The 144,179-nt window shown below is 37.4% G+C and overlaps 1 protein-coding gene across 5 annotated transcripts; it reads left to right on the plus strand.

The window, feature by feature from the left end:
* Positions 1 to 1,429: 1,429 nt before the first annotated feature.
* On the plus strand, positions 1,430 to 100,292 carry DTWD2 (DTW motif tRNA-uridine aminocarboxypropyltransferase 2). 5 transcript variants are annotated; one of them, XM_077790263.1, is made up of 7 exons: positions 1,430 to 1,587; positions 23,338 to 23,428; positions 29,355 to 29,449; positions 40,304 to 40,493; positions 56,199 to 56,327; positions 58,464 to 58,613; positions 99,700 to 100,292. In XM_077790263.1, exons 1-7 carry the CDS (start codon positions 1,451 to 1,453, stop codon positions 99,748 to 99,750), a joined length of 843 nt encoding a protein of 280 aa, XP_077646389.1. In that variant the 5' UTR covers positions 1,430 to 1,450; the 3' UTR covers positions 99,751 to 100,292. The 5 variants fall into 5 exon arrangements, with proteins under 5 accessions (XP_077646389.1, XP_077646392.1, XP_077646390.1 ...); XM_077790266.1 differs by having other exon boundaries at positions 56,284 to 56,327; positions 99,700 to 99,762; XM_077790264.1 differs by lacking the exon at positions 99,700 to 100,292 and adding an exon at positions 61,495 to 62,278.
* The last annotated feature ends 43,887 nt before the right edge of the window (positions 100,293 to 144,179 follow it).

The following is a 144,179-nucleotide window of genomic DNA, read 5'->3' on the forward strand; positions in this document are numbered from 1 at the left end:
CACAGTATAATTTACATTTTGTCTTGTGCTGCAGATACTCTCCCAGAGCTGTGTGAGACCAGGACAGGCATAAGGGATCTAGGGCGCCGAACTCCTACTCTGCAGCACTTGGAATAAAATATCATTTAAAGTGCTCAGATAATTACTTAGCAACCAGAAGTCTGTGATTCAAAGAAAAAGAAACAGTATCAAAACTTCAGGCTGCCACTCGAGTGTTCCTAGCAGCACCAGGAGCAGGGCTGCTTGCTCGTATCTCGGCAGCGCCGGCGCCCGCAGAACTTCAGCCCGCTCTCCGGGCGGGGCGGGGCGGGGCGGGGCTCCCCGGGCGGGGCTCCCCGGGCGGGGCTCCCCGGGCGGGGCTCCCCGGGCGGGGCGGGGCTCCCCGGGCGGAGCGGGGCTCCCCGGGCGGAGCGGGGCTCCCCGGGCGGGGCTCTCCGGGCGGGGCTCTCTGGGCTGGGCGGGGCTCCCCGGGCGGGGCGGGGCTCTCCGGGCGGGGCGGGGCTCCCCGGGCGGGGCTCCCCGGGCGGGGCGGGGCTCCCCGGGCGGAGCGGGGCTCCCCGGGCGGGGCTCCGGGCGGGGCTCCCCGGGCGGGGCGGGGCTCTGGGCGGGGCTCCCCGGGCGGGGCTCCCCGGGCGGGGCTCCCCGGGCGGGGCGGGGCTCCCCGGGCGGGGCGGGGCTCCCCGGGCGGAGCGGGGCTCCCCGGGCGGGGCTCCGGGCGGGGCTCCCCGGGCGGGGCGGGGCTCCGGGCGGGGCTCCCCGGGCGGGGCTCCCCGGGCGGGGCTCCCCGGGCGGGGCTCCCCGGGCGGGGCGGGGCTCCGGGCGGGGCTCCCCGGGCGGGGCTCCCCGGGCGGGGCTCCCCGGGCGGGGCTCCCCGGGCGGGGCGGGGCTCCGGGCGGGGCTCCCCGGGCGGGGCTCCCCGGGCGGGGCTCCCCGGGCGGGGCTCCCCGGGCGGGGCGGGGCTCCCCGGGCAGGGCTCCGGGCGGGGCTCCCCGGGCGGGGCGGGGCTCTGGGCGGGGCTCCCCGGGCGGGGCTCCCCGGGCGGGGCTCCCCGGGCGGGGCTCCCCGGGCGGGGCTCCCCGGGCGGGGCGGGGCTCTGGGCGGGGCTCCCCGGGCAGGGCTCCGGGCGGGGCTCCCCGGGCGGGGCGGGGCTCTGGGCGGGGCTCCCCGGGCGGGGCTCCCCGGGCGGGGCTCCCCGGGCGGGGCGGGGCTCTCGACCGCGCGACAGCCGCTTGCCGATGGCGCCCCCTGCCGGTCGCGCCCCGCTGCGGCGCGCGAGCAGGTCGCATTGGCACCGCGCCAGTGGGCGGGGCTCCGCCGTGCTTTGCGCGCTCCTATTGGACGTGCCTCGGGAAGGGGCGGTGCCACCCCCTCACGTGAGCGGGGGCCGCGCGCTCTCGTGCCCGATGGCGCCCCCTGGCGGTCGGCGGCCTCGCGGTCTCGCCACGCCGGCATGGAGGGGAGCGGCGGCGGCGGCGGGGCGGATCCGGGCCCGGCCACGGCCTCGGGCGAGGAGGGCGAGGGCTGCGAGGGGCTGTGGGAGCTGCCGGTGGAGCGCTGCGAGAGGCGGCCCGTGTGCGGGCGCTGCAGGTGACGCGGGCGTGGGGCCGCGGGGGCGCCGCGGGGCGCGCTGAGACCCCGGGCGGGCGCGGTCGGGGCTCGGCAGGGGCCGAGCTGCCCGCGGGGGCACCCACACCGAGCGGGTCGGCGTGAGCGGGGTCGCGCTCGCCCCGTGCGCCCTCCAGCGCCTATGGCACCGCACAGCCCGGGCACGGGTCAGGCTGGGAGGGACCGCGCGGGGTCATCCGCTCCAGCCTCCTCTTCAAGGTGGGCCGTCCCAAAGCACGCCGCGAGGGATCCAGGTGGATCTTGGATATCCCCGGTGACAGAGACTCCACAACCTGTCTGGACAATCTGTTCCAGACACAGTAGAGATGTTCTTCCTCCTGTTCAGGTGGAACTTCGTGTGCCTCAGTTTCTGTTCATTGCCTCTTGTCCTGAGGCCATCATGTCCTAAAAGCATGTACGCACCTCTTGTGTAGCAATAACGTAATATCAATTTACACTGTTGTCCAAGGAGTCGGTAAATGTGGTGGGGAATATCTAGAGGCTCAACACATAGAGTGCTACACTTTTTATCTCTATGCTCACCTTTGAAAAGCAAAGGGAAAAGGGAAGATGTGTCCCCTCAGTGCCGTGCAGCGAGGCACGTGATGCTCAGTACATCTGTGCTGTCTTTGATGCTTTGTCAAAAGAAAATAAGAAACTAGCCTTACCTAACAACTTTACAGCTAATTTTGAAATCCATTCAAGCACTGGTTAATACAGCTTGGAATTCACATGTCTTTTTGAAGAAGGCAGTGACTTCAAAGTACCTCACAATACCTCACAACCTAATTTTATAGTTATGTATGTACATCCTTTTAATGAAGCGAGTGCAGGTTCCTGAACTGAAATGCTTGTGCATAAGTGCCAGGGAAAAAAGCTCAGCACCTATACTGATTGATCTGTTCCTGGTCACTGGTGAAACAAGTGGAAAGGTATGTAATTTTGCTAACAGTGTAGCTGCAATCTCTTTCAAGTGTCAGAGTTCAGAAGCTTATTGATGGCGAGTTTCCTATATGTAAACTGTAATAAAAAAATATGTATTGTGCAAGTCATCGTATTTCTAAGTGTTCACTCTTAGAAAAAGGAGTCAGAAGCAATAGTTGATAATGAAAGATGAAAACCAAGCAGGTGGATGACAGTTGCATTTTGCTGCCTTATTTTTCTCCAATAACTTTTAGCTCGAAGAACTTACTGAGCTGGATGTGGTTCTGTAATATCCCCTACTAAATATAGTGGGTTTTTTTTAAGTTAATTTCCCCCTTGAACCTATGTAAATTCCATGTATCAGCAACATCTGGCTAGCAAGGACACACCACAGGCCTACAAACCACTGTGGGGAGGAATTAAGTTTTATTTTGACTGTGGCTTCTACCTTCCTCCCTTGCAGATAGTATTCCAGGTATGAGCAAGCCAGCTAGAGATTTATACTTTGGGTGATATATTTCTGTTTATATTTATAAGGATTCTTCCTCATCCTATAGCTGCTTAGTTTCCTAGTAACCTTTTGGGTACTCTTTTGGAAAGCCAAAGTTGATTTTTGTCAACTACAGTGCTCTCATTCCTGTATTTATTACTCTTTCAGAGGTCTTAAATGGTTCTGAAAAGTAGGGTTTCCTTTTCCTAAAGCCATGCCAATTCTTTTCATATAAATCATGTATTTTTGTAAGGTTCTACTAACCCTATTTTCAGTTTTAGTTTCTGTTCACATTAGCAATCTGCTTTCTTGAAGTTCTTTTTTTTTTTTAAATTTTTTTTTTTTTGTAATAGTTGCTTACTGCTCAGCATTTCTAGTCCTTACATGGCAAGGAATTGGCTGAGTACGAGTTAACCCACTGTCATCCTTACTGAGCTTTTTAATGTTGAGTTCTTTTAAAATGCTTGTAGAGTACTGCTGTTGTTTTGTTAGTGTGTTTCACAATATCTACTTCAGGTCCTTAAATTTTGAACAGATTCTCTGATGAGTCAAGTACAAAAATGATTTCTAGAATAGGTATCTCTGTTTTCTTTCATAGTAAACATGATGCAAAGTATTTGTCCAGCTCCTCATTACCATGTAGAGTATTAAAACATCAGCTTCCTAAAGAGTTGTGGATGAAGTACTGCTCCTTCTGAGATGTATTGGAACAATGAGCACAGCCTCTGAAAGAAATGTGGGGGGCAGAAAAACCAATGAGAATGAAAAGACCACAGAGATGCTTTTTAAGAAAAAAGGAAAATGTATGGGATATTTTTGTGGTGGTGACAATGCAAGACTAAATTGTACATTCAGTATATTTTTGCACTGTAGTCTTTCCATGCTATTCTTCAAGATTATAGCTAAATTATGCTTTTCATTGATCATGACTTTTGTGGCATGACTTGGAGTTGAAGTGGGTAATGCTGTAACTTAGGGGTGCCTCATGGGAAGCAGTATTACCCTTAACAATATCATGTTGGCTGGGGCCAGGGGTATTTAATTGACTTCCTCAGTTTTCTGAACTCTAGATTTTTGTCATAAGGTTCCTTAATGAATGCAATTTAGGTCTGAATTCAGTACAAAAGCATGGAAGAATGGGCTCTCCTTAGCATCATTAGCCCTGGTGATTCCTCAGGGCAACTGACTTCTGATTCTGATTTATAGAAGTGGCAAGACAGCTGATTGACAACTTGCTAACAAGTGCTCAGTCAGTCAAGATGTAAAATAGGAATGTGTGAGTAAGGATGATAAGTTTTCATTTTGGATAATATGAATGTCACTTGAGTGTCCTGAAGGAATATGATGTTTCTAAGTGGTATGTGTTTGAAACTTCCTAATACCTGTGGTGGTGGTGGGGAAAATAATAGCATTTGTAATAGCTTATGGGGGAGAATTAGAATGAAATAAGCAAATGAGGTATGTGCAGTTAGTTGACTGTTTTATTCTTGAGGAAAGAATTTAATACATAGTCTGTCTTCCAAAACCAAAAGGTTAGTGGTGATAAACTTTGAACTGATAATTTCTTAAGGCTTTCATAGCTGACTTTAAGTATTCTACTTGCTTTCAGAAGTTGAAGCCCCACACCCAACCATTTAAATAGGAGAATAGGCTTAATATAGTTTCCAAGTTGCTATTAGCTTGAAAAACAAAATGAGCAGGCCCCACAACTGAAGTAATGTAGGTCAGCAATTTGATTTTGTGGTGTGATAGTAATTTAACATTTTGAGCTTCTGTGAGCTTCTGTGGGTCAGATTTCAGTGTTTCTTGGATACATAGTGTTCTGTTAGGGAAAAAACTCTTTGGTAGTATAAAAGCCATGAATACACAATTGACTTCTTGCTCTTGACTTTACATATGGAAAATTCCATTGTTATAAGAGAACTTCTGGGTAATATTTTCAGGAGAAATTATGACTTTAAACTGTGAGTGTTATCTGTCGTCTCTGAACATTGCTAGGTCTCATGTAGGCCAACAAATACCTACTGGGAACTGTCCTCTATATTTGCAGGGCAGGTTTATGTTGTAAAGTTAGGTTAACAGCAACTGGTATTTTCTCAGTTCTGCTATTATGTATGCTGCGCTGCTGTACATGTATTTCAAGGGTGGGGGATAAGAAAAGGAGTAACATGAATCTGTTAATATAAATACTCCCTTTGCCTATATCTAAAATAACTACAGTGAATTTGAGTGCTGTGAGGGCTCTTGATAGCATTGATAATTCAATGATGACTTTTCATGACATGGTACTACTTCATATTTTTAGGAAAAATGTAGTGTTCTTATAAAAGTGTCACATATTTGTTAATAATTCTGTTATGTCATATAAGGGCTGAGTCTGAAGAAGCAATATGGGCTTTCTTCAGCACAATAAATATATGCATTTGCTTTATAGCACACTGTTAAAGTATTTAGGTGCAAACATGAATTTTTAAAGTTTGAGTAACAATTGCAGAAAATGAAATAAGCATGCATTAAGTATTTTAGCAATGGCTGTTGTAAGAAGATAGCTTCATAGCCTTTTATTACTTGTACTTCGGGATGATTTTTTTCCAATTGGCATGTTTTTGTTATTACTGTCTGGAGATGAACACCACTTCCTATGAGGACATAATTGTCAATTACCACCCTCACAATTTGACATACTCAGCTGGGGCTGTAGCCTGGTCACTCTGTCATGTCAACATTGCTTACATCACAGAATCTTAGATACTGAATGGGTGAGGTTGGCTTCTGAGATCATCTTGGGTCCAGGACCCTGCTGAAGCAGGATTAGCTAGACCAGGTTGCCCAGGATTGTGTCCAGCTGGGATTTGAATATCTCCAAGGACAGAGACTCCACACCATTCTGGGAATTTCTTCCAGTGTTTGACTCTGTCTGTGTTCCGATGGAGTTTCATAGTTTACCTGAGTGTTTTGCCTCCTGCCCTCATAATGGGTGCTGTTGAGAAGAGCCTAACTTCATTCCATCCTGTCAGTCATTTACACAGGCATAATGTCCTCCTTTGTGTTCTCTTTTCCAGGACAAATAGTCCAACTTCTCAGCCTCTTTTTATACAAAAACATCTAGTCCTTTAGTCATCTTTTCAAAGGCATTTATTAATTTCATGCTATATTGTAATCAGATTAATGAGAAGAGATCTTTTCAGGCTGCTGATTTTGTCCCTCAGCTGACTTGGTTAGCATACTTTTTGATCTGTTGGCATTAAAAAAGGAAGAAGAATATGTCAGGCTGGCCGCATAAGATCTGTGGATAACTCTAGGTTAAGAGGCGTACTCCCAAAGACAAGAACTGTATCAGAGAATAATCTTCTTAGTTAAAACAATGTAATAGGTTTGATTGGCTTCTATTCTGTAATTACACCAAGTACACCTTTTCCTTGGGGATGGTAGGGTATTGTAAAAGAGGCCAAAAATATTTAAACATTGAAATGGAATTGAGCCTTCCCAGTTTAATTGTAAGGAATACTAAAAAATACCAGTGGTTATTTTTCTTGATTTGCTTTTGATTTTTGTAAACATAGCACAAAGCAAAAACCTAAAAAAATACTAATTTTACTTTCCAATCTGTGGGGGTTACTAAAGTAGCTGAAGACTGTTATCCATATACCCAAATAATAGTCGGTTTAAGTGCAGCAAATCCAGTGATTTTTAATGTAATTTCTGGGGTTTACATCTGATATTGGCATATGTAAATTTCAGCTGCAGCGCTGTCTTTTTTGAGGGTAACCAGCCCTGACATATCCCAGAGTTATTTATTATGTAAAGTACTTTAGATCTTGTCTGAGCATGCTGTGACTAACTGGTTTTAATTCAGTTAGATTCTTTTCAATTACCTATTGTTTGTTTTTTCTTTTTCTCTTTTTTTTTTTTTTTTTTGTATTCCCTCAGTTTGAGTTTTATTTTTAAAACAGTTTTCCTGTTATTTCAGGTGCATCACTCAAAGCTTCTTCCTTTGTTGAAACAGTATGCCTAGAATTTCTTAGAATTTAGTTTTTCTTCTGAATAGTCTGAGAATGATTTATCAGGGTCATCTGACTTCTTCCACATGTTTTTTTTCTGACTTCTTTCATTGATAATTTTTTTGGTTTGTTTTCCCTTTCAGCTGTGATAATTGTTTGTTGGACTCCTCTCTCTTCCTTTTAATGATTGTATGCCATTCCACCCCCTGATTTCCCATTCACATTTATCCCTTGTAATGCTCCTGTGTGTCCCTTTCTCATTTTTTAAGTCAAATAGTATTCTGAACACTGGATTCAGTTTTCACTTGGCACTTTTATAGCTTTAACAGAATTATATTTTTTCTTCACAAGCTCTGCTTAAATGTTTTTCATCAAAATCTGCAATGCTTTTTGCTCGGAATAAATAACCTCAGTTCAGACTCCTGTATCTGTCAGCCTAATAGTTGTCTCTGCTGTTAGAAGAAGCACACCTGTCTTTTCGCTTGCAAGACATAGTCAACAGATCTTTTTTTTTCTCCATCTTTCTACATACAATTTCTGAGTTACACCAATTATGCCTATGATATATGGTACAAATTTCTTTTCTTTTTCAATTCTTGAACTCTGTTCCTAAATCTATTTAACATGTCAATATGGTAGACTGCAGACTATCTCTAACAAAAGATTTTTTTGTAATCTCAAATTTAATTTCATGGAAATGTTTAGTTGTATTAGTTTACTAATTACTGTCCTTGCAGTACTTAATTTTTGTTTTCCTGTGAACATGTAAAGAAAATGGACCAAACAAGTTCTGAAGGCCTCATCCTACAGCTCTTCTGGCACAAAGTAATAGTTAGTAGGTCATCTATGTTGTAAAGTTAACATGAATTTAACCTAGTGAGTAGCCAAATACTTACTGTGGCTTATCTTTGTTTCTTTCTACATGTGTTCCTTAGTTTTTATATATTATTAATTGATAGTACAATTTTTTGAGAGCTTATTCTTCTTTTTCCCCTTTTTAGAGCAGTCAATCAACTGTTGTCCAAAAGGCAAAAAATATTAAATAACATTGACTATGCATGCATGCTACATTTGGAAGGAGTGCCTTTTAATACACACTTTTGTGTGAATTGACAGTATCAGCTTATTCAACCTTACAAGATTTATTATAAAATACCTTTATTTTCTTATGATATCATGGAATTGGCATTGTAGCCTATATTTCTGTTTAGCACTTTAGCACTTCTATTTATTCCAAAGTCCAGTTTAATGAAATTTAAAGTAGGTAAATTGTGCACTATGAAGAGAGTAAGTGGTTTAAATTGGAATGAATATAAAATGTTCAGGAATTCAATATTTTGATGCTTTTGTCAGATAATGGAAAGAAAATACTCCTTATCTAAAAAGCACTTAGAGTTTATGGGTTAAGTACAGATGCTGAACAGTCTGAGGAAATCTACTGCCAGAAAAGTTAATTAGAGATAAGGCTAGTTTTGTTAACAATGGAGTATATTCTTAACAGATGTAAAATGATAAATCAAGACAGTGGTATTTTATAAAAAAGGAGGATCTGAAAAAAGGTGATTCAGAGGTTCTTAGGGTTTGCTATGTATATGAAACAATAGCAGTCCAATTCACTTTTATAATGGACGGAACTTGTTTTTTCCTTGCATTTTTGAATTCAGTATTACACTTAAGCAATTTAGGAACAAGTCACTTTTCTGCCTTCACCCTTGATTTATTAGAATTGTTGGTTAGAAGCTTCCGAAATTCTCCTTGTTAGAATTTTCAACAAATAAGTTGTAAGGCTGTAAAATCACTATGGTTTAAATTTATTTTGTTTTTAATAGAAGGGGTTGTTAATTGTGCTTTCTAGTAGGAAATTTCTTCATTAAAATACGAAAGAAAGATCAATGAATTCCAATAGTGCTGATTCTTCTGGAGATCTATGTCAAATTCCCCTTGAGCATCAAAGTTCTTTTAAAAATCCTAATGCATGAAAAGCAGGCAGCTAATACAATGTATTAAGTTGATTTTAAGTGCCTTTTAGAATATATCACCTCCAAGTAGGTTAAAAAATAACCCCTAGTATACACCAAGCCTACTTACACCTATAGGTGCTTCATGCCTTACAAAAGTGAACAAGGATGCTGATGAATATGTGCTTTAAACTTAAGTGGTTTTGAAGATATCTAGGCACCCAAATATTGTGGAGCTTATGCCTTTAAAACTGGTTCAGTAATGTCTTTGACGTTTATAATGGTGCAGTGGATATAATGTGTCAAAATCTAGTAAGTTGGTTATGCTGTAATATAATTATGTTCTGAGCCACTGCTTTCATTTTTTATTCAGTTCATGTTGGCAAATGCAGATTTTGTAACTGTTGGAAGAGGAGTCAGGAAGGAATTTAGTAGGGGTGCTGTCAGAGGACTAATGAAGTCAATGTAGCACTAAAACAAATACGGGCAGGAGACAAATGGAAGACCAGCATACCCTTCTTCGATAGACTAGTTAATGGATTTAACTGCATCTGACCATGATGGCAGGTTCTGGTTCTGGAGTAGGGGGTGGTTATGTTTGTCTGAATTTAAGAATATTAAGGGAGTGTTTGAGAGCTTTCTACGAAAGTCAAGCTGGCAAGATACAGACTAGGTAATAGGTTTATAAAATAAACAAAATAAGGAGAGTGTCCCGGTCCAGTGAGCTCAAGCAATCTACAGTTCAAAGTGGGAGAGGTCTTTGTGGGGGTTTATGTTGTGGGCAGAGGTATTGAACATGCTCCCAGTGCCCAGGTAGAAGGCAGGGTGGAAGGTATGGGCAGCCAGCTTGCAGGTGACAGCCAGGTGGAGGGAGCAATAGAGCAATAGCTGTACTGCGGGAGGTTAGAGCTGCCGTTCAGAAAGACACTGACAGCTGTCTAGTCATGAGGAACCTCAGTAAATGCAGCATATTCAAAGCTCAGTTTCCAGGGCTAAATAAGCCCTGGTATCTCTCTCAGCCTGTGTACTGGCCTGCAAGGGAACCACTCCACAGCAGAGGTAGGCAGCAGGGTAAGCATGGGCCAGCAGCATCCCCTGGTGAGAAAAGAGGTCCTGTCCTGTCCTGTCAGTTTCAATCAGAATGTAGCTGTGTTTCAGCTTCACAAAAAACTAATTAAACTTTCTGTGAGCGGTTAAATGCTAGAGCTGCTGGGTTAAATGCTATGTTGCCTGGTGAGACTCTGGTAGGCTAACAGCAGTTGGCTCAAAGCCTTTGAAATTGTGCTTGCTTTGAGTCCCAAGCTGTCCAACTTTGAATTATTTTATGAGTCTGTTTATAGCTTTTTACTGCTGCAGTCTGTTTAAGTTAATACCAGTGGCCTCTCAGACCATGATACTTTTATGAGCATAAAATTAACCAGTAATTATTGTGATCCTTCTTATTCCTGTCAGCTTTTTAATGAGGTATGCAGGTGCAGTCTAACCTTGTTTTTCGTTAACTTTTTATAAGCATGTTTGCTAAATACATACTACGCTAGGAATAAAACTAGTGTTTTCAAGTTAAACAAGAAAGTTTAATTCATGCAACAGACTTCTAACTTTCTTATTTAAAAAAAAGCATTATTGTGGGGTATTTTTTCCTAGGACCTGAAGCCTGCAAAGCTTTGAGTGGTAAAAATCAATGTGGTTCTGAGGTTTGATATGGTGACTGCTATATTAAGCATTAAAAACTATTTTTGCTGAATTGATTGTTTACCTTATAAAAGCATCATCTCCCAGTAGCTAGAAAATTGTTTAGAATGGCTTAATGAATTTGATGCCTGATTAAATAAAAGAGATATTTTGTATTCCATAAAAATCAACATATTTTAAAGAAATAACTTTTTACTGTTAAATATCGGGTACACTGTTTTGAAATACATAATTTTGTTGCATTATATCAGGAAACCGACTGAGTGCTTTTTAATAAGATAGATGCTAGATCAGAATCAGTGTATTTGACAGAAGTGCTGCTCTTCAGAAAAAGGACACTAGAGCGCAGTATAGCATTTAAAGTGCTCTCACAGCTAAGTGGCATCAGGAAGTCTGAACAGCACATTGCACATGGCCTTTTTGGTATTGTTTTATACTGTTCAGTTATTCTGAAGTTTTCTAAGTATCTAAACACAGCTCCATTCTTCTACCCTTCTATGGCAGAAATGAATATTTTACTAGAATACTTTAACTGAATATTCTATTTAATATTTAACCATTTTCACCATACAGGTTGTCATATGAAGCTCCAGTAAATATATATTTTTGCTTGCATTCAGTTGAAGATAAACTGCAGAATCTTTATTTTAATAGTAATGTGTATTCTTTTAAAGGAGTTTTGTCTGATAGACATTATCTACTTTCATGTTAATGCTAAATATAATTTAGGAAGGGAATTCTGTTGTGTGCTCTGTATTACCATAATAAATTATAGCAATACCTTCATTTAATAGGGTTTTAAAAAAGTTTTTGAAAGGAATAAGGGTTAAATTCATAACTGGAAGTAACAGGATATAGCATTGTTTTGTGGATTGAGAGACATAAGAACTTAGCTCTTTTAACTTCTGAAATACGTGTGGGCACTGATCCTGTTTTCATTAAAAATCAGTGACAGAATTCCCTTGACTTCATTTGGTGCAGAAGTGAGCTTTTAATTTAACTCCCTTTTTTCATGTGCTTGTTTCAAACTAGGACTCAGTCTTGGTTTTGTTATTAAAAATAAAGTATATATTTCAATAGATTCTTTGTTTAAAATACTATATTAGATAAGATGAAGTTGCAAGAGAGACCTACATTTCAAGTGTGAAATGACCTATTCCTTCCATGGAGGTAGCAAGGGCGGTTTTATTGAAACTTGGTCAACATGTTTTGAAGATACTGTCACTCATGCAATTCAAACTTAAAACTGAAAAAAACCCATAATCTGACACTTAGTGTTAGAAGTTGTTATTCCTGCCTGGATAGATTTTTGCAATGTTACCCTTAAAGAAAATTTGTAACAATCCTCTTTTGATCAATAAACAAGAAAAAACAACAGTGCAGTAAGATTTTATGTAAATTTAACTTGAGATTTGTAGCCTGCATTTAGACAACTTCAGTTGCTGTTTGAACGCCTCACTGTACTTGGAATGTACTGTCAATGGCTACTGTTAACTGTGTCTTAATCTCAGTTTCCCTGTCTCACTGCAGTTTTAATTTTGAACCTTTATTACACATGGGGTGCTGAAGAACCTGTGTTCCTTCACACCAAGCTACCAGACTGAGAGGGAGAGTCAGCCACAGTTTCTGAGAGTCATGTGTTTGTGCAGGCATGCAAGGCACTACCAAGCCTACCAGACCCAAGATGATGGTGCTGTATTGTTGGAAAATAAAATTTTAAAATTTTATTTAAAATTTTATTTAAAATTTTTATTTAAATTTTTTTTTCCTCTTTCTTGCTTGGATTGTTAGGTTCCTCTCTTCCCTGGGAAATTCAGGACTTTTTTATGAGATGTTTTGGTTACACAGTCTTTCTACTTTGTCTTTTCTTGTGGTAGCATCTGAGCTTGTGAAACAGATTGGGAATTATAAGCTGGCAATGTAAGACTTGAGTTTAACTTCTTTATATCTCAATGGCACACTTTAAACGCCATTACTGCTTCACCTTCTTCAACAAATTTAAAACTCTGCTAGCTGTCTGGCATCAAGTTTGTCAGGGTGCCAGGTATTTTGCCAGACTGTAGAGCCAAGTTGCATGAAAATGTCAACAATCTCAGGCTCATTAGTTTTTGGCTTTCCTGGCCTTTCTGTAATGACTGCAGTGCTGCATAAACTAAATACTATTTTATTTATTTACTCCTATTAGTTCCAGTGGAAACCACAGCCAACTTTAATGTAAACAGTTAAGCTGTTGAAAGAATGTTCTTCTATTGATTTGTTAATTGAAGTTATTTACAAAGAAAGCTGCCTGCCAAAGTCTGCTTCCTTGTTAAAAGTTCAGAAAATGATACAGTGTGGATATTTTGGTTTTTTTTTCTTTGCACCTTCTGTCTTCTAAAGCAGTAGAAGATACTTGTTGTATTGGATATGTTTTCATTAGGCTTGTAAAACTGCCATGAACATACCACGCTGGAAAAAAAAAAACCCAAACTAACTTGTTTGTCATTTATTTATGATTTAATTGGTCAGGCAGAAAGGTTATTTGCCTTGGGAAATGGACACATGAGAACACAGTGCAATTTAAAAGCCTTTAATAAGGTTCGTGCTGCCTTTGTCCGCATTTTTGAAATATATTGGTTTTTGTCTGTATACTTTCAGCATACAAATACACAGAAGATTGCTCATCAAGGATAGCGTACTCTTACAGGGCTCATGCACATGCTGTACTAAAGAATCTGCTAATTTTGTTGGGTAACTAGTTGATTCATATTGTAGTGTCAAAGTCTAAAGGAAATGTCCAAATTAACTTAAAATTCTTACAGTATAATTGCATGTCACTGTGTCGGAGCTCACCTCTAGGTTGGGGGTGGCTCTGTGTGGTGGAAAAGTCTCTCCTCCAATCTGTGCTTTCAAAGAAAGGCTCAGTAGTCTTCTGTTGTCCAGTCTCAAGGTAGTTTATTGCAAGTTATCTAAAAGATTTTCTTCTTGAACTGCTGCGGTTTGCTCAGCAGCTCAGGCAAAGGCACACACACACCCTGACATCCTTTCTGACTCCCGTCTGCTTCTTCTCTCTCCCTGCCCAGGGCTGCTGCTATCTTAATGATACATTACATGTTAAATGTTTATCATTTTTCCCCAATGCCTATTGCCTATATTAAATAATGCCTTTCTACTCTAAACCAATCTGAGTGCCAACATCACCAAGAACATGGAGGTAAGGAAGAAGGAAGAGGGAGGACAGGGCAGGCCCAAATCCCTCCATCTTAAAACTTCTAACCCCCATGTACAAGACCTAAAACCCCCCTGTACAGCACTCAAAAATTCTTCCCTTCACTTTGTGACTATCTCTACTATAATATCTAAACTTTTGTGACTTCTTCCTGCAAAGTTGGTAAATCGTTCCATGGTTCAAATCCAAAATCACAGCTGTTTCCATCTGTGTGCCAGGGTCTCAAATGCTTCTGACCTGGACCCGGAACATCCAAAAATGTCTGAGGGACATTTTGAGTTCTGACATCACTGTAGTGTTATAAACTTTTCCATAACAGCCACTTCACCCATAATTGGTAATTCTCTAGCTACTACATCTTCAATATGTGCTGCTGCTACTACCACTGATAATGACGACAAAATCTCTTGTACTATTTACTTCATGATGAAAACCACTGTGAAAAATATGGTAATGCCAGTGAGTCAAGAGACCTGCTTCAGCTGGGAAAAAGACAAAAGTGGAGTGAACAGAGAAAAGGTTAGGGGGTTTGTGGTGGCGCCCCCTTGCCCTGGAAAGGAAATAGAAGAGAAGAAGATCTCTGTTCTTGAGCCCTCGACCCCAGGGGAAAATGGGGGGGACTGTGGTCCCAAACAATGAAAAACTGAACTGTTGTTTCCTCCCCTCTTGGCAGGGCATCCTTGAAAGTAAAAATCCTAAAGGCAGTCTGTCCATCCATGCATTTAGTGGTGAGAGCACTGGGCATGGAAAGGAGAAGGGTCACCATGGCAAACTTTTTCTCCAGGCGGTGCCATGTGTGACATGGAAACACAGGATCTGGAGCTGTGTTTCTTGGGGGGTCTGTGGCACAGGAGAGACTCTGTTCCCTCGATGGACTGAGTATCGGTTGTTTGGAGGGTGGAAGCCTGATTGGGGTCCAGATTGTGTCTCACTGTGGTTCGTTGGAGTTGGGTGGTGGGGGGAGGGATGTTTTGCAAGGTTTTCATTTGATCTTTGTGTGGTTTTTTTTTCCCTTCTTTAGTTTTCTCTTTTCTTTAGTAGTAGTTTAATAAAGTTTTTTTTCCTGTTATTAAGCTTGGGCCTGCTTTGCTCTATTCTAGATTCCACTTCACAGCATTCAAGGGAGGGATCACATTTTCATGGGGGCACTGGCATTGTACCAGTGTCAAACCATGACATTTACAGATACACATTTTCTAAAGAGAAATGTATGTATGTATGTAGGTTTATTTGCCTGATTTTTGAAGAACTGCACTAGCTGATGTAATTTTCAAAAAAATAGCAAGGTTTTCTTTAATGGGAACTCAGAGCTTGTCATGAATTAATGACTGCTTCTGTCTCTTAGTTCTGGAAAGTCGGCTTTTTAGTCCAGTTTTAGTCTTAAATATAGGAAAATAATATCTTGTAATCTTTGTAAGTAGAGCTTCTGAAATATATTGCTACCGTTGTTCAAATCCAGACCCATTGAACTTTGACTGAAAATCTTTACAACCTGATAGTTGTTTGGTGCTGGAGATGAAATGAGTTGGTGATGTAAATCCTGTTTCTAGTAGCTGGTTGTCAGCAGCTGAAGACTCTAGCTGTTTTTGAGATATATTTGTTGCTTTTTTTTTTTTTTTTTTTCCCAGTTAATGCTCAGGTCATAATCCCTAAAATATATTGGGTTGCTCTGAAAGTAAATGTTAAAATGAAACCACATATAGTCTCTACTCTTGTTTTCAACACTTATGTCGCTGAGTTTTATGTTCTCTTGCTGAGTGTAGGAGCTGGATAATGTCTATTTCTTCTTCTTCTTTTTTTTTTTTTTTTTTTTTTTTTGAAATAGTGATTTGTGACAGTAAACCATACTCAGAACAAATGGGTCAAACATGATTTCTGTGATGGAGAGTTAAATAATAACAGGTACCTGGGGATGATAATAAATACTGGGCACCTGTAGAGTGATATTTGTGGCTGATAGGAATAGTGGTTTTGTGATTTTCTGAGCTAAAAAGCGTATCTTCATGATATGGACAGCTTGATAATGGACAGCTTTTTATTGCTGTGAATTTCTCCCCTGCCCATTATGTGATTTAACATAATGTTCATGAATGTAATAGGTAATATATGTAAATAGGTGTTTCTTTTTGCCCTTAGTCTCTGCTGGTATTCCTTGATGCCTCTGTGAATTAACTACTGTATTCTTTATTAAGGTTTTCTGAAGTCCAGTGCTCTGGGCAGAGGTCCAGGATTGTTTCAAATTCACAAAGAAGCAAAGTTTCCAAATTGATTGTTTATGATAGAAAATCAGTGTTTTGCATGGGTGGCTGTGGTTAGAGTGGAAAACAGAAAGAAAGGCAAGGGATGTATCTTCTCACCATACCATGTATGAGTACCAACTCTTAGCAGTTCTGCTTCTACATGGAATCTGAGAAATCGACAAGAAATCTAAGTGCTAGGAAATAGTTCTGTGATCTCCTAGCTGCTCAATAGTAGTGGGTGCTTTGTTGTGTGGCAGGGAGCTCTGTCTCCCTGACCCCCTTCTGAACCTCTTTCTGTACGTCTTCTCTGAAGTATCTCTGACTCCATCCCATTGCTTTTTCTCACTGCTCTATCTCTTGACTATTGCATTGCGGCTCGCTCCGCACGCACGGTACCCCCGAGCGGTGGCGTGCTGCGTGGCGGAGGGAAGAGAGATGGTGCGGCCATCCCCCCTGCGAGCTCTGCTGCCCCAGTTACCGGCGTGGGGACAGACAGAGGTGACACGGGACTTGAGATGTGACGAGATGAGCTTATTTGGTGAGCCCCAAGACCCTCCAGGGAGGGCGGACAAAGGTTTTGTACCAGAACTCAAGAGGAGGGGTGCAGGAACAGCAACCAACGAGGGCGGAGCTGGGAAGGAGTTTGAGGTGGGACTAACATATCACAAACCTATCAGGGGTAACAGGGGAGGGGAGTAACACAAAGTAACAAGTAGGGTGTTGAGTCTCACTAAATGGACAGGGAGTGCTTCTGGATGCAGGGAAGGGGCCAGAAGGAACGACAGGGATGTGGTCAGGGAAAGGGGCAGGGAAAGGGAGGCTGGACAATCCGGAGAGGAGAGGGCCGGGGAAGAGCTCGGGAAGACTGGGAACTGGGAAGGGGAGGGGACCAGAGAGGAGGGAAATGAACAGACTCTGAACAGACATCAATCTAAAGAAAAACCACATCACAGCACTTGACCCCATTAGTTGCAGTGGGATTCTAGGTCCATCCGAAGGCAGTTTTTGTTTAAAAATACTGCATTGCTTTCTGAATGCCACTTTATACTGTGACCAAGTTTGCTGTGTTGATAGTACCTTGTGGCAAGAACAGATGCTATGTTTTATCAACTGTACAACTACTCATAGTTGTAAAAAGCCCTCTGGAAATGAACTTGTTGAATACAATGGTAACCTCTATGTAATTAGTCAATTTTATGGTCTTGCTGGTTTGGAAGTTTGTGATACTGCATTAAATGTCTTCTGGTACAAAATGCTAAATTTAATCTGGCATATTTTAGTGAATTTAATATTTACTACTGCGGTGGCTTTTCCTGGAGCTAGATAAAAAGGTCTTGGAACCTGTACCAGAATATATTATAGGTTTAAAGTGCAAAAGGAGCAAGATATAGAAGTTAAAAGAGATAAAATTAGACTTAAATTAGATTTTAGGAATAAATTATTTCCTGTGAGGGTAGTGAGGTGCTGGAACACATGTTCCAAAGGAGCTCTAGGTAACCTATCTCTGGAAGTGTTCATGGCCAGAACAGTGCTTTGAGCAACTTGATCCTGAAAGGTGTCCCTGACTATGTCTGGGGAGTTGGAATGAGATGATCTCACAAATCTTTTCCAACTCAAGCCATTCTGCTGTTGATCCATTGAGTGTTGATCTAAATGAGTGTTTCAGGGAGGATGTTTTTTTTTTTTCTAGCTGACACTCTGGAGGAGCAACAGGAGGAAGCTGATAGTAATATGCTGTTAGATGAAGTCCTGACATTCAAACTCAGGGGCCTCAAGCTCTTTAGCACAGTGAACATTTGATGTTCATTGGAAATGAGCTGCAAAATGGAGAGACACCAAAGGACTCCATAGCTCTCCTCAAGATAGCAAGAGAGCTGTGGTAGAACTTTTCATATGAATTAGAACAAGTATATTCTAGATTTCAGATCAGCTGAGTTAGTTTATTTCTGTATTCTGTTTAAACCTTAAAGCTTAAAGTTGCTGTCTTTATTGTGTTGAAAAGGTTACAAAATCTTTTGTGCAGGATAACTCAATTTTCTTTAAATAGTTACCGTTTTACACCTGAAGGCAATTTGTTTGCAAAATAGATGATTTATATTGTTGGGTAACATATAAACAAATTTTTTCCATTATTGCGTGTAATATTTTCTTTGAACAAAAAATATTACTGTGATTTGTATTAGATATTTTTCCTGTGCATACACATTTAAGTGTATGTTTTTACTCTGGGAACAGAGGTATGTTCCATTAAATTTATTGGTTACACCATTAAAAACCTAAAGTGCTGAAACAAAACCAACTCATACACCTGTTTTATTTATTTATAACTTCTTGTGGGAAGCAAAACTTTAGCAATGTGCCTTTTTTAAAAAATTTATTTTTTCTTTATTCTTTGCCAGGAAGCTGGTGTTACACAGATTATCAAGTGGAAAAGGAAGTCCTATATCATTGTTCTTGATACTCCCTCCGTCTGTGTTTCTGATACTGTGTTTTATGTGGCTATTGACTCTAATAAAGTTCGTAAGGATTTAATTTTATATTTTTATGCCTTATGACCAGTGACTTTCTAAATTTTTTAAAAGAGACAGAAGGAAGAAATGGGAGCTGGAAAACAATAAAGCCAGAATAATCTTCCTAGCCTGATTTTTCTCAGGAAACTTAATTAAAAATAAGGCTTGAAATTTTGCTTGAGTAAAGAATTTTCAAAATAAGCCTAGAAGAAACCCAGACAGTGCTGATGACATGAGAAATTACTCCAGGTATTTTTGATCTGGCTTCTCCAGCACTCAGAGTGCACACCAGAGGTTTGTGTAGTGTCATAAAAATGTTCTGTGTTTAATTATTGGTAACACTTTACAACTGATCTGCATTTTTGAGAAGTGTCTGGCATTAAATTGCTATTTTCACAGGATTATTTATTGAAAGTTTGTACTATTGAATGTTATGTCATCTTAACTTCAGACTGTGGTCTTTTTCTAATTGTTTGGTTAGGATTGTTTCTTCCTAGATGCATAAATTTATACATATCTATGTATACGATCTGCTTACCTATGTATAATCCAGTCTTTCTTTTATGTTCCCTCTATAGCTGTAGTGATTAAGGTAGAGAATGCAAAATGTTTTCTTAAATCAATTTTTAGTTTGTGTTTGTCCTCTAACATAAAAGTAGCAAAAATAGCATTAGTTTTCAAATTTTTAAAAATAAATGGGCCTCTCCTTTTAAACTTCCAACCCTCCCCCCACCCCCCAGCTTTGCAAAACTCCTGAATGTTGTTTTAATACATGGGAGTAACGGACTAGAGTCAGTAAAAACATTCATAAAAGTGTTAGTATTAAACATATGGTAACGTGCAGCTTTTTTTCAGATTTCTCAGGTGGGTTTTGACCTTGAAACTGTTGGTGTTTTGACAAAAACAGTAGAGAAATCTAATTTACTTGAAGCAGCCATTTCTGTTTTGGCAGGCATGTTTTTTAGAAAATACAGTTTGGGGTCTGACCTTGGCAATATGTTTTGGAACATGAATATGTTGCTACAAGTGTTAGTAGTTAATAAACATCAAGTTCTTCCTTATTTTAATATTGGAAACATTGTTTCTAGAACATGTGCTTGGCACACTTAACCTCTGTATGTTTGCATACAAATGTCTACAAATGCTGAGCATAAAACTGCAACTTTGTTAGGTTTTGCTTACTTTGGGTTTAAATCCTTGAATAACTTACCTGTAGTTTTCTGAGTATGGGTGTTTGAATACACTCAGTTGCAATCACAGAATGACCCTTGTTCTTAGAAGAAGCCTTTGGACTTGTAGCAAAGTAAAGTTATGAAGCAAGTTGAAATAAAATAATACAGAGACTTGGAAAGGGCTCCAGAATTAGCTCACTGTTTTCCAGATTATGGCTTATTTACTTTGGGAGTATCTCTGCCCAGAAACAAGTAATCACACTAAACCTGATACCACAGTCCTTTGTCCATATTCAGTTCTGCTGGGAAGATAGACTTAATGTTATTCTGAGTATCATTAATTGAGATATAAATAACGGAGAGAAAGCTATGAGGTCAGTACATGTACATAGCTGTCTTTTTCATGTGGAACATTCTTGCAACATATGGAATTATTAATTTTTTTTCTTTTGGCCATGCCATTGTGATAGGTTACTTCATCATAATTTTTTAGACTAGAAAAGCTGTATTGAAAAACAGGTAGGATTCCACTTTGAGCTGTACTGAAATCGCATACAGGAGAATAACGCAACAAGAATTATCCTCTGTAAAATCCTAATCTCAACCCATAAACCTTTTCCTTAATATTTTGAACACTACTGCTCCTGCCTAGAGCTGATTGCTACTTTGATTTCTAGAAATGAGAAAAAGCTGATGTTCAGTGTTAAAGAAGTTCCCGGTGCTGCTTCTGTAGGGCGAGAGTAAAACAGCATGTTTAAACAAAAGAAAAAGACTAAATGCATTTTCTGCCTAGGTGGCCTTTCTCAGAGTAAAGGCAGCTTTTGTGGGGGTGGAACAGAACTTGGGTTTGTTCTGCAGTGCTTCCTGTCCCACAGATGTGGACTGGTAATGTTGGTTTCATGAACAAATAATGTTGAGGCTTTTTTGTCTCACAAATAACTGTTAGGTTCCAAAGTAAAATTACGGAAGTAAGTCTTGTGCTCTCAAGATGGGGTTGTAAAAGCATGTATTCAACATAATTAGGTACCTAATTGAGTGCTTAAAGTTATGTGATGTATATGCATATGTAAGTAATTAAATTATATTGGGAAATTCTTTATTTGTCATAGTCTGTGCTCCGCTCCCAGATCAAATTATAAGCAGAATTTATTTTTCAGCTATTTGAAAATACTTTCCAAGTAATTTTTTTATTTTTTGCTAGGGTTGATGTTTTTTTCTGTGAGATTAACAAAGCTTAAAAAGCTATCTGTGAAAAATCCAAACCAGTTTGGAAAATACAAAAAACATATACCAAAGGGAGACTTGAAAATAAGTTATATTTAGTGAAATTTGTTATAATTAAACACCCTGAGGTCAGAAATCACTGGAAGTCCTTTTGTGTATATATGAGTGGTAATGAACAGTGTAGCTCATGGGATTGAAGTCAACAGCTAACTGTTCTGGAACAGCTTGCTTTAGTAGATTTTCATGCCTTCATCTCTCTTCAGCAGGAAATGCTATAATGGGGAGACCTTTAACAACTTATCTTGTAAGTGAAACCAGCTGTCGGAGTGAACCAGCTATTGGAGAGAAACCAAGAAGTCACACTTTGTACACAGACCTGAGTTTTTTGACAAACCTGATGATCAAAGAGAGGATGAACTTTGACTTAACAATCAGGGCACAGGCAAAAATCAGTCTCAACAGTATTTGTTGCTTCTAGGTTGTTATCAAAACAGAGATTTTTGTTTAAATTTCTTATATCTGAGAACATTTGGGAAAAAGATAAAGGGATTGTACTAGAGAGTAACCCATCAGACCTGGAAGTGAGGTTATTTTCAGTTCATTCATGATGAAGGTCCCTTGGGTAGCCCACTGAATAGTTAGGTTACAGATTGCTTAATTTTAGGCCCGAAGCCTGGCCATTAATACATCAGAATATGCCAAATTTATGCTGCATTATCAACAGGAAAATGCTAGTACTAGAAGGAACAACAGACATCAGGCTACTGGAATGGTACACCAGAAAAGTGTATCAGAATAATTTCCAGTTTGCCATTAGGCTGATTTATTGTGTGTGAACCTTTTTGTCTAAATACTTAACATTTATTTTTCTGGTGCTTATTTTGAGAAGTACCAATTTCTTGTTTTGCATCAACATTTCCCCCATCCTCATTTTGTATTGTGAGTGGTATTGGGTATATCATGTGGAGAAGGGAATAGCCTCTGTGCCTCAGTAGCTGGAGCTTGAAGTACAGGTTTTAAATTAGCACAGCCTGTCAACTGATAAAGAGGAGCTTATCAGTTCTTACTGCCTTTTTATAATGCTGCTATTTACTATTAAATACTAATATTTGAATGGGGAACAGTTGTACTGATGTGGATCACTGCAGCATTACTTAGTCCACCTGTCTGGGTGCATGCTCTTGTGAGCAAGCAAATTCATTCTCTGTCAAGCTTGTCATGAATTTAATTTGAACCTGTCTTCAGAATTCACTTCTTTGAATCACATCTGCTGCAGTGATTCATTGCTTACTGTCTCTCCTGTGTGGTTAACATATGAATTGTTAACAGTAAAGGTTACAAGGAGGGTACAGGTGAAATTGTGGTTCAAGTCCCTATCACTGCTGAAAATACTGACTTTGTATGTTTTAAGTGTATAGAGTTTTGTTTGCAAAGATGGTGTGATTTTAATTGATGACTACATGTGGTAGTTTCACTGTTAAGGAAATTCTTCATTTTCCTGAGTAGTTGAATAATCTGTCCAAAGAGCTAGAGTGACATCCATCCATGTACATGCACATGAATGTGTTTTTTTCTGGAATGACAGTTCAATTTCTCTGTGAAAATCTTCAAGCTTACTTCTTTGCTTCTGTTTATTTTTGGTCATCCAGCACATCAGTTTCATACTAAGCATAAGTTAATTTCTTTAGATACTGTTCTTCAGCTAGTAATTTCAACAGCTTGAGTCAGTACACTAAAGAATTTTAAATAATTTTTTTGTCTGACTTAAATTAGATGTTCCTAATAAGGCTTTTTCTGTTTTCAGTCTACATGTATGATACATATTTCAGCATAGATAGAATTATAAAAAATTAAAATACATCATGTCTGGGTTTTCATGTGTGTATACTTCTAAAATGTTATATTCTAATAAATCATTCTAAATATTATATAAATTCTAAATATTGTGTTTTCTATTATAGCTCATAATATTGTTGAAATGAACTTGTTAGGAAAGCAGTAGCAGACTTGTCTAATAAGGGTATGGATACTAGTAAGCTGCTCATCTTGAAGATGACAAAAGAATTTTTAGAGTGCTGTAACCCTAACCGAACCGGAACAGGAACACTATTCTCAAAATGCTGTTTCAATGAAAAGCTTGCTTCTTTATTTTTAGAAGTGAAAGGAGTTTCAAACATAAAATTACATGAGGTTTAATATAATGTGGTTAGGGGAAGTTCTTAGAGAATGTGATATGTATTTCTGCAATGTAGTTATATCTTTCATAAACTGCTGATTATCTTTATTGTTCTCTCACTCCCTTTTGCCTTGTAGCCGTCCTCAGAAGGTGTGTTTGTGTCCTTTCCTGCCTGTACATCCACTAAAGGTCTCCACCTGCTTGTATATAATTCAGCATCCAGCAGAGGTGAGTAAGGCTGTTTAACTATGGGATTTGAGCTATAATCCTAATGCAGTAAATGGCAGGCAGGAGGAAACAGCTGTGCTGTCAGTTCAGTCATGCTTCAACCCCAGCCATGAGCTGAGTACCATGCAGTGCCACAGCACTTGCCCCTCTGCCAGATGGGATGGGGATGAGAAGCAGTGGGAGAAAATGTAAAATTTTCTGTGAGAGAGATAAGAGCAATTTAATAAATTAAACAAAGTGAAATACAGGAGCAGTAGTACATCTATTGCTGCAACTAGTAATAATAATAACAGCAAGTGATGCAAGATACAGTGCTCACCACTTGCTGAGGCCCAGCCTATCCCTGAGCAGCAGTTGACAGGTCCTGACCATCCTCAGTTTAAATACTGGGCATGATATTCTATGTGTGACATGACCATGTTTAGCCAGTTCAAGTTGTCTGACCTGGACATGCTCCCTCAAGATTTCTTGTGCAACTCCTCACCGGCAGAGTGTGAGACACTTGAAAGTCCTTGGCTTAGATAAACACTAGTTAATGTACTGATGTTTTCGTTGTTGCTATCAACATTATTCTCATCCTGGATCTGAAACACAGCATTGTATCAACTACTGGAAAAAAATTAATTATATCCCATCCAAAACCAGGGCAATCATATAATGATTTTTCCTTTTAAACTTTATGACTGAATGCCAGTTCATCTGAGTTGCTATATTTGTTGTTCAGTTCTTCTGAATTATTGTATCTTCTGAAGTCACACCTTATTTCTGTAATGCATGCAAGATAGCTGTATAATCCTACTGGGACTGAAATCTACTTACCTTTGTACAAATTGTAAGAATGAAATAACATTATTATTAAGTAACATTAAATAAAATAAAGGCACATGGATGTGATTTGTGGGGTATCCTGTACAAGCCAAGAAGTTGGACTCGATGATCCTCATGGGTCCCTTCCAACTCAGCATATTCTGTGATTCTATGAACTGTGTCTCACAGAGGTGCTTAGAATTGATTGATGGAGAAATGTATTTTGATTACAGCAGTGCTCTTTTATTGATATTAGTGTTCTGTTAAAAATGTGAATTAAGCTATTCATCTTAGTGATGACCTTAGCTATTTCCTCAATGAAAAACTACAGTTCAGCTTCAGAACAGTATGTTTTGGTTTACCAATAGGAGGACATACATTGATGTTTTTCTCTTCAGTTGACAGTGGAGATGGATCATAAGGTGTTTAGAAATTGTACCACAGTTACATAGATCTGGGTAGATGGTGAATCTGCAAATTAGATTGTAGAATTCAGAACACTGTACTCTCATGGTCCAGCTGTTTGCTTGACATCACAGAGCTGCTCAGTCAACATGCAAAGAGTCATTTCCTGAAGGAATTTAAGCAGAACACAAAAAAATCCAATTTTAAAAAAAGTCTTCTCTCACAGGGAAATAAATCAGAAGCCATGACATGTTTGGGCCCTAAATGGGAAAACTGATTTTTAATGGACTGTGTATAATAGAAATCTTCCATGGTACTTCCTACTTCAAAAGTACCCACTGAAGTCAGTTGCTGGGACAAAGAAGTTTAAAAATATGCCAGAGACACTGAATTGGCATTTTAATTGTGTTGAATTTTCTGTTCATGGTGGAGAGTATTAGAAAAAGTCTGCAGATTTTTCTGTATTTATACAGCATTCCTGTGTCTGGAAGACTATCTACAATTTTTTATTATTTAGCAATCAGAACAGCTGTCTATTACAATGGGATGAGAGTTTTCCATTACTCTATATTTCATCATGATAATTCATAAACCAAACTGTCATTGGAAGACCACTGTGGTAACTACCCAACTATATGAGGGCCCTTAGCTTATCAGAGATAAGTCCTATTAAATAGTAGGAAACTAAGAACATCATACAGTGATCTTCAGAAGTGGTCACAGGTGGCGCTTTTGAGCACATAACTACAGAGGTGTACAGGACAAAAGGTAAGTTCCCTTTTCTTGTAGCTGCTCATGCTCAAAACCCAATCAGTCTTGAAGGCATATGGGCCTTTTGGACTGTATCTGATGCTTCAGTCTGCCATTGCATTACAGATACACCCTGAACAGTCAGTTTTAAAAATATCCCATTAAACTAACCAGGTAGAGAATATCTTTCCCCTGCTGCACATCATTCCTGTCATCCGACTTGTGCTTCATTGTTGGCTTTGGAAGTCTGCAGTGCATTGGACTAAGCCTTCAGCTATGATCTAATGGTGCTGTTGAGACTGGTAATGAGGGAAGGTAGTAATGTAGAAAGTCAGGAAAAACATTTACTGTGTTCTGATTAATGTGACTAATGTCTTCACATTCACACTATCCAGAGGCCAAGCACCTGTGCACATACCAGGTATTGTGAAAGGCAGAAGAATCACTTGTTGTAGAAGAGCAGATGACATGTGAGAAATTGTACTGTCAAACTTCCATTTTGCATAACAGCTACATGAATTATTTAGATTTTTATTTGTTGAAGAATCTGATGATAACACAACATTCCATGTTAAGGTGTAAATACTTGGTTTCAGATTGTGTTAGTGCACATCATAAGACTAATTTAAAAACTAAAAATATAGAAACCCAGCATCAGGACTAGTGCAAAGGTAATGAAATTATTTGCTCAGTCTGATTTTTTTTTTTTTGCATATATGTAAATATAAATATATACATATGTAAGTAAATAGAATAATTGTAATTTTTCCTTTTTTCTGCCTGCTGTTATGATCCATAGGCCAGTGGCATAGCTAGGTGTACAAGCCCCTTTTTGCCTTACCTTTGACTTTGATTAATCTTGAAGTGATTGCAAGTAGGATGTAGACCAAAATGTACTTCTCAAAACCTGAATGATGTGTGTAACTCAGGACAGAACCCCAAAGCATAGCAGAAGGTATCTGTTTAAGTTTCTTGTTCCCTGCCTTTCTTTCTGTAAGAATTTTCTATGTTAACCATCTAAGAAGAAAATTTAGCCCGTGTGTATTTAATGATTTTGTATATTGATCTAATCTAAGCCAGTAATTAGCTTTGAGTTGCTCATTATAATACCTCTTCCATATAGTATTTCTGAATGAGCAGTAAACAATGTGAGGGGGAAAGTCTTTCTGTTTGCCCCTAAAATTCATAAACAAATATGAAGGAAATATATACGTACTGACTTCAATAAATATTTCTATTAGTTTGAACTGTTGTTTCATTGTAGATGGATAATCAAAACTATCACAAACTCCCAGAAAATGCAAAAAATGCCAGTGCAAAAGTAAATTGTCTTGAGTCTGGAAGGGACTTAGCTTTTCACACTGCAGGTCTGAGAGATCTGTGCTCCTAGTGGTTGGACTACTGCTGAGCAGTGCTCACTCAGCATCAGGGGTGTGCCTCCAAGTCTGCTTTCAGAGGCCAGTAGCTTGGGGGTGGGCAACAGATCGGAGGGCACATATCCAGAACAGCTAAGCTGGGCTGACCAGGGGAATATTCCATACCATATGACAACACAGCTGCGAGAGGTGGGTGGCAAATGGCATCTCTCATTGAGGCTTGTGTAGGAACTGCTACATGTGCTGAAGCCCTATTTCCCAGGAAGTGGGTGCACTTTGCCTGCTGATAGGAAAAGGAGAATAAAATATATTTATTTTCCTTCTGCCCGTTGCTTCTGCCTATCAGATTTATTTACATCTTATTTCCCCATCCCATTCTGCTGAGAAGGAAGAGAGGCTGGTGGGCACCAAGAGGCCAACCAAAGTCAGCCTGCCATGTAAGTCCTTTAGTCCTATTTCTATCTATGTACTTTAGTAGTCACATAATGAATAAACAAAGAGTTGCAAATAACTATTATGCAGAAAATTGCAAATTACTATCTCCGAGGAGAACAAAGGAGAGTAACTTCTCCCTTTCAAACCAGTAAATATAAAATTGCTGGTATGATAATGTTACATACAGACTGGATAAATACAATTTTTTTAAATGAGGAAAATTAGTAACTAATAAAACATTTTTAATGTTAGTTTGATTCAGCTCTTAACTTTCTGTTCTCAATTCCTTTCTGCCTTGCATTTTATATTTTAGCTTCCTATTTATTTAGCTTCCATTTTTTTTAGATTGGAAAATTCTATTTCCTGTGTTAGTAAGAGAATGTATTTGTTTGATAGGAAAGGTAATTCTCAAGTAGGGATATGACATTGCAAGGAGCAGTTGAATAACTTTCTCCTGACTGATGACAACTCTTTTGGTTTTGCTTATCAGAGATATATAGTTGATTTTCTTCCAGTTCCTTTATTACCACTTCTTAAATTCTTATAAAGCAGGGAGGCCTCTGACTGCTGAATTGGAATGTTATTTAATTATGACAAAATAAAAACAAATTATACTGTACCACTGTTGATGGCTTATTCTGAGGTAGAAGAAATTGATGGCAGTTTGAACTATGTTTCTCCCTCCCATTGCTGGCACTTCACTCCCAAGTTACTTTGATCATTGTCTGTCCCTAGAAGACATCATGCTGCTGCTGCCTTGAAAAAGGATGGTGGATGTAGTCGGACAGCTACTTCTTCAATTCCATGATGTTTTGTTTGTAGAGGATCAGGAGATAAGGTTCAGAAAAAGCAAAATTAATAAAAAATTTAGGCAACAGTAATAAGTCTTCAGAAAACTATTTTAACAGTACTTTGGTAGCAAGACAATGTGAGAATGCAGACAGCTGCACATTGGTATTTGTGGAAGCAATATATGCCCAGAATGAGTTAAGCAGGGCCTCATGTTCAGAAATACTCTGTTGTTGAAATAGGGCTCTTAAATTAAAAGGTAAACCAAACCCTTCACCCCTACCTCTGGGGTTCATTAGTTAATGCCATTTAGGGACTGATGTTTGAATGTTCATTGTCTGAATCATCCGACATTCAGGTTGAGAATATTGTAAGAACTTATTTGTCTTACTGGGTTTAAGGCTTTCATGATCCTTACCTGACATTTAGTGTCTTGCCTCCTGCTAGATTCAGCTAATAACCTTCCTTTGTTCATCTTATGACTAATAAAGAAACTGGAACTTCCATTTTTGGTGTTGGCTTGCTGTCTTCACTATGGGCAAGATAAAACTATATGTCTGCTTCCTTGATAGGAAAACAAAATCTGACATCACACAAACTGAAGCTCAAATTGTACTAATTATTGTCTAGACAAAAGTTCATTGCCAGCTCTGCTAAATAAAGCACAGAAATATATTGCTCTTTTTTAGGAGTAGATAGTTTGCTTCAGCTGTTATTACTTCCTCTTCCTTAATTTTCTGAAGTCCTGCTTCAACACAGCTCTCTTTAGTCCTCTTTGAGAAATGAAAAGCCTCTGCTCTCCACCCAGGTGTGTTGGTCAATCTTCCTCACCTGTGGAACAAAGGTGTATTCAGGTGCCTGGTCACCCCAGCTTGAATGGCATGAGACAAAAGTCATCATGGCAGTGTAGGTGTCATTGTCTAGGTTACTCTGAAATGAAGTGACAGCAGAATGTTTGCATTTCACACTGTCTCTTCTTGCAAGAGATTGTTTTTTTTTAGTATCTGTGGAAATTGAGCTCTACCCTAGTTTTCTACTGATCCTGATACTATTTCATTAATGCTAATGCTTTTTTTTTGCCCACTATTTATTATTCTGTGATTTTCTCTGAAGTTTTGTTACTGTTTTTTATACTGATAGCCTAGTTCAAATTTATGATGTTGATCATAGATTAGTTGAGACTGAGTTCAATATTGTCAATCAAAACAATACAATTTGAAGCATCAAGACTGGGGGTTTTTGTCCGGAAGATTTTTGCCTTGTTACCTGCTGAAATTTTTTCTCTGTCTGCAGTCAACAGTATTTGATAGATTCATAGAAGCCTTTCATGATTTTATTCCAAAGTAACTTTTATTTTTTTACAGGAAAGTCGAGTGTTAAGAACAGTACCTTTGCTAGCAGCTTGTCTTCCTCCAGACAAATGTAAAATTTTGGTTGGTCGACGTTTTAACGAAGACAGGTGAGCAGGATTGCCTGTGCATTTTCTGGTTCTCTGTAAGTTATAGGAATATATCTTTCAGTGTCCTTTTAAATAGCCTACAGCACTCTTAATTTTTATTTCAACTGTGCACACTCACTTTTGATAATAGCTTCTGATTTCCAAAGATAGTCAGAAGCACTTGATATTCTTCCTTTAGGTTACAGTTTCAGTTCTGTGCTCTTGGAGTGTTCAGATGGCTACTTTCAAACTCTTATATGTTTCCAGTTCTGTTCTTTCCTAGTACTATTCTATTTTGTTCTTTTTTGATTTACTTTATCTGACTAACCATTTGGTGTCACTGAAGTAAAACTAACAGTTTTTACTCAAGTGTGAGAAATTGAGAAAGTACCCTCATGGTGAGAAACTCTTTAAAATTAAAAAAAAATACATTCACTTTTTCTTAACCTTAAAATTAATTAGAAGAAAACAGCTCTCAGAATTTTTTAAATTATTTTTTTTACATTATTTTTTTTTTCTAATATTCTGAGACATAGGAAAATATTGCCTTCCCATATAGCATCTTTAATCTTGATTAGATGAAGCTAAATCTTACAAACAAGGTCTTGGTGCAAAGCCAGTAAAGTTTTACTGCACACATTTTCAGTAAAGCAAATAGAAATTATGAGTACTTACAAAGGAAATTAATTGTTGATTGAGTTGGATCCTTAGAGGAAATTCTCTGTAGAGTTCAGTGTACAAAAATGTTGGAAGGAAATACAGAATGAGGCTTGCACATCTTTGTGCTGCCTGTGTATTAACTAGAAAACATTAAAAATACCTTGCTTTTCTTTCAGTATTCTATGATAACTCTAATAATTATCTCAATGATTTTAAGCTGCAGGGAGATTTTACTCCCTTCTTATTAAACCTGAAAATGAAATTTTCAAATTGATACGCATCAGGTAGAACACTGTCAATACAGTCTGCCCCTAGTAAATATTTGAATCCTTTTAAATTGATGTTTACAATATTAAAGCTGCTTCAAGTTTGAATCCCGAGGTGTTTCTCTAAACTAGAGGATTGTCTTTAGGTCAAAACCTCTTGTGGAACATCTCAGCCTCAAATTCTGTTAGACTTTGTTGCCATAAACCATGCCGGAGGTGGTGATAGAAATGAACATTTTCATTAGGTTAATACGGATTTTTGTGATCTGTGTTACCCAGGTGTGGGGCTAAAATGTAACACTTTCAGCATCTGTAGTGCCTGCTTTGTACTGTACATGTGAGACTGTAAAAATTGGGAGTGCACAGTTACTGAGTTTATGTCTACCTTCTTGGGAAGAGGAAGGAAGAGTGATGGATAAGAGTTAACTTTCCAGCTTTACAATGTGTTATTGCTACATGTTTTTTCTTCATAGCTATAAATAAATTCAGTTAATGTTTTAAGCAATATTCCTTCCTTGTAAAAACAAAGGAACAGGCACTTTGCAGACTTGTAGAAACATCTCAGTGTTTACTGTAAATGGAAAGGGCTGTACTGGTCCTTAATCTTCTCTTAGGCTGAAAGTCCTTGCTGAAGTATCTTGTGAGACTTCTAAAACCTCACAAATTGCAGTGCTTCATCTTACATTTTTTGCCACATCAAACTAAACAGGATTTGTTTGTTTTCTAGATTTCTTAAAAGCCATGCTGTCTTTAAGCAGTTTGGTACCTACTGTACAGGCAACTTAATCAACCTTGACCCCTGTCAGGGCAAGACTTCTGTCTTTTTTACTTTCAAGAAATAAGTTATTACAGAATGCTTGCTAGTATATTGTAGAAGTATCATTGGTTTGAAGCACACTAAGGCTTCAAATTTGTTGATGCATTGCTTTCTGTTGTTACCTGACATTATTTGTGTCCTTCTCTGCTGCCACTGGGAGTGCATGGTTTGGAAGGGTATAAGCCAGTAAAACTCAAAATCTCTGCTGACCTTGTGTGTGGACAGTGACCTTGTCACTGACCTTGTGTGTGGGCAGTGCCTGGAGATGGAGGCATGATGTGGTGCCCACATTCTTTTCTCTGCATGCATGTAGAACCCTACATGTGTCAGACTTGGCCAAGTGATAACCTGGATGGTTTCCCATATTCTTATAAATATTCATAATAGAATGGTAGTGGAAATATTTGTATTATTTTAGAGCATCCAGCAGCTCTTGGCAACAGCTCTGAAAACTCAGGACAGTTCAATACAACCTTTGTGAGCATAAGTAATTATGGATTATGGTCATTATGGATTTGAGTGAAACCTAAGCCATATGCAGCAGCAGATTTTCTTTGGAAGTCTCCAGCACAGCAGTGCCACAGCTCTAGCAGTGGCATGCCAAGCAGCAAACTAACAGTGGTGAATCTGGAGCTGTCAGAAGTCTGCTTTTAAGGGCCAGTGTACGTACCATCTTAGCTGGGTAGCTCTCAGTGCCCATCACTTAAAGGGGAAGGCATGTTTGCTGTCTAAGTGTATCTTGGTTATTTTTCCAATGCTTTGTAATCAGCATCCAAAATGTATGAAGAGAACAAAGGGATTTTATAACAAGCTCCAGAATTGGGTCCTACGGAATAATTGGCATGACCTGAATGAAAGTGTAACATTTAGATGTCCAATGGTTATGACAGTAAGACTGAAAAATCAGGATCTTATTCTTGATTTGCCTATATTGCAGAAAAGCTGAAGAACCAAGTTTGGAAAGTCTTTCTACAACTTGGTATCTTCAACATATATTGACACCATAATGGTAGAGATGAGAAGGGATTAATCTAGTTTTTTAAGAGCCAGTATGTGATTTTTTTCCTAGTTTTCTCTGTTCTTCCTGCAATCTGGCATTTTAATTCTAATGGAAATATGAGGTGTGTGCATGGTGACTTGGCTTATCAGACAGCGTTTCTCAAATGAAAGACCAGTTCCATCAGTTATCTAAATTTTTTAACACCAAATAGTCAAAGACTTAAACTCTGACATTTTTTGTGATATTGATTATATTAATATCAGATACTGGGATTTCTTTGATGTACTAAAATGATTAAGCTAGAAGTGAACAGTTTGGCATGAGTACTTAGAGCATGGTGGTATTGTAAAAATAACACATTTGCGAGTTGTTAATATTTGCTGTTTTCTTTTCCTTCAATAAAAATGGAATATTATTGTTAATACACATGATATTGTGAGCAAAGGAAGTTGAAATATACAAAAGTGTGGGGGAGAACAGAGGGGTAGCTAAGGCATCTGTTGTCTCAAGTCAGTAAAGTGATTACTTGTTCCTGAATACAAAGTTAAGGTATAATTTACATAGCTGGATATACACTGTATAGTATGGTTTTCTGAAACTGCATTACAAAATCCTTTATACTAGAAGGATGTGTATTAAAATGCTTTCTACAAAGATACAGAACTTCAAAAAAGTGAAGTGTAGTAATATGGGCAAAAAAAGTGCTAATGTCTTTTCCCTGCATTGTTTGTAGACTTGTACAACTACAATACATTAAAGCAGTATATTTGCTATTCACTATAGAAATGTTAGGGCAAAAAACAGTTATTGTCTCTTATACATTAATAAAATACAATTTATTGGATTAATGCTCTTTTTAGGCTACTAATAAAAATTTGTAGGCAATTGTTTTTGTATAATAACACTGTTGTACTCAGGAGTAATTCTGGGCACATATTGAACAGAGATAACAACTGTATCTAATATCTAATTTGTCAAAAATTTGAATTATTTTGGTACCAGACTTTTATAAACAACCTTGTCACTATAGTTTTTAAGTTTCGTTTTATATTTTGTGACTATTTGGATGGGATAATTTTGCCTTTATTTTATTTTCCTGGAAAGGTAATATAATTCTCAAGCCTCCCTCCTTGCAAATATTCACACTTTGGTGATTCTGGATGCTGTGATAAAATTATAGATTCTAATGAAGGAACACTTACAAGACACCAGATGCAAATATTTCTACATCCACCACTTTGTTACTTAGGACAGTGTGGAAGAATTACAAATTTATCTGCTTTGCTCTCTGAAATCAAACCACATAAAGTGCTGGTTCTGCACCTGGGATGGGGTAGCTCTGGCTGTGTGTGTAGACTGGGGAATGAGGTGCTCGAAAGCAGCAATGTGAAAAGGGACCTGGGGGTCCTGGTTGATGGCAAGTTGAACATGAATCAGCAGTGCCCTGGCAGCCAGGAGAGCCAGCCCTGTCCTGGGGAGCATCAGGACAGCATTGCCATTGGGCAGGGGAGGATATTGTCCTGATCTGCTCTGCACTGGGGCAGCCTCAATTTGTATATTGTGTGCAGATTTGGTCACCACAATATAAATGACATTGAGCAGTTAGAGAGCAATGAAGGTGGTGAAAGGCCTCAAGGGGAAGCCATGTGAGGAGTGTCTGAGGTCACTTGGTCTGTTCAGCTTGGAGAAGAAGAGACTGAGGGGAGACCTCACTACAGTTACAACTTCTTGTGAGGGAAAGAGGAGGGAAAGATACTGATCTCTTCTTTCTTGTGACCAGCAACAGAACCCAGGGGAATGGCCTGAAGTTGTGCCAGGGGATATTTAGGTTGGATACCAGGATAAGGCTTTTCATCCTGAGAGCTCTTGGGCCCTGGAACAGGCTCCCAAAGGAAGTGGTCACAGCACCAAGTCTGTCTGAGTTCAATAAGCATTCGGTCAATACTCTCAGGTGCATGATGGTGTCCTCTTGCGGTGTCCTGAGCAGGGACAGGAATTGAGTCAATGATCCTTGTGGGTCCCTTACAATTCTGCATATTCTATGATGTTACGGTTCTGTGATTCTATGAAATACTAGTATATTTGCCAGCCCTCCTGTAGTTCAGTAGTTTAGATCAGAAGTTAAATGGACCACTCGGGAGATTTTGTAGTTTCACTTTCAAAGTAATAAAATGCAACTTATTTCTGTTGATTTTGTAAAGCTGTTCAAGGTAGTTATGTACAACAGATAGGGCACTTTCTAGTGCTTCTTCACATAGAATAATTCTTACTATATCAAATATCAACTAATGTAAAACTGTTTACAGGTTGTGTTTCTTTATTCAGGTAACTTTTTTGTGAGCTTTTTTGTGTGCTTTGCTGTCATGCTATCAAACTAAATGAATGCATTTTTGCCCCTTGCCTCAATCAAGAAGGACTAGATGCAGGCAGAGATCTTCAGGCTGTCACAACTTTTGTCATTCTGTGTGTGAAAGTAATTCGTTATTTTATTTTTCAGGTATTATTTTTCAGCTGGTTAACTGAACATGTGTTAATTTCCATCCAAAACTGTAGTTTACCATATCAAATTTCAGATTCTCAATATAATTTAAATAACATTCTCTCTGGCTATTTTTAATTTGCGTACTATAGACTTCAGCTTTGCAGTAAGTCCAGAACAGTTCCTTTCTGCTGATCCCTCCTCCTCGCATTTTCTCACTCCCTCAGTGTGTGTGCTCTCCCCAGGCTGCAGCACCATTCTGGGCATATTCACAGGGAACACAATAACTCTTTCAGCTTCCTTACTACCAAAACCTTGACAGCCTGTATGACATATGGTAAGACTTCACTCTGTACAGCTAACTGAAAAGAGGTTGTAGTGAGGTGAGTGTTGGTTTCTTCTCTGAACTAACAAGCAACAGACAAAGAAATGACTCCTGAGATGTGTTTCAATGAGAGGTTTAGATTGGAAAATTTCCTCAGCAAAAGGACTGCCAGGCAGTGGAACAAGCTGCCCAGGAAAGTGGTTGACTCACCATCCTGGAAGTGTTTAAAAGACTTGTAGATAAAGAGTTTGGGGATATGGTTTAGTGGTGGACATTGCAGTGTTAAGGATCCAGTTGGACTTGATTGTCTTTGAGGTCCTTTCCAATGTAAACGGTTCTATGATTATCAATGTGTTATTGTTTCTGTTCTTAAAGATTATGCTTTACATACAAAGAAAGTAGATAAACTATAAAAAAGTAGATTAAACAGAGGCAATCTTGCTGGATATCTCTTATGCTACAGTCCTGATCCTGAGAGCTTCTTTCTGAATGTAGAAATGACAGAGGATAGTTACCTTTTTTTAAATCCATGTTATTACCTGATGGAAATTACTACCTTACAGGAATTTTGCCAGTTCACAGTCTTCCAAGCATAGGAGTACTGAGGGAGGCAGAGGCACCTGCCTATAATGAAGGTGAGATAGTAAAAATTATAAGAAAAACTGAGAAGTCCTCATTAACCTGATAGTTTTCTACAGATAATACATTAGCATCTATTCTTTATTAGTAGTATTATTTGCTAGTAAATGTCAGTGTTATATTTTTAAAATTGGAATGCTTGCCTTTCACACTGGATCCATGTTGAATTAAAACCATCTAGAGAGTTTGAGAGCAGCTGAGTAGATATGTAATGAAAATGTATATGATACAAAAATGGGATTATGTTTAAATTACACATTTCAAGAGCATGCATCCCAGAAATAAAGAAATGCTACTGAAGTACAATCATGAGAATGCATGAATCTTTTGTGACAAAGCGGTTCGATATTCAGACATGAATGAAATATCTGAATAGTTCTGCTTAGCAGAGATTGTTTTTGTGCTAAATGGATTATAAAAGCCTGCAATACCTGCTGCAGACCAAAACTAAAGCTGTTTTGTAAGAGAAGCAAGTATTGTAAGTATTTATCTTATGGAGCTCAAGGCCATAGTTGTATCTTACAGCATAACTTTTAAATAGATCATCTGTTTGAACTTTATGTTGGCTGCTGGCCATGTCAAGCAGACAAAAAAATTTGTATTGATGTATTTATAGAAAGAGAAAATTACTATCTTCAGATTGATGTTAGTTTTCATTGTTGCAATAAAAATCTTGGATTGAAGTAAATTACTACAGCTGTAAATTATACAAATTGTTTTTTCTTGGGAATTCCAACATTTTCTGAAGTCTGAAAATCTGCAAGTACTGCAAAGTGCCAATGGAAGTATTGGAAATGTCATTGTGTCTGTATAAAGGATTTTTTTTCAGTATAGTCTTTCTAGTGAATATTCCTTCAATTTCTTGATGTCATTCTGTTTTGAGGATAAGAGCAGCTAAGGGCCATCATTGGCTGTTGATATTCATTACATATGTACTATAGAATTACAGAATACCAGCATGGAAGGCGACTTCAAGGATCATCTGGTCTGAAATTTTTTAGCAAAAACACAGTCTAGACAGGATGGTTAAATCTTACATGTCCAGTGTTGGGGAAGTCATGGAAGTAACATTTGGTGGGAATTAAAGGTATGGAAGGACTAGGAAGAGGAAAGACTAGGAGAGTTGAGATTGTTCATCCTGGAAAGGAGATGAGCTAATTGCAACCTTCTAGTACAGGAATGGAGCCTACCAGATGGATGGAGAGAGACGATTTACGAAGACATTTAGTGACAGAACAAGGAGGAATGGATTCAAAGTGAAAGAAAGTAGGTTTAGATTAAAAATTAAGAAGTTCTTTACTTCTGGAGTGGTGAGGCACTGGGAAAGACTGCCCAGAGAAGCTGTGGATGCCCTGTCGTGATATGTTCAAGGCCGGTTGGATGGGGCTCTGAGCAGCCTGGTCTAGTGGGAGGTGTTGTGGCAAGGAGGTTGGACTGGGATGATGTTTCAGGTCCCTTCCAACCAAGCCATGCTATGATTTTGTGATGATTCTATGATCCTTGGATGAGTATGCATTGAAAACCATTGTTTTCAGTGTATTGTCCACTAAAACATCAGTTGTGGTGTTCGTAATTTGAACTTAAAAAGCTTCATAATCAATACAGATTTGGAATAGTTTTAAGAATTCCTTTTTTTTTAATCCTCTAAGAGGAGTTAAAATCTCTTCTGCCTCAGAATTAGGACAGTCCTGCTCTTTGGAAATGTGGTTTCTCAAGGTAAACATGAAAATAATAACCAGTTTTTTAGGTTTAAGCCTTGCATATTAGATACTGTGTAATGGGAAAAGCCCCTTGCTTTTGATTTTATGTAACAAGACTGGTGGTTAAACTAAAATGATACCAAATTACTATAATGTAAGTAAGGCTTAAAAAAATAGTGGGCAGAGAAGTTTCCAGGTACTTCTGTTTGCCACAGACTTATCTTACAGATTTCGAGTTTCTATTTACAATTATTTTCCTGTTAATTTGGGAAAGACAGGTCATTATGTTTTGTTTTTGTTTATTTGTTTGTGTGTTTGTTCTTTGTAATAAATGATGACAGGAAAGAAACATTGAATCAGTTTGAAACAAACTGTTGAATCAGTTTGGACTGTTTGCTGGAGGGAGGAGGCTGGCAGTGAGGGTGGTCAGGTGGTGGAATACTATCTCCAGGCTTACTCATTCCACATTCATTCATGTACATCCTGTATGGTCCCATTTGAGTCTTAATCTCAGGATCTCAATGTCTTGGACTTCTGTCTGAATTTAACATCTCAAAATTGTTTTTTTTCACATGCTTCCTCAGAGAGTGGTAATGGAATCCAGGTTTAAGTACACCTCATGTGTATAAACTCAAAATTCATTCTGAACCATTTCTTTCTTCCCTAGTCCTCCTCACTCTTACCAATGCTTCCCCCTGCAAGTACACATTATTCTTGCTTGATTTTTGGAGAAGTGGTGCAGGTTCCTGGTTCCTGAAACTTAAAAGCTCCAGGTGGCAGTGACAATAGGAATTTCTCAGTGTGAACTTAGGTATTTACAGTATGCCTGTGTTTGTGTCCATGATCTTGCACCTAGTGGGTCTTGATAGGTATCATGAAGAGCCCACTTTATGTGCTGGCTATTGTTAATCCCATTCTGATATACCTGAGGTGTGCTGGCTTCTCTTTCCACTTCACATGGTGTTTCAACTGCATGTAGCTCTTCTCATCTTACCAAATCAGTTACACCTTATAACCACTGAGGTACTATGTAGAATTAATTTCTTATTTGATGTCACATACTTTGGACAGTCAATCCTTGCTTTATATTTCTTCATGCTTTCTGATTGAGGTGAGACTGAAGACTGAGAAATGAGTTTCAGACAAGTACTGCAGCCTTTATTGCACGACTAGACTTTTCTTGGGTTCTCCCCTACCAGTCTGCTTGACTGCTCCATTCTGGTGAGACCCCATGTGGAGTACTGTGTCCAGCCCTGGACCCTCAACACAGAAAAGATATGGGCCATGGACATGTTGGAATGAGTCCAGAGGAAGGCCATGAAGATGATCAGAGGGCTGAACACATCTCTTATGGGAAAGGCTGAGAGTTAGAATTCTTCAGTCTGGAGAAGAGAAGGCTCCAAGGGAGACCTTATAGAAGCCTTTTGGTACCTAAAGGGGGTTTCAAGAAAGCTGGAGAGGGACTTTTGCAAGGTCTAGAACAAGGGAAATGGTTTTAAACTGTCAGTAGTAGGTTTAGATTAGATACTAGGAATAAATTGTTTACCCTTATGGGAGTGAGGCATGGAAGCAGGTTGCTTACTTATGGCTTTGTTGGTCCCACGTTTGGCCTTCCCGTGGGGGCTCTCCTGACAGGGGAAACCCTCCTGGAGCAGTTTTGTATCAGGAAAGGGAGATGCACTGGACTTTTTTGGTCTTCAGCTTCTTGTTTTATTGTTATCTTATCAAAACTTCAGCACACTATCTGCACCAGACCTTGCATACATGAAAACAGCACAAAAATGGCTAACAATCTCATGTTACAAGGCCTTTTAAGCCTCATCAAAAACTAAGTTGCCCAATTAGGAAGTGACACCTAGATTATTTTCCCTTGTAACCCAATAACAGACCCCGAAAGACCCATAATGCAGATTTTTCTACCCAATTACAAGATACCAGCTAAACCCATGAAGAAAGAAGAAGGAAGATAAAGGAACACAGGACAACACCCTATACCCTCTATCTTGTCCCCATCTACAAAATGCTAAAAATCCTAAAACCTAAATTTCTCACCCAAGTGACATACTATACTACTCTCTATAATCTATTTCACAGTTTTGTGGTCTCTGAAGAAGGCTTTGGAGGCCTTCTCCATGAATGAGGGTCAAAGTCAGTGCTTCCCTGGGAGTCAGAACCCTTCAGGGTGGACAGAAATATTCCCCTTGCCCTAGGTTTCCAAACTTATTGAAACTGTGGCTGTCCTATCCTTGGAGTGTTCAGGCCAGACTAGTTTATGCTTGGCTTTTGAGATCTGGAGTTCTATTTAAATGACAATGTCTTTCACAGGTTTTTATAGACTAAGACAGTGGTGTCCTGCAAAAACTTCAGGAGTTTCCATGTACATTAACTGTACACTTAATAGACAATTGTTACTCCTGTGGTACCATTGACAAACGTAGAAGGCAACAGGAAGGAAGAAGAGAGTGTAAAAGTATGGGAACTATAACTGTGCCAGTTAGTTTAAGTAGTAATTAAAACAAAACCCAAACCAATGGAAATTATAACATTCTCAAAAGTGTCCTATAGGTGTGGACCATTAATTGCTAATATGCTGCATATATAGAAGGATAAAAATGGGATAATTGCAGTAACTTTATGCCAAGTGTTTGAACAAATTTTTCTAGAATATGTGTATTAAATTCTGGTAAAGAATTCAAAATGTCTTCGGCTCCACTACTCATTAGAGTAGTGATTAAGCATTGGAAAATATATGACATACTGCTTTATTCAGCTTTCATTGGTCACTTTTGTGGGATTTTTTGACTTCTCCACTTAGAAGCTGGGGAAAACCAACAACTTCTGAAGTGTTGGAAGGTGAAGGTGATAGATGAGAAAGAGGCATTCTAAGTAAAATATGGTGGAGATGAGTGGGAGCTAAGATTTGAAAGTATGTGTATGTCATGAATACTTTCAATAATTAATTTAATTTTGTTCTTTCTGTGCATTGAAGGTATCCTGAATTAGCAACTGTGTGTAGAAATCCCAAAACTCTAATTTTGTATCCTGGAGCCGAAGCAACCAATTTGGAAGAAGTTGCAGTGATGTCTTCTAGTCCATCTGTTATGATTATCATTGATGGAACATGGAGTCAGGCTAAAGATATATTTTACAAAAATTCTCTCTTCCGCCTTCCGAAGCAGGTGAGTTATAAATTGTAAAATAAAAATTCAAACTTTGTCTAATAGCTGCTTCATTATGATCAGTCAGAAGGGAGTGGTTTTCTGAGGATGAAATCAGCTAACAAGAGAAGACAGCTTGAGCAATTATTTAAGCAATCTGTAAGATTGTAAAGATGATTCTAAATATTGAGGTTTCTACTTTCTCACTTGAAATTTACTTTTGTTTGTTTTTGAGTTAGTGTATGTAACTTCATAGTGAATAATTGTTTTGCAAGATTAAAAACTAATTTGTGTAGAAAATTTTAGTATCTTGTTTAAGATGTTGGAATATATAGATTGAGTGCCGAAACAGGAAAGCTGAAAGGTGAATTTTCATCCTATTAGAAAATGGTCACATCCCTCTCATATGTGGTCTCCACAGTATTAAAAGTTCTGTCTCAGGTAACGTGTTACAAATACTGTCCATTTGACTGTGTGAAGAATTTTGTGTCTAGATCTTAAGTATTTTCATCAGACTAGGATTCTTTGTCTACATTTAATTTTTTGCTAAAGCTGCAATTTTTATTCAGGGATAAAACTGAAAGTGCATTTTAGAAAAATTATTAATATCAACAGGTTTACTAATGGAAAACATAATTCCCTTCATCATTGGATTATAGTTAGTATCTCTGGGACTTTTAAATTGTTTATTTTATTAAAATAATGGACAGCAAACTTATGGACCATTTTACATACAAGTAATGCTTTTAAAAGTATTAAAAGTATTGCCTAAGGCAAATTGGAGCTGATAAAGACTTTGAAGTGATAGAGCAAGTAAAAATGATGTAATGAAAATGTGCTGAGATAGTATACCAAAAAACTATTGGAAAATTGAGCAGTAGTGTTGACTATAATGCATGAAATCTTATTTAACAAAATTAATAAATATATAAATAATTTATATTTTAAAAATCCATGATACCCAGTTTGTTACTTTAATTAACATTTATTTTACTATTGCATTAGATTTCACCAAGTTATTAAGATGTATGTGTGCACTATAAGAAATGAAAAAAAAAATTCATGTTTACAAACAAATATGTTCCTATCATAGGAGTTTATTACACCACAAAGACTAGGTATACGTCACATCTACATGTAGTTTTATAGACACCTAATTTGCCCATAACTGTTTTCTGTATGTTAAGATGTTTTGTACAAAATTTTATAGCCGTAGGAGCAAATTTAGGTGTAGGGTGTTAATCTATAACTCTCTGTACATGAACATGGATAAAAACCTGTAAAGATGTGACAGCCCAGAGAGATTTTCTGGATGGAAGTTGATAACTGGGTACTGTGTACCTTCCCTCCCTGCAAGCTGGCACCTCTGTACAGGGTGTAAGACTTTGCAGAAGTAACGACCAGATGTGATTGGTCACTGGGGTGACTCATAGACTTCATTTCTGAGAAAGTTCAGAGACATTGATTTATGAAACAGTGATGCAAAGGATCATACTTCAAGCTCTAGGGAAAAACATCAGCAGACAGCATGAATATAAAAAAACATTCTTAGGAGATTTGCTTCTTTGTGCGTACTTGAATTCTGTATTGCATTGATTGCAGTCTTTAACATTTGCATTTCTTCATCAATGCTCTACTTTGTATCCGACCCTTTTTTCAAGGAAAGGTATATTCTGCCATCCCTGTCCTTTTTTATTGGGATTGCATTGCTGCTCTTTTTTAAAGGGTTTAAATTCTTAGAGTAAATGAATACAGTGATAGAGTGATTCTTTAAGTATTATGTTAATAAAAGTATTAATTTTTTCTTAAACTGTGGTAGATGGTTTAATCCATCTGGTAAATATGTCAGAGCTAAAATCAATATTTGGTTTGATTTTATTTTATATGCTACTTGATACTTTCTGTTATTCAAATCACATGGCTGTGTTATGATGATATTGTTGGAGTTCCCAAACACAAAAATAGCTTCCTGCAGGAAAAACTATTTTCCCATGCTGAAGTATGACCTGACTGACTTCAGTTTCTTAGATCAAGTTTAAAGGCTACATTTAGTGGTTTGACTATTATTGTAGCTTTATTTGTGCTGTGCTGTGCCAACTTAGACCTTGTTCTGTAGCTGCAATTAGTCACCTGTGAGATACATAAGGCTCAGTGAAGACACCCACTGAGTGCAAAGCAATGCAAAGGCTGTGTTGGACCGCTGTGCATATACATGCATGTTTGACTCAGTTTGGTAATTTTGTGTTGAAATTAGCTTGAGGCACCTGTGCAGCCCCCTAGAAGCTTCTTAATAGTTAAAATTAGCAGTAATGTGGGAGACGGTTCCTTTCTGGGGAGCTCCTGCCCGGCTCCGGCGACTGCCGCTGGTGGTGGTGCAATTCAACATCTGCTTGCTTGAATCCACGCATGCTGTCCCTTTCAAGCCCAGAAGCCTCATATTAAAAAAGTGCATAAAAATTCACATACAACTAGAAGAGAACTCAGGCATCTAACTACATTAGCTATGTACATTTTGGACTTTTCATACAGAGAAGACAATATTTCAAATCCTGAACCAGATTTGGAATTGTCAAATTGTTATGCACTTAGGCAATACCATTGATGATGAGATTTTTTCTGCATTGAAATCTTTGTACAAAATACACCTTATACACTTCTTGTAGTATTACAAATTGAAAAACTGTTGGTCCAGTACAGAAATTCTTTTAATTGTTAATTGGAACTGGGATTCCAATTTGCTGACCTTCTGTTTAGTAGTAGTAATCAAATATGATGACTGATTAGCTTTATGCAAGACTCTCTCTTAATATATGCAGTCTTTGTAGATTTACTTCCATCATATGTAAAATAATACTTGTAAAGCCTCAAAAAATGGTTTGACAGCCTCTTAAAAAGGGGATCACAGTTTTTCATGTACTCAGAGTTAGATGCATGGGAGAAATGCTGACAGGATATCCTCAAGCAGTCAAATTAAAAAAGTAAGCTTTAATGCCAACTTCAGAAAAGCAGAGAACTTGGGCAAAAGTTCAAAACATACAATCAACATAAAACACTTCACAAAGCGTTCACTTGATGCCTCATTCAGCTTAGCAGACTCCAAGCCCATCCAGTTTTAAGTTTTTCAAAACTCCAGTCAGAGGAAATTAGAAGAAAGAGAGAGAGACAGAAAAGCTGTATAAAAGAGCACTTCTGGTTCATGGTGTTCAGTTGATTGGAAGTCCAGCAGGAAGAAGAGTCAAGATCTGTGCTTGCTTCCTGTCCTGGCTAAACTACCCTTCGGCTTTCCTGTGCCCTTTCCCCAGATGGCACTTCCCTCATTGGCTGCTCTGGGGCAAGACGGGCTCCAGGGCCAGGTGTGGAGTATTGCCTCTGTCATGCCAAGTAGTGGTGGCCACTGTAGGGCTGCGATACAGGCCCAGGGGATAGGTGTGTGGGGCGAGGCATCGCCTCAACAAAGGCAAGGCCCAGCCTTTCCTTTATCCCCACATGTGCCCGAAATGTTTCAGCCAGCAATCCACCCAGTCTCTTGGATACCCTCTCCAGTATTTGTACCTGAGTTCATTGCAGCTCACCTTACTTGCTTTTTACTGCCTTGGCAATTCGTTTAAGGTCTTCTGTAGTGTCTACAAAAATTTCTTTTGCAAATTAGAGAACTGTAGAATGGTTTGGGTTGGAAGGGACCTTAAAAATCATCTAGTTCCAGCCCTTTCTACAATGGAGGGGCTACATCAGTGGACAGGACTATGGGAAAGGGATACAGGTGTCATCTATCTGGATTCCTGTAGAGCTTTTGACCCCACACAACTTCTTTTCTCTAAATTGGAGAGAGATGGATTGGATAGGTATACAGTTAGTTGGATGAGGAAGTAAGTGAACAGTGACATCCAGAGGGTAGTAGCTTAGTGAGGGTCAATGGTTCCAGTGGCAATCAATGGCAACGGGTACCGTCAGTGGTCTCTACTGGAAGCAGTGTTATTTAGTATCTTCAGGAATGACACAGACAAAGGGATCAAGTGCACCCACAGCAGATTTGCAGATAGATGACTACAAGCTGAGTGGTGGGATGACACTCCTGAAAGATGGGACATCATTCAGAGGAGATCTGAGCAAGCTCGAGAAGTGGACCTGTGGAACCTGGCCTCATGAGGTTCAACAAGACCAGGTGGAGGGGGTCTGGACTAAATGACCCTTGAAAAGTGCTTTCCAATTAAACTAGTCTATGATTCTATGAAAATAAATAAATAAATAAACCTGAGGTGTTTATGTCTTCCTATGTATGATGGGCTTTCAGCTCAGGTATCCTATCCAAATTTTGCCCAGAGTAGTTAAACATTTTCTTAAATTCAGTTTCCCCCATTTTTCCTATTGAATTTATTTGCTTCATTATACAGTCTGATGGGCTTGAAATGAACTAGAAAAAAATGTGATCTGCTAGTAGGTGAGGTAAATGCTACCATATGCTTTCTTTCTTAAACATTTTTTTTAACTGCTCATATTTATATGAGATCCTAGGAATCCTGTGGTAAAATGCATCATCATAAAGCTGTTAAAATAGGTTGTACATTTGCTGCCTATTAAAGGTAAACATAATGGTTTTGAGGCAAGACCTTCACGGTGATTTATGAATTTGTTTGTGGCAATAAACTACAAAGTTTCAAGGTACCACACAAATGTTCTTACTCAGCACTGCATTTGTCAAAGGGTCATTCCTGCTGAGTTTATTTACTCTCTTCTGTCTGACCTTTTTGTGACATTCTCTGTGTATAAGGTGGGTACAGTCTGCTAAATGTAATTCTGTTTGCAAACAATGTAATCAGCTTGTTAAGAACACTTACTGTTAAATTAAAATACCATAGTACTACCAAAAAAACCCCAAAACCTCAAAATGCTTTTCTGTGTTCAATACAAAGGAAAAGTGTACAAAAGGTGTTGCCAATGATAAGAAACTTTGTTCTTTGACCTCATCAACTGGTTAATTAAAAGCAATGATGCCACTTTATAGTTGATATTCTGTCTTCTGAAAAGGCCCTATAAATTTGAAATGTCAAGGTTATTTGCTGTCTAGAACTCCAGTCAATGGAAGAGAACTTCAGTAATTTGTCAGGCAGGGGGAGCTTTTCTTATCCTCAGCTTCTGAGAAACATGGCCTAAATCTGTTACAGTTTGGAAGATTGTGTGGTTAAATATTTATTAAACAAATAGGCATTTCTGTTTCTTTTCAATTGTTCACTGGCCATCATGTAATATGCCTGAGCAGTTGTCAACACAAACTGGTCTTTGAGATTCCAGAGTTTTGATCTTTCACCAGTCACATTAACATCTGTTTTAAAAATTCTTTGCCAACTTACCTTGTTGCTCTTGTCAAAACTTCATGTTGTGCAGAGTAGCACTTACTGAATTGTGTTTATGGTTTCTGTGTTGCCTCTGCTGGGTAAGCATACATTCACAGATGATAGGGGATGTCTGAGAATAAGTCTTATCAAACAGCTTGCTTGAAACTCTGTCATCATAGGGATTCTTCAGGAGAGCATTCTTAACCCTCTTCTGTACGAATCATTGAAGGGACCTGCCAGCTATTCTCAAGACCTCACTGAGCACTAAAAAAGAAAGAAAGGAACTGCTCATGGAGTATGGAAAGTGAGGGACAAACCCTTGCCACTCTTTTTATTTAAAAGAAAAGACATTTAAAAACCCCATTCTTCTAAGGGTTCACCTTCTTTTCAATTGAAGTGCTGCTGCTGGAGTTACTAGGTAGGAGAGTCCCATGGGCTTCCCCTGAAGGACATCATAAAATGCCACCTGGTCTAAAGCAAATTGTATGGCAGATGTGATGAAATGCTAAAGTGTCAAAATATGTAGACACTAAATTGTAGTTGGCTTAGGGTCTTCTGTCAGCAATTCAATTTGCAGCAATACCAGAACTATCAATACAAAATTAATGCATAATTTAATTTGCTCAGCTCTGCACTGTTCATAGGTGAGCAAATGCTGAATTTAATTTTTTATTTTTCTGTTAATGACGGGTAAAGTAATGAATGAGTTCATGGAGAAACTGTGATGGTTTGAGGTTCATTGAATAGTTATATCATACTTTTTAACAGTAAATGGGGTTTGTGATCTAGTCCTCTGGTATATTCACATAAAACTTTATTTGGGAATTTGCCACTTTCAAGCCTAGGGGATGAAGAAATGAGTAGCATTTTGTTTCTGAAAGCATGTTCAAAAATCAGAGGAATTTCATTTATGGAGCAAGCAGTTACTCTAAAGTGTACTGTGATATTCAGATAAATTCCGTATAGAGAAAGTCAGAACTTCCTTCTAATGTGGTTAGTGCTCACAGACACAAGTGTTATACAGTTTATATTGTATAGCAAACTGTCCTAACACCTTGAGAGTGGATTACAATGAATGTAAAAGTGGAAATATAAAACCATTTGTTAATCTTCACACAGAAAACACCCATAACAGAAGTAAAAGCAAAATATCAAGTCACTATTGTCATCTGGCTGTATCTTAATTGACTCTTATTCTGATTGCTCTCTGAATTTTTTATAAAATCTATTAAATGAGCTCAGGAGATACAGAGAAAGATACTTTTTCTTATCTCCATATTTGCAAGACTTCAGCAAATGATTTTATGAGGGCTAAATAATAAATAGTAATAAATAATAATACTTAAGTGCCAAGTAGTAAATGAATTTTTTTACTGTCTCCTTTTATCTTTATGCTTTCTCATTCTACTTTTATTTGTTACAGTTTACAATTTGCATGAGAGAAATTCAATACTAAATTTTACCATAGAACCTAAAGAAATGAACAATGTCCAGTTTAATTCTGCAATGAAAAGAAGTAACATCATGAATAAAGAGTGCAGGTGGGCAGGAGGCAAATGAAATCCCAAGGCAACAAGGGCCAGCCACAGTGGTTGCAGCAGGGAAAACTAGTAAAGTGTTGTGGTTTGACATGGAAGGGAATTTTCTCAGGAAGTTGGGATCAAACCAATTGGTGACCATGTCAAACCATGACATAAGGCTGGTCCTGGAAAGTATTGATTCAACCATCCATCTGTACTTATGGAAGAAAAACAGTGCATTTTCACTGACTTGTTCCAAACACATTTCTTATCTATCTGTGTATGACACTGGTGATTTTACTAATAATCCCACAGAGTAGCCCAGTAGTCCTTAGAGTGAAGTAGGCTCTGTGAGCCTTGATAATAATTTTTTGTTTGTACATTATATTGTTTTTTTTTCCCTATTGTACAATTTTTGCAGTAGCAAGAAAATTTGTTTTCATTAAGTAGTTCATAAACTTTCCTGTGTATGATGACTTGTAAGATAAACATAATAACAGCTGGTACATACTGTGAAATGTTTGGTGTGGTTTTAGCTGATGTCTTATTACAACAAAAAATTGAAAAAAATTAACTCAAGACAACAAAATGTTTTATGCTATTACTGTAAGAAATTGCTGTTTGAGAAAACTGAGATCAAAGGAAGAGAACTGGGAATTATTTTGGGTCAGGATTGTAGGCATAGTTGAGATATGATGCTGAGCAATGAACAGCATTCTGTCCTTGTAACATTTAGGTTAATTTGAATTAGATTGGTCATTGACATTTTTCTGATCATAAGTATGTATTTATTATCTCTCAATACAGTGACATTTTCATTGTGACTGAAGGGTGTGAGATTATTTACCAGATGTCAGAAGTGTATACTTCTTTATTCTTGGTGCCATGTTCCACTGCGGGGAACTGTGAGGAGTTATTTTAATAATGATGGTTGGAAACAAAAATTAAGCCAAGTAAGGCAGCTATTGCATCTTGGATCCATTTATTGGTAATGAGAGAGCAAGATAAAAAGGAGTTACTCTACCAAAGAGGTCTAGAGAAGGCAGAGCAAGAGGAAGAAAAGAGGGAGACAAAACAGAAGGAAAGAGAGGGCATTACCATTGGAGGTGAGGGAGTGCTGTTGATGTCCATGAGGCATGGGCTCAGGCAGGGACACAGAGATGCAGCAGGCAGGTCATTGGTTAAGAGGATAGGGAGGCAGGGCAGATGCAAGGGCAAGCAAGAGCCAGCAAGGGGCAGGAAAGCCAAAAGGCTGGGCCTAGGGCAAAAGCGTAAGGCTCAAAAAACCTCCATTCAAAAGCAAGTTTTGAAAAGGAAGTCTCAAAATACAAGTCTCAGAAAAGCCCCTTGAATTACCAAGCCGCAAAAACAAAAGCACAGCCCCAAGCCAAAAGCCCACACTCAAAAACCATGTTTGAAAAGAGTCAAAAGGCTAAGAACAGAACAGCCACCTCGAGCTTCTCATGTTACTTTTTATGCCCTGCCTCCTCCCAAAGTCCGCCTGCTGACAGGAGACCATTGGCCCCATGTCCTAGGGCAGTTCATTGGCAGAGACCTTTTACCATCTGACTGGAGAGTGTCTCTGGGGTACAGTGTCTGTGATGTTCCCCTGCTAACTGCCTGTCCCATGTGAGACATTAAATGGTTGCCAAGAGAAGTCTCCCTGGAGATAAGGCTTTCCTCCACCTTCTCCTCGCTGCCTCCTGGACATTTGCAACCTCTCCCTCACATGCCTCTGACAACCACTGTTGAAGCAAAACAAAACTGAATTGACTCCTCACACTTGGGCAGAGGCTTTGCTTTATCTTTTCTCCTTTCATAATTGTTGTCAAACCCTTTGACAAATGTCTGAATAGCCAGGTGCTAGAACAGTTCAGGAGCATTTGCAAATTTTGTACCATTGTACCCATGCTGATATTCTCATGGGATATGAACATTTTGTAAAAAGTAAACTGGAAATATATTTAATTTTGATTGAATTTGTTTTCAAATAGCTAGATTAATTGAATACTTTTTTATTCTTTTACTCTTTCTTTTTGTGTTCCCTTCTGCCCTTGCCAAAATTATTCTTGGGAGCTTCTTCTGCTGCTGTTCCCCTATCCAAGGAAATGCTTTCTGCTATTCACATGCAGTAAGAAAACAAGAAATTACATAAAGCAAAAATAATTAGTAGGTTCCAAAGACCAGTATCATTGCAATGATGCTACATTTTTACACTGAAGTGTTTAATTTTCATTTTCAATATTCTGATATTTGCAAGTAATTATATTTATATAGCTGTGACAATACAAGTAATTAGTTTTTCTTTCTTCATTTCATGACCCCATTATCTACATTCATACTCTGCTCACTGACTGAATTCCCTTGCCACACTTTCCTGTTTTATTAATTATTAAAAGAATAGTGCCACATAAAATATTGAACTGTTGGCTGACATTAATTTTTTAAATGTAGGCAGAGATATTACCAGAAATAATTTCTAGATTTTTTTTTTCTCTAAATAAAAAAAAAAAAAAAAATACAATGCCTGGAAATTAACTGGAAATGCATAGTCATTTTACGAAATGGCATGAATAGCCTATATGACTTGTACTTAAATATAATTATTTTTCTGTAACTTAATGGCAGTATTAAATTATTTAATTCCTTAGTTATAGGTCAAATCATGCAATTTCAGAAACTAAGACCATAACCAGGTGGTATTTAAATTATTTTTCCAGAATATATAATCCAAATATTCCTAGGCCAATCATATCTTCCTTTATATCTTACCTGTGAATATTTTCCTTTCCTTACACTTTTACTGTCTGTTAGCTCTTAGTTTTTTTGACATTTGGATCTGCCTCATGCTGTGTTCTTTTACAGGTTAAAACTGTTCCTTTTGGGTTAGAACTGCATCTTATGTGCACTTGGACTTCAAGTTATCTGTTTTAACTGAAAACAAATGTATGTTGCATCCTTTAAAGATAGCAAGGCCTCCTGGTTGGTGGCGTTTTGTTTCTTGCTTTTTTGGAGCGGGTTTTTGGTTTTATTTTTGTTTTCTTCTGGATTTTTTGCTTCTTGTGGTTGTAAATATTTATAGAAGAAACAAAGGGGATCATACATGTCCCTCAGGGTTGGCACTGGGGCTGGTACTGTTCAACACCTTTGTTGGTGACAGGGACAGTGGCATCAAGAGCACCTGCAGCAAGCTCCCTGTTGACACCATGCTGTGTGGGGCAGGGACATGCCAGAGGCAAGGGATGCCAGCCAGAGGGATCTTGGACAGGCTTGAAAAGTGGGACTGTGTGAACATCAAGAACTTCAACAAAGTACAAGTGCAAGGTCCTACACCCAGGTCATGGCAATCCCTGACACACCCACAGGTTGGGCAGAGAAGTGATTGAGAGCAGCCCTGTGGGGCAGGACTTGGCGGGAATGGCTGATGGGAAAGGAGCCAGCAGCGTGTGCTCACAGCCCACAGAGCCAGACGTGTCCTGGGCTGCACCAAAAGCAGCGTGGCCAGCAAGGCTAGGGTGGAGATTCTGCCCCTCTGCTCTGCTCTGCTCTGGTGAGACCCCACCTGGGTGTAGGACCTTGCACTTGTACTTTGTTGAAGTTCTTGATGTTCACACAGTCTCACTTTTCAAGCCTGTCCAAGATCCCTCTGGCTGGCATCCCTTGCCTCTGGCATGTCCCTGCCCCACACAGCATGGTGTCAACAGGGAGCTTGCTGCAGGTGCTCTTGATGCCACTGTCCCTGTCACCAACAAAGGTGTTGAACAGTACCAGCCCCAGTACTGACCCTGGGGAACGCCGCTGCCCAGAGGTCTCCATATGGACACAAAGCTCTTTTCCAAAACCCCCTCTATGCAGCCATCTAGGCAGCTGTTTATCCACCAAATGGTCCATCCATCAACCCTATGTGTCTCCAGTTTAGAGACAAGGACATCCTGTGAAACAGTGTCCAAAGTTTTGTGTAAGTACAGGTAGACAGTGTCAATTGCTCTGCCTTTATCCACCAGTAGCTCCATTACAGAAGGTGAGATATCCCCTCTGTAAAGCCATGCTGGCTTTTTCCGTTCACCTCTTTGTTTTCCATATGCTTTAGCATGTTTTCCTGGAGAATCTGCTTCATAATCTTGCCTGGCAGAGAGACTTCTCTGTAGATCTCTAGATATTCTGCTTTCCATTTTTTCAGAAATGTGGTTTCTGTTTCTCTTTTTCCAGTCATCAAAGTCTTTAAAGTCATGTCATCATGGATCAAAGGTTTTGTGACAGCTAGCTACTTTTTCAGGCTGTCCACTTGTGACAGTTGCATGGCAGTTATTCCCTCCAGTATTTTAAAAAGAGAGTGTTCTTAAGATGTCACTTTAAATTAAAGCCAAGGTTTTGAACAAGATAATTTATTTATATTCTTGATTTAAATTTCAGTAGCATGCTGAGACTAAATTTACTCAGCCTGTCTTTTCTGGCATAAAGGTAATTTTACTTCACTGCATGAAATTTCTATAAGATACAGAAAACTGTTTTGGCTTACAGGTAAAAGGTGCTTGTGCAAACTGGATACTGAGTGAAAGATCTTCCCCTGCCTGTCACTTATCTTCTGTCTGAGGTTGTTTTTACAGTAGCTTCCAGAGGATGCTCTTACTGCCTTAAGCACCTTAAAAGGAATTTCTTTCGTAGCTTCTAGAAGGATGGGCAAGATAGCAGGATGAGGTTGTACTCCTGCTGAGATTTTTTTTTTTTGTGCCTTTTGAGTTAAACAAATGGCTATTTTTTTTTTTCAGAAAGGTATTTATTAAAGTAGGAGAACATATGACCAGTAACTAGTGCCTGCTTTAAACAGGGGGACAGATGGTAATTTCTTCCTTCATTCTTGAAAAGTTAAGCAAATTAATTCCCAAGCTGACCTTCTGATTTTCAAAAGACGCTATCAACATTAAGAGGAAGGGATCTTAAGTATTAAGTTTTTTATAGAAGCCACAGAAAAGCATATTATGCCTCTGCCTTTTTTGAGATGCCTGTAGAACAGGAAGAATTGTTTAGTGTGCTCTGTGAGACAGATGGACTAACTTTTTTGAATTCCTGGTGATGCATTATTTTCCAAGTATAATTTTGCATAAAGTTGTATTTTCTTTAGAAAGTAAAGATGGTGAGAGTAAATCTTGTAAGAGCAGTGATGAAGAAATTAACATAGAAAAGGTAGAAAGATACTGATATTAAGGAGAGGACTTAGAGCTTTCTGCTAGATCTCCAGTTCTGTTATTTAAAATAAAAGCAGAAATCAGTTTCCTTTCTTTACTGACTTAAATTTTTAAAATTTCAAACAGTAGGTCTTTGACCCCATCAAGGCAACACTTTTCCTCCCATCAATTTTGAACAGCTGAACAAGATCAGCTGGGTCTTCAGTTGCCTGGAGCATGTCCAAGGAAGGCTCAGGAAGAAAAACTGCCCCAAGTAACACTGTAGGGTCACAATTTTTACTGTGGTTCAAATCCTTTGTAAATGCTCCAAGGCTGTAGCATTTGCTACAGGAATGGTGCACTGGCAGATAAGCCAGTGGTAAGTTAGTGTAATAGTTCGTGAGAGTTGCTGAAATTCAGACTTGTTGAAGCAGAAATCTTGAGTTACAGATAGAAATGAAACTTTATTTTATGTGTTTCTTCCTACTTCTGATGGCTTGGCAATTAAATCCCCAGAGACTCCTTCGCACTTAGAGAGAATAGATACACTAATTTCAGTGTCTTGGATGAATTCCAGTGAGTAATTGCATTCAGATTATCTAAATTCCTCTCTAGTTTGAGTTGGTTGAGATAGTTTCCATCTTCTTTCTTGTTATTTTGGTGAGCAATATTAAACTGGCTGCTGTTTTTTCAACTTGTCATTTCTGTATTTTGTTAGAAATTGATATTCCAAAGTGTGCATATAATTTTGAAATTACTTTGAAGCAAAAGCAAACAAGTTGTTGTATTGTGGTATCTATCATTTTATGGAGAAGTGCTTCTAAAATGTCATAATTGTTATTTTGAAATGTACTTAAACAGGATATTTCTATATACTCATTTTGAACTGAGATTTTGAAGTCTGGTGTAAGAGATAGTGTGATTTTGTTTAAATTAACTGTACTAATATTTCTGTAAATTTTAACTAAATTTGTTCAGCTGGATTTCAGATACACAGGTGACAGATAAAGAATTAGTGCACATAAGTAATGCAGGAACTTGGATGAGAATGTTGCAATACAGTATCTGAAATTATTTATTAACTGCACAAAAGACAATGCAAATTTAGACCTCTTGGTGAAAAATGAAATAAATGATCTTTCTACCCAATTGAGTCTGAGGACAAGTAAATGTTTCATATGTCTAGGCATTTTTTTTCCAAGAAGATACCTTCCTGTACCTGAAATCTTTAGTAACTATACTAATTTGTTTTGGTTTCTGTATTGTTTCTTCTTTGTTTTATCATCCAGTTTATGCTCTGAGTGGGTAGAGTATTGTTATTTTATTGGTTCAGTAAATGTACCTAGTTTCAGATGGGAGCTTTGTTGAGGCTGTCCAATTTGCAGTAGACAAAGACTACCCTGACTGTATTTCAGGTGACTAGGAATCTTTTATTAAGATTGTGCTGCTTTAAAGAGTAGGATAAAATGCATGCTGAAAGAAGCCAAAGAGACAAACTGTAACTGGCAGTTGTCTTCATCAGGTATTCTTCCTCTGATCTCTACCACTCTCTATGGTATTTTAAGTCCAAGGGAATATGCAATTTTTCAGAAAAATGGATGGGAACACTTGTTTCCATCCTTTCTCTTTCTTCTTTTGAAAGAAGAAACTTGGTTGCTGTTGCTGTTAGTACTGGAAAGTTGAGAGCTGCAGTTACAGCTGCAGTTAAATTTTGGCTCCATGGTTGTGTGGCAGTGTGCAGGTCCCTTTTCTTTATAGAAATTGTCTTGCAGTCATTGATAGGTTTTCTGTCTCTGGAATGTAGATTATTTCAAATGTTTTTGAGCGTGAGACCCAAGGAATGAAGTATAGATACAATCAGACAGAACTATTCCTAAATTCTAGGAAAAAAAGCCTCAAGGCGCTATCTAAGGAGGGGGAAGCCAGTGGGTCTGCAGGTGCTCCAGCAGATAGTTTTAGCCTCTGAAGAGATACTCCATGAGGAATGTAGCTGTCAGCTGTTGAGAAATAGTGTGAATATATGTCTGCTTTTCTGCTCAGGACATGTGTTGGAGAAATGATGGACTGAGTTCACCCTGTTTTTTGATATCTAGGTAGAAGTTTCTAAGTAGGGACCACTTCTTCCAGCATAGTTTTCTGTATGCTTCAAATAACTAGGCTTCCTACTCTGTTGTGGAAGATCTCTATGTGGTCATGGAGAGAAGGCATAAAACGAAAGCAAACCTTGAGGAGAAACAAATGAAAATGCTATCTTATTTTTCTTTTCATTACCTACACTGATGTCTAAATTATATTTTTTTCCCTTGTAAGTAATTTTATTCTCTTTTGTTTTTCCATACCAAATTGAAGAAGGTAGGTAAGAAAGGCTTAATTTTTATGACTTTTCCTATATTTGCATAAAGTTTTTATAGTTAACTTACTTGTTACTTCCAGAGTGTCTTTTGCTCTTCTCTTGTTTCCTTTTTTTGATTTTACTATTTTAAATTTCCTTTACATTGGGATAGGTAAAGCAGTGGAATTCCATCTTACTCATTTACATAAGTAAATGAGTAAGATGAAATCTTCAGCAGTCTGCAGTTTTCCTTTTATGAAGGGGATACCTTCAACTTTAAGGAATGGGTAATGGCTTGTAAAAGAGATGAAGGAAAATGAAATATTTCAAATAAAAGGAAAAATGAGAAAAGTGAATGAGGAAAGTATTGAATAAAGTGAGAAATTATAAAAGACTTCTGGCAGGCAAAATGGGAACAATATTATGGCCATGGGGATCGCTCAATAATTTTTTCAAGAAGAAGAAAAATAAAAGACAGTTGATGGGATGAGTTAAAAAAAAGAAAATTAATTTACTCTTTTATAAGGATGTGTCTGGGTTTTTTGTATTGCACTACAATGTTGTTGGAAAAAGAACTGAAAATTTTTGGTGAAGAATACTGACAATGTTGCTAAAACATTATTTGTTTTGCAAATTTCATTTTAGATATATGTGGAGATGGAAATCTTAGGAATAAAGGAATAATATCTGAATTTTCACACAGAGTCAAATAGTATAAATTCAGTGTTGTGTCAACCACTGTTTAAAAAGCTGGTAAAAGCTTTTGGAGCTGTATGTTGAATTAAATTTCCTTTTCTTAAAATAATTTCATTTGCAAGATAGCTTAAAAATGTTTATTACTTCAGGCAGAGCCAGTAAATTATTTTCAGACATGATTTTGTTAAACAAATAGTTCTAATCGGTGACCTAATGCATTGTGTGAATAAATACAGTTTCTAGAAGTCTGAGATTCATAACTTTGACAAATAATATTTTGCCAAGATACGAAGTGTTAATGACTATATAGCTACATATTGTAGCTTTCACGTGTGTGTTTTTAGAGTAATAAAAAAAAAGCATCAGTGAATAATTCTACTTTTGTTATAGCATATCTATGGCAACTGAGATCAGTTGCTAAAATTTCACTTAGTCTTTTTCTAACAAAAGATTGTGTTTCCTTTGCACATTCAGACAGTAACAGATGTGCAATTTTTGTTTGTGATGGTAACTCACTTCTAGTACACTGAAGATTAGCATGGCTGTTGGGAGAGTAAACAGCAAAAAGACAAGTGAACACAGAGGGAAAAGGGATGTGTTTTGCATGGTGTAGAGAATAGGTATACCATGTTACCCATTGTCCTGGCCCGTTTATTTTACTAGAGTTTGCTATTTTTCAGGTGCAGTTAAAACCCAGTATTTCAAGTCAATATGTAATTCGTACACAACCAACAAACACCTGTCTCTCTACTCTTGAATGTGCAGCTGTTGCTCTTTCTATCATGGAAAAAAATAAGAGTATACAAGAGGTATGTAGACTTAAATACCTGAGTTTTTCTTTTATGTATGGTAGAAGGGCAGCAAAGGTACTTAGCTATTAATGTAAAAATTAACAGTTAAAATCTTAATGACATTTGTAATAGTTTTGTTGCATAGCAAACTAAAACAAGAATGCAGCAATGGATACCATTTTTCATTTATTAACTTTAGATTGTTCAAAGTACTATGACTCTTTTATGTTGTGCTCCAAAAGCGAACACAACAAAGTGAACTTTAACTCTGAAAAACCTAATTCATTTTGTGACAGGAAATAAAGTATGTTACTGCATGGAAAGAAATAAATTGTTTTCTCCAAAAACTAGACAGCAGAGATAATCTGAATACCCCCTCACAGCTGTCTTGAAGATTAAATGCTTTTTAAAGCCAGGTCCTTTGATATCCTGCACTCCTCAGCCATGGAATGTAACCCACTGGGTTATGTCTGCCTACCAGCCAGCTCACAACTCTTACATGTCACTGGAGGAATTAGAGACTTAATAGTTCTTAAGTTTATCCCAGGTCAGAGAATACTAATTGGACATTAGCCTTTCCTTGTATATTGTGATCTCACTAGTCTGTGATGGAAGAGGTCATTAAGAAAATATCCTTTTTAATCTTTTGTTGCTGATGTTAGCAATATCAATTTAATAAGCCCTCTGAAAAACACCTACAAGTACTTTTACACCACAGAGCCAAGTCTGCAATTCAATTGTGTGCCCAGAATTTAGTAGTGAATAATATATGAAAAAAGATATAAAGCTCATCCATGTACCCCCTGCGTGCTAGCCTTCACCCTGGAGTGCTCATACTGCTCTCCATCAGCTAGCTAATATTTTTGTACTCAACATCTGCCTACTAAAAAAGATGCCCAGGTCAAAAATTGCTCCTGCAACTGGCATCATATATAGTATGCCACCTCTGTGTCTGCCTCTGTGACACTAGACTTACCTTAATATTAAATTAATTGGATATAAAACCCAGACTTGGACAAAATGTATGGACATACAAGAAAATAAGGTTCAGAAATTGGAACTCGAAAAGATGGTTTTCAAGAAACTTGTGTATATATGTGGGGTTTTATACTTACCTTTTCCTTTGTTATGCTAGGACAACATATTTTTCCTTCACTAGGACTTCTGTCTTACAGTGAATGCTTAGTCTATAGTTCTATATTCATATGAATATAGTCCTGTATTTGGACTCACCCTTACTACTGAGAATTGAGTCAGCCTACTTCTCAAAGACAAAATTTCTGTTTTCTCTAAGCATTGCAGAGAGAAGCATTACATTCATGCATTTTTTATACCATCTCTGAACTGAGTGCTATTCCCAGCATATGAGATAGTGAACTGAAGTTGAGAGTCATGGAAATTAAAAATGTGCACTTGGTTTGATACCTAGTATGTCACTTGATTTTCCTGTGTACTCTTTAGAGTCATATTTTTCTCAGTAGAATCTCAGGTTCTGCTGACTGCAGTTACACATGTGATTGCTTTACACATCTGCACATGGGGCCCCCCTGATTTAGCCAGGCAACCAGCAAATGCAGAGTCTACAATTAGGAACCACTTGAGATAAATTTGGTTTGTGTGGCTTCGTTAATCCTATACAATATCTCTGGGCAGAAGCATGGACACAGTTGAGTCTTCAGGATTGCAGTCTAGCTGCCTTGATCATGAGCCCCTCCTCTCTTCCTAAAACCCTGCCTCAAGGGATTTTTGTGCAAGCACTTGACAGCTTAGTTATTGTGATTTATTTTATTGCAACTCGTTGACCAAGCCACAGTAATTGATTGTAGTCCATTGCAGAGGTCAAGTCAAAGCTGTAACTTACAGTAATGTGGCTGGGGCTGAAGTCAAGATTGAGTTCCAAAGGAAGGAGTTGAGGGATGGCACTATGGAGGTGTTGTATGACTCCTCTGTGGTTCTTTTCAGTACATCTTCTATTCAGGTCCACCTTTCATGTCTCCAAAGGGTATATTTTAATTACATTTATCATCCAAATTGTATTTTATTAGCATTTTAAAGTAGTCATTGACTAAGAAAAAGGATAATAATTGATGTCTATAAAATACCTTACTAAAAGATTGGGATTCTTTTGTCCCCCACCCCTTCATGTTTCTGCAGACTATACTCCATCCGCTTCAAGCTTTATGCTCTTTCCAGCTTCAGCATGGTGCCCAGATCCATCACAGCAAGGAACATCTTCTCAAAAATGGCTTATATGACAAGCCTATGCCAAAGAATAAACGCAAACTCAGAAGAATGGAACTTCTGGTGAATAATGTTAAAATATAAGAAAACTGTACTGACTGTACAGTGGAATTTATTTGCAGCTAGCAAATGAATATGAATCTGTATTTGATCCAAACTTATTAGAGTATAGTTGACTATACTGTAATAAAACAACTTTTAGACCTTTTTTAGACAAGAGCTTAACTACCAATGTAACAAACAGTAATGGACAAGCTTTTTCATTTATGCAGTAAGCCATGTGTCTTGGTTCAGATGAAGGAGGAGCATTCTCATTTCTGTAGAGAAGAGGAAGAAAACTGAACATAATTTAGACTTACATTATCACTTGGGTGTTAGATCTGATCCCCAATATGACTGGATGAATTTATTTTGGAGAGGCTTTCACCAGTACAAAGACACAAGAAATATGAATATGGATGTGATGGAATAGTAAGGCTTCAGCAGTTAGAATTATGTTGAATTACTACAGAGCTTTTTAGCTTCAGTATCTAACTACAGTAGACTTTGAAACCATAATTCCTGATAATCTTCAGATGAACATAAGGCATGTTATTTGGACGGTTCTTTCTAACTTTGAGATTTTTATTTCTGCTATTATTAGAATTTCTTTTTGTAAATTTATATCTATTTTACAATGCAGTTTGGTTTAGTTTCTCTCAGACTTAATTTTTAAATTTTTAAATTAAGTATGCATATATTTTTACAAGAAACTGAACAATGCTGACTTACAAAAAGAAAAGTAGAAAAAGTGATTTTTGGAATTGTAACTCAGGTGCTTTGCTTTTACTTGAGCAAAAATTTGTCTTCCTCAGATGGGGCGATCTTGTGGATATAAATACATCATAGCCATACTCTGACATACAATGATTGTGCTACTAAAGGAATTAAACAAGCCCAGTGTAAACTGCTCTGTAAGAAGTGTGATGTGATGATAAATGATTATGTCTGTGGTTACAACCAATTAGCATAATTATAGATCCTCTAGGCTTCATGTGTTTAGTTTTTCACTTCTTACAGTGATATAACTGTACTTTCTAATGAGAATTGCTAGAAGCAGAAGAATAGGTATTTTAACAGGCTTTCTGAAATAATATTTTATGATCTGGAGGGAAAAGTAAAGTGAAGTAAAGTTTCTGATAATCCTTTCTTCTACATAAATGCCTCCTGCATTTAAGAGATTAAAATGCTTAATGTTTGTCTTTACTGTCAGTTCCCCTCTAGGTAACAACATCAAGCTAATTGGGTACTAATTAGTCTTAGAAAAAGATATTTTGTCTTTAATTTATGATCTGTAAGACAAGATGCTACAGAAGTGGGGTGGGGGCAGGATGAAGGGATGTGTAAGTACAACTAACCAATATTTTTCTGAAAGCTTTTCTACAATTAATAAGAGAGGTCAAAATTAGGTCAGAGATTAGCTAAGAAGTTAGTGACCTTTTGTTTAGGCATGGGGAAGCAATATAATTTGTCTGGCTATGCAAGTAAAGCTTATATAACCTTTTCCTATTCTCCCAGTCTAGATAAATCTGGTATCTGTCACTAAATTCAACAAAGCTGAATTCGTTTTGACAAATCTGAAGCAAACCAGTCTCATATGATTAATGATACAGTAGATGCACTTTTGTTCACATTGGAACAGAGAAAGGGCATGTTTATTCCTGTAACACACCAATCTCCAGGCTAACTTGGAGTCTGAAGTTGCAGTCTTGTGCAATTTGTGTGCGCAGCCTTGTGTGTGATGCTGCTGGACTGGTAATCTTCCTTCCCTGTGCCCTGGTCAATAATTCCTTGGGGAAACACGGGTGTTAGTTAGGCTTCATTGTTAATATCATATTTATGTATCTGGATGGTGTTCACATTTAATGTTGTATGCGTTAATTTAATTTACCTTCTTAAATTCATCTTGAGCAGCAGTGTATCTTTTGTCCTACAGTGTTTTCCTAGGCAGAAGATTAAATAGTATGTGAGTTTATATTATAGAGAACAGAAAGAAATTTGTATTACAGCCTGGGATTCATAGCCATCTGCAAAATGCCTTAGAATTATAGGATCAGAGAAACAGTTGCCTTAATTGAGTTAAAATCCTACATTAAATACTCTTTTATGTGGAAACTGTGCACAGTTTTCATGTTTTTCAGCAAAGGACAAATTCTGCACAGTTTACAAAAAGCACTTTTTAGCTTTGTTGATTCCTCTTCTTTTAATTTTGCTCCTGTGGATAATAGGATTTTGTAGGATCTCATGCTGGATGCATGGAAGCCTTTAATTGCTAATTTCCTCTGTTGTACAATACTAGATCAATCAATATGCAACTGTTACTGAAGAAATTGCAAACAATGCATTGCAAACCTCCAGGCATTTTATTTTTTTGGCTTTTTTTTTTATGTGCCAGCTCAGCTATAATGTAATGAACATTTAGGTGCAGCACAGTAGTCACATGAAGTTCCGTTTCAGGTTTGTGTGAAGGTATTAAACACAAAATACAGTATTTTTAGGTGGAACTTGCATGATTTTAAAAATACACACAGTGTGAGAGGAAGAATTTAGAAAATTTGTTTTCAGGTCTTTTGGATTCAGAATTTGTCAATAAATACATTGCCTCAGAGAAATGAATACTCTGAAGTTCAAACTTTTGACAGAAGCTGTGTGTGTGATGAAGTAGCACTCTTGGTAAGCAATTTCATTAGAATGAATTTAATTTGCAATTTTACTTTTCTGTAATGGTAAATCCGTTTCATTTTTCTCTTATCAAAAGATTAATGAGTGAAACCCACTAGTCTAACAAGATATTGATTAAAAAGGAAGGAATGTGTTTGCTTCTCATGTTTGGTCCTTTGTCCTTGTCCACTTAGTACTTCCAAATACTGCTACCAAAATGAAATCTGCTTTCTATGTTCTGCAGTCTTATGTGTTGGAAAACTGGTGGCATGGATAGCAGGCATTTGAACACATGCAAATATTTTTAAAAGGTGAGCACTATTAATTCACCATATTTTCATAGTCGTAAGAGTAAGTCTATGAAAAAAGACAAGGATGGAAATGTTTTAAAATAAGAACACAAACCACACCTCCCCTTTTGCTTCTTATTAAACAAATGCTCCGGACAAACATAAGTGTATTTTTCTTCAACATTGTACTTTTGTTGCCCCATAAACCCATACTACCAATAAATTACTCTTTTATTAGTTTTTCTTGAGATAAAAAGGAAACTTTTCAAGTTACTTCAAAAGAAGCAGAAATTATTTTAAGACCAAGGGTTTTCTCCTCAACGGCTACGTTAGATAAAAAAATTGCTTATGCTGCATTATTTTCTACAACCTCCATGCTTGTTCCAAAATTTAATTAAAAACTGGACTTTTTAAAAGAGATAGTGGTTCATGCTTTTCTTTTGATATTTGTATGTTTTATGTCTATATACATGAATGCACATAAATTACATATTTGTTTCTGCCTCAAAGCAATAAAATATCCAGTTTACTGTGGTATGTTCCACTGCATCTCTACAGAAATGGATTTGTTCACATTTGCTGATATTACAAATCCTAGTCCTTTTTTTTCTGTCTTTTTAACACCATTCAGTTAATGAAGAGATGTGGCTTTGTGTATGCTATTTGAAGAAAAAGGATTCCTTTGTAATTCATTGAAACCTGCATGAAGATTAAATTGATGTGGCAATTTCTCAAGCATTTCCATTTCAGACCCCTCTTCTCTCTTTCTGCAGTGGTGGCTGACTCCTGTTTGGTACCACACAGGCATGCATATCTTCCCACACTGAAGCACCACCCAAGTGCTGTAGGTGCAATGAGATAACCATCTGTTTCTCACCCACAGTTTCTCCTTCCCCAGTTTGCTATAAAAATAACAGAACTGTGCAGCCATTTCTATGTCCTTCTACAAAATGTACACTTCAGGGACTTTCATATTGCTTTGGTTACAGGGCTTGTTCCTTGTATTCCAGTTCACAATCCTTCTAGACTCCCATCCTTGAGAGCTGCTGCTTTTGTCTCATAGGCACAGATAACAGACAAAAAGGAGAGAAGAGTATGTGTTTTAAGTAGGATGAGAGACTATTGTGGCTTTAACTGAGGCAGCAGCCAAGCCCCGGGCAGGCACTTCTTTGCTCCCCCATCAGAAGGATCGGAAAGAGAATTGGAAGAGTAAAAGTAAGAAAATGCATGGATTAAGGGAAAGACAGTAAAATAGGGAAAGCAAAAGTTGTGCACAACAGCAAAGCAAAATAAAGAACTAATTCATTGCTTCACATGGGCAGGCAGGTGTTCAGCCATTTCCAGGAAAGCAGGGCTCCATCATGTGTAACAGACTTGGGATTACAAATGCCATCACTCGGAACATCCCTCTCTTCCTTCTTCCTCTAGCTTTATTGAGCAGGATGCCATGCAGCCTGGAATATCCCTTTGCCTAGTTGGGGTCACCTGTCCCAGCTGTGTCTCCTCCCTGCCTCCCATGCCCCCTAAACTTCCTCACCAGTGTGGTAGTACAAGCAGCAGAAAAGGCCTTGGGTCTGTGTAAGACCTGCTGAGCAATAACAAAACACCCCTCTCTTATCCACCCTGTATTCAACACAAATCAAACACACAAGGCTGTATTAGCCACTGTGAAGGAAATTAACTCTACCACAGCCAAAACAAGTACAGAGACTTAGGTAAAAGTTGTTTCTTTTGTTAGGGTATATCTGCTATAGAGCTTGGTACTTGTCACTGTGGCTTGGTGTTCCACATAAAACCAGGATTGTCCTTTTTATGAAGTATATCTTAGGTTAGCTGAATTGGTTTAGTGGTTTAATATTTATGAAATATTTTTTTGAATCCCATTGTATTTCCTAAAAGTTGCTGACTGCTTTTGTATGTGAGAAAGTACTTCTGTGACTCATAAGTAGAGCAGAAGAACTGCTCTACTTATGGGACCATGGAAGTAGTAACTGAGAGCCTCAGTAGCTGTAACTGAAAGATTCTTTTGGACTGGAATGCTAAGATTTCTCTCAATAAAGAGAGATATTAAAGAGTATATACAAATTACTTAAAGCACGTGAGGACATACCAACTTCTCGTGTTCGTGGAAGAGAATGACACAAATATTTTGCAAATTAATAATATATAAACCATTTGCTGCTTACATACATGAATGGAAATATAGATAATGTATTTACAAAATGCATTTTATTGTTAGAAGTTTATGACCATTTAAAAATACATTTTAAAAAGAAAATTAAATTTTATGAAACAAAGAGTCTTGCTTCTAGTTGCTTGTTTTCCTTTTATTGTTGATTAATATATATATGTATGCAAAATGCATAGATAAGAGTAAAAATAAATTCCTAGTGGGATTTTGATATGTTCTTTTTAAAGAAATTTTAAGATGGATATACTGAGGAATGGATCCTGTACTTGTCGTGATTAAGCATTTTCAGAATTGAGGTCCCATATATTATGTTTGATTTTTTTTCCATAATTACCACCAGAAGGTAATGAGGAAAAAATTATACTGTTCTATATTAATGTTTCAGCTTATGGTACTTCATTACACTTGAAGTAGTCCTCTAAGGGATTTTAAATTAATCCAAAATCAAGTTCCCTGTTTTTACCAGGGATTAGATAGGATGCCTTCAGTCAGTGCTAGATGTATGTAGGTATATGCCAAGTGTGGAGTCAGTATTGTGGGGAACACTTGGTTTAGATTAAAAGTTCATTCAGACAGTTTTCCCTAGAAATATTATGTGGATTTTCTTTTTCACGGCAAATTAAATTCCATACATAGTGCCTGGTTTTCTTTTTTGATGTTTTTTTTCATAAGAGTTTAATAGAGCTATACACAACTGGAATCTTACAGGTCATTCTGTTTCATTCTGAAATGTATCAATAATGGATTAGTTTATGAAAGGTGCTAGTAGTCAGGTATTTGCCAAAAACAATGAACAGTTATGGTCTGTGACCCTTGCCTTATCCAAAGACACTTTCTTTCAGCTCTTTGAGCAGGCATTTGTAGTAGATAAAATATGTACTTCAGTTATCTTGAAATTGTTGTGAGATTATCATTCTCTTGGCTTTGTTCACCTGTGTCCTGTCAGACAGACAACAGTTCTTCCCTCTGGGGAGCACTTACCTCCCTCTGATCAGTGAGAGTTTCTTTAGCCCAGCAAGCTGAACCTACAACTCAGCCTGCAAAACTAAATCCTCCCTGCCTGTTCAGACAGCAGTGATGTTTCCTTTTGACCCTGTTGTCACTATGGAATTGCAGATGATATTCTGCAGAGTTATTCTGGTACGGTTGGGGCATTATGTGCTTTTGATATGAGAAAGGTGACATCAGTTTCTGTTGCAAGGGATTTATCTGAAATAGAAAAAAAAGTCAGTATTTTCTCATAATAACAGACAAAATATGAAAGCAAACTTTTAAGGGCCAGGTTTTACATTTTACTTAGGAGCTCCTAACAGGAGGTCCTTGTTTGTGTGCCCTTCTCAAGATGCATGGAAAATCACAGCCCTTCTCTTGCAGAAAATAGAAAACCAGTTCTGTCTTTCTATCTCTAGAGACATGTATCACTTCAAAGATGGGGGAAAGGGGGCATGACTGTAGTGTAGCTCAAAACTGCAATGCTGAATATCACAGCTATAAAAGTGAATCTGTGTATGGATGCAACCTCTTCTTTAGGATAAGTATTCTTTAAGTTTTTTAAGGACATCAAGAGAAATGTAAGTGTACTTAATAATCAAGCAAGAAACATTCATTTACTGTCAGCATTGTTGACCTCAGACGTAAATTGCTCTAAATTATTCCTGTTGTTTTCATAATGTGTGTATGAAAAGATGGTACTAAATCAAAGTGATAATGAAGTTTGAGGGAAGGGAATTGAGTATTTTTGGTTCTTTTTTTAAAGATAGTTCTGAAATTCAGAAATACAGGACAAATTGTTAGAGGAATTTAATTAGATGTGGAGAGCTGTATGAGTTACAGAATAAGAGAGTTTCTGACTCTTGATTTGCATCTGCTCTTCCTAGCATCTTGAAATCAGAAAAAATTGTAATGTGAATTTTATAACATTTTAGAGATTTTAATAACATTTTAGATGAAGTCTTCATCTTTATATTCTGTTGAAATAAATAATTTTTAAAAATGTCTTAAATGTGCTCCCATTTTCAGAGATATGAACTTTCCTTTTGTGATATTTTGGAGTATATTCTAATGATTTGGATTAAATTCAATGGAAGTTTTACAGTTAGCAGATTTTTAGTTACCAGGTTTTTTGCCTGTAAAATACTGAGTATATTCTGTCCCCAAAATTACTGAAGCAACCACAGAAGATGGAAAGCTAGTTGCATGCTGTGTATGTTTTCGGCTTTCATGATGAAATATAAACCTCCTGAAATAATTGTATAAATTGTATCTATTCAATATCAACAGGTGGTTTTTATTTCCTTTATAATTTCATCTAAAATTACAGTCATATTAGTGCCTTTATTTTGAGACAATTACTATTTCATAAAATTAGATGTTTGGCAAGTAGTTACTTATACCAAATTTTATTTATATAAAAATGTTACTAATATCTACCTATTTGTATTTCTTCACTAATTCTTAGGAACTTTGTCCTCTGCCCAGCAGGTTATCCATCTTCAAGCCTAAGGTTCTGCTCCTGATGTGTGGCAGGTAATCCATGATCATGAATAAATTCTTCATACACTACTTCTTTCTTGGGAGAAAAATGCAGTGCTTTTGATTAACAATGGAACTTAATAAAGGGGAAAAAATAAAATATGACAGGGTTGTTCTGCTGAGTGATTCTTCCAGTTAAGTTGATGATTTCTACAGAAGCATGCCTCATGAATAATTTAGGTAAGATGGAAGCAAGTGCTTTGCTGGCCAATGATTCAATGAAGAAATCATGTTAGAACCAAAGCATTCTATGTAAAATGCATGATACTCTTAATGCTTATGTTTAAGTATTAATAAGTTTCGTCCTATAGGACAACCAGGGTGCAATAGGGTTGAACCCCAGACAAGATTCATGTATATCACTTCTGAAGCTGTCACAAATGCTCTGGTTTAAAATGGAACCTAAGGGTGACTGTTGTTTAAAATAGCAGCAGGCTCCAGTTTTCAGGCAACCTGAACTGGTTTTCAAAAGGGAGCCAATATTTTACAGATGGCTCTGAAAGCTCTAGTGAAGAAGCAGGTACTCCACTCTATGTTGCTCTGCTTCCTGAAGAGTTAAATTTCTTTGAGTAAACAATCTGAGCAGCAATACAAGCAAGCTTTAATAGAAACATGTTTCAAAAATGATCTATAGTAGCTCATGTAAGAAATGCATAGTAAATACCAACTGTTGTGTTTTAATTTCCATATTCATTAAATAACTATATTTGTTGTGCAGATATGCCATGTTGTGAATGCAGCCAGTGGATGATTGAGTTATACAGAAGATAATGACTTTCATCTGAGAATCTTTCAAGAGTTTAAAAAGGTTTCTTAATTTCTGCATTTTCACTGTGGTGCCAAAACCTGCTAACTTGCTTCTTATGTTTAAAAAGGGGATTTTGAGAAGTTAATGGATTGGTTTTGCCATTCCTATTTGTTTGTTCCATTAGTGCTGTTTGGTAAGGCTAGAGTTCATGCTGCAGCATGAACTGTGTGTGTTGGAGGCATCCCTGAGGAATGTACAGCTGAAGACTGACTTTTGCTTCTGCTTTACCTTCACTATGGCGTTGCACACTAGCATAAGGACTCCACTGCAGCATGTAAAATTTGTTTAAACATCCCAGAGCTGAAAATGTGTTATAATGTGCAGTGGCATTCAAAATTTTACTATAATATCTGGATAGTTACTGCAGAAGTTCCTTTCTCCTTAGCTATGTTATCCCAGAAGTCCTGCCAGCATCACTGACAATCTCTGTCTTGGCTAGTGGGTCTTGGAGCCAGCTGGAGCTGTCTCTGTCTGACACTTGGCAAGCTTCTAGCACCTTACTACAGAAGCCACCCCTGAAGTTTCTCCCTTTCCCCCTCCCAAACTTGCCTTAGAATTGCAGTACTGTGTGCTTGCACTGCTGACGGCACAGCTGCAGGACAAGGTTCCCAGTCCCAGAGCAGCACACACATGAAACAAAGACCAAGATCAAGGAAAAAACTTCAGCTCTAAGGAGTACAGGGACAGGTAAAAAGTGGCAGCTCTGTTGGGATTTGAGCACCGTGGTTTCTTTGTACTGCAAGAATGGTGGGCAGATCCTTACTCAAAACAACCCACAGATGCTCTGGCAAGGATTCAATGATTAGGACTTAAGAGGAAGACAATACTCCCAAATCCTGGAACCATGTCGCTGTGACACAAGGGGAAAAAAACCTTCCTGATTGCAGAGGCAGGGCACCAGTTGTATTGTGGTGCTGGAAGAGCAGTGGACAATAAGTTACCCACAATGGCCCAGGGGGATTTGCCAGTCTGCTGTGGGGTGAAATTTCTTCCTATTACCAGAGCTGCCCATTTCCTGAGCTTGTGAGCAAACCCAGACCAGGGGCTTCTCCTGAGCCACAAGCAGCCAGATAGCTCATGAGCTGAGAACAATGTGCCATCAGCCTGGAGGAGTCTAGCAGAGCCCTTCCCCATTAGGACCTTGGGAGAGCCCTCAGTATGGGGTTTGGGTGCTGCTGCAAGCCAAACTTCCTTGGGCTCATGTGAACAGAGGGCATCACCCTAGGACTTGCTGTGACAGTCCTTGCAGTCATCTTCTGTTCTGCTCATGCTGCTCATGAAGCTCAGGAAAACAGCCTGTCCATCCTCAAACCTCTGCAGAATCACCTTCCCAAACACTGGCCATGGTTTCTGCAAGAGAAGGCAGGCAATGCCTCAGGCATATGGAGAGCTGCTACCTTCTGTGTAGCACTGCAAGCAACAGGCCATGGCACAGGTCACTGCATCCAAGACCAGCATAAGAAGTATGCAGTGGAACTGTTGGAATGAGTCCAGAGAAGTGCCATGAAAATTACTGGAGAGCTGGAACACCTCTGCTATGATGACAAGCTCAGAGTTGGGGTTGTTCAGCCTGAGGAAGGAAAAACCTTCAAGTACATAAAGTGGCAGCATCAGGCACAGCACCAGGCACAGCATTGCCAGCCAGATGAGGGAGGGGATTGTGCTGCTTTGCTCTGCTCAGCTCCTGTTCTGCTCTGCTCTGTGTGGGAGCAGCCTCACCTCATGTGTTGGGGGCAGCTTTGGGTGCCACAATGTAAGAAAGACATTGAGCTGTTAGAGAGTGTCCAAAGGAGGGCAACCAGGACTGTAAAAGTTCTTGAGCGCAAGACTTATAAGGAGGAGCTGAGGTCGCTTGGCACATTCAGCTTGGAGAAGGCTGCAGGAGATCTCATTGTGGTTTACAGCTTCCACAGGGAAAGCAGTGGGCAGTAGGTGCTGATGTCGCCTATCTGGTGACACTGATAAGATACAAGGAAATGGAGTGAAGGAAAATGTCCTTCCCTGAGAGGGTGGTTCGTCACCGGAACATTGTTGCCTGGGGAAGTGGTCATCATGTCAACAAGCCTGAGAGAGTCCAAAGAGTGTCTGGATGATAGGTACATGGGTTTTATTTTTTTATGTAGTCCTGCAAGGCCCAGGTATTTGGACCCAATGATCCTTAAAAGGATCCCTTCCAACTTTTGGTATACTGCAGTTACATCGTTCTACTACACATCTAAGGTAATTGCTTGAAATACCACTAAACACTATTTCCTCATTACTTGGCAATGTAACAGCTTTCTGTTTTTAAACAAGTTGACAATTTGTACTTGGCAGCTTTTGTTATGAATAGAATTAATTGTGTATAGTTCTTGCATACTGTCCTTGTATTTTGCAGTGTGCCCTCTAGGATATAATAGGTTTAATTAAACCTACTCAGTTTTACAAAACATATTTTACTGATGCTCTGTAATGCCAGAGATTTTGCATTTAATGGCACTTAGAGTGTATTGAAACAGTTGTGACATGTTTATATTTTAGTGTTCCTTGAATCCAAACTCTGTTTTAATAAAAAATGATACAGTGTTTATTATGCTATGTTACATAGGTCATTGATTATTAAGGAAGACATCATTTCAGGAAAGTAGATGTGATTGCTCTGAAATGTAACGACAGTTTTAGAAAGATTATCTATACTTCAGGCTCCCTATGCTTTTGATTTCCTTTCAGTTAATTAACTTTAAAAATATTAATTCCAGATAGCAGGATAGATTCAACTACAAATAAAACCTCAGAAATATGGGTTAAACCAAAATAGGTCACTGTATTTTAGTCCTTAAGTCTCAAATTGTACATGGTTGAGTTGGGGTATCTCATGCAGGGCCAGAAGCTGGACTCAGTGATCCTGGTGGGTCCCTTCCAACTGATCATATTTTATATTTCTATGATTGTATGATTTTTAGATAAGTATATGGGCAAAAATATTTCAGAAAGCATTGTAGGATGGTAGTATTTCTTGATGAGTGAGATGCTGTAACTGGTTATGTGTGTGCACAAGCTGTCATGTAGAATAGCTAACAGTTAAACATGGTTACAGTGTAAAGTAAACAAGGTTACATCCTGTGGCTGTGCTTTTCAACCCAGTGAGCTGTCCAGTTAGCCTCAAATGCTCACTGAAGCAGCCTTTAAGCTTGTTCCTGCAATAGTACAACAAGCTAATTTCAGTACTACAAACTGGTATTTTTACTGGTGCCTTTTCTTATTCTTTTAATAGGTTCTTGTCTCTCTGTGAAACAGAAATCAGGTCTGCAATCTTGCTAAAGGTTTCTGACTCAAGCTGAGATTTATCCTTGACAAAATTGCAATTTTCATAGATCACAAACATAGTTTATCTTTACAAAAACATGAGTACTACAGATTTCTTTAGGAGCGCTTAGATTTTGCAACTCTTTCATATTCCTTTGTTGTCTTTTCCTTGATTTTCTACATGTCCTTTATGTTAGGAATTCCATTCTAACCTCCTTTGTGTCTCTCTTGACTTGCCGTCTTCCCAAATTAGAGTATATGCCAAACTGTCTTTCTGAAAGGTTGTATTTAATGATATTTCCTTTGGCTTTTGTCTGACAAGTTGCCAAAAAAGAGAGTACCAGTTTTCCCCAACTAATAAATTAACATATTCTTTCTCTTATTTTTATATGCCTAGCTTTTGATTGGCCAGACTTCAGAATTACTTCTCTGAGTCTATGGAATTTAATTGCGTGTTAATTAGTTATTTCATTTGCCTGAATGTGCTAACCACTTTCTATTAACATTGCTTTCAAAGATCCATTTTTTTTGCTCCAAAGACCTCATATCTCAATGTAAGTTTACAATATTTTCTGGTTCATAAGACCGTATCTTAAACTAAAACAGCAACACAAAATTGGTGCTGTCACAGCATCTGTTTTGTACAAAATGATATGTTTAAATTTGCTCTTCAGGAAGTTCTCACTAATTTTCCCATTTGGGACCTCTTAGGCCTTCATGGATGTTAACTGACAATTTATCAGATGGTAATTTTCTGTAAAGCACTAACTAGACTATAAAATACAAGAGCCAACTCAAAATTTGTGAAATGTATCATAGGTGATGTCTGTGGGTGAGTTTGTAAGGTTGCTCTTTTATCTTACGTAAACTCCGTCCTGTATGTTGGTACACAGCAGGCCATGGCTTTGAGCTGTGTCTGCTTTCTTTGGTGAGGAAGCTCTAGTGTTGAACATGAGCTCTACACAAGCTGGAACTAAACCTTCTCTTTTCCAGTGGGACACAGTACATTCTGCAGGGGCCTAAGTCTGCTGTGGTGGAGATGCAGCTGGCTTGTACAGTGCTCAGTGCATTTAGGCAGACAGGTGTAAATATTTACCAAAGTCCTGCAGAACTTGTCATGTCTGTTCAGTGTGGTCAGAGGAAACCTAAGTCCTCCTGGTATCACCTCCCTGAGCTCAGTGAGCTCCGTGCAGTCCACATGCACTGCCGTGGGAAATACTTGATCCTGCTGATGTGTGCAACAGGACCCGGTACTGCAGGGCACAAATTATGGGTGAGGACATGAACTTCTTGTCCCCTAATTTTCCTCCTGGATCTTTGTAAAGCCTCTTTGACAATGAGACAAAGACCATGATGGCCAGAGGAAAGATATCTTAAGGCATTCTCTGAAACATAATTTTATTTTAAATAAAATTTTAGTGCATCAGAAGTGACTGTAGTGTCTCAAAACCAATATTATTCCTTCCTTGGTAAGGACTTTAAACACAGTTAGTATTTATTAATTAGTGAAGCTGTATTTTTTTTATTTGCTTTAGTGTTTATTAATTTTCTGTCTAGTACAAACATACCATCTTTCATTAAAAGGAAACTTGGTCTCTGATTTCTCAAAGTTCCCAAGGGAAACTTATACTTTTGAACACTAATACTGCTAAAAGTAATGCAAACTAGTAATTTGATTTAATTTGTAGCTGTGGGTAATAGATATGCAGCCTTCAGATGTCTGCTTATTTTTTGTTGATGTTATTGTATAAGCAATTTTTCAGATGAATGGAAATATTTATGTAAAAGTTTGTAGGAATATAAAATGGTAAAAGATTTTAGAAAGTTCAAAAAGGCCCCAGAAAGTAGTCATAAAGCTGAGAAAAGCTGGGAAATTTCAAAACCTTCTCATGGGAAGCTAGGAAAATAAGAACCAAGTGAATACATTTATATTTATCATAAGGAACAAGAAAGAACAAGAACTTACTGATAGTTTGAGATGTGAAAAGTCCTAGATATATGCTTTGCAAAAATAGAAAAAGTTTCAATCTTATATAATTAATTATTGTGTATTATTTGAGGTTCATAGAAGTCCTTTTGTTAATGTTAAGCAGGTCGTACCTGGTGTTCCTGTGTCATCTGTGAAATCTGCAAACTTCAATTTAATGTTAATGATAAATGTGTGAAGGGTTTGTTTTGTAGAGCTCTTTTAGCAAAAACATGAAAAAGAAAGATTTATTATTGTCATCAGATTCTAAAAAATTGACATTCTAAATTCTCCAAAAAATACAGTTTGAAAGTTAAGATATATAGAAGATTATTTTGCCAAAGGGTGGCTCAACGAAAAAGATATGTAAGAAAATCAGTTCACTTTGTGTTTTCTAGCTTTGCTAGTTTTTGTAATGCAGATTTTCCTGTGCAACAACTAAAAACAAATGTCTGAGTCTCATTAGCCAAGGCTGCAGGATCAGATACCATATGTATGTCTCACTCAAATCCAGAAAAGCCTTTAGTCTAGTTAGTGTGCCACTAAAAAATTAGCCAATGATCCTTCGATGAAAAAGTGACTTAATAGCAAGCCAGGTGAGACTGGTAATAGAAGCAATCCCACAAGGGATTGGAGTCTCTAGACCAGACAAAGCAAGTTCATAACACCAAGAATTAAAGACCCTTAGTTCCTTAACAATAAATTTCTGTGTCACATTTTCAGGAAACAATTACCGAAAAAATAATTCTCCAAAGTACAATGTTTCTCCCTCTCAGTATGAATATAGAAATCCAAGTTTTTGGTGTAATTACTCATACAATATGGATAAAAAATCTAGAGTTAACCAATATTCACAGAAATTGCCAAAAGATTATTAGTTCATTTGTGGAGATAGAGCATAGCAAGTCATTCCATCATACCCTGGAAGCAGGTCATGTAACATTAGCACACTGACTGTGATAGTACCTTATGCTAAAGCAGTTTCAGAAAGGACAAAAAGAGACAAAAGATGTATTAATATATACCCAGAAAATTGCAATAGTGATTTCAATCCATGACAAAAGGCACAAAGGATTTCAGCAAGCTTCTTTTTGCCTATAATTGCTTCAGAAGCAGTACTGAGACAAATAGCTAGGGTTGGATGTTGGCTAAGCAAGCAGACTAATGCCACATGCAGTGCACTCAGTGACATGCTGACTGATGTCAGCAGTGTCTGACTGGCCACTCTCCAAAACTGGGCAGCAACTGATTTTCTTTTACTGGTTGTGTGCGACTGGTTGTGTGGAATTCGAGGGAATTTGTTGCATGACTTTTCCTGATCATTCTAAATCCATTCACAAAAGTATACAAAAGCTTAAGGACCTGACATCTGAAAGTAAAAACACAGAAAAGTAGACAATTTGTTTGATGAGTAGGCATAGACAATTTTGTTTGATCCTTTGACTCCTTAGTCAAAGCAACTTTGCAAGTTAGGTGGAATCTTGTTGATAGTTGTAGTATTGGTATTGATAATAATATCTTGTACACTTCATTGTTCACAACAAATTACAGACAGACTCATCAAAGAAGTTTTTATTGTCCAAGAGAAAAATACAGAAAGGAGAATTACAGAAAGTTCACAAAACCTCACAAAAACAATTGAATTAGAGTCACACACAAATTTAGCCTTTCAATTGAGACCTTAAAAAGTCTAGATTTGTCAAAACCTGATACAGATACTAAACTTGACTTTACACAACATTAATAATGCTTTAACTTAAAGTTATAGAGCTTAAAGCAAACAAAAAAAGTACCTTCATATAAAAAAATTATAACATTTTTCCTAATGTTGACTGTGCATGACAGTGCTAACATTATCAGACCAGTGCCAGTTGTGAATTCCCTTAAACTATGTAGGAGTTAGCTCAGGAGAAGCTTAAAAAAATTGTGAAAAGTCTCTAAGACCTGTCAGTGGACCCATCTAAAACTAAATGGACCTGTAGAATATACTAAATCTTATCATCAGGAAATATAAAGTCTACTTATTACCCCTTTTTCACTATTTCCTTCTTAAATGTTTCTCTTTGTGGCAGTTCATAAATATAACAGGCTCTTGCCAGTGACTAAAAGAATTCCATTTTCCTTGGCATTTTTTTTTTTTTCTGTAGATCTAGATGGCCTTAAGTGGCAACATAAAGTATTGTTTTAATAGTCTTTGGAAGCTGTGGATACTTGCTTGTGGACATATGTAAGCACTTGAAGTATTATTTAAAAATCAAGTTCATGGTGTGTATTTTACGTGTCCTGCTCTTAGGGATGTTGAAAACAAATTTTGATTTTTCAAATGAGTAGCCTGTTGGTAAAAGGATTGAGAAATAGCAAATAAATTGATTTGCCTCTTAGGGAAAGACTCTTGTGTGGTGATAGAAAGCATTGTTTAGTCCAGAAATAGCAGTATGACACTGGGGGACGTAGACATGGTTGAGAAGAAAAATTGGTCCAAGGGAAATATGTTAGTGAGGCATCAGTAAATGTGCAGCTGGGAGGGAAGGAAAATAGCTAGCAAATGTCTCCAGAAAAGGAGAGAACATTGAAAAAATGTTGTTAGTGGTTTAGACAGAGAAATGGGAACTGGAATGAATTCGGAAGCTGGTTTTCTAAATCGTATGTTGTATATGCATATGTAAAACTGCATAAAAATGTTTGTGTTTGCATAAAATATTGTGTGTAGCTAGAGAAAGAGAGGAAGAATGTGTGTTTTTTGTCACCAAACTGTGCATAAATAAAGACTAAAATTTGGCTTTGAGTTTTCAAGAACCCTTTTTTCAGCCTCTTGTTCTATAGTTTTTAGTGTCAGAAAAATCCCTTTCAGGGGCTGTGCTCTGTGGTGCACTCTTGGATTAACTTTGTTTTAAAATATATTTTCAAACAGAATGCATTAGTGGAAACCCTAGGAAATTGCCTTGCTCACAGCAGAAACTCCTTGATATATCTGTGAATGCATAAAGTGTTATACACAGAAAAGTACAGAGTACAGTACACAGAAAGTACAATTTTGGAGCTTGTCTCAAACTTTATCCTCCTTTTTTTAATAACGATTTTTAATTATGTCTGTCTTCTCATTCTGAAAATGATATAAATGACATAATAGTGGAGTTTGATAGCTGCTCTCCATTTTTTGACTTCAGTGAGGGTAGTTGGAGGGGAAGAATGTCATAGAGCCTTCAGTAAAAGAAAACCTACTGAGCCTTTCATATCCAATTATTTTTTTCATTGAGCCATGGAGGGAAGTCGGTGAGGTATCTTCTGGTTTGGGTTCAGATTTTGTTAGATACTAGCTCTTGCAGGGAGATTTGGGTGTATGGAGATCTATGAAAATCCAACTGTCAAACAGTTGCAACAACTGTCCAGCTTTATTTCCGTTAAAGCTCAGCAGTGGCGTCTAAACTAAAATGCACACACAAGTGTCTTGGATAAAGGAGGGGCCACCAAGCAGCAATAGCTTTTGCAGATGCTTATCAGTGGGGAGCAAGACCTGAGACCATTCCTCTGAAGACTATATGTAGGAAATGTGTGGGAAAAAACACCAAACCTTTAAAATCTTGAAGCTATATACACATTTAAAAAGTGTCTGAATAGTTATGTAAGACAATTAATAGAGCTAAGGGGGAAAACCGTATCTGTAAGGCTACTTAAGATTTTGAATAATTTATTCTGGGGAATGGATCAGGAAAATTTTGACACCTTGATATTTCAAAAAAACTAACAATGATTTTTTTGATCTCTAAAAGAAAGAATACATCTTATCTGAGGAAAGCATTAGTTTGTTTTTGGTTTTTTTTTCTTGTTTGTTTGTTTTTTTGGTTTTTTTTGTGGGGGGGTTGTTGTTTTTTTAACCTCTGTTTATAATTCAATCCTTGTTTTTTACACAAGAGCTGTTTTGCCGTAGCAACTTTACTAGGACTCAGTAGAGTTCATACGTAGCTTGTAAACAATTATTTTTGTCTTTTTAAACCCTTCAAACTGAAAATTTTGTCATGATTGGATAGAACTGCACATTTCAGGATCAACCATTAGTCCTGAAGACAGACTAATTAGATGTTTGCATTTTGCTATGTGATACTAAGACTTAAATTCTATCAAACATAAAGTTCATGCAATTCTAGGCATCAGTCGATTAGATAAAGGAAAAACAGGTCATTTTCATTAGACTCCCATGACTCAGGCAGTTGATTACGCTGAGAAAACACAGGGACTTGGTTCTCTAGTGAAGGGTTTGCTTTTGTAATTGACTAACTCTTGCCTCTTGCTCTGTTGACCTGCACTAATTTGTAGTATTGTTTGTCATTCCTTATCTGCAGTCAGGTGGGAAGGTTCATATGTAAATATCAACATTGTTAAGGTCAGGGGGGACTGCATCTGTCTCTGTAGCCAGTTAATTTCTAATTGTGTGTACAGCTTGACTGCAAACTTTATGCCACTTGATTCTGCATATCTGTCTGAAAATCTACAGCTCTTGTCAGATTGTCACTGTTTTAATAATATGAAATGAATAATGTAAACAGCTATGGATCATTTAAAAACATTGAGAGTGTCTTCTGTTACAGTGTCTGTGCTGTCACAGCACTGCAGGAGGGTGGCATCCCCTGGGAATTTGCTCCATCCAAACACAAACGAGACATTGGTGTGCCCTGAGTGGTGTGGTGCTGTATCACAGAGGTCCTGTTGTGGTTGCTGTGGAACTCTTTCCTTTGGGGTATCAGGGGCTGAAACTGTGAAAAAACTGCCAAAAAACTTCTACTACAAAAGGTTGCATAAATACTCTTCTGTTGTATTTACCAATGTTTCCCAATATGTCTACACATAGTGGAAAAAATGTGTAAACTGTGTCAAAGGCCTGGTGAGTTTCCAACATTTTTAGAAAAATATTTATTTAGCCTTATTACCAATGCAACACTTACATGTTTGCAATTTTTAAATATCTTGTCAATCCTATTAACTAGAAGTATGGGGACAAAAGTGCTCTAAGACTAGTGTTATTTGGTACTTTCCATAGCATCACATTTCTACTGTATAATTCTTGTATTTTTCTGCCTCCTGTATTTTATTACCTTTAAATTGCTATGAAGTTTCAGTTCTGCTGTGATATATTCCATATCCTGATATATTTTAAAACAAGCTATTTTTAGTAGTAAGCGTATTAAATGTCCTTATTCTAATTTAATCTCTTTGTTCAACATAGTAAGTTTTCTATTTCAGCATGTAATTCTTCTTCCTTTGATGTTTCTTCCTTCAGATGTTTGTATCCAATTACTTCTTTTCCCCTTACTTCACCTTAGCTAAGGTGGCATACATGATAGTGTTTAAGATTTTTTCTCAAATTTGTCCTTAAATTTATCCTCTAGCCTCTTATACTGATACTGCTTAGCCTAAAGCTACTTTTTTATAGTTGTCTAGCTAAATACAAGAAGTCTTGGTGTGATCACTTTGCTAGCAAATGACTGTTCTTTCTCTGCCCTGTAATGAAATAGAGGACCCTTACATGATCTTTTACTTCCCTGCTCTATATTTTTGTGAGCTGCCCCATCACAATCTGCATTTAATTAGTATTCTGAAGAATTTTCTATGCAGAGGTTCTAGTTTGACTTTTTTTCAGGTTGATTTGGGATGTAATTTAGTTTTATCCCAAAGCTTCCTTGTTTTTAAACAGTACATGTATGCATTCATAACCCTCACAGGCATTGTATCAATCAGGAATAAAATTGACACGTTTTCTTCCTGCTAAAGATTATTAATGAGAATACTAAATAAGTGTGTTTTTTCTAACTGTGATTTGAGAAAGAAGTACAAAACCAAAGGGAATTCATGCTTCAAGTTCTTGTTGTGAAGCAGTCTTGAATGTATGGAAAGAAGAATGCATTAATGAACAATCAGCAGTTTCACTTTGGCAAAAGTCAATGAAAGTGTTTTTAATGACAGTGACCTACCTGATCCTCCCTCCAGCATTGCTTATTCGAAATGATCTTCACAAAACAGTGCTAACATGTGCAGAATGCTGAGAAGCATTAAACCCATCCTGCATGTTGTGATGACTAATTGAAAGGAACAGCTTGATGAATTTTCTAGTTCAGTTGTCTGACTTTTGCAGAGAAACTGCATTTCTGAAACACAGCAAGCTGAGACCAAGAAGTTGTTGCCTTTAGCAGTGGATCTTTGATCTAGCTCTTACTGATGTTGCATAGCTGTGAATTCCTCAAGGAATGAATGATGAAACAAATGATGAAACACCAGTTCTGGGTTATATTACTTGCAGATCAGGATGATGGAGCAGAAAAATTATCACTGTCCATATTTAACCCTGCAGCTGTGTTACATTGCATTTCCTTGAGCTCATGCTTGTGTTTATTCCTTGCATTGCTTTCTTCAGAGCAGTGCTGTTTGTGTGTTTGTGGGCCCTAACGGTGATGTATCTTCTTCAGTGAGACTAAGTGTCACTCCTTCCTGCCAAGCAAGTGGAGGTGAAAGAAAGGAAACTAATTGGTGCTCTTGGGAATCTGCAGTTAAATACTGTCCTCCTGTGTGAAATTTCTACATTTAAGAGTGCTAAAAACCAACAAGAATTCCAGAGTTCTCTGTGAGCTCAGGAGGTGGTTGCAAGATCATCAATGAAGGATGTTGAATTCCTCATACAGCTAGTGGAGAGAAGGAAAATATTCCAAAGGTTGTGTCCTGACAGTTGTGTATAAATTGCTTGTACTTTATTGGATGTTATTTTCCTACAACAGCCAGATATTTATCTCCCTGCCTTAGTAACATTGCTGTAGTGATCTGCAGATTAAGAGTGAAAGGAAATGAAAGCAAGGACAGCCCGCAAATGAAAAAGCATTCTGTTTCAACAAGCCCTTTTTTTCCCAGACAGAAGGGAAAGCTTTTTTCCTTTAAACTTTGCTTCACCTTAGTGTCAAGTGACTGAAACACAGAGTGAAGCAGAGAGAGAGAGATGGATAATGGGGTTAGTTCAATTTGGCCTTTATTTCCAAGGTTTGATCAAAAACTGACTACATGATTTGAGGAGAATTGATTTGTTGTTTTATTTAATTTTTAAAAAAATAGTAATTACAGTTTATAAGAACATTGTCACAATGCCCTAAACTTGTGAAACATTGTGACAGAACTGGGTACAGCATTAGTACAGTTTCTAAAGAAATAATATATTATTTATACAGTTCATATCATCAAGAATAATTTTGAAGTGTTTTGTAAATAATGGTTCCTGTATGCAAACCTACAGAGTGCATATTGTCTACATGTGCAGGTACTATGCACAGGCCATAGTGTCTTGGCATAGGCCAAATGACCTATGACAAGACACTATATTTTAAAATTACTTTGAAATTGCTGATAAACAAAGTTGCCTTTATTAGATTGTGGAGCAAAGGTGGCTGTAGCTGGGGGAATTGGAGAGTCAGGGGTTTTCTTGGGAGATTGGTATCAGGACTGGGAGGAAGGAGTCTGTGGTGTGGACTAACAAGGAATAAATACTGGATGGGAATGAAAGGCTGATATTTAGTGTTAAAAACCTGAGAGCATGTGATGTTAGTGTGAGTAAGTGACATGCTCTTCTCAGATAAACCTCCTGAGATCACTTTTCTGATTCTTATCATGTTGATTTGTTAATTTCAATCTGATGTTGATTGTTGGTGTTGATTTTCCCATCTTACTGTCTAAGATATTAGGAATTTCAGCAGAGAATATTTTAACAGTGTTCATGTTTTTAAGCCAGATATCACCCGCCTCTTTTACATGGAGACAAACACTGATGCACTGATGCACATGCTGTGATGCACATAGAGCACTGGATAAGTCAATGTCATAACTCAGAAAAGAAAAAAAATCTCCAACAAGTGAAAATTTGAAGGGAGATTACAAGTGTAAAAGGGAAACTTCAAATGTACAAGTAATTTTTATTGTACTGTGCTGTTTCTATGTAAGTGTTGTCCTTCTTGGCCGCAAGTCAGTGTGCAGTACAATGAAATAATGCTGCTTGTTTAAAACCCAGGAATTAAGTCTACTGCTCTACTTCTCTGGCCTTCTCATCTATCAATATAGGTTTTGAATAGAGCATGCAGCCATGGCTTTGCCTGAGGTATTTGCATTTCCTGAGAGTGGAATATTTTCTTTTTGCAATGCCAGAACATCCCAAGCTGCTGAAGACTTGTGTTGAGGTGATATTGATGCTACTGATGGCTATAATTATACATGTAATTGTAGCTGTGACTTTCTACTCTCCATGGGCCTGTTTTTAACTATGTATGATGCTTTCTTTGGTTCAAATGTTCAGCCTTGTCCAACTTGTGCCTTGTCCAACAGAGTCAAGTGGGGCTGATAAGTAGGGTGATCTTTTATCATATTCTCAGTTTCTGTTGACTTTTCTACTATGAGGGCCGCTTGAAACATGATATCTTGAAGGTGCATATCTTTTCTTGCTTATTCCAGTTTTATGAGTAGAATTTTACAATTTTTAGTTTCAGTCTGAGTTAGCAATGTAAAATGCCTGTATTTATCCTAAGCATTTTCTCTTAAGTTCATGTTTCAGCAGATCCATAGCTAGAAGCAGCAACCTTACAAAATCCTGTTGAAAGAGGCCCCAAATCCTTTTCATTTCCATCTACTTTAGGGTCATAGTCCCATGTAAAAAAAGATGCAGAATTTCAAAGGCTTCAGCTTCTCTGCTCTAATACGCTGGTCACCCAAAGACATTCACTTCACTCTTACCTCCTATCTCCAGAATAAGAATGACTATGTATGTTGTCTTACCTGGAAGCTCAGGTCATGATAGCAATCAAATGAAAAAATATGTGTGTAAATATCCTTCTCTCCCTCACCACAAACCTGTATTAAACCTGTATTATTTAATGGCCAGTTTTACCCCATCATGTTGGTAAAATCATCTGTGATTTCCCCTTTTAGATCCTTGACCTTCTCCATGAAAGTTAGACTTTACAGAATGTGGCAGATCTTGGCAGAACAGAGATCCTTCTAGATCAGTACTGACATCTTCCTGGGATCTGTAGTACCTGTTCCACCCTCCACTGGACCTGTCGCTTTCCTTCTGTGCTGCATCCAAGTTCCTAGTCTTTTCCTCTGCTTCCAAACTGCAGAGGTCGAGGCTGAAAATACAGTGTTGTTTTTCAGTCATTACCACTGGTGAAAAATACAATTAGTAAAGTACCTGCTTGGATTAGGATTAAAGAACTGTTTGGTCTTTGTTTGCAGGACTGAGGAAGGCAGATGGGAGCCAGCCTGGTGCAGTGCAGCAGGGTTGGTTAGCCAGGAGGTGGCAGCTGAAGCACTCCTTTGCACTTGGAGCAAAACCCAGCAGTAAGAACGAAAACCAGCCTGTAAATAGTGCAGATCCTGACTTTCTGCATGGGAAAATGCTGTACTTAATTAAGGCCGTGCTCAACAGAAAAGTCCTAATGGATGTCTGTTTTTATGCAATCACCTCAAGCAGCTCTCAGCCTTTGCATTAATTCTGAGTATTGTTGTGTAGTTGCATTTGCAATTAATTCAAAGCTTGGAAAAAAGTGCTTCTTTGCATGGCTGTGTCTTTTCTGACTGGCTTGAAAATTGCTAGATAAATGCTGAGTTTTGAAGGATGGAGAGCCTGTTTTAATTATTTTGGTGTTTCCAGAGGCTAATGTCCAAATCTGTTGCACCTGGAGTGCCACAGGTAGTCAGAATATAATGCTCCAAATGGCAATGATTTTAATCTTGCCGGTTGGGTTTAAGTGGTGTCAACACAGCTTCCCCATGACTACCAATCTAGTCTATATATAAATAAATAGGCCCAAAATTTCTATTAAGTTTGCAAGGTAACATGAGTAAGGAGAAATCAAAACACAATTCCTGAGGTAGCCCCTGGCTATTTTATCCCTTACTGAGTAGAAGCTTAATATTAGAGGGTGTTGTCAACCAGCCAGTTAATCTTATAGAGGAAATAGCTCTTTCAGATGCTGGGGTTAACTTGTTCAAAAACAAGCTACAGTTTGGTCTGACTTCTTTTTTTGGAAAGAAATTACACAGACAGCTAGAATCATAGGTGTTTAAAAAAATTTTCACTGTTACTGAGATGGAACAGCTAGATGAGGATTCCTGTTTTTGACTAAATTTTCAGAACTGGCAGTCCTTCAATTGTATAGTTTTTAAAAGGGCAAGTTTTACAATTGAAAAGGACACTTTTGTTCCCTATTAAACTCAAACTGACCAAAACCAACCAGCAAACCCAAGAAAGAAAAATGAACAAGAAATGCTGCCCTCCAAAACACCAAACCAAAATCACCACTCCCTCTGCCCCCCTTGGCCCTCCCAAACCCTACCAAAGAACAACAAACCAAATACCAAACACCAAACCAAACAAACACAAATCCTGGTGTCTGAATTGGAATCTGTGCTTCTCCACTGGTCTGAAGACTATCACACTGCTGATAGGGACCTTCAGGACTTTTGTCCTGTAATGTCCTGATTGCTTGCAGCTTCAGGTCCTGTCCCTGTACACAGAATGAAGATGTGTTTAAATCTTTTATATGCTGGAGGCATAGTGGTGACACACCTGTGCCACCTTGTTATGTCCACTGAAATGGATGCAACAACAGCAAGTTGGAGAACTCTAGTACCCAATCAGGTGTCTTTCAACAGCAAAGTCTTGGAAGTGTCCACAGGAATGTTTCAGTTCTTGAATGACAAGGTTAGATGCATAGCAAATGTTGCTCACTCCATGCCAAGTTTCATAGCCAGCATAATTTTAAAAAGTGTTTTTCTACTTGGTGAATATTGATAGCAGAATAAATACTTCTACATGAAACATTTTTAAAAGATTTGCATAATGAACCTGTGTAATACTGCTGCAAATTCATGAAACATGCCTTCAGTACATCTTTCTTTGAAGTATTTTCTCTTCCACTAAGGTCATCTCTTGTTTCCTCCACTTTCCAGTCTAATGGGAAAAAAACCCAGTAAAATCTCCTCCAAACCACCCTCCTTGTTCTTAGTCTAGTTAAGACTGTCCTGATGTCCCAGCAGAATGAGACTTAAGTGACGCATCCATCAGGTGTGCTTTGTGCAGAAGATGATTTCCTGTCAAAGCCACTGGACTGGGGAAGAGACAAATCTGGACCAATCCTCACATCCCTTATAGCCTGCTCATTTCTGGTGCTGAAGTGGGATTTGTATGCACATCACAGGGTTTCCAGGGGATGAAGTCTAGTTCCCAGGCATTAGTCCTGAGCTGCTGGGAACTGTCCATTTCTGTGCTGTTGTGACTTTGGTGCTCAAGAGAAGCGGATTGAAACAAGGATGTCACCTGGGGGCACTACTGTAGCCAGATATTCATGTCTTGTGTCATTTGCATTGGAAAGTTTATGTTTCTAGTAAAGCTGCTCTTTATCAGAAGATTTCTTTTAGCCCGACTACTGGTTATAATTTTGAATGATCTATGCCCCTGGGCAGAAAGACAGCAGCAAATTAATAATAAAGAAACTTGATTTCCTAGGTTGCTTACTATTGAAGGTAAGTTTACTTTATTTGATGAGCCAAACCTTATTTTATCTTTAAAAATTTCCTGCAAAACAGTAACTAGTTCCATGTGAGTTTTGCCAAAGCAAATATTCACATAATTTTATCTTGTGAGGTAAGCTGATATTCCATCACTTTGTTTCCAAATATGCTTTCTACATCAAAAAGAAAGTCTGTATCCAAGATGAGTTTCCAATATCCATGCCTTGTTGCAAGAGACAAAAAATGCTTTGAGAGCATTTATTTCACTCATTTCTGGAATTTACCCTTACACCAAACAGTTAAATCTCTCTTTGGTTTTATTTTTTAGTAGGTAAGGGGAAATAAAAGAGGTAAAAAACCAGCTCTGCTTATGTTTTTGATATCAAATGTGCTGTGATAGAGTTGAAATGAAATAGTAAATAGGTTAATTAAAACCATTGACAGAACAGAAATATTGCTATTTGTGATATCCCATATGCCGAGACTGTTGTGAGAGTCATGGGACATTGTGATACCTTACACAAGTCTTATATTTGGAAAACCCAGGTAATTTCCATCTTTTCTTCTGCACTTGTAAAAGGACCAACTCAACAATGAAAATGTACCAAACGCTGTGTCATGGAAGACTACTTTGGAAAGGAAGGCACTTAAAGTGTTTTCTAGGCAGGGCATCCACTGTTCATGCGAGAAGGATTTTTATCAGTCTCATTTATAATATTTATCATATTTATCATATCTATCTGTCTCAGATCTATGGATGATGCAGAGTTATAAATGTGGCTGCTGGGGGAGAAATGACCAACTCAAGAGGACTGTTCTAAAATCTGATATTTGAGCAGTGTATCTTACTCAAGTGATGTGCTGACTTATTAAAGTGGTTTTCTGATACTCCCCTGTAACATTTCTTGCTTGCATCTATGAAGCTTCAGATGTTACAGTATACCATCATGTCATTGAAGTACTGACTTCAATGATCAAACTTCTGTTTATTTCAATGGTACAAGGTTAAGGCCTGGATATCTGGGTGAATTAATGTACTGATTTAGCAATCTACTTTTTACCCTTGAAGGATCATGCACAAAAAAAACCCCAAGCCAAACCAACCAACCAACCAAAAAATTAATTAATTTCTTTCTGCATTAATTAATTTACATAGAAACAAAGAATGTGTTCATGTGAGTTCATGTGTTGTATTCCTGGCACTGACTGACAGATTTTACACACTTAGATTTTACAATCTCTCTGCCCAAATTTTCAGCTATTTCCCTGGCAGATATGAATTAGCAAAGAAAGATTGCAAATTATGAGCAGAGATAGGACAATGAGATAGGACAATGCCATGATCCACTGTTTGTGACATTGGAACAAAGAATAATTTATTAACTTAATTGATCACCTCACTTTAACCTCTAATTTCTAATAGAACAAGGTTGTATATAGTATCAATGACCTAAGTGTTACTTTTTGAACCTGTTTTAAGTAGCTTTTGGATAAACATGCTACATTTCTGATAAATTATATAGTTTTTTGGTGTATTTCTCTTTCTCATTTTCTGTTTTTTTGATTAGCCAGCAGGACTTCAAATTTCTACTGTGACTCAGTGTCATTAGCACTTGTTTTAGATACTGGAGCCTGTCCAGGGCAGGATTTTATTTCATAGCAGGTGCTTCATCATGTGACTGTAAAATCTGGGATGCAAACAGTGAAGAAATTCTCAACTGTGTGTGTTCCTAGAGCTTTAACTTAACCATTTGTGTAACTCTTTACTTACTGACTTCAAGTCACTCATCTCAGAGGTCTGTCAAAGCTCTTCCAACAAGATGGTCCCTCAGCTGAGGTCCCTGCTTGATGTTGGAACTTGTTGTTTTGGGAAATACGACACTGTGAGAAATTAAATTAGGGTCCTTTGAGATGCACAGATTAGGGAATCTAGTAACTAAATTCTACCCTATGTCTAACTTTCTCTCCTGTTGATCTCTGCAGGCTGATGTCACCTTTAAGTGACTCACAGCTTACAGAAGGGACTTCCCAGTTGTTGTTATCTCCTTCTACATCATGTTATGTAAATGGATGTGAAAATGAGTAAACCTGGTTTTGATTTTTTTGTTTATACACTCTGTCAGTGGTATGAAAAGGAGCAGACCTGCCACTGTGTTCCAAAACACCTGAGACTCCCCCGTCCCAGTTTACAAGAGAAGTTCAAAAAAATCCATGAATACCTGACAAATTTCTGGCTCCATGAGGTAAAGTCCACAGAGAGGGAGTGGTACATTACTGAAAATATATATAATGATCAAGTACAGCATAGGGTATGTTTAAATAATGACTTCTTGTAAATTTTTATTGAAAATTCCTCTATTTGTCCAGAATTGCTCCCTGAGGTCACTTTCAAAAACCTTGGAGAAGTACCAGATTTGAAAGCAGACATCTGATTCAAACATTTTGCAGCTCAGAAATAGAGCTATCTTCTTAGGAAGAGAAAAATTTCCATAGGGACTTGCTATAGATTGTGGCATAATTTGAATTGTGGCAGTGATAGTCTTTGGCTCTTCCCTGTTTAAGTGATGCTTACAGAGCAATTAATTCTACAGCAGCCACCAATATTTTCCCTGGATAGACAGTGATAGAGATGCACCAGAAGTCTAGAAGACTACACCCAGTTGAAATCCCCAGATTACAAACTTTTTGGGAACCAATCTAGTTAATCTAATGGTAAGGTTTCCTGCCCCCTTTCTCCACCTTTTCTTGTGGTAAAATGAGTTTTGCAGTTCTGGTGGATGCTGATCTGGGCTGATGACAAAAAGACTGCTGAAGTCCAGTGGAGAAAGGAGGGGATGCTGGGGAAGGACTAGAAGAAGAGTGAGAGGAGATTGCATGTTAGTGTACTGCAGTATAGAAATGAATTTAAGGAGAAAGACTACAGAAAGATATAGAAACCGATAAAACAAATTGATGTTTGAACTTCAACATGGTGGCAAAACCAGATTTAAACAGATCTATTAAAAAAACTCAAAGCAAAAGAAGAGCAAACAACTCTGCTAATTTTTTAAAATGTATATTTTTCTTTAATTTTTCTTTGTGTTTCTTCTCCTTTTTAATTCTGTTTTGTTCAGAACTGTGTAAATATATCCTCAAATTTTGGATTTTGTCATTCTAATCCTGCAAATCCATCTCTCAGCTAAGCATTAACTACTCAATGAATTATCTGTAAAGAAATCCAGAAGATTTCAGTGCAATAAAACATTCTACTGTCTTGATCATATTATGTAGGAAAGAAAATTGAACTCTTGGACAAACTTCAGACTTTATAATGGATTTATGTGTTTTATAACAGCATTAGTAATTTGTTATGTTTTCATTTATTTCTTATATATCATACATGATGGAATGAAATATTAGAATATCCTGAGTTAGAGGGGACCCACAAGGATAATTGAATCCAGTTCCTCATTGTACACAGTACAGTCCCAAGAGTCAAGGGCTTGAGAGCACTGTCCAAATGCTTCTTGAGCTCTGTCAGGCTGGTGCTGTGAACACTTCTCTGGAGAGCCTGTTCAGTGCCTAACAACCCTTTGGGTGAGGAACCTTTTCCTCATATCCAAACTAAACCTCTCACAATTTCAGACCATTCCCTCAGGTCCTATCACCACAGAGAGGAGATCAATGCCTGCCCCTCCTCTTCCCCTCCTGAGAGTTGTGACTGCAGTGAGGTCTTCCCTCAGTCTCCTCCAGGCTGAGCAGACCAAGTGACCTCAGCCACTCCTCACACGGCTTCTCCTCAAGGCCCTTCACCATCCTCATGGGCCTCCTCTGGACACTCTCTAACAGCTCAATGTCTTTTTTGTGTTGTGGTACCCAAAACTGAACATTAGGCTGCCCCAGTGCAGAGCAGATCAGGACAATATCCTCCCTTGCCCAATGGCAATACTGTCCCTGACACTCCCCAGGACAGGGTTGGCCCTCCTGGCTGCCAGGGCACTGCTGGCTCTTGTTCAACTTCCTATTGACCAGGACCTCCAGGTCCCTCTCTATGCAGTTTCAACTCTTTTAAAATAAAGAATGCCATTCCTTTAAGAAATTAGAAAAGTAACTTTACATTTATTCACTAACCAGAAAAAATTGTAGATCATGCTAGATTAAAAACCTCCCTAAGCTGTCAGAGTGGTCAGATGCAAATTTTCAACTACCATTCTTCCCTTCCCATGAGACTGAGAAAGGGGAAAGTTAATGAATATAAATTATAATGTGTTCAGTTGAAAACAAATGGCTTAACTGCATACAGAATACCAGTCAGAAAACTCATGCATTTTCCACACTCTAAAGCTTCAAAGAAAAGTATACAGCTGGCACCTCTGTATGTGTAGATGAAGCTGAAAATGTGATAAGTGGAATGAAATTAATCTATTGTGTCCTACAATGTTTAATGTCAATATGGCCATTAGAATTTTTATTGAAATGTTTTTGGCTTTTTCTGGTTTTAGTCTGTTCGTTGCCAACAAACATATTTTGAGATCTATACATTTAAAGTTGACAAAAAGAATGGAAAGGACAAAGAATGTAAATTAATTTGAGATGCTTGTGACTATGGCTTCTGATGGGTAAAGAAGACTATATACAATTATTTTGTTTAAACATGGAGAAACCACAGCATAGAGACTTTAATGATTTTGTGCAAGTATTCTGAGGAATGTATGAGACTGAATAGCTCATAGTCCCAACTCTACAGTCTGTTCCAGTGAAGCTCCAGTCCAGCTTCAGGAATGAGGCAATATAACTCAATTTAATTGAACAGTTGAGTGACTTTCTATTTGAAAAAGTGTTTTGCCAGCATCAGTCTCTTTGATCTAAAATAACATCCAATCCAAACAGTTTCCACGTACCTGAGGACCCTCTTTTATGTAATAGGACTACTGAAGGTTGTACTGCAAGGCACCTCTAGCTGCTTTATATTTTTACATAAAATACAGGAATCTGAGCAGTTTAAACACTTCACAAACATAAAATGAGCAAAGTCTTAATTTCCCCAGTCACAGATGATATCAGGCAGACATGAAGGATCCTCCCCAAAGTCTATAGTACCAAATATGCATCACAAAATTCTAAATTTTGTGTCTCTCTGCTGCTACTTAGTATTTGGAATGTGTTTGTTCTGGGGATGTTACCTCATGAGGTCTGAGGGGCTTGTGCTCAGTGTTACGCCTGCAGTCACTGTGTGCCTGCAGAATGCTCCAGACTTGTACATGTAAGTCACAACGAGCCACAAGCAGCAAAGCTTAGCACAAGCCAGTGGTTGCTGTTTTCTCATGCATAGCCTTGAGAGAGTCTGGACACAGAATAACTAATTGACAGAGTGCTTTGATGATCTTAATACAAGTCCTTTCCCGTGGGTATCTTTGCTTTTTTAGAAGTAGTATCTGAATTCTGTCTGAAAATTTTCATGGGGCTCGTTTCTGGTGTGGTACATGAGAGCAGAGTTTGGTTTATTTCCTGACATCTCTCTGTGGGAATTGCTATTAATGCAGCTGATTGTACTAAACCAAATTTTCCTGCCCCTGCTGAAACTCTTTGGTAGGTTGTGTCTAATATGTTGTGAATACTGCCTTTACCCTCATATCTTTTCAGGTTTCCACTTTATATCACTCTTTCTTTATTGTCTTGCTAGGCTTGCTAACCTTTTTCATCCTTAAGTAACCTAGATAGAAAGAATCATTTCTGGCTTTGGGCCCGTAGAAAACAATTTCTGAACTTTTCAGCATGAATATGAGGAAAGGGAACTGTAGCATATGAAACACTTTATGGGCTAAATCTTGACAGATAGTATTATCTTTCAGGAAGAAATAAATGTGTTCACTACCATAATGTGCTGCTTTCTCTGCCCCAAATTCTATTTTTATTTCTGTTCTCCTTAGCAGAAAAGAACAATAATAAAACATTAATTTTACTTTTCTTTTTTTCCTGTTTGAAATATTTTCTAGTCTAACTCCAAAGAGCAAGCTGCAAATAGAGATGAGGTCTTTGTAGAAGACCACCTGCTGATCCTCTGTGAGGCAGCTTTACCCATCCTGAATCAGCTAGATCTCTTGGCAGTGCTACCTTACTCCTTTCAGGTGAGAAGTGGGCTGTTCACAATTACACTTGACTTATTTCCTGGCCCAAATTTTTTATTTTTTCAAGTCTTCAGTTTTCTTGGTTAAGCTTGACATAGAGACTAACTAAAAAAACTCCAAACTAATCACAATTGAATTTTACGGTCAAAAGCATTGAAGGAGTTGCCCTGACTGAGCCATGGCCACAGAGAAGATGGGAGCAGAGCACCTGGGGACATTCCTCCTGCCTCCAGACTGGAAATGGATTTAGTGGAAGACGTCATTGCACGGACACAGCAGTGCTCACTGTGTTGCTGCCTTGCAGCTGGTCCACCTGAGCTGGCACTTCATTTGTGCAGAACTGCTGGCTCAATCCTCAAAATGCCAAAGAGGGATTACTGTGAACTCCTTTTTGTTTTCACAGGAGTGAAAATATTTGGAGTGATAAAAGAGACATTGTGCAGAGTCACAAGCACATCTACTCCCACCCCCTTCATAGACTCTGAGGGTCACTGGATGGGTTGAGTTGAGTTGGGTTGGGGAGGACCACAGTGGGTCGTCTGGTCCAACCTCCCAGCTCAAACAGGATCAAACCAGAGCACATGGCACAGGGCTGTGTCCAGAGAGCTTTTGGATTTCTTTAGAGAAAGAGACTCCACACATCTCTGGGCAGCCTGTTCCAGTGGTTGGTCACTCTCACAAGCAAAGTCTTTGAAATGTTCTATAAGGTTCTGAGCACTAATGAGCCAAATGCCACTAAGCTCTTGTTAGATTATGCAAAATTCATGCCCTTGCACAAATGGATTGTGTTACTTTGCCTAGCTAAGTTCCAGGAATCATGATAATGCTATCATTTTACAAGATGAAAACAATGAGGAAAATGGGTGGGAAAAGGAGAAGCATTTTTAAGCACAAACAGATATATAGAGACAAATTTCAGTTGGAAGTTGTTCCACTTTTTATCCACAAGGGAATGAATCAGATAAATTGCACCTAATTTTTTTCAAAGATAGTAATTAAATTTTTGTATCAGATAACACCATATTACCTGAAGAAAACTTTTATTCCAGTATCAAGGAATGATTTTATTAGAATTGCATTTTAATGGAGAATATGTTAGTTCATTATCAAGTATTGCATTTCATGGTTTGTGTATTCTAAAAACACTCTTGCTCTAGAAAGTTTCTTTTCAGATTCAGGCCACCTTTTTGAAAAGCTTTGTGTGAAGATGCTCTCTTTTATTTCTTTAATATGTCCCTATTTGTGTGATCTAGATAGCAGTCTCTACTGAGGAGGCCACAGTGTGCAATGGGATCTCTTACAGTCAAATACCTAGAATCCTGTACCATTATTCTAAATGTAGAAACGAAAGATAACGCATTTTTTGGGGGGTTTGCTGTTGGTTTTTAAATTTTATTTCTAGAAAATAATAAATAGTTGCTGTAGGGGTAGTAAAACCAGGAAGAACAGAATATGAATTTTATTGGTAATGGAAAAGGACCCAGAGGCTTTGGGATATTTCTTTGAGCAGAGGATGCAATTGCATTAAGGCAAGACTTCATCAGTTGACCATGATGTGAAGATAGTAGGTATGTGAGGAAAAGGCGAGCTGAATATCCTAAAACTTACCTTGAACTGAACTTGTACTGCTTCTATTTCTTCACCAAGGTGTTTATGATATTTATTGACTCTGCATATTAAATGAATCTCTGTAAATTTCAGTTATCCTTCATACTATGCTACAATTTGGCCTCAAACTCATAGATTGAATTTGTTGTTTTGTCTGTATATTTGTCTACATTTGTCTACATATTTCTTTCACAGAAACTTTGCAGGTAAATGCAGCAACCGTAGGATACTTGCAAATAAATAAAAAAATAATACAATGCACTTTCTGTTAAGGATCTTTTACAGCTAGCTGAGCTGAAATGTGACTTAGTTTAGGGTACTGGGGTAGAGAGAACATAAGTATTTAGCCTGAATTATAGTTCTATATGTATTTTATGATCTATCTCTCTATCTCTCTATCTTTCTATTTTACAAAGATTTGCCTGGCTCAGGATATTGATCAGAGTAATGAAGCAACTATCCTTTAACCATTCTTTTAATAAAACACTGTAATTGAGCAGGGATGATTTTTATCCAAAATTATGTTAGAAAATTATATAGCTGCCAGTATGTTACACTTACAGGTTCCCGATCTCTTTCATTGACTTAAGAGCTGTTGAACTTCCTGACTAATATATTTTTATCATAGTTTGGTTCCTTTTTATTTAAGCAGCTTTTGTCCACGTCATTAGTCTATTCCTTTCCACTTGCTCTGTGAAGATTTAAAGAAAAAAACACCAAAAAATCATATGGAAAAAAACTGTCAGTGGCATGGCCTTCCTAGCTTTACTGAGAGCAGTAAGTATTACTGTTACCAAAGGGAAAAGGGTGCTCATCTACAAATTATCGAGTTTCATGGAGGAACCTGTGGTAGAGTGAATGAGCCCTGCTTTAGAGACAGACACGTTCTGCCTCTGCTGCCCTGCCACAGGATCAGCTCACATGATCTGTGTGCAAAGGCATCTGTTAATCCCTTTTGTGTGAGGGAAGGCTGTTCTGAGCCTAAAATGAAATAAAACTGGTTCAAAGGAAATGAAGAGGAAAACTGGAAGAATCAGCTTCATTGAAGAGTTTTAAATGAGCCCTAGGGCATTGTCACTTCTTTTGTTTACACAGAATGAGAGGTTGTTGTTGTTTGGAGTGCAGTGCTGTTCACCTCTGAAGGATCTGGTCTCATGATCTATAAGATGAAAGGTCTGTGGTTTGCTTGGCTCTTAAGACCCTTGCTTCCTGCCTCTGATTTTCTGGCAGCTGAAGGTACAGGGGAGTAAAGCTTTCTGAAGAAGGCTGTTCTCTTCAAGAGAGAAAATTGTAATTATTTCTGATGAAAGGATTTTAAAAGCTTTCATTATAGGACCACTGCAGAATGGTTCTGAGTCTTAAGACAGGGGTTACTGTCTGATATTCTTTACAATCTTCTGGCTCCTTCAGGTTTCTGGTGGGTTTTTTTTTTTTTTTTTTTTTTTTTTTTTTTTTTTTTTTTGTGTGTGTGTGTGTGTGTGTGTTTGGCTTATTTGGAAAACTTCAAACAGTTTGGTATCTCTGAGGAGGAAAGGGAAGGAGCATGTATTTCTTTGCTCACAGGCCAGCCCTTTATTTTGAAATAGTTGTGCATAAATACAGGAAAAGGAGTTCAGGAGCTTCTGCCTTCAGAAAAAGCTGGTTGTGGACAAAGGAACAATATTCCCTAAGACAAATATTGCTGAGGAGAAATTATTAGCAGCATGTCTATCAAGCTGAAACTGATGCTGGGCTTTCATATCTAGTACAAAACTTCTACTGCTATCTAGATAATACAGACTGGATATAGCTAACATAATTTTGGTGTTTAATTCCCATTGAAAAAATATTCTCTTTGAGGATAAGATAGAGGATGAGTCATATTTTACTCAGCACATAAGTGTTTATTTTTTTCTAGGAGAAAATATTTGCTTCTACAGAAAGAGTATAAGTTACTTTTCTTTTCTTGTTGTGAAGTACCTATAGAACAAGAAGAAACCAGTCTGTTGAGAACATATCACATTCCACACAAGAAGAATGTAAGCTTTAGGGACTTTGAAAAGAAAGATAAATAAACAAAACAGCAACATGCCTTTTGGAAAAAAAAAATTAAATGTTGCTCAGTTGAAATTGTTCATCATTAGCATCATCACAATGACCTTTTAAATCAGTCTGTAATATATTTCTATGATTTGTCCTATTTACTGTTCTTGTCATAAGATAATTCCTTGGGAGTGATCCATGTTTGCACAGCTATACTGACAATACAATTCTTTATTTGGATTCTTCTTGGGGTAATACAGTATCTTGGCCAGAACCATTAATAAACAATTTAACTGTATTTGTGTCATAATTTTGGTTCACTGCAGAAATAAAATTATTAGACTGGAAATAAATTTAACATCTTCTTCATTTTAAGATTTATTCTAATTAAAGTAATAGAAATATTAAACATGTGAGGGTAAACCTCCATTTTGGATACTACTATATTCCTTAAAAGTGAGTGAAGATTTTTTGGATTTATGTCACTGAAAGCTGAGCCTGGCTTTGATGGAGTCTTCTTGTTTGTCAAGATTTATAACTTCCTGGTGGAGAGATGAAAGAAGATGGATATTTTTTTCTGATGTCCTCCAGAAGAAGGCTTTTACTCTGATTACAGTGTTTCTCCCAAAATTCATAATGCTTTGTGAGTTGAAATGGTGCTTCAAATTCCTGGTAATTCACAATTGTGTGTTTGGGAGCTGGGGCCCTCAGGATTCCCAGATCTGTCTTCTGTGTCAGTGAATTATGTTGTCCAAGTAGAATATTTAACACTCATACATTAAAGCTAGGAAATGTAAAAAAAAAAAAAAAAGTATCTCATAAATGGCAAAGAGAAATAAAGTCTGCATGGTCAATAATTAAAAATATAAATTAGTGCTTCACAGTGTTAAAAAATAAGCTAAGCTTTTCAATTTATTCATTTATAATAACAAAAAAGGAGCTTTTCCCCTGCAGACTCAGACATTTTACTGCAACAATCTTGTACACTTGCTACATTGTAGCTTTTTACTGGAGAGAATATAGACTTCTTCTTGAAAGAGTTTCAACAAGTCATTTCCTTAGTTGTTCTCTGAAGTATTCTTTACATCCATGAAGATGATTATGAACCACAAGACTAACATTTTAATTTTTGTCCATTTCTGCACTCCTGAGACAAAATGCCATAGCAACAAGGAGAATGGCAGTAAGGTCATGTGCTCATACCGTGCTCACTTGTGCTGTACTGTTCCAATATTCATTGCTAGATCTTACTATTATTTTCCTCTGGCAGGTGTAGTTCCCTGAAGCCCTGAAACTGAAAAAGCCCTGCTTTTGGCAAGTGGCAAACTCTAGTCACTTCACACCTAAGATGTGGTGTTAATAAAGGACTAGCAATTCTTTATAAAACTTTTTGCAAATTATTCAAATTTGATTTATTTAAAATTATGAAGGAGAGTAGTGAAGTTTTAATGAGCAGCTATGCTGTGCATTGTCTGTGCACAAAGCAGATGTAATGATGCATTATAAATGCTGAGAAAATTTAATCAGTGTAGAAAAAATATAATGAAATGGTTGTTTAAACACTGCAAAGCTAATGTTATAGTAATTAGTTCCCATTGAGCAAGACATGGTGCATATTATCTTGGCTGTGTTTGATTAGTGATCCTGCTTGTGACATCTTGTCTTTTCTTAATACTATTTCAATATAATAAAAAAAAAAAAAATAATCCTAATCCCAGTTAAAAATACAAAAACAAGAATGCCATAAAATTCAGTTGTTCTTCTCCTTTTCTAACAATCTGCATGAAAGTCTGCTCTTGATTTGCTCTGGCTATATATAAGAAGGCTGCTTGAAGACTCTCTGGAAGAACACTTGTGCTTGCAGAAAAAAATTGTTCTGTGGAGGTTGTGGGGGATTTTTTACCCTGAAAATAATACCAGCAATTACTTGTAATGATAGTCATATTTTTCAAAATGTCCTTGTAGAAAGTGGATTGGTGTATACTAAAGCTTAGCTATGTGTTTTTTCTAAGATTTCCTTTAGATGAGTAAGACATGGATTTCACCATTGGTTTGTCTCAGTTCTTCGGGGCCTGTAGGGGGACTTTTTTACTGATAGCTGTATGTCAGTCCCTAAAATGAAACATATAGAAAATTCTTAACATCAGTTCTTTTAGAAACATAAAGCTTGGATATAAATAAACAAGAGATTCTTATTAATCTTGTCTACTGATAATTATTTTTAGGAGCTGATTAGGGCTTTTGCATTAGGAACTGTCTTTAAGTCACAGAGATTCTGAATTGTGGCTGATGTCTTTTAATCACATTGGACCTTAAATGGTAGATGGAACTGAATTATTTTTGAAACCTTCAGTCAATGAGACTTACTCAAGTTTTTAATGTGTGTTCAGCTTCTACTGAACCCAGTAATGAAGGACTTATGAGAATTGAATTAAAAGCCATTAATTGAAAGTTTAGACTCCACTATCTCATAATACTGAAGAGCAGAACAGGAGGAGACTGTTTGCTAATGCTGAGTTGAAAGAGTAGACTCTAAAAGAAAAAAAAAAATCTCCCAGTAAATATAATGGAAAATATAACAGTAAAGTGGACTACATACCACTGCATTGCAAATTCTCTGCATGCTCAGGTCTTCATAAAAGCCAGAAGAGTAAAGATTTATTTCTCACTTTCAAGGAGCATGCAAACCATGCATGTATCTGCCTCCTAATGAACAATAGTAGTTAATTGTTATAAAACATGAACCTTGACTGTAATTTTTACTAGTAAATTGTGTACAAGACCTAAACTGATACTGTTAAGGTAAAGTCTGTTAATGGCTTTAGAGTCAGTAAAAATTTAACATGATGAAAATTGCTAAAAAGATAAAAGATCTTCAGTGAAATATTCAAATTTTTCCTTGTGTGAGTACTTGAAGGCTTTATCAACTTTGTAACAGTTGTACTTTGGATTTTGGAGACAGACTATTTCTAATTAATCTTTTTTAAATGATTTAAATGTTTTTAAAAAACACTTTTTTATGTTTTTGATTGATCACTCAGTTTTGTGGACCTGACATTATATATGTTTTGAATCCTAAGATACATAATAATATATGTTTGTACACTGCATATATATTACTCAGGGAAATTACCCATTCTTTTTGAATCTTTTGGATAATTTTGCAAAACTTTGATTCTATTCAAAGAAATTAAGAACCCACTATTTCAGAAGGGAGTAGCCCACTGATCTCATGTCTAGGTACAGTTGATACAATTATTACTGTTGGCATAACCCTAGAAATGAAAAATGATTTGGGGCTAATTTGAGAAATGAACAGGTGAAGCTGAAATAATTTAGGAGAAAGAAGAAAAGGAACAAGAGCCAGCTGCTCCAAGAATCATTGGCTTGTATCAGTGCAGCATATGGAAGGGCAAATCATAAGTGCATGATTTCATCATCTCTGTGGTGAAGGCTTTGCCTTCAGAACAGTACACAATTTTTGTTGTGAGTTTTTTTTGTTAATAAGGAGGATTGGGTTATTACTCCTCCAGGAGGATCCTGCAGAGTCAGAAAACAAGCCAAGACATGGCTTTTCTCCAGAAATGCTTTTTAGGTCATGGAGAGTCTTAAATCAATAGCCTCAGAGCTAAATTGAGCTGACAGTGAATCAAACTAATATTCATTTAAACAGTAAAATAAAAAACACCACACAGAAAAATCTGTATGCACTTACCTAAAAAGTCTATATACATTTACATAGTTAAACGGTATGGTTTTCCTTAATTCTCATGTTCTGTTTAAAGCTTTTTCTAAAATCTGCAAGATGCTTAATGCCTTCTATCTTTGTGAAAATAAATATTATGTCACTGTGATGCATCCTGCTTTGTTCAGAGACTATACTTTGAACTTACATCTGTAATTGAAGGCATGACATGAGGATACAGGGCAAACCTTATAGGCTGATTTATCTTTGTCAGAGAGGCAGCAGTGCTCAGCACTGAAATCCAGGATATACATTACTCTAAACAGAGCAATTTGTCAAGTAATTTCATTGACACAAATTGAAATGAAACTGAGTTCTCAGACTCTAGAAGTCACTTTGCAACAGGAAGAGTTCATTATCTATGTATACACAGAGGAAAACTGTTCCACAGTTGAAGTTGTGAGAGAGAGACATACACACATAAAACTTAAAACTCATAGGTCACACTTTCAAAGTAAACTAAAAGAGCCTACAAGCTCCAACTGTTCCCTGGCTAATAGCCCATCAGTTCCTCTGAAAATTAAAAAAAAGCAACTGTCATTGTAGTGAAGTCTATCGAGTGTTTCAGACTCTTTTCATTTACAGAAATGTACAAATTACCTGCTTCAAATCTTAGATCAGGCAAATGCCTTCTCATGAATGTGTATAAGAGTGCTGCGTACATATACATGGCATCCCAACCTAAGAAGAATGGTGATTTTTAAGGTTAATGTATTTTATTTCACCTATGGCCTACTTTCAAAATTTATTAGAGATATGCTCCTCTCTTGAAGGTGTGCTTACATTCAAGCCTATTGCTTCAGAAGCCTGATTAAAATCTTTCCTGGATTAAAGCACAGCTGTCAAGAAAGAAGAAGAAATCTGCTATGCAGGAACAAACTCCTCTTTAATTTGCACAGATACTGTTGGGAGGTGAAAAATGCATGGGAAAAGACAAGGAAAGAAAAGAAATAGTGATAAAATTTAGAGCTGCAGGGAAATTTATTTTACATGGGCAGTGTTTTATGGCAGGGGAACAAAACACTGTTGGTAGGCTAAAATTGTTGCAATGGGTGTCTGATCAGCAGTAACATCAGGATGGTCCCAGTGGTGGAGATTTGCCAGAGGGGAGGAATATTGCTTTCCATTGCAGAGTTTCAGGAGTACTTAGGCTCTCTTTTTTCAAATGCTGCATGTTGTCTCTGTTTTTACTTGTGAGGCCACTCGCTCTGGTTGAGCATGACAGTACTTCACGTCCACTTTGCATGTGTGTGGGAGATCCCAGGTGAAGGAGGACTAGTACTCAGGATTTATTTTTCTGCAGTGGCACCTCTTAAAGGCCAACTGAAATTAATGTGCAGGTTTGACTCTTATAGGTTGAAAGAGAAACCGATTGACTAAGAAATGAGTAATTTGAAAGCAATGAAAATTCACCCTGTTATAAATGAGAATTTATTCAGCCAGATTAAAAATAAAAATAATTTTATTAGCGGTCAAATTCTATCTAGCCAGCCATGGAAAAAGACAGAGCCGAGCCCAGGAATCGACCCTGGGTGTGCCACAAGGAGTCAGCCTCAGGAGAGGTTTCCCCTATGCCCACACACCTCCATCCTGGCACAAGCCGTTTTTTTATAGAGAAAATTCCACCTGAGGCCAAGATTTCAGCAATCAGTCTTTTCTTCTATTCAGAGTCCATAGGTTAATAAGATTTTCTTTTTTGGTGATGAGGAGAAATAATTTAATGTCTGGTATAGGTGAATTCCTAATGAGATTTTACGGGAAGGTTGCATTCACGTGGATCTGTCTGAGGATTTCCATGATATCCATCTTGGGCTGTTTACGCGATGATCAGCACCCGATGATCAACACCTGGAGTCCTGATGGGAGTCCAGACATAGCCAGGAGATGGCTTTTACTTGTAAATCAGTTTCCAATATACACCCAGTCTCACCTGCAAGGGTGGGGGGGAACTAATACAACGAGCATAATCTAACAAGTATCCAATATTACATATTTCATACAAGGAATGGTGCAAATTATATTTACTACACATAACAACCCTGATAGATGGAAATTACGTTTACTGTTCTCTATCTAGAAAATGTTTGGGTGAGGCATCCACTAGAGAGATAAATACAGATGGGTGGTATCCAGATGCTTTAGACAAATTGAAAATTTTAAAATATTAGGACCACTATTATCCTTTTCTATGCTTGCTTTTTCCCCCTTTATAATATGCTTCAGAGATGGTAATATTTCAGGTTGTACTTTGATAAATATAAGTCTAATGAAATTATTGGAAAACTGAGAATTACTTCAGGAGGATTATTCACTGCTCTCAATAAGGCTATTTTCTCTTCTCTTATGTTTTTTTTTATCAGAACTTCACTGATATTAGGGACACCACTGCTTCAACTTGGCTGTTTGCCTGAAGGGAGGGTGGCATGCTGTCCAAGATTGAGAAGCAGGATGTTTTCTATTGCCATCTGTGTAGCAGTTGTCCTCTGGGCAGTTTTCCTTATCTCCTGTTCATGGGCCCATCAACGTCTCACCACAGGACTCAGAGGTAACTCCTTCCAGGGACATTTTCTGTTTAACAGATGATCAAGGACTCACCAAGTGACTCAGAATGACATCAGACCATGGTGAGATGCTCTGCACAGGAGGGAGGGGCTAAGTGTTCCCTCCTAGAACCTGGGATTTTTTTTAGACAGAGAGGGACCTTCCCACAGGTTTCCAAGAGGACCCAGCTGGGGTTTCCACTGGACTGACTACACATTTTCTACAGGACCACTGCTCCGACAGAACCACATCTGCCACTCCAGGAGTATGGCAGCCACTCCAATTTGGACTGCTACCAACAAAGGTAGCCAAAAGGGTGTCAGGTTGTATTCTACTTTGTCTGTAGTTTTCCTTTTGTATTATTGCATGTATTTTGTTTCTTTCCCTTTTCCCAATAAATTGTATTTCTGACTTGGAGTCTCTCACTGGTTTTGCCTTCAAATCAGAACACATGCTCTGGACATCAAGGAAAGTTCCCTGGAAAACAAGGCAGGCCTGACTGATAACTTATTTCTTGTGAGTGTTCACAGTAGTTTTTATGATCTACTAACCTGCAAGTATTTGTTGGGACTATTTCTTAATATTATAATCTGTACAGTGTATAACCTGTTATTGTAATGTGTCTCAAAATTATTTCCCCACTAATTCTTTACTTCCAGAAAACCTGTTCAACTGAAGCCTTTCCTGTCAAAAACATGCTTTCTGATTGATATTTGTCACTAGGAAGAAAGCTTCCTTTGAACACTCTTATCCTGCTCTGATCCTGCAGATGTTTCTTTATGTGCTCCTAGTGGGTCTCCTAAAGTTTTTGTGTTGTTTGTTCTGAAACACAGGCAGAACAAAGCTCTGGTTTGCAAAGAGCAAACTGTGCCAAAAGCTGTAAGAGAAAATGTTTATTTTGTAAATGCAAATTCTTGTGCTACGCAGTATTCAAGGAAACAAACGTTAGAGAGATATTGCCATGGGTAGCTTAAAAAAAAAAAAATTCTGGAGTTGCAGTAAATAGTTATAACTAAATTAATAGGCTAGAGATTTCTGGTGATAAAAATGACAAATAGAATTTTCTCAGCTTGTCTAGGAATATTTATTCTTGTAAATGCACCGTGATTTAACCTCTGAGTAAAGTAAACATCTGATGAAACAACAAACTTATTAATATTGAAATGCCTGATGACTTGTTACTAAAAATACTCAGAATGCAAAAGACGACTTTTATGCAGTAGGATTATGAATTTCTCTTCAGTGAAAGTCTTAAATTATACTTAGACAATTAGGCCAGGTTATGGAGTGTACAGCAAATTGAATCAAACCGATTATTTAAATAGGAGGAAATTACATAATAGTTGCATGCTGTTGTAGATAGCCTTGAAATTGCAAAGGACAGCATAAGAAAAAGTAGACAACTTTGTTTTCTGAGAAAGAGAGAAGGTAGGAAACACTAAGGAGTTCAGATATTCATTCCGATAAGTATTCTTCAAGATTTAGAATTGTGGTCTGCATTTTAGAGTGATCTAGATTAATCTGGAGACTATTTGAAAAAGCCTTAATGATGTAGGTCAGAAGAAAGTGCTAGAGCAGCAAGTCTGATATAGACTAAGAAGCAAACCAATTTGTTAAATGGAAAAAAAACCCCAATGTGTTAAAAAATATTGTCCATAAATTTTTATTGAATTTTGATGAATTGCAACTAATGAAAAATATGCATATAAAAATAGAAATAAAAATACCATTACAACAAGCAAGAGAAGTTGTAAATCCAACTGTTGAGAAATCTTTTCCTAATACCTCTTTGGAACTATTTGTCAAGACTGAGACATTACAAGCCAGTCAAGTTCATTGGCTAAATTATACTTAGGACATTTGGAGTAGTTTAGTGGTACACTTAGGGGAATGTGGTGTTGTGATAAAACCCCTTTTCTTGATTACATGTAAACAATACACCAATAAAAATATGAGCTAGAGCTGTAATAATTATGGTTAAATATTGTAAATTTTTGAATTCTGGATATATTTAATGATTGTTTAGTCAGAACAAAAAAGAAAAGTTACTGTTCAAGCACTTTTTAAAATATTTAAAAATGAGACTCTTTAGTTATGGTGAAATTTCAGTTTGGAGGAGAGATACAGTCATTGTATAAAATTCATTGAAGTCCATAAAAATTACTGATGATGTTTTTCTTTCCCTAATGATAAAACATGAATATGTTTGTCATATTTAGAGCCCTAAATTGAAGGATAAAGTTAATATTATGACTGGATTGGAATTTTGCTGGTAGTTTCTAAATCAATCATTATTATCTCTTTGCTTTTATTGCAAGGAAAAGGGAAGACACCAAGCAGTCACATATTTACTTTAGGTTATAAAAAGCCTTATTTATCAAAGATAAATACAAGTATAAATAAAATTCAGGTGGAAAAATGTGAATAAAACTTTTGCTCTTACATTTTATGGGGAAGAGAAAAAACTGTAATAGTGTGTCTGAGGAAGAGCTCAGCTTAAATGGAGGTTTTCTGTTTCAATGGAGAAATAAATTTTTCACCTAAAACAATCAAAACATTAACAAAGAGGGGAAATATGGATGACTATAAAACCTTAAAAATTAGGGTTGTATAGAACACTCTTGAGGGAGTCTAGAGTAATTGTTTTAAAAAGGACAAGAGCACAAAAATATTTAAAATTTCCTGTATATAATAGACAAAGGATGGCAAAGTCCATTTATATATGGGGGTGCTAAAAAGATGATGCAGGGAAGGGACAAGTATTCATAACCATTTCTCTTCTGTATAAATAAATTAGCTGATGTGCCACTATCACACGAGGATGACGTACTGTCCTCTCATCCACTAAGGAGGATGTTCAATAACAATGTTTAAAGATAAATACTACAGACAGAAATCCTGGATGATTTGCTACAACCTAATACCAGTAGTTAAGATGTATTTCTTGCTAACATTAGTATCTAATAAATATGAAAGATTATAACACTTCTGAGAGGTATTTGAAGTAGACAAGGTTATGTGGGATACTTGTTAAATTGTGTTCAGCTTTAGGTGCTGTAATAGATACTGGATTCTATTGAACAAAACTGTAAAGCAGTAAGTTTCACATTTTCCTATGGAAAACAGGTCTTGTTCCAGCAAATTATAACTTTGCTTAAGGTAACCTCATAAAAACTACCTCAATGGCGTTCATTCAGTGAGATTCCATTTTTAAAATAACACTAAAATAACACTAAAATAATAAAACAGTGAATCAAGCATGTATTAAATAAATTCACATTCAAATAGTGCATATCTCATAAAATCCTCTTCAGTTGTGGTATTTCTAGTACATTTGTTGGATCATGCACTAGACAGATTAATTGTAAGCACTAGGTAGGATTTATTACCTAAAGATAAAAAAAGATGGTAAAAAAATTGTTGACTGTAAGATGATAGAGACTGCAAGAAGAGTAAAAATTTGATTTAGTGACCCTACTTTGTATTATTTCAGCATATTTGATTTAAATACAGATAATTTCTGTATTCCAAAGGGGGGGAAAAAAAGAAAGGAGTAAAGAACCAAACTGAACTTGTCTTAGAAAAAAATCTGGATGTTGCAGACAACATGAACTCAGAAGAATCTATCAGTGAGTAATTCCATCCCTAAAACATCTGTCCATGCTTTTCTGAGAGTAATCTTGAGTGAGGGAAAATGGGAAGTGTATGTCTGGTTATGGAACACAGTGTATTGTGCACAGTTCTGTAGTCTGGTTCTGAAAAAGAATTAAGGAATAAGGAATAATAGAACAAAATTCCACTGGAATGTGGAATGTAAAGTGCATTAATGTGAGAGCCTTTACCTCAATACATCTAGATATCAACAAAGGCAACATGTGAGAGAACAGCAATGTCCTGAGAAGGAAAGGCAGAGTGCTTAAGCATCATGAGACGGACCAGAAGGAAAAGAAAATGTCTGGAACCAAAAGTCAGACAAATTCAAGCAGGAAGGGGAACTTGTGTCTTCTTTGAGGGAAGGGGGTGACTCAATTGGAGGAGCTGTCAAAGGAAGGGTTTCTTTTCTAATACTCCCCATCCTGCTGTTCTTGGCTTTAGATTGAAAGATTATTCAGAAAATATGTTTTAGCTGGACACTTTAGATTTTAACATCCCTGATTTTAGCCTTCTTACAAGGTCAGCTGGGTAAAATTTAATGGCCTTTCATTCAAAGGGAATGAGCTGTATATTGAAACAATCTTTATCTGCTTTGATACCCAAAACAGAAAGAGTACCTCATGCTGTTAACTCCTCTGCTCTTATGAAAATAACACAGGACAATACATCAGTACCTCAAAAATCAGGAGAATTGCGTGTAGTAGTTACTTGAGGTACTCACAAAATGTAGTCCTCTTTCATCATTACTAAGTATTGTTTGATGTCTTGTGTGGAATTAGGACCACACAGGCTAAAAGCCAGCCTGAGGGCCAAGCTATAAAACGTATATATTAATCTCTGAACATTGCTGTCTATTCCTTCTGCCTGACTGTACTTTAAGGTCTTGCAAATAATAAGTACTAAAATATTTTGGACAATTTCTTCTTTTTATTCTGCTTCATGTAACACAAGAGCACAAAAATTTCTATAGTGGTGAGTGACTCATACTTTACCCAGAGTTAACTTAATCAGCAGTGACTAAATAATGAAGATGCTGCACCTTGGTTTCAGTAAAAGCAGAGATTTCAAAATTACCTTCCTATTTCCTATTAAAAAAGGAATAAAGAAAGTTGCTCTCCTACTTTGACTAAAATGGTCAAATGCTAAACAAGAATTTGCATTTATTTTGTATTTGTTATCTTGAAATGTAAGAAAAAGCAGTTGTAATTTTCCTGAGTTATCTCATTTCTTCCCATGCTAGCTGCAACTTATTCAATATTACCAATGGTAGTCAAGAAAATGAAATGCTCTGGTAAATTTTAAGTCATCAGAAATTCAAGGTTCAGAGGGTCAGTAATAGAATCTTACGTGTTTGGCAGACATAAACATAGCTAATCAGGTTATACAAATTTCTTCATTGTTAACAATAATCTGTGTAATTTGAGTCCTACTGTTTTGCAAATACTTTTTCCAAGTCACTTTAAGAATGAAAGTAATTATTTTTTTAAGAGGGTGTATGTTAAAAATGCACAGGTAATAATGGGGGGGCACAGTACCAATTTAAGTGCAGACTTTTTTGGAGTTGATTTTTTTACTTCTCCCTTGGCATGTTAACAGCAATTTAGCAAATAGTTGAGTGGCACTGGTGTCAAAATGTACTATATTAATGGTGTTCATTATGTCAGTATTTAGTATGGTAGGTACCCTTCAGCGTGTCTAAAATGTATGCTTGTCCAATTGAAATAGTGGAAACCAAAAGAGAGCAATGGGATTTGGACATCTGGAAAGCAAATGATGTGAGCAGGTAAGTGAGCAGGGCTTCACAGTGGTTAGTGTCTTGATAATTCTACTTTTATCTTTTTATTGAATTAATATAAATCTTGGGGAAGGTTTGGAATTTTGTAGATGAAGAGCTGATTCATTGTGACTGAGGTTCTAGTGGGAAAGAAGGCATACATAATTCTTTTTCTTAATGGAATCCTCATTTGTTTAATCACAGATTCACCAAGAACAAGAAAAGGAGAAACAGGAATGACCTCAGAACGCCACTGTGCTCAGAGAGCAGATTTTTTACTCTTTGGTAACTGGTTTGTACCACTGGATTTCAATTTTAAGGTGTTTTCCACGCACTTCTTTTGCATCACTGTCATGAACTGGCTCCATTTTCATCCTGGGGATTGTTACTCCACAGATGTTGAATGGGTACTACTGATCTTGTGTCTATTGTCTGTGTCACTGTGTAATACATTACTTGCCAGAGAACTCCCAGGGAAATGCTTTCACTTATAAACTGCAATGCAGTTGGAAACTTGTTTAAATTCATACAGAAAAATTTTGTATGTTCTCGGAGGAAAAACTTGAGAGGAAGCTACTTCGAGGCTATTTAGCTATGTAGGGAGATATTGCTCCAGTAACCCTATGGAGGCTTGAAGCCAAATTATGATGCACTCAGAGATACTTGCTAAATAAATTGGAGGCTGGATTTATCTGCTCAGTCTTGGAATTCATAATTTTACACAGCTTCCAACATCCATTTCCAATCTCTGGTACGATTGATTTGTCTTTGTTCTGATTCAAACAGGATTTTTCATGGAGGAAGCATGTTTCCCAATAGTAAACACAGTTTCAGACATATATAAAGTGAAGCATCTGCCTCTGAAGAACTTGAGAGATCTCCCATGACTACTATAGGATAAAAAGAAAACAATCGGCCCAAATAAAAAGTTCATGTTACAAGTCCCCATAAAAATGAACATTCCTATTCTAGAATGACTGCTATATCCCACCATACACCATTGAAGACCTAAGTAAAATATCAAGCTGGTTGCAATCATAATTATGGCTTTTTGTATTGTAGAGCTGTGACTTACCATAGCAGCCCATGGCTTGCTGACATTTTGGGCACTTCTTTTCTTCAGAGGCCCTGTTTTGTGTGAGTAGCTTAAAGCAGAATCCTGCATTCAGGCTGTAACTTCTGGTTTAGGAAGTTATGAATGGAAAAGCTGTGTGTTGAATATGAGAGCAATAAAATACCTCCTTTCTCATCTTTCTTGTAATGTCTATATGAATATTTTTAAATTCGTCTTTTTGATTGAAGGGGGTTTATGCTAAGGAGGTGTGGAGTGATTCTTCATATCATTGCTTCTAGTTCAACCCAAACACTAAAGAACTTTGAAAAAAAATTAGTTTAAGATTGATGTGCTGTTACTGTTAATACATGGTAGTAGGTATGAAAATGTCAGGAAAATGGGTGAAATGCATGGTTCTTTCAAAGGCTCCAGGGTAGGTGGTAATCAAATGCACTGTGCAGCCAAGTGGTGCAATGGCATGAGAAGAAGGGAAGCTGCTTGTAGAAGAATGAAAGGAGTCATAGGCAACACCAACCACTGCTGCAGTTACTGATGTGTGTCTGTTAAGTGCTGCTTCCTTTAGGTGTGTCCTCAGATTGCCATGATGCAGAGCAGTACACAATGGCAAGTGACACAAAGAATGTTTAGGCTGCACCCTTTTCCAGACCACATGAGAGTTGAAAAGCTGAAAAATTGTAAGCTGCGGGGAGGACTTTCAAATGGCTGCTTTAATTAAGATGAGCCCATGTATAAAGAGTATGTAGCTTTGTTTTGTTTTGTGCAGGAGCCATATGTCCCTCTCTGCAGAGTTCAGACAGGCTGTGCAGTGAGGTTGGCTAAGGGAAAGAAATAAACCTCTTGCAGGGAGCACTGCAATAGAGATGTGGCTATTTCAGCCTTTGCCACGGGGACCTAGATTACATTTTTCACAGATGATTGGCACCTGCTCCCTGTGCTTGACAGAGACCTTGAAATTGCAGGGGGATCCCTGAACTCTGCTTTCAACATGAGGCTCTATAGAATGCTAAGTACTTTCTGAAATAAGGTTTCAGTTGTCTTATATTAAGCATTCTCACAAAATGGAACATTTTGACCTTGTCATTTCAGTAAAAGGAGAAATGCAGCACCAGTCACCCCACAGTACTGGGATGTTTGAGAAATGTGCTGAATACTGTCTGAAAACTATTTGGCAGCCTAAAAAGATCTGGACAATAAATGCACATATGTTAACCTGTGTTTTGTTGTAAATTTGTACCTGTTACATAGAGCATCTGTGGCTGCATTTGAGCATTTAGGGTGCCCACATAAAATCATCTAAAAGTAATCCCTTCTTTCAAAGCACTTATTTTATAAGGAGATAGATCAGGACTTTGCTGTAAAAGATTTTGCTCTTAATAGGCTATAAAATCAGCTATTCTCATATAGACTGCTGACTCTTCTAATTGCCTTGTTTAAATCAAGCATTGTTTTGCAACTAGAATATTTTTTTTCAAACGGGGGAGATTCACAGAGGTGGTATTAACAAGGACTAGTTGAACTAGAAATATACAATACAGCTTAATTAATGTGTAAAGCTCACTTTCAAAGAGAAAATCACTCCCTCTAACTGCTGTATCATTAAGATTAGAGGCTGAAAAATCTTCCTTCCTGGAGGTTCTTAAGATAAAAATAAATCTGTGAGCTTTACATCTTTCATTTTTCATTTTTATTTCCATTCAGTTTTACTGATTGAGCACAAACTGTAAGAACTCCAAGTGTGTGCACACAAATGAAAAAATAAAGTACCTTTTTTTATAAGCTTCAAAAGCTTCAGAGGGACTGTATTACTTTCACTCAGCAAAATCTACTTTAAAAAAAAGAAGATAAAACCATATTTGATAGTTGCTGAAAGAGGGAATAATACAGATACAGACATTATGGCACAACATGCCATGCAGTTTCAATCTGCTACACTTCAGTAGCTCATCAGTCACAATGAGCCTGTTGTGAAAGGTTTTCTCCTATTTTTATAATTTCTAGGAGATCCCTGGAGGCATTGGGAAATATGTATATTTTTATGTGAGGGACCATGAACAAACTGCCTTTGCTATAATCTGAACAGTTGTTGATTGATAATTCTTATATGAATCCTAAAATGGAGATTTCCCAGCTGTGCTTTATGAGACTTATCATCTCATCTAATACCTATCACTCCTGAAAGACTGTTCCAAATCTCATCAGACTGGAAACATGAGATGGGTGGACTGGGTGATGCAAGTGCACACTCTACAGAGCCCTCATTCAGGCATTGTGTGTCAGCATTTGCCAGCAGACAGCATTTGGAGTCAAGTTAGAGACAGACAATGACAGATTTAGAATCTTGCTCCAGTTGTAAAGGCAGCCCAGTGCACATGCACAGACATGTAGTATGAGGAGCATGCTGAGGAGCTGTCAGTGCCTCCCTGCTATAAACAGCACCTGTGCTGCCAAATGGTGGTGCCACTCTGATTGAGCACAATCAGATCTTTCCACGCTGCTTCCAATTTATGAAACAAATTCCCAGGATGTAATCCCGCTTTCTCTGGGGGTGATTGGGTGGAAGAATTAAAAATTAGGATGCTAGTTCCCCAGTTCATGTGAGTAATTTGCTTGACCACATGATGGTGTGATCCAACAAGGTCTCTGCTCAGTAAATAAAAGCCATTTATATTAACCAGTGGGATGAACAGCACACTCTGTTGTATGGATCAGCCTCCAGAGTCTGGCTTACCTATAGATTCAGGATAAAGGTTTCTCTAGCCTTATCTCTGTGCTGTTCTGAATTGCCTTCAGTCAAATCTTGCCAGTGATACAGGACTGAGAAGTTGTTCACATCCCTCCAGTGCAAAGACGCACATTTTTCTCATGTTACATTTTTCTGAGATCAAGTCAAACTCACTTGCAAACATCACATTCTTTTTCTACTCATCTTGCCAAAACTCGCTTCTTAATATCCTATATAAAGCTTAGCTTAATTTCTATAGCTTGCCATTATGTGAGATGTTCTGCTATTTTGTTTATCTCTAGAGGTAATAAACAGGAAATGGCATTGAGATTTTCTTCCATTTCCTACCCATGCTGCTGTGGGACAAAATGCCCGTAAGAAAAAGAAGCCCACCAAAATTGCCCTTACGCCTGCTGAAGCTGTCAATAGAGCCTGTCCAAGGCACTCTAAGTACTACCTTCCCAGGCTGAAGTGTAACTATGAATTTCAAATTGGCCTTTGCATGTGGATTTACTGTGCACTAGCTGTCTATTAAGACTTCAAATCCACATAAAGGCCTCCAGTAGTGAGTTAACCAAGCCCCCAAGCCTCCAATCACTTATAAATATACCTCAGCTTCAAGGAAACTGTAAGGAGAAATACCCTATGCTAAATGTGGTGTATGTGTTTTTGTACTTTGCTGTCTCATAGTGGTATTAAGGGAAAAGTAAGTGGGAAACTGGGTTGGAAAATGTCAAAGTGGTGGTTGCCTGGGGAACTTGAATTCAGCTCTTTTTGCAGTACACTCACATCAGTCTCTGAGCACACTAATATATAGGGGTATTTTACAAAATTTGTTTCAGCATGGAAAAAAGCAATTAGTATTTTACTGTTACTTTCTACTCAGCAAATATGACTAGTTATTCTGTAGATGAAATTAAATTTTAGAAATTACATCAGAAACTTCATCCTTAGCATATATAGACAAAGTGTTAAGAAACAGGGAGAGGCCTACAACAAGAAGTCTTGGGTTACCTTAATGAATGAGAATCCTGTGACTTATTTTACTAATAATATTGAGAAAATGATGAAAATTTTTAGATTTTATCTGCATTTTTTCTTTAGAACCTCATCTATTGGTTTTATTCTTGTTCATAATATCGAAAAAAAAGGTTAGTATTGAAAAATAAAGGATTGGTATTTCATGGCTTAAAAGAAAATCTGGAAACTGTTACCATGTCTGAAAACTGTTATCACAATGTAATAATCTGAAGTTCTGCAGTACTGCCCTGATGGATGAAGGTGTGCCTGGAGTGTGTGCTGAGCTCAGTAGTAACTTCATATGCAGGAAGTGACTCTTTACAATGTCAACCCAACCACCTGCTCTAGTCCAGGCACTTCTCCTGCAGCAGTGCAGCTCTAGGGGAAAAATCTAACTATTGATTATGTAAGAGTGGCCACTGTGAGCCTGCAACAAGGTTTTTGTGAGAACTGTGCTCTTGCAGTTTGGCCTTTATTTTTGATGCATTTTTGTGAGAACCCCGGCCTTGCTCTGGGGTCTCATGTGGTGGTGAAATTCCTCCTCCAACCCGTGCTTCCAAAGAAAAACCCCACAGCCTCTTGTTCGTTCTCAAGATGATTTATTGCTAGATATCTAACATATTAGGTTCTCGGGCTGCGGCCCTTTGGTCAGTGGCCCAGGCAGAGAGGCACACACACCCTGACATCCTCTCTATCTGCTGTCTTCTTCGTCTCTCCCCCCGCCCAGGGCTGCTGCTATCTTTTATAAGATATATTACGTATAACATGTTTACAATTATTCCCCAATACCTACTACCTACGTTGCCAAGTGTTTTTCTACTCTAAACAAACCTGTGAGTGCCAACATCACCAAGAACATGGAGGTAAGGAAAAAGAAGGAGGAAGAACAGGATCAGCCCACTTTCCTCCATCTTAGAACTTCTGACCCCCATGTACAAAGTGAAAACCCCCCTGGACATGTGTTAAAACCCTCCTGTACAATACTAAAAAAATTTCCCCTCTACTTTGTAATTACTTATACTATACTATCTAACCTTTTGTGACTGCTTGTTCCACCTCCAAAGTTAGTGATTCATTCCATGGCTCAAACTCAAAATCACAGCTGTTTTTCAGCTGTCTGCCAGGGTCTAGAATGCTTCTGACCAAGGCCTGGAACCTCTAAAAATGTCTGAGAGACATTTTGACTTCCCAGACATTTTCTTGTCTTTATACCCAGAATGCCAGCTCTTTTTGCCTCTCAGATCTCCCATATAGTCTGGTCACTATGGTCCAGAGCCCGTTCATTTTTTTGTGTTCAAGGAAGTGTCCCAGACAAGCAGAAGAAAACAAAAATCAATCAGCACCTAAAACAGATGCATTTTTCCTATGAATAAATGATCAGCAAAATTACTATATCTATTTTATATTAAATTTATGTGTGCAGACATGTATTTGTGTTAATGAACTTCATTAGATTGGTGAAATAAACTGCTGGATTTCATTGAAATTAAAACACATAGAATTATTCTGAGATCACCCTGTCCTTCCTGCCTAGCTTTGTGCAAGCTATAAATTATAATAACCAATAAACTTTGCCAACAAACAACCAACTCCTGTTGGCTTTTGTTGTTTCCCCCTCTATTAATCATTCCACAGGGTCTATAGAACCTCACTATTCTACTTTTATCACCAAGCACAAATAGCTTTGGAGAAGTGTGCATCTTTTCCAGAACAGTCTCACAGGGAGATTGTGTGGGTAGGTGAAATATTTTTTTGAGATATTTTCTGATGGTTGTGTTCTGCCAACTGGCTCATCTCTACAACTATTTTCAACATATTTTTCAATCCAAGGCTCATTATTTTTAATTGTCAAAAAAGGTTACGTGTGCTGCATGACAGGACCATATTTACTATTATGAGAGAGCCACTCTTCTAGTAAGAGTCACATTAAGGTGCTATTTTGAAACGTTTTTCCACAAAGGAAATGAAAGATATTTTGTGGCAAGTGGTACCTCTGAAAACTCAAAGCACATCTGTGATGAGCTGCTCCCACTTGCCATTCCAAGTAGATGAGGTCCCTGTTTATGGCATTTCCTATTCAAACACCTGGTGTTTTTAAGAGGTTTTTGGAGAAAAATAGTTTTCTTCTCCTGTGCCCAGAGGACAAAAGGAGTTTCTCTCAGAGAATGCTGTCACCCAGATTGTTCTGTACAAATGGAAAGTAAAGGGAGACAACTTTTGCCTGTATAGCATAAAGCCAAATGTATCAAAATATGGTACTGTGATCCCTGGGTGAGCCACAGAATTGCTTCTGCCCTGACTCTGAAACTCTGTTGTAAATCTTGAAAGAAATTTCTTTATAAATTCTTACCTTCTCCTTTGCCTTTACCACTCACAATATTCTTCCTGAAGCAATTTAATGTTTAAAAAACCCATGAGTACTTTATAGGAGACCATTTCACAGGTGCAGGCATGCAGTGTCCCTTGTGTGGCATCTGAATGCCCTTTATTAACTAGAATCACGTTTTAGTGCATTATCTAACAGGCAGCAAACAGCATTGGCTCCCACGAGGCTGTTGTATTCAGCCAGCTTGTGTAATGAGCAAGGTGGCCATTAGCTTAGGATTCTGCTCATTGCTCTGCTCTGATGAATGCAAACTGCCTGTGCTCCTCAAGAACATTACAAGTATTTGGGAATTGAACATTGTTTACATAAAAAAAACTGTTGTAAAACCTAAAGATGACAATATATAAAGTCAGGCTTTTTTTACCAGTCAGGCCAGCTAGCTGGGAAAGTGTGTGGGAAGAGATAAAATGAAGAAAAGGATAGGACAAGCAGGAGCAAAAACAATACTTCCTTTGTGCAGATGGTTTTTATGAGTATTGCTGTCCAAACTTTGTCTTTGTTCAGCTTTAACTCTTTGTTGCTGTTACAGTCATGAAAGACAAAACTAGATCTTGAATCAAGAAAATATCCTATTTTAGAATGTTTCACAAGACTTTATTTATGTGTAACTTTTTCAGAAGATCTAAACATATTCTTACAGAGAAATAATTATCTAAGTCCTGCTCTCTAATTCATGGATCTTAAGCACTTGCTGAGCTGTTTTCACTAATTGCATAGCCAGTCATTGGCCCAAGCTATGCAACAAAATCATTAGTTACCTAGGTCATATAGTTGGTTGCACTCATCCTTTTCTGTGAGAAAACCAGTATTATATGCAAAGGGAGGCAGAAATTAACTGGACAAGAAAAAGAATTTCAAACTTTGCTTAATAAACTTATATATTAAAAAGTCCATTAGTACCTGTATTTCACAAACCAGAAGACCATGCTCTTACCTTGAAGGTTTGGTGTCAAGATCACTTCCAGCATTCAAAGTGACTTTCTGAGCCATGAACTGCTGAAGAGCAGTCTCATATCATCCTTGTAGGAGAAGGTGCCCTTTATTTATGCAAGATGAGGCAGGAAAATTTTTGCAGACTGCCTGATTTTTGGATGCTGCCCATTAGAGAGAGAAATTTTCACCATTGTGTTTAAGATTTAACAATAAAATTCAGTGTAGACATGAAGAAGTTGATTAGTAAATCTTGGATTTGGTTTCCTTTACCTGAGGCCAAATCACAGACCTCTTAAGGCAGATGTGTGTGTGCATGTGTACATGCAGAGAAGAAACTGAATCCCTCACTTGTTGCTGTTCCGTTCTTTTTGATTCTGTCTATAATTTTTGTGAGGAAGCAAAATCTATAAGTGATTTGAAGTGGATAAAGTTTCACTGTTTGGACTCAAGACAGCTGTGAAGAGTTTAAAATTCTGTCTTGCCTATATGAGTATATTAAAGCTAAGAAATCCCAACTAGCAGACTTCCAGGTGCATTTCATCCTGACTCTTAAACAGGTTACCTTCTTGCCAACTTGACATGGTTTGCTATGGGCATGTTATGAAGGATGCCTGGAGACTGCCATGTGCAGCAGTCTGCCTCCTCACTCTGCCATGCCTGCTGGGGACTCCACATTACTCATATTTGCAACTCACAATTATTATTTCACAAATGTCCTTTAAAATGTCACATGTAGTAGTGAAAATAGTAACAGTGTAATAGTAAAAGTAAATTTTGGAACAAATCCAGCCATCCTGCACAGAGCAGACAAATTCTAAGCAAGAAGACCTTAAAGAAAACTCAGTCTTAATTTGTATAGCCTTATAAATATATAATTTCAGTGAATGTGGTGGTGTGTCTCTATATATATTCTTATGTGTGTATATATGTGCATATATGCATTTTATATATGCCTATCTATGAAAAAAGTATAGGTCTATCTTCATGTGAATACTTGAGAAAGAACAAAGAGGGGGGTTATTAAATTAGGCAAAAAGTGGTTAAAGACCAAACATCTCTGATCAGACATTGTTTACTGTTTTACATTTTGGCTGTTTGTGATTAACCTTGCTAATTAGTTTATGCCTCTCAAATTTTGGATGATACTTCAAGAATTACCATGGGAAAAACCATGAAGAAGTATAAGATGGAGTTGTCAGGAGCTTATATTTACTTGATCTACATAGTCTAAAATATTATGCAATAAAATATTCTTATTAAGAAGGATGTTCTGGTGACTTGAGAGAGACTTCACTCCAATGATGTTTTTATGCAAAATGAGAAATTTTAAATGCTAGATTAAAGAAAAAAATCAAGGAAAAGGAAAGAGAAAGGAACACCTTGGTTGAATGCTTTCAATTTTCCTTATCTCCTCTGAGCAATTATGGATATATTGCTTTGGTTTTATGTACCACTTTATAAAATATAAAGGCCAGTTCAGACATTGGCTTTGCTGATTGAGGATTCCATTCCTACAGTGTCTGTCCAGCACACTTTGTGTAGGGCATTAGTTTTATCCTAATGTTTCCACAGGCATTTACATTTATTAGTGCAAATTGTAGAATATCTTTTTCCACCATGGTTTTGACACCAATAATATCCACTGTGCCTGAAGAGTTACCTTGAAATTTTGGGGATTTATTTACAGTGATATTAATGCACAGAGTAACAGGAATAGGAGTAACATGTTAAGAAGGGAATGTTACCAGATATCTAGAGGGTTACTTCAGATGGATGAGTGATCATCACCTGTATTATAGGAGCCCAAGAAGTGGTAAATCAGCACCTTGTCCATTTTATAGTACTTACAGGTAGTGGAAAAACCTGTTCACGTCACAATTTCTGAAATGTAAAACTAGATCCCACAGGCCAAAAAAAGGCACACTTCCTCAGTGGTACCTGAATGACTGTTAGTTGTAGAGAAAGTGAATTAAATGAAGATGCACACTTTCTGTTAGTCCTGCACTAGAATGATTAAATTTCTCAGTGCTGTTGACTTAGATCTGTCAGCTTGTTTATGATGGAGGCTATGGGAACTGTCAGTGGAGACCTCATTGATAGTGTAAATTAGCCCTGGGTATAGGTAAAGCTTTATACTGTTGTACTAGTGTTAGCATTGACATATGAACAAATGTATTCAGGCTTGGATCTTTGTGTGAATGGATGAGTTTTTTGCCTTGTGAGTTATTATGAAAATTCTAAAAATTCCCTTATGTATAGTCTAAAAATATTTAAAACAGTCAGGAAAATGTGAGTGCTTTTAAAAATCCCCTTTAAAAAGGTATCCATAAGACTTACATCATAAGCAGCATCAAAGTCTTCTAATCTTGATGCTATTTTTATTCACTATTAGTGTAATTAGTTACGTGAATCTGACTGAAGGTATCACTTTACTCAGGAAAATAGAAAAAACTAATTAAAGACATTTTCAAATAGCCTTTTTCAGACAATATTGCAGTGAGTAAGACAAAATGATCAGGCAAGGCAGTGGGAGCAATTTTAGGTATCTAGCAGATTGAAGAAGTGCTTTAATTTTTATTCCTTAATGTGTGCAGTATTAAGCCAGTGGGGCAAACAATCAGCATTTTCTTAATATAGACACAAAGGAAAAGGAAAAAGAATGAGAAGATCAAACTGCAGCCAGACCTAGAAAGTACAGTCAGAAACCTTGTTAATTTAGATTGCTCTGAGGTGGCTCACCATCTTCAAAATTATTTTTGAGGCGGAAACAAAGGACAAGGCAATGCCTTTTGAAGTAAATCCCTTTTTTCTTCTGGTAATGAAGTCTGACAGACTGTCTTTGATCTTTGAAACAATCTACAAACTTGTATGGCTTTGATCGCTAACATAGTGGATGTGGTGTTATTTTCTCTGTGTGTTGAAAGTGGGTCTTACCCAGCCTAGTTAGTACGGTGCTAATTGAGATACAGAGAAGCCTTACCCTGAGCACAGAAGTGAGGTATTTCTAACAGAAGACACACCTGCACTCCTATCCTGTCTTTTCAGAGTGAAAGCCTGCAATAGAGAATCACAGACTGCAGCACTCTCTAGTGCTGCCTCCCCTTGTCATATACTTGTGGTTTTACAGGATTAACACAAGTAGGTTATGTTTATGTCTCTCAGTTTGTATAAGCTTTGTCTCACTGTGTCGTATTTCTGGAGAGTCTACTGGTGCTTGCCAGCAGACACTCTATTAGCACAGTAACATGATGACAGAATTCCCTTTTTTTCATTGGAGTGCTGCACTGAGCACTGCCAGGCAGACACAGGAAACGTGCCTGTGGAGGGCTGCCTCTCTGTGCTGGGGTCTCTTAGGAAAACCCATATTTTTCTAAAGAAACAAACCCCAGGTTTAAGCATGACATTGCAGTTTGATGAATTGTTTCTGAAATAAAGGGGGGAAGTATGAAATTTCATGGCATGTGCTTGGAACAAATGGGCTCAAAAGTCCTGCAATGGGTTTAAATAAGTGGAGCTGATTTAATTATTAGCCACTGATATAATAATTTATGTTAATTTAGAAGGCAAATTTTTTTGCTCCGTCTTATTTATGATAACATTTTAAATGCATTATTCTTCTCTGAAAGCACAAAGCAGAGGAAGGCTGGGAAAGGATTTTCTGCCCTTGAAAATGGACATTTTACCTGTCTGCATGTGCAAATAACCCAGTTTTGCTGGTGGCTGTTGCTTTTATACAGTGATAAACAAGAGCAAATGGTATGGCAAAAAGTTTATGAGATTAAGGCTGTATAATAAGTGTTATCAAAATGTTTTTGAAATACCATATTCTGAGAAGGTTAACTGAGATCATGACACTAAAATAATTTGCTTGGGAATATGTCAGGTTTATTTTTAAAGAAATCACACACTATAGTCCAGGACTGACTTTTGTTTTCAAAAGAATCCATCTAGTGTGATGAATCTAAACAGAAATAGATATACCTGGAAAGTACACAAAACTAACATAAACTGAAGCTTTGAAGAGTCTTGACCCCATATGCTAGGATATCAAGACTTGCTCTGGGATTCTGTAAACTCCACATGTTTTTGGAGAGTGTCATACCACAGGGTGTTTTGAACACTGCTGGTACAAAGATCTGCTGTGGAGCACCCAGTTATCCAGTTCAGTCTTGACAATCATAAGCAGGCCTGGATATGTAAGCTTTTAGTTTAGCCATCAATACCAAGGGAAGAAATAATGCTTTTATGATTTTCTGAGCTTTTGTTCTAACTGAAATATTTCAGAAGAGTGTCCTCTGAAAACTGGCTTCTTTTGTGCATATGTGAAATCAGTATCAGTTATATCAGCGAAGCCTAAACTGAAACCCTTTGTGTTGAACTTTATTGTTGTACTCACCTTTACCAACAAAGGGATCCCAAGATCAGACATAAACCAGGAATATCATACTAGAAAGGAGATGCCAGAGAGTAGCAAACACAACTCCATCTTCAGATCTGGCTTTAAAAATGTTCTGTTTGTCCATCTAGACAGCAATGAAATAGGTCTTGCCTGGGGTTGGCAAAGGCCATCACAAATGTGACCATCACATTTTTATGCTGTGAATTCTCACTCTGGTTTGTCCTATATGAAGGCTTTATAGTTTCATTTTTTTAACATTTTTTAAAATTAGTCTGTGAAGCCATTTTAAGGCCTGAGGAATTTAGGAGTGAGAGAAAAAAATTGTCAGTATAATGATGGTCAGGGTATTTATTATTCATTAAAATGTAAATATACTTACAATTTTAAGGAAGCTGAATTTCACCTGAGGGAAAAGGAGTACCTTCACTACTTTAGCCTTCAAATGCCTAGGCTGTCTGCATTTGATCCTGAATCCTTGGGCATGTACCTATTGTACAAGCAGGTGTAATGACAGAGCTCTGAAGGACAATTCATATAGACCTCAAAATCAATAGAGTGCTGCAAAAAATAATGGAAACCATAAATGTCATGATAAGGAAAGATATTAATGTCAGTTTATGGGCAGGAGACATGACTGACTGAAATAATGTGAAACTGAGGTGACAGGGGGCCTGTGTTCTCCAGTAAGTCTAACTGTTTGCTTATTAAAAACTATGTGTGTTTTACTTAAAGATTTACCAGGAGATTCTCCTTGCTGTCCTGTTGGGCAGCACACATTTAAGTACTTGAGTATTTATAAAATAAAAAAGGACCACGGGAAGATTTTCAGTTATAATGTAAGCTCTGAATCAGTGGTATCAGAGACAAAACTGGATTAATATAAGTCCTTCAAGGGATAAAACACATTTACAGATTAACCCTGACCTCTGCTTAAAAACTCTCAAATTCTCTTTTCCCTAATGATTTATCTAAACAGGGCTGCCTGGCTGCACACAATGAAATGCTTCCTCTGCAGGTCAATTAGCAGGCACCTGGATAAGACTCAGGCTTCTGTTAAAATCCCATTAGATGCTGGTACAGGCATTTCCTGCATGTTTTCTACCAATTTGAATATTGTATCTAGAAATGCAGAGTACATAGTATAAAAATTCTGACAGCTATAAATCTTGTATTTGAAGTGGACAGCTTTATTGACTGCTGCTGTCTCTGAAATGGAGAAAAGGGGAAATCTATTCTATTCTTTTGATTTAAAATGAGAGAGCACTATTTAGGGATGATTGATAGTTGAAAAGTGACTTATCAAGTGCTCCACAGGATTATATTACTCTAGATAATAGGTTAACAGGAAAGAGAGACTTTTGAATTCAAAGGCACTAAACATCATTTTATTGCAAATGAGAAAAATCAGTGCAAGTATAATATGGATATATTCATTTATATTCTAGACCAAACTAAAAGATCATTCTATAAATTATTAATTCCAGTCTAAATATGTGGTCCGTGAGCTATTATCTATCATGCTACATTTTATAATTTTTCATGTCCTGAAAAGAGATATTTTGAGTCCATCCTGAAGATATTCCATGTCCACTCACCCCAGAAATTTATTTTGCCATAGAAAATCTGAGATTATATCAACCTGTTTACTACCGTATGTTGGGTTGCATCTGTCTTGTACCCAGTGGAGTTGTAATTGGGAAGGTCACCAGATTTTATTTAATGTCAGGAAATTTCTTGTGAATTGAGGATAAAATTATGTCTCTGTTGAATCAAACAAGAAAAATGATTTTGCTTTTTGTGGAGCTAGCATTTTACTTGAACTTTTCCACATGTCTATATTTAGGTTATGCTCCAAAGCACACAGAGAACAGATGGGAAAATCATTCAACCTGCCTGTATCTCAAGTTCCTGATCTATACATCTAGGTGGATAATATACACCTCAGATATTTTAATAGTTTTTAATGTTAAAGCATTTGACAGGTTTGAATTGAGATATAATCAATAGGAAGTTTTCAGACATTGTATTATTAAAAAATCTTTATAAAACCACAGTTGTATTGTATAGCTGACTATAAACATATCTCTCAACTAGAATTTATCAAGTAAACATTTTTGAGGGATGATTCACAGTGCACAGTGAAAGGTCTTGTTATTGAAATATTTTGAGGATTACAATTGACTGCAAGAGTTCACTCCATAGCTGGAAGGCCCAGCTGTTTTTAAATGGCTGCAGTAAAGCAAGAGTTAGGACTGGAGGAAATCCAGTGAGTTGTGCAGTTTCCACTAAATGAGAGAACATTATGCCATATTTTATTACTCTTAACCTTTCAATGTTATTTACTTAGAACTTTTGAGACTGTGCCATTCCTACACATCTATAAGACAGAGTATTTTTATACTTTGAATTTCTGTTGGCATTGAAAAAGCAAGGGGTTTTGTTACTACCTGAAGTGTTACCACTTTTATGAAATGAGACTCTGTAACATCCCCAAACCTCCAGACAGCTTACATTGACCTGGAAAAAAATCAAGAAGAAAGTTATATTAGATCATGACCCTGTTTTGAAAGACACACATCCTTGAAAGCAGACAGACATTAAACTGAAGTGACACTTGCTGTTTGTCTGTAGGCAGTTTCTCTGGGAGAAACTAAAATGCTGCTTGTTCTTGATGTCTTTAGTTACAGTCTGAAGATATGTCTGAAAGAATGAAAGTACTTTATTTCTTTAAAGACATTACAATTTTAGATGTGTTGAGATATAAGCTAAGTGTTTAAAAAGTATAATAAATACATGTTTCACCATAAATTATGTACACATTATAGCACCTTTTTTATTTGTTTGTTTTATGAGTTAACTTTACAATTGGGTAAAAGTAGCTTAAGAAAATATTTGTTATTATAAATATTGTTCATGGATTATTTAGACCATTACTTGGATTCACTTTCTGTCTGTCTCTCATGGTGGAGAAACATGAAAAATGATAAATGTGGAAAGTAAGTAAGCATAAAATGAGAGCAGAGGATTTACATACTAGAAGGAAAAATCCACTTTCTGGCAATCAGGCATATCCAGCAGTGCATTTTAAAGCACTATTGGATGGTTTGGATGTTTGATAAGTCACAGAGCCAAGAGGGACACAAATTCTGTCAGAGCAAAGGCTGCTGTTTGTTAAAAACAATAAGTTATTGCTATTATGGCGTAAGAATTGTATCAGAGTTGCTGACTAATAAAAGCCTTGGGCCAGTCTTCTCAGAAATAGCATGAGTGTAAGCTTACCACACCTGTCTTGCTCTCCAGAACTTTATAAAAATAGTAACCACGAAAATGATGCTAAATACTAAGTCATTGAGATTCACAGGTTCCTTTCACTGTAGAAAATACTTTTATTCTGTTTTTTCATACTTTAAAAATTATGGAAGATACATGTATTAAACTTGAAATGACAGAGACAAAAGGAGAAGGCATAACCATGAGGAATGTTTTTCTGGAAATGGGTGAAATTGTGTCTTGGACCCTTTTTAGAGAACTTTTTTCTTTTTAGGTTATCAAAAATGTATCACTGGCAAACAGAGATAGTGACTTCCTTTGGCAATTTATCTCATCCATAAAAGACTAAGCATTATGAAGCATTTATACCAGAACTGCTGTAAGGAAACTTTGGATATATATGTCTTACTCTAAATTAAATGAAAACTATTCATTTTAACTTGTGCATATAAAAAAGAATAATTTGGTCTGAAAATTAGAAAATGATTTATTTTATAGGGAAAGTCAAATTTCTCAGCAATAGTAGAAGTGTTTATTTTTCATTGAGCCCCTCTCTTTACCAGAGTTGCAGACATCTGTAACTTCTTCTGAGGCAGAACACAAATGTAAATGTGTATTTTCTTAATGAGTTACAAAAACAATGGAATTCTAAATGGATATGGCAAGTAAATTCTATTTCTCTCCATTTTCCTGGATTTAATGAGAGTTTTATGCTTTTTATCAAACACTAATGTGGATATCAAGATAGCTAACATTCAAGTGTGTAATTGCCACAGAGGATAGTAGGAATCCATAAATAAAGTAACAATGACCATTTAATTAGGTTTGTATGTTTGTGTTTTTCAGTGCTTTCTTTGTTAATATTTCCTGTGGGAACTCAAAATGTCTTTCAGACATTTTTAGAGGTTCCAGGCCTTGGTCAGAAGCATTCTAGACCCTGGCAGACAGCTGAAAAACAGCTGTGATTTTGAGTTTGAGCCATGGAATGAATTACCAAATTTGGAGGTGGAACAAGCAGTCACAAAAGGTTAGATAGTATAGTAAAAGTAGTTACAAAGTAGAGGGGAAATTTTTTTAGTATTGTACAGGGGGGTTTTAACACATGTCCAGGGGGGTTTTCACTTTGTACATGGGGGTCAGAAGTTCTAAGATGGAGGAAAGTGGGCTGATCCTGTTCTTCCTCCTTCTTCTTCCTTACCTCCATGTTCTTGGTGATGTTGGCACTCACAGATTTGTTTAGAGTAGAAAAACACTTGGCAATGTAGGTAGTAGGTATTGGGGAATAATTGTAAACATGTTATACGTAATATATCTTATAAAAGATAGCAGCAGCCCTGGGCGGGGAGAGAGACGAAGAAGACAGCAGATAGAGAGGATGTCAGGGTGTGTGTGTGCCTCTACCCAGGCCACTGATCAAATAGCTGCAGTCCAAGAACATAATCTGTTAGATAACTAGCAATAAACTGCCTTGAGACCGAACAGCTAAGCCTGCGGAGTTTTTCTTTGGAAGCACGGGTTGGAGGAGGAATTTCACCACCACATGAGGCCCCAAAGCAAGGCCGGGATTCTCACAATTTCCCTCTAAACTGTATGTGCTGCAAATCTCAAAAATTAATGTTTATTTATTGCTTACATAAAAGTATTACTTTCACCACAATGCTTCAAATATTCAGTAACATCAAAGTATCTGAATTATTTTGTTTCTCTGTAAGAAAAAATAGATTTTGGGATGTTTGAGTGAATATATTCTAAACTATATAAATGTAAGCAATATATTAGATACATTTCTCTACCAATGTTATAATTTCCTCTAAAATGGTTTTCAAATTCAGGCTTGTATTCATATATTTACATGTGTTTATCTGCATATTATTTCAGGACTATGAAAAATCATCCTGAAACAGCTGTTTCTCATTTCAGTGAGAACAACTGTCACTTTGGAAAATGCCAATACTTCACTGTTCTGTTGCCATCCAGGACTTGTCTCCAGAACAATACAGTAGATATGTTTTTCAAGGAAATGGATGCTAATATTTCAGCAGAAACTTCCTTTTTTTTCTTTTTTTCAGTTGTGTATGGTGCCATGGAACATAACACACTATTTTAGAACAATTTTTATTTTGTTATCCTGTAGCTTGAATTGGTTATGACCAGCTGCGTGCCTTAGTCTTGGATAGTCATGCACAGTGGTTTTGACTGACAGCCAGGAGTCCTCTGTAGTTTCCAGTGTTAAAAAACTGTGATAAATAAATGACATAAGATAGTCTATAAAATAATATTCTTACTGTGTTTGAAATGCCTACATTCTTCTTGCCTAAATAGGGTGATGTACTAATAGGACTACATCACTTCATACCAATTCAGTATTAGGAGAGGGATATAAAAAAATGAATTAAACATTAATTTACATTTTAAAATTAGTTTTCCTGGCTGTATTTGATCAAAAGGAGGTTCTTTAACTTTTCTTGTAATGAACATTCATTGCTGAATGTCAACGTTTGTGTTTCTGTTATATTTGGCTTCTGAAGAAGCCAAATTAGAAGAAGAATTCAAGAAGAATTTAGGTTTACTGCTGAATGTGAAGCTTAAATATGTTATCAGTAACTGGCTCCACAGAAGGAATTTGAAGTTTTACAAGTTTCATTGATTGAGTCAGGGATCAAAACTAGTTACATTTGTGCTTTTAATCAGAGGAGGATATGACTGCCTAAAGTTCAGATTTTAAATAGGTAGACATATGAAAATTAAATGCTCTAAATGTTTCAATGAGGATTTTTGGAAAAAAAAAAAAAAACAAACCCAAAAAAAAACCCCTAAAGCCAAAACCCCCAGATATTTAAAGAAATTGATGAATAAGAATTTTCTAAGGAAAAAAAGGCAGCACTCAGATAAATTGTTAAATGTTACCACATCTTAAAATATTGGTGACATGTCATCCTGTAACAGTGAATTCAGGGAAAAACCATGTTTAGGAGCTCTCTTCACATCATATCTCTTCATATCATCACCTTTTTATTTCTCTAGTTTCTTATGCAATTTCTGGCCATCATTAAGATTCTACTGCCCAAGTACAAGCCTCTAAAAAATATGGCCTGTATAAGCAAGTGTTTAGGTGAACTTTATTACCTACATTAGCTGTAGTGTTTTTTTTAACCTTTAAATTATCAGATAGGAGGCAATTTATGATGTCTTATTTATGAAACAGCAAAATGGTGTTAATTCCTGTTTTCAGCCAAAGTGACTAAGACCCAAAGGAACATGAATATTGCATGGCATACTTTTCAAAAATTACTTTAAAAGTACACTTTAAGCCCTCAAATATTTTAGGAAATTTTTAAAGTTCTACTGATCATAAGTAATTTTTCAGCTGATAGAATCAAAGAGTGTTTTAAATAATTCAACCATGAAGGTATTTATCTAAATTATTTATCTAAATTATGATGCAACATTGTCTGTAACATTGACCAGCACTGGCTGCTTATGAAGAGGACAGGGGGTCATGCATTGAAATATGGAGCTTGAGAGCCAGACAGGGATTGGTATGTGATATTTTCTCATCCAACGGAATGTCATTCTCCATTTAATCTTTATTAAAATATATGCATAACTATGTCTTGAGTCTGGTGTACATTTATTTTCTTAAATGTGCAATTGCTTTCAGTGATGAAACAATTTTATTTCCATCAGCATAAGAAGCATAGTAAAGGTGGCATTTATATGCTTCAAGGGAAAACTTTACTAAAACCAAACTGACATCAAAGTGATTGTGTTTCAGTATTGTCAAAAATACTTTGCTTAATTTGAAGGCCCAACATATTTGTGATCAATTTTTCTCTATTTCCCCATTGTCAAACTCTGCAGTACCATGCTCAGTCATACTGCACAGTGCTAACATCTCTCACAGCATGGCCATGCACCAGTCTCCATGAACCAGCCTGTATCATGTCATGTTAATCTGAGCTGTAAAATATTCCTACCAATGCTTCTCATTTGGTGAGGAAGAAAAACATTGAAACCATTAGAAAACTGGGACTGGATAGTCTCTTTTAGTTCTCATGTTCGTTTTTGACTCTCCCATATTTTTAACTGACTATTTACAGATTTTCTGGCTAATAGATATTCATTCTGGTGTTGGCTGTTTATTTGATGTTGTACTTCTTTTTATCAGTCATTCCTTTATAGTTATATCTCTTCTTACATGATAAATGCACTGGTTGGCTTTTGATTTTTTTGTTTTGGCATTGATCCTGCTGTAGAGATGCTGTCTAGGAAGACATCTCATGACGTCTGGTAACTGATCTGCTGTTTTAGTGTCCAGAATCTTGTTCCTCGAAGTGGAAGTAGACACTGAAATTTGCAACGCAAGGTAATGTGGATTATAGATTTTCACTGACCTGTAAAAACCTTTTACCAGCAGACTATGGTGATCAGGAGGGGCAGCCAGCCTAGAAAACCAGTGGTATCCTGGGCTTCATCCAAAGCAGTGTGGGCAGCAGGATGAGGGAGGGGATTCTGTCCCTCTGGTCTGCTCTGGTGAGACCCCACCTGCAGTGCTGCATCCAGCTCTGGGGTCCCAGCACAGGAAGGACAGGGAACTGCTGGACAAATTCCAGATGAGGGACGCCAAGGTGGGAACACTGCTGCTGTGAAGACAGGCTGAGAGATCTGGGGATGTTTAGAAATATGAAAGATGTTTTACTGAAGGATGTTGCAATCTTTCAGTAAATAAGGGGGACTTAAAAGGAAGAGGGAGAGGCACTTTAATAAAGACATGTTGTGATAGGAAAAGGGGGAAAGATTTTTTTAACTGAAAGAAGCTATTTGGATAAGACATATGGAAGAATTTTTTTACTGTGGGGGTGGTGAGGCACAGGAACAGGTTGCCCAAAGAAACTGTGCATTTCTCATCTCTGAAAGTGTTCAAGGCCTGGTTGAATCGGACCTTGAGAAACTTGAACCTAGTGGGTGACATCTCATTGCCTGTAGTGGAGAGGTTGGACCTGGATGATCTTTCCTTTCCAAACCAGGCCCTTCTATGATTTTATGAATGTCAAGAATAAAGCAAAAATGTGAAAAATTGTATATAAAAATGTCTTATTCTGAAGCTGATTTAATAAATTGGGTAAGTAATCAGTTGCTGCTGGAAAATTATCTCTACACCATACTCTGTTTTATTTCCAGTGAACATAAATGAGTTCCCATACCACAGAGGTGCCCACCTCTCCTTGTCATTGAAGGCAAGAGATAATTCCTTCCCTCTAAGTATACTTGTGCTGCTTAACCTTTGAATGCTGTTTGCCTGGCTGGTGAATAATACTTAAAATGTATGCAGTGCCCACATTTTCTTTGTTTCTTTGTAACATACTTAATATTGAACAACATGAGTTGAAAGAAAGGGTTGGTCTGCAATGTTGAGAGGGAAGCCATCAAAGACCTGTAGGTTGTCATTCAGTTTTTAATTTCTACCTGTTTCCACTGAGCTCTGTTTCCATATAGAAAAAGAGCTAGTTGTTTCCATGACCACTAAAGAAATTGAAGTTGAGAAACTTACTTCACGAAGCTGAGCTTCTTGAGAAATTGTATCCATCTCACCCATGCTCTCAGGCAGTTTTAAGAAGTCCATTGCTGTTAAAGTGAGGAGGAAACCAACTCAAAATTTTGTTCATCTTCTCCTTTTTCCTCCCTTTAAGCAGTAGTATTTTATTTTCTAGGTTTTGTAAAAATGTGTGAGGAACATACCTTTCAGGAAACATGTTTTCCATCTTCAGGAAGGCTCAGGTGGGAGTAAAAGGGGAGATTTAAACACAATGGACCCATGTTTATAACACAGCACAGGTGCTGAGTGCAGTAGTGCACTCTGAGAAAAATGAAACCAATTTTAAAGCTAGTTTACAAAAAACCCCAAAAACCATATAGGCATGCAAATTAGTTTTCTTGCAAGTTATCTGGAAGAAATAATTCTAACTGTGCCTAATAAAGAAATAAATTTTCACTGTGGGATTTGAGCAACATTTTTAGCAATATTTGAAAGCTGTTCATCTTCCTTCAACATAATTGGAAAATAAGCTATTCTTTAACTTGCATTATGTTCTAGGCTGGATTTATAGCAACCTAAAGAATTTAAGCTAGTTACAGATGCATAAAAAGTCATTTATTTTAACTAGAATTAATTTTTGCAAAGCAAGTTTAGCTCAAAAAACATCCTCAGATAATTTCCCAACCAAGGCTACACCTCATTTTCTTGGACAGAAGGTATGTTGCTGAGATATGCTTTGATTTAAGCATATGCTGTGTTTCTCACTTATTCTCTGAAGTATCATCTCTGGAAGATGGTGCTCTTGGGTACTGCAGTCAGCTTTGGAAATGCAGATTTATAGATGCTATCACTGTGTTTATTCTCAAGAGTCTATGCCCCAGTATACAGCACCAGAGTGCTCATGCTGAGGAGCCATTTCTTGGGAGGGATTCATGTGTGTACTTTGTTCCTTACCTCCATCCCAGGAGACAATCTATAGTGTAACTCTGACTTTTCTGGCTGCTTCTTACCTGGTACAACCCTAAAGATTTGATAATGCATTTTTCTTGCTGGTTCTTTCTAGCCCAGGAACATTTTTTAGAACAAGTACAAGATTTTTTGCTAATCAGGAAAGGTATTGGTAGAATTTGCAGTCCCTCTGGAACAGACTGCTCTGGTGTGGATTCTCCATAGTGTCACAAGTCCTGTCCGTAAACCTGCAACAATCCTCTCCAAGGATCCACAGGTCCTGACAGGGGCTTGCTCCAACATGGTCTTCCCACAGAATCACAGTGTCTCTTGGGAATTCATCTGCTCCAGTGTGGGGTCCTGGCTGGGCTGTAGGTGGATCTCTGCTCTCCTAGGGACCTCCCTGGGGACACAGCTGCTTCACCACGGTCTGCACACAGGCTGTAGGGGAATTTCTGTGCTTGGAGCCTGCCCCTGCTTCTGACCTTAGTGCCTGCAGAACTGTGCTTCTGACATACTCTTACTTCTCTCTTCTCTGGTTGCAATTGCAGTAATCAAAAGTTCTGTAAACTTTCTCCCAACCTTAACTCTCTCGGTGCTGCCGACATCCCTGGTGGGCTCAGACTTGGACAGTGATGGGCCCATCTTGGAGCTGGCTGGCACTATTGGATCTACTGGACATAGGGTGAGCTTTTTGCAGCTTCTCACACAAACTGCTGCTGTAGCCCCACCTGCTATCAAAGTCTTACAAAACCCAACATGAGGATTCAGCAAGTGTAAACCAGTGTGGCTCACACTTGACTCATATCAGCAGCAATACTTAGGCCTGTAGTACTACATTGTAAAAGCAAAATTGAGTCTATTATTCATACAGTAGAGGAGATGCCAAAATTCAGACCCCACAAATCCTCTAATAATCACTTTTCAGCTAGTAAAAGCAAAAGAAAAGTGCAAAGAAATTGAACTATCACTCTCTACCTTTAAATTGAAAGATTGTTACTGTATTACACAGTGGGGGCACAGCTCCTTCCCCAAAGAATATTGCATCTTTTAGGCCCATTATGCCCTTCCAGTTCAATGGCATTTAATTCCTATTGCCATTTAACTGCTTTTAAAATTGCCAGTCAAATTAACACATTGCCCTGAACTGTTGCCTTTGGATCTACGTCGGTTAAATCCCTCAAATGTCATGCATTTTTTGTTTTCTAATTCAAACACAAGCTTTAAAAACCCTTTGGAGTAAAACCCATCTCATCTGTCTCATACTCTCGCAGTTTTATTTTGCTGAGACATAAAGTCAATGAGAGTTTTTCTGTAGATGTGTATGGAATGTACAGTGTGTGAGGAAGCAAGGAAATTGTGGAGCAAGTGTTTGATCCAACAGATGGGAAACAGAATAGCAATGCTTGGTCTCATATTTTTGTTTAATTTTGGCAGCAATTAAAATTTTATTCATGACTAAGACCTTTTATTCAACACAGTTAATCCAGAGGATAACTCCTAACCCACTGTTTTTTAGACGATTATTCAATTAAGAGTAATTGCAGGAGAGACAATGAAGAGATGGATATTTTAGAATGCTTTTATGACCCTACTCTGGCCACTGCTATTATATAAAACAAAAATTGGGACAACCCTGTGTGTCCCAGACTTTGTGAAAGTGCTTTGAAAACTGGGGATATAAAAATAATTTTAGATTGAAATTTCTTAGAGTTGTTCAGACCCATTCTTTGGGGGTATGTTCTTAGACTTATTTTGAGCTGAATCTTTATTTTATGCTTTCTTTTAAAAGAAAATTTTTATTTTTATGTTATATTAAAAAGAATTGACAGCAAATTTACAGCTGGCCAGTTTGAATTAAGGTAAAGGGTTGAAGTCTGAAAATTATGGAAGTCATCAAACACTGTAAACCACAGCTTTGTTAGAGACTTAATGATGAATGCTGTAAGAGATGTCAGATATGTTTTGAATTAAGTTTTCACAGATATCCTTGAGCAAAGAAGGACTTAAGGAAGTGTACAAACACTTGGTTTAGGAAACTTGGACCATTTCAGAACCTTGAAGATTCTGCTTTTAGCACAAAACGGAAGTTAATTGTCCATTTTGTCTTGTATTAATAATTGCTGTTATTTGCTCTTATAATTACATTTGTTTAAATATTACTACTATCAGAGACATTTCTTTAAATATTTTTCGTTTTTTAAACAAGAAGATTAAAGACTAGGAAAAACTCAAGCAAAGTTGAAGACTGCCCCCACCTTCAACTTTTAACCTCATCTCATATTCAGGTGTTTGAAATTACCAGATTAATGTGCTCTTTAATGGTAGCTGTATATGTGTGCAACCAACAGAGTTTCTAAAGGAAAAGATAGGTCTAGGGTTAGTTGATGGGATTGTAAAGGTATTTTGTCCTTAAATAAAGACTGGAATAACAAAATCTCATTCTGCTCCAGCTGTGAGGGGCTTAATGCAGACCTGAAAATATAGAGCTAAATGTAACTTCAGCATGGTTCACATGATCCTGCTTCTTGTGGGTGCTGCAGCACCATCAAACAGCTGGTGAGCTGGTGCCATTCCTCCCACATCCTCTGTTCTTTCCAGCTGGTGTGGAAAAGACATAGGAGAGCTTTTTGGGCAATTATCTCAGACAGGAGAAGCCTTTTTGGTGGACTTTTCCAGAGCAATATGGAGGCGGTCAATATTATATTCTGGATTTTCCTCTCAATTTTTTTTTTTTCTGATGAATGACTAAGCTCTGAGTAGTGATCACTGTCTGAAGCTCTGTCTTTCAGGAGTCAGTGACTTTGATCTGAGATGTGTTGGGAATGTTTATGACTAAGCAGTTTATGCAATATTCCCACTGACTGCCTGCAACATAAGTTGTGGTCAGGCATGTGGGTTTTTTTTTTTTTGTTTTCCTTTGTGTAGTACTGTAGCTGCTTTGTCAATAAAATGCTGAGAGAGTCACCTGGGGTTTTTTTAAAGAAATTTTATAAAACAGCACAGATGAGATTCAAATAAAAGCTTATACATTACTTAGACTGTTGTTCTTTCAGTTCAAAAATATGTCTGCACTTTTCGGACTTCACATTGACATTTTAGTGAGTTCAGCTCAGATTACTTCAAAAGGAAAAAGGATTAGTGTGAAGCTTAGAGCAGGGCCTTTCAGATGAGACCTTTAAAAAGTATCATCATTGCTCTGTCAGATGAATGAAGTTCTTATAAAACTCTTTAATCATTATCTGTTCATGGCTCTAGAATAACATCCAGATTCTCAAGTGGAAAAACTAATCATCTTGGGTGTGCTCCTCCTCAAGTTATTTTCCCTTTTAGACTCTATATAGATATGCTACTTTTCAAGCTCAGTGACATACCATTTACACTGGAGTTGGAATGGTGTTTGCATGGTTGAGGGGAGAACATAGATTTCTGCTTAAATAAAAGTATGATCCTTACACTTTTCCCCAGTTTAAATTTCAAGATGCATGTTCTTTCATGAGTCCTTCCTACATGCCACAGAAAATTTCAAAAAACCAAGAACAAATCTGAAAAAGCATTTCCTGTGATTCTCTCTTTCGTTGGTCTGTTGTCAGGTGTGATATACTATTTTAATATAGCAAGGGTTATGGTGTGTTGCTTCTGGACACTACAGCAATTTCCTTCTCAGCTATTACCAAGTTTTTATCTCCTTTTATTTATACTTTGCTTTCTTTTTAATATCTACTTAATCAAATGTTGATATTGTTACTTCTGCTCAATTTATTTCATATCATTGGATAAACACACAGGTTTCCACAAGTATTAGTTTAATAAAGTTTCCTCACTTGCTTTGTGCACCCTGTAGTGACTTTATGATTTGGTTGGGTTTTTTCCTCTTTTCTGTCACTGAAGAAACTGTTCCTACTCTTTACACTTGAAAAATAAACAACCATCAAATAATATTTCTGGTGTCCTTTAAAGAATATTTTTGAAACCTGCTATTTTGAAAGTCAGGCATGTGATGTCTGGGGAGAATTTGTATTTCTAAATGAGTTAGTCTTGATGTAAAATTCATGCTGACCTCAGAGGAAATGCTAAGGTTTGGAAGGGACTGCAAGATTATTCTCAATGCATTTTCTCTCCTCTGTTCTGTTTGCCTGGCAGTTCAGCAGCCATACAATAGCAGAAGATGGAATGTTTGCCTACTAAGTTTTCTATAATAACAGTATCACAACAAATGCAGAATACCTGCACATTTATAATCTTACTTGTGGTCCATAAACTACTCACTAGTGGGAAGAAAAATTTCTGTGAGTGATAGTGATTAAAATTGGTATCACTGCCTTAGTCTGTAAGCTTTTCTGATGTTTAAGCTTCCAGCTTCCTTGAGCTAGACAGAAAAACACATGAGGAGATACTTTGATATTTAGCAAAATGTCTGCTTGGGATTAACTGACCTTTCCTATAAATCAGAATTTAAGATGCCAGCTGGGCACTTTGTCATGTGTAGGGAGCAAGAAAATAAGTTTATGAGCTGTCTGAAGAAAAACATTACACATATATTTCTCTCATCCCGATGTTCTGCCTCTTCTATTACAGTAATGCAAGAGATACTCAGGAAGATTAAACCAGAAAAGGTGTTTGATCTCCATTATCTCTTCATCCTTTCACAGACAGCATGACAACTATGGAGAAGTTCTTATTAATTACTGTTTATTTCCAAAAGAAGCTGTTCCTTGGCTGTCATAAAGGTGAAATTATAAACTGACTTAGCATACTTGATAGTATTATGCCATGTTTTTTACCTACATTGCTAGACCAGCACAAGTGCTTGAAAATTGTTTTAACAGTTTATATTGATAAAATATATGCAGGTAAATCTGTCTGATTCAAAACATTTCCCATAAAAGTTGATTCAACTTAGAACTGCTCAACAGCTGATTTGTTGAGCTGGTATATATAATGATGATTCTTTCATGCATCAGAAAAAAAATCAACTATCTGTGGGACTCAGATGCAGTCAAAGAAAGAAACTGAGAGTTTCTAGCCAGGCAAACGCCTGGGAAAGAGCTGGAGAGAATGTAAATAATTCTTTATCTCTCTTGTTATTCACATTGTTTATAGTTAAGTTCTATCACTGTGTGTCAAGCACTTTGCAGCAATGCTGTGGGTTGTTTTCACTTCAGAACCAATGGAATTGGTCCTTATGAAGTTCTGTATAAAACAGCGGTGTATTTTGAATAAAGAGGAGTTTTACTCTCATGCAGCCTTCTGGTCAGAGTCTCTTCATTCCTGTCCTGCCTCAACAGTGACAACTATCTTTACTGGGAATGTTCCTGTGCAAAACTGAGATAAGTGACAACAAAATCAGTTTCAAGTTACAGGAATAGTGCTTTTTCAGAAGACTGATGACATCCAGGCTTGAGGCAAGGAAGTCCCAATAAGTGCTATCATACTGCCACATGTGAAAACTTCACATTTAGCTGAGGGGGGAACTTAATCTTTCAGCTGCACAACATTACATTTCTCTGGAACTGCTCCTATAAGGAGCTCTGCATGATGCAGTTTAAATGAATGTCTTCACAAACAGTGGCCATATGCAGAAGAGATTTATATTTTCTGCAGGCTCAGCAAAGTCTGAGTTGGTTAAATCTATGCAAAACACAAAATGAAATGTAATGTTGAGAAAATGTGCTACATTTCCACTAAGTACATTCATTTAGGAAGCAGTGGGTCTTTTCTAATCTCAGTGGGATTACTCATGTTCTGCACATTGTCTGTACTTACTCAAGCAACAGTTTCAATCTGGGCTTCACTTCAAAGAAATGAAAAAAAATGTGCATTCTACTCTGTTTTACCAGAGATAATGAGTGCAGGAAAAGCTCCTTCTTGAGCTTTATGAGGCAAAGAGTAGCGTTGTTCAATAAACTGGTGAGCGAAAGCCAGCATGATGCAGTTTTATCTTGATACCAATGAACTTATATTTACATCTGCACATACCAATTAGGAGTTATTGTCATCTCTGTGGAAGACTAAGTGTGCCTGAACACATGGCCATCTCAAGACTCCCTCCCACAGAATCTCCATCATTTTGCTAGGTCCCAACCCTGATTATTCTGGACATGAGCCATTTCTTGCTGCCAGAATGTCTGTTGTTTTTCTCCAGCTTCCCATGGCAGTCTCAGGATAGCCAGATGTCCCCGGGTACACAGCATATCTGTCCTTTGTAATATGAGTGTGTACAGCATGATACAGGGCAGAATGCCACATGCTTCTCCAGAATCTGAGTGCATCTAGGTCCTTTCCTGTGTCTAGCTGGGAACATGGAGCCTTTGGTCTTCATCATATTGTTGTCTGAATTACTTGAATTAGGCCGTTTCCTGTAAGGGTTACCATACATTCTGCAAATGTTTGACCAAATTTATTGTGTGTATATTGGGGTAAAATTCATGACATTAGCTTTTCTGTTTTGGTTCTAAGAGCTGGCTCCATCTTTATCTCTAAACTTAACTATTAATGACTTACCTGAGCTATTCCACTTTTCTCTAGTTTCTGGTGTAGTCACCTGTCATAGGAGGTAGGTGCAGAAGTAGATATGTGGTAGATACGGACTGGGCTCCAAGAATCACTTGGCCCATTGAGAGTCTTTCTACAACAGGGAACTTCTCTGCTAGACCTGCACCCCACTATGTATGTGTAATCATGTGTATTAAAAGCTTTCAATGTGCTTTTCCTGACTAACTTTTCCATTAAGTAAGACTTAATGCTGTTTGTCAGCATTGGCTGGGATAATGGACTTGTATGCGTATTTACTCATCAAGGAAATACAGTCATAATATCATAGTTGGTAGCTTTAGGATTTGTTTTTAACCTTTAACCAAAATTTTATTGAATATTTCATTTATTTTGGACAAGTTGAGAGGAATGAATATCATGGTACTTTTCCAAATTACAAACAACCTCAAAATTGCACATCTGGATTACCAGTTGAGTAGACCTCTGCAAGTTGCATCTCACCTACTGTCATACTAATGATTGTAATAATAGCTCTGTATGAAGTTGATATCCTCTTGCTTCACCCTTTTTATTGCTCTGGAAACTACTCAAGAATAATTAGATCTGTGTTAGCTATTTTGATCAAGAGCATTGGGCAGAGTGATATAATAGTTTCAAATGGATCTAACTTATAATAGGAGAGCATGTAAGAAGATGAATAAAATGACTGAGGGTGTCCTGAGCCAAGACCTAGAGAATTAAAAACAAACTTTCCTGAAAAAGAAATGAGGGGCAAATGTCTGTTAATACAAGATTTTGTAAGTAACTGGCAGGAAGTGTTGTGCATATAGTCTTCTGTGATGGAAGGATGTAACAGGGATGATCTGAGTTGACTTTTTGTAGCCCAGTGACAAAAACCAGCTCATTAATTCACTCTGGACTTCAAATGACTTTTCAAGTTGCTTTTAAAATTTTTTTTAGATCTTGGATGCTTATTCTTTACTTTTGTGAAGAAAATTCTAAATGTATAAATCAGATATTCAAGCTGAAAAGGGTTCAAGACTGTGAGTAATCTGACATGTTGTCTGGAAGAGAAATGTGACACTACCTGCTGTTTCTCCACTGCTCTGCTCTGCTAGCCCAGAGGCTGCCCTTTGTCTGCAGTGTGTCACTTGGGTGCCCATCTGTTTTACATGTCCTGGTCTTCCTGCATATGAGCCTGGGAAGTGTAGGAGAGGAAGCAGGAAACATTTGGAAATTTTGTGCAGGGATAAAGGAGAATTAGCAAGAGAATTTTAGTTTACTGAAGTTTTTTTTTCTGGTTCAGTACATAACTCAAATAAAGATTACAAGCCACAAAAAATATCCTTTAGTACATGTAATTTTAATTTATTACAAAATTCTCTTTTAGATGTTTAACCCATCATGGAAATTCTGCAACATCCTTTCCTCCAAATGCTTTTCTAAAAAGATATTGTGAAAAAAACATTGTTTCAGATTTGCAACATGTAAACATGTAAATTAAGCACTAAAACAAGATTATGGTGCATTAATGGAGTATAAATGCATACCTGAAGAACTCTGTAAATGTACAGCTGAAGGCTACAGGCCTTTGATCACCCATAATGACTGTTAATGATCCACTAGGGTGTAACTAGATATAACTGTATCTGTGACAAGTTTTAAAGCTAATATACATAAATTTTGTATTGATAAGAATAAATATGATCACCATAATCTTTGGTAAAAGAAAAAAATATTATGTTGCAGTTATTGAGGCCGAGATATTAATTCAATGAGAGAATAAAGAAGCAATACTTCTGGAATGTTTTCACATGTTTTCTAAATGTACTTTCAATTTGCAATAAGCATAATATGGGCCTCGTTTTTGCAGTCTCTGTTTTTCCATCTCTGTACAGATTTGTTCCACATAATCCTGTCTGTATTTACATCCATTCACAGGAAGTGCCTGAAGCTGCAGCTGTGTGCTTCTGTCTACCATGACATCAGACTCATGGGGAATGGAATACACGTCATCCAAATAAAATGGACTACTAAAATCCAGCCAAAGCAATTTAGTGTGATTTGGCATTCAGAAGGTGAACATGCCATTGTTGCAGGTGGAATTTATGCCTGTCAGTACATTAAATAAATAGATATAAATTTACATCTGCAGTAGTTGATTCCTTTGGAACACTAGACACCTTCAGAGATCCCTTCACCCAAGATTACTCTATAGTTCTGTTCTTTTAATATTATGTAAACTGCTTTCATTTTCTGTGAAATTACTCTGAATGTAAAATCATATATGGATGGATGTGACAACTGCAGACAAGAAAACATGAACCTAGAAAATATAATGAGGTGTTGAATATGATTTAACACTTCTTTTTCACATTGTGTGAAATTAATTTGTCAGTGTGGACTAAGTAGAAAAAATAATCCTTAAAAGAAGTGATTTTTCTTACATAGAATCTGAAAGAAATAATTAAGATATGATTTGGTCAACATTTAACAGTTAAGCTAATTTGACAGAGGTAGACCCATATCCTAATTGATATAGGATTGAAAATACATTTATCTCAATTTCAAAGAAGTTGCATTTAAAAAGTCTACATTTCAGTAATGGGAGAAACTTTGCACATTGTACTATAAATTAAAGCAAGAGAAAAATATGAAATAATTGTTCAGTTAGCAGGCAATCATTAGGACATCTGTGCAATAGGTTTCATACCATCAATGTATATTTAAGGGTAGAATAGGGAATAAATCTGTCAAACCCTCTAGGCCAGTACCCATACTGAAATGCATGGGGGGCAGGGGAGCTCAGACTGCAGCTAAGGAAAAGAATTAGCAAGTTCATTATTTGAATAAATACTTTCGTTCAGCTAAACAGAATATAATTTAAGGGGTGAAGCTGTGAACCAGACTAATATTATGTTGGAATTTTGCTTAAATACATTTTCCCTTACTGCATCTCGCAGCTCTGCAGTTTCCAGGCATACACTGTTTGTCCAGACAATTTAAATGTTTTTTTGAGGTCTCACAATACTGGGAGAGCTGTCCTTTTGCCATGCAAGGTAGAAGTACACGCAGGGAGAAACATGCAGCTGAAAGTGAGGCCTTGGTATATTGAAATGTCTGATCAATCTGCCATGTGTGGGTCTGGGTCCTGTGGCTAAACACACTTTCAGGCCAGGGACAGAACCAGCCTCCTCTGACCCTAGCTCCGTGTGGCCATGCACAGTTCTTCACTTTGGATACAACAGAATTTGCTCTCTGTGATTACTTCTGCACACAGGAGTAATTTCACTCTTGATACCATAATAAAGAGCCAAAATAAGCTTTTTTCATCAGCCTGGTCAGCTTCATGTCTATTTACATGCAGAATTCAGGAACAATGTAATTGTGTGTTATGACTGGTAAATATTCATTTTTGCTTTGCCTTTCATTTTGCAGCAGTGTGTAGCTGTGCAGACACAGCATTTTGATTTATTGATAGTATTTCTATTTCACACTGAGAAGGAAATATTTGAAGGACAACTGTATTATGACTTCATATTTGGGACCCAGAGCAATTTATTTGTGCATGTTTTTTTCATAGATTACTGTGATTTTCTTTACATAATCCTCAGGAAAAAATATGCCTGGAAGACACATTTCTCGACACCATAACTTATTTTCTGCATGGCAAGGCTTTGCACAAACAGTCTGTGTCTGCTTTGGCCATTCTCTAAAAGTTGAAAAAGCATCAGACAAGGAAGTAGAATTAGATGTGTACACTGCATTTCAGCCAATCAAAACTGTATATATTGTGCTTGAATGACTTTTGAAACAGCTGAACATGGTATGTATGATGAGATATAGAAGACAGTATTGGCCTAGCCCTCTCACTCTCATCTGATAACTCCCTAGATTATTTTTTTTTCTCTATTTGACACAATCATTTGGGAAATCCTATTTTATCTGTGGCAAGTTTTAAAGCTAGTATACTCCTGTTAAGGATATAGTGCATGTACCTTTCCAATAAGTTAAGATAGCAAGAAAAATGTTGCTGTTATCTTGGCTGAAGTTATGGCTCTAAAGATGTTTGTGCACTGAAAAGTAGGTGAAATGGACATGTTTTGACAAAGAAAAATATGTGTTAGCTCTGTTTTATTCACGATGAAGGAGGGAAATGGAAACTATACAGGGTTCCGACACCGATGACTAATATGGTCTCCTGCTAAAATAGATTAGGGGAGCACTGTTCTGCTTTATTCCTCATTCTTTAAAATCTTTAAAATAACGAGTGGCCATGAGAGGAGTACCATTTACATCATAAGATGACAAAATATATGAACAATAGACTGAATTGCTTCTGTAATAGGGTGTCAGCCATTTAAATGTGCATGTTTCTTTACTTTTTAATAAATATCAGTGTTTAGTTTAACAGTGGCAGAGATAGAAGATGCTCCATAGAGGGCAAAGCATGAAGTGAAGAAGAGCAGTCATGGCCACTGTTCCTTGGGTCCCTGTCAATAAGGGACAAATTGGACCATTATATGGCCTATTTTTACCAAACTTGCTTTCTGTGATTGTCTGCTTTCTGATTCATGAGCCAAGAGCTCACTCCACTGCCAAGTCCCTCTTTCACTGTTCTTCATACTACTTGCAAACTTTGTTTTGCTCAGAGGTAGTTTAAAAATTTGTAAGAAAATCGCATTAAAACCCAGATATTAATAGTCTTGTCTTGGAGTGTCTTTCCAAGACTTCTGCTGTTGATCTCCTCATGTGACACTCAGCTACAGACAGGCTGTCAAGCAGTTTTGTTGTACACTTATAAACATTTATTTTGGAAACTACAAAGCTCCTGCTAGGACAAATATAATGCAAGCCTGTTTCCCTAAGATTCTTGCTATCTGCCAACCATTTTACAGTCCTCTATGGCACCCCTTTAATTTCTCAAGCTTTTTTAGACCAAGGTCAGAGGATTCCCACAACTATGAGAGTATTAAAAGCAGACTTACCCATGTTGTTTCTGGAGAGGTAACTTCCCTGTTACCTGCTGCCCACTGTCACATGTGAAGCTGCAGTCAGTGGAGTATGACTTGAGACATGAAATACCAGATTCTGTGTTCAGTTAATTAAGTGGCAGAAATATATTTGTAGATAATGTTAGCAGATGCTAATTTACATACATTTTGATATCTAACACAAGATGCCTTCTATGAGTAACTTGTTAGCACCTACTTTCAGATCTACCTGCTTGAGGTTCTTTGTAATTCTAATTATTTCACTTGGTTGAATTATAGGATCCGCTACATTTTCTTTAATTCTTCCCTTGTTAATACACAAAATATACAAATTCAAATGAGAAATGCCTCTGAATATTTTGTGTGTGTTTGAATCTAAAATATGAATATTAATTATTTTTTTCTGTAACTAAACTAGTATAAACAGAGATATAGGAAGAGTAGCTTCTTTTCAGTTTGATATGCATTTTAGGGCCTCTCTGTAGATCCTAACACCCTTTCTCATCATTGATTTGCTTTTGCTTGGTTTCTTCACAAAAACAAAGCAGTAGCTTTTCACTCTGGATGCAAGTAAACAAGGAATTTTCCCTCAAAAGCAGGCAGTAGTTGCTGTATTGCAGAAGACTACACAAAGTTGAAGTCAATTCCACACTCTTGCCTCCAAATACTGGGGACATCAGTACTCTCAGGCTTGAGAATACTCTCATTATCTCAGGGTTTTTATCAGTCACTCTATCTTCTTCTGATGCCAGTACTTCATTTATGATAGGTTTAATTGATTCAATTTCTTTCAAACCTGCATTCTTTTTTGAGTCACATGCTTGTCAGTTATAATGATGTAATTAATTATCATGAAATCTTTAGGAAAAAAAAAAAAGACCAACAAATCTTTGTTTTTATTTTGCCTTTATTAGTGTTCTTCTTCCTTCAAAAAAATCTCCTTTAGCTTTCTTTTTTTTCCTGGAAATATGAAAATTTGTGCTTCTTGATTTGGCTGTAATTCTATATGATCAATCAAAATATGACAAGAAGTTTCACAATATCAGAAATCTTTCCAATAACAACAGTATCCTGTGGTTCATAAATTCTCTACATAGTTCATCATAATCTCATTTATTTTAGTTTCAGCAAGTTTCTTTCATAAACTTTGCTACCCTTAAATTTAGGTGGTACCACTTGATGTTTACTGCTTATTCCTCTTCTGGAGCAGCTGCTGAAATTTCCATTCTTTGCTGATCCCTTCCTCACAGCAGTCCAAGTACTTCCCTATAACTTGCCTATACCTCGTCTATTTCTTCAGTGTTTTAAGGGTATTGCTTCGTTTAGTTAGGTAATACTAATCTCATTAAAAATTATTTGGCATGCCTGCATATCCAACATTCTAGGAACATTGCAAATGTCCGTATAATATTTTTCTTATATTTTTTATAGAAAACAACTTTAGATCTGAAGATCTCATTATGATCAGAAAAACAAAAAGAAACACTAAAATACCATATGTTGATCTCTTTTTATAATCTGGTAGACTAAACTGGTCCTATGGCCATTCAAAACCAGAAGTGTCAAATAACATCGACAAATTAGTGCTATCTCAACTACAGAACCATTACAATTTTTGGCCCTTTTCGTTCTAGTTTCTCTGAAAAAATGGCATGGGCTATGCACATGGCTACTGACTAATACTAATACTAATACTAATTCTAGTAAAGATTTAAAAGAGTGCCCTATAGTCTTTTTATCCAGTTCAGAACTGTATTGGGACAAGGCAGCAGTTTTAATGAAAAAATGGGTGATGATAATTGTTTTAGTTTAATGTCTTTGTAAACCTGACCTTTGCAGGTTAAAAAAAAATAATAGACTGTTAATACAGAGCTGCTCTCCATTCAGCAGTAGTGCGTGGGTACTTATATGAATATAGGTTCTTTTGATGGTTTTCCAGTAGGTGTCCTACTGAAGTGTGGGGAGATGTGTGTTCTGAGTGATCTGGGCATGAAAATCAAATGAATTCTGTTCTATAAAACCAAGATTATGTGCATGAACTCCTGCTCTGTTAAGAAATATTTTCTATATAATAATATACAATAATAATATTTGATAACATATTTGAAGTGTTTAATGTTGTAATTCAGCTAGCTCTACTCATATTTTATAGAGTCAGACTGGTAGAGAATATTATATAGAAAAGTAGTTTTTATTAGATCTAGTCTGTTCGCCCAGAGATTTATTTTAAATATGGAGACTGAGGACAGTAGAAGAGTAGGGGAAAATGGAAAGCACACTTATATCCAGTGAGGCATATTTTATTTTTTGAGACTTTGGCAAGCGTCAGGAAATAAAACCAGAAGAGCATTTCTGATTTTATTTCATGACGCTTGCCAAAAGCATAATGAAATTAAAAAAAAGTTTTAAGAGTCCCAGCTTGCAGAATTCCTAGTTGCTTCAAGCAAATCTGAGGAAAAGCAAGATACTAAGGAATTTCCTCAGTATAACCTTTTTGTGCTGAGATTTTTTGATACTATGTTATAAGCAAGTTTGTTAGAGTTGCACATATTACTAACTCTATAATGACAAGCTATAATACATTGAACAAATTAGTAGGTAACTTTGTATGTGAATGCCAATGAATGTATATTATAGAATCTAGTAATATCAAATGTATTTATGATTGAAATTATATATATTTTCCAATTTAAATAATAAATATTTTTTGAGATTAATTGACTGATTAATTTGATTGATTCTAGATGCTGGAAATTTTCAGTGCTTTAGTGAAGTCACTCAAATCTTTCAGAGCCTTCAGATCTTTACAATTGGCTAATAGCTATCTTTAGCCATTGCTTGCCTGTGACTGAATTTTAAAATCTGGTACATTGAGCAAATATTCTATTAAGAATCAAATTCTGTGAGGTATGGGGATAATTGATGTAATATCCAGTGTTATGAACTTGTATATCAGAAAAGATCCACAATTAAAGCAACAAAAAAATATAGTACATTACATTTAAATGCATTATGATGTTTTAGCTTTTTCCCTCAGTATTTGCCAGCTGCAATATCTGTTAGTACTGCCTTGAATGTTATTTAAAAAAAAATAAAAATATTAATACAGACAATTTAATAATCTAGGCGTTTGGCTGCTTACAGTTAATGTCCTTGTATGAGATTAGTAAGTGTTTCTATTGGGACACACTATGTGCTACAAGTGCTACACTGGTACCAGAAAAGTTATACTTTCCCTATTGAAATATAGTAAAAAATGTGAAGAATGCCTGGAAGCACAATCAAATTAATTCATACTAGTCATCCATGTTTCATAGTAGAACATTTGAGATGCTTTAGTTTGGGTGAAGAAATGGCAGTGCATCCCATGTGCTACTGTTTTGTCTAGTGAAATAAACAACAAAACTCAAAGGATATAAAATAACTTTAATGCCAAAATCTCACAGTGAAAAGTGCATGAAATCTGAATGTGACACTTGGAAAAAATTACCTTGGAATATCAACAAGAATTAAAATCTTTCACAATATTTTGTAGTAGTACTGCATCCAAGAGACGCAGTACTCCACTAAACCAGATTATCCAAACGAACAATTAGCATGAAGTGTGCCAAGAGACTGTAGTAGACCTATTTTAAAAGGTGAGACAAACCTTAGGACATAATTGGTGTTAACAGTTACTGCTCAGTGTCATGTCTGGGTGCTTTTCTAGTTCAAAAAATATTAGTAAGAAGCTATTCCCAGCAGTATGAGAGTCAATGACATGGAACCCGTCCCTAACACAATCTGGTACTAGTGTTTGCATCTTAAGAGCAGCATTACATGGATTATTTAATCTAGATATATAATTATACATCCTTGACTTCATTATAGTTTGCTTTGTAGAAAAAACAGTGGAAAATGCAAAGCTATACAAAGGACAAAGACAAATTTACGCATGTTTTTAAAGCTATTAGGGTAGAACCATCTAAAAGCCATTTTGCTGATGAATGGTGGGGTCTCCAACAGTAACAAATGGTGTGAATCCATGGTTAGTACTGATCTGTCTAAAGAATAGAGTGGAAAGAAAAATAGCTACCATTTTTGGTACTCCAATCTGGAAACAAACTCTGTATGATGTAGCTGATCCATTATTTCTTTTTTATAATGTCAAGTTTGAACAGCTGAGTGATTTTACCCATTGTAAGATGTTGTAACTCAAAATGTCTCTCAGACATTTTTAGAGGTTCCAGGCCTTAGTCAGAAGCATTTTAGACCCTGGCAGGCAGCTGGAAACAGCTGTGATTTTGAGTTTGAGCCATGGAATGAGTTACCAACTTTGAAGGTGGAACAAGCAGTCACAAAGGGTTAGATAGTATAGTAAAAGTAGTTACAAAACAGAGGGGAAATTTTTTTAGTATTGTACAGGGGGGTTTTAGCACCTCTACAGGGGGGTTTTTACTTTGTATGTGGGGGTCAGAAGTTCTAAGATGGAGGAAAGTGGGCTGATCCTGTTCTTCCTCCTTCTTTTTCCTTGCCTCCATGTTCTTGGTGATGTTGGCACTCACAGATTGTTTTAGAGTAGAAAAGCACTTTCTAATATAGGTAGTAGGTATTGGGGGAAAACTATAAACATGTAATAGGTAATATATCATATAAAAGATAGCAGCAGCCCTGGGCGGGGGGAGAGACGAAGAAGACAGCAGATAGAGAGGATGTCAGGGTGTGTGTGTGCCTCTACCCAGGCCGCTGATCAAATAGCCACAGCCCAAGAAGACAATCTTTTAGATAACTAGCAATAAACTGCCTTGAGACCGAACAACAGGAGACTGCTGAGCCTTTCTTTGGAAGCACGGGTTGGAGGAGAGACTTTTCCACCACACGAGACTCCAGACTAAGCCTGGGGTTCCCACAGTAAGACTCAGTAATACTGTGAAACCCTAAAAATTATGAAGTCTAGCTACTGTACTCTACAACTGGCATGAGGTGAATCTTCAGAATGAAGCTGATTAGCAGCTACATGAGAGACTGATTGGTGCAGTCCTGCAGATGCTGACATGGGTTCACATGAGACACTCATGGTATTTACAGGGAAATACCTGCAGACTGAGAGATGC

Source organism: Lonchura striata, chromosome Z (assembly GCF_046129695.1).
Source record: "Lonchura striata isolate bLonStr1 chromosome Z, bLonStr1.mat, whole genome shotgun sequence".
Lineage (NCBI taxonomy): Eukaryota > Metazoa > Chordata > Aves > Passeriformes > Estrildidae > Lonchura > Lonchura striata.

Bases quoted from the DNA above. Each gene is read 5' to 3' on its own strand.
- DTWD2 (XM_077790263.1), top strand. From the start codon at position 1,451: ATGGAGGGGAGCGGCGGCGGCGGCGGGGCGGATCCGGGCCCGGCCACG. The intron at 40,494-56,198 runs GTGAGTTATAAA...GCTATTTTTCAG, and splicing joins TCTTCCGCCTTCCGAAGCAG to GTGCAGTTAAAACCCAGTAT. The intron at 58,614-99,699 runs GTGAATAATGTT...TTTTTTTATCAG, and splicing joins TCAGAAGAATGGAACTTCTG to AACTTCACTGATATTAGGGA.